This window comes from Hakea prostrata, chromosome 2 (assembly GCF_041222555.1).
Source record: "Hakea prostrata isolate BN-2017 chromosome 2, UWA_Hpros_2, whole genome shotgun sequence".
In the NCBI taxonomy this organism is placed as follows: Eukaryota; Viridiplantae; Streptophyta; class Magnoliopsida; order Proteales; family Proteaceae; genus Hakea; species Hakea prostrata.
Genome location: NC_142601.1, coordinates 50,950,579 through 51,069,172, shown reverse-complemented (window position 1 = coordinate 51,069,172; position 118,594 = coordinate 50,950,579). Strand labels below are relative to the sequence as shown.

General features: G+C 39.7%; 3 protein-coding genes across 3 annotated transcripts; 1 reads left to right on the top strand and 2 right to left on the bottom strand.

Moving 5' to 3' along the window:
* Nucleotides 1-33,012: 33,012 nt before the first annotated feature.
* WRKY2 (WRKY DNA-binding protein 2) lies at nucleotides 33,013-37,483 on the bottom strand. Its single transcript, XM_089144952.1, has 6 exons — nucleotides 37,155-37,483; nucleotides 36,366-36,884; nucleotides 35,716-35,904; nucleotides 34,008-34,885; nucleotides 33,755-33,913; nucleotides 33,013-33,652 (listed from the first exon to the last, which is right to left on the bottom strand). The coding sequence occupies exons 2-6, from the start codon at nucleotides 36,822-36,824 to the stop codon at nucleotides 33,172-33,174; spliced, it is 2,166 nt and encodes a 721-aa protein (XP_089001078.1). The 5' UTR covers nucleotides 36,825-36,884; nucleotides 37,155-37,483; the 3' UTR covers nucleotides 33,013-33,171.
* A 24,320-nt stretch (nucleotides 37,484-61,803) lies between these two features.
* LOC149024744 (Ribonuclease E inhibitor RraA/Dimethylmenaquinone methyltransferase) lies at nucleotides 61,804-101,786 on the top strand. Its single transcript, XM_089144951.1, has 2 exons — nucleotides 61,804-62,094; nucleotides 100,813-101,786. Exon 2 carries the CDS (start codon nucleotides 100,818-100,820, stop codon nucleotides 101,316-101,318), a length of 501 nt encoding a protein of 166 aa, XP_089001077.1. The 5' UTR covers nucleotides 61,804-62,094; nucleotides 100,813-100,817; the 3' UTR covers nucleotides 101,319-101,786.
* Nucleotides 101,787-102,001: 215 nt separating this feature from the next.
* On the bottom strand, nucleotides 102,002-104,526 carry LOC149024743 (uncharacterized). Its single transcript, XM_089144950.1, has one exon. The coding sequence runs from the start codon at nucleotides 104,513-104,515 to the stop codon at nucleotides 102,293-102,295; it is 2,223 nt and encodes a 740-aa protein (XP_089001076.1). The 5' UTR covers nucleotides 104,516-104,526; the 3' UTR covers nucleotides 102,002-102,292.
* Between the last annotated feature and the right edge of the window lie 14,068 nt (nucleotides 104,527-118,594).

The following is a 118,594-nucleotide window of genomic DNA, read 5'->3' as shown; positions in this document are numbered from 1 at the left end:
AACACTATCCTTTTTTGTTTTTTCGATTTGAGTTTCATCCAATCTAGTTTATGCATACTAGGGGGTAAATGGACTGGATTCAAATCGGATAGTGGTAATACCATATCCACATCCTATTATATTCAAACGGATTCAGATAATATTCTGTTGGTTTTCGACTGATTCAGTCAGATTCGGATGATAATCGGATAGTTATTTTTTTAAGTAGATTCTTCTAAATGGGTGTGAATACATATTGAATACAAGTTTTCGATTACCTATTTACATCTTTACCATTTTATTTGTGAGGTCTAGGTTTGAAATTTAAGAATTTAGCAACTTTGATAACTATTTTAGTAGAAAATTTAGAAAAATAGTCACATATCACAAGCAAAAATTTTATAAAAATAAGAAAAATAAATCTAAATAAGTAACTTAATTGGATAAATTTATCAGACGGATAATAATTGGTAAGAAAGGGGTATACCATATCCGCATCCTATAGTAATATGACGGATTCGGATATCCCTAAACGGATGCGGATGCAAATTCGAAAGCAGATTTCGGTTATCCATTTACACCCCTAATGCATACCTTAAGTAGCTTTTTTGTATATAACTTAAATTTACACAAGGTTTCTCCCTTGGCCTTAAGGAAAGTCAAACCCTTGAGACCTCATACTATGAGGCGGTGGTTTTTGCCAATTGAGTAGCGGTCAAACACTATCCTCTTTTTTTTTTTCCTTCTAGATTCGAGTTTCATCTGGACTAGTTTATGCATTCCTCGACTACATCCTTAAGATAACATTTTTTGTATATAATTTTGATATGGAGAAAATATGATCGAACCGGGTTCATACTTGGTTTGACCCTCTACCCCGGTCGAGATAGAGGGAATCGACTCGCTCCCGAGAGAACCGGATCCAGAAGATAGCTTGTTGAGGAAGAAAACTAATTCAGCTACAAGCACGCCCTAATCCAACTTATGGATTAGGTTAATTACCCTAATGATGGCAGACACAAATTGACGGCTGTTGCTTATCATTATCAAGGGGATAATCATCACATAACCTAAAGGTTATCTCAGAGTCCTCTACTAGTCCAAACTAGTAGAAGTCTATCGCTCAACGGATCTAACTGTTAAGATCCAACGACTACCCGAATAAGGCTCAAGTGCATCCAACGAAGGAGATTCAAAGGTACACTCTATATAAACCTTACTTGCCTACGAGGTGAGGGGGACTTAGATTCACATACACACTGGTAGACGTAAACTATCAAAAGCTTACGATCTAGATCACCTTTCCCAGTTCTTCATTCCTTAGCTCTGTGCTTCTAGTAGAGCCGTTTATGATTAAGTTCATCAACTGACTTAGCCTTCGGAGGTGGACTCCCGACCCCCGCGGTCGGGCCACATCTGACGCTTTCGTTTTGCAGGTCATCACGAGGAGATCTAAGGGCTGAGCAGATTTTGGACGCATCAAATTTAAATGTGTTTCACCCCTTGAGACCTTATACTATTAGGGATTGGTCTTTTGCCAATTCAGCCAACCCCTTGAGGTTTTTCATGACTATTGAGAGGCGAGCTATGAAAAGTGGCAAGTTGAAGTCCGGCTCCTCAACCTCTCAATCAAGCTTCCTACCATTATGATAATGGAATTCGCCACCTATACAATACAATACAATCATGAATCATGAATCATGATTGTAATCTATGTAATTAATTTGAACGTCTGCATATATCATCATTTTAATATATGATATTGAAACGACACAATATCGAGTTGGTATCTTTTATTTTTATTTTTATTGGTCTACACTGTTTTTCTTTTCCTCCTCTGGAGTGCCTCCTTCCGCTATTAGTGTGATTACCTTTGCTAACTGATGGCTACTTGTTGTGGTGAAAATGTGTTCTTAGCTCCCAGGTTCATTCCTGATTTGGACATGGTTCTTGAGATCAAAACAATGGTGAGAGTGGGCCACCTCTGAGGACGGAAAACCACCTCCAATGATTAAGTCAGTTCAAGTAGGTAAACCAGAGACTCCCCTTGAGGAATAAATGCTCAGGGAACGAGGAAGAGAATGTTCTTCAAGAGTTAATGCAGGAGAATAATGGTTGGAGTATTCAAGTCTGCTTGGCTTACGCCTGATCAAGCATAATGAAGGTTATATATGTAGTTGGTCCATACCTTTGGTGGATAAGAACACCTAACAACCCTTCGATCCCTAGAGGCTTGAATGGAGGGTGGAGATGACTTCTTAGAAAGGCTTGTGCAACAAGCCAAACCGTGCAATCTTTACATCGGTGGAAGATCTCGTTGATGAGTCAAGCAATCAGTCTCAAATGGACACTGACGTGACACCAGCCCGCAGTTGGGGGAACAAAGGTGCAAGTGCAAGGCTTGAGGCAAGCTTGGGACGAGGGAGAAGTTTGTTTGTCATCCTTGAGCATTTAATGACTCTTGGCACATATAATGCAGAATTAAATGTCGTGATTGATGTCTGGATAAAAGGACACGCCAAATCTATTTCCAGTGTTGCTTCTACCAAGAAGCCACATGATGACAATTGTGTGTCACTGTGATGTATGATTCTTGGGTTCTCAGCTGATATCTCTCCCGAGAAGCCCCATGACTGAGAAGCGTCAAATGAACTATCTTGGACCAAGCTTGAGCCTGGGCTTGGCTCAGGTGGCTTACTCCAGTTTAGGTATTCAGACCGTAATGACCATAACATTAGCCCCCTAGTCTTTATGGAAAGTCTTGCTATGAAGAGTACTCTGCCCAAGCTCCAAAGTTTTCGGAGCGAGGGGTTATCCGAGAAGTCGAAGCAACTTCTTTAAAAGGTTTACAAAATATCTTCTTGAAGAGTTTCAAAATCTGGATAAGTTTGTGTCTTGAATCTTGACGTTATGTGACGGTTATGCCACTTAATCATGTCACCCTTAATGAGGCACACGACGCTCAATATGTTTACTTTATTACCATGTGTCTTGTTCATCATAACTTCTTTTTGAAATTGAAGCGCTGAAGCTTGAGGACCTATGATTGAAAGAATCTGAGACATTGCTTTTGGCTCCAAAACCATTATTAATTGAATCTTAGTAACTTGAACTTTTTCTTCTCATTGTTCATCCTACTTCTACAAACTTCTGCAACTTCTTGCTCAAACCGGCACATCTCAAGAACTTACAATCCTTTTCCTTCTCGTAAGTCTTTCTTTCAACTAGTACGATGGGTAGTAAAATTGCAAGGAAGACTACTCCACTTACAAAGCCTAGCACCAGGAACTCCGAACCCCTGGAAGGAGGTAGAAGTTAGAGGATACCCCTTAGATAGTGGAGGTAGGCTCCCTTCCCCCTCTCCTTCACTTGGCACGGCCACTGGTTTTGCTGGTGAGCCAAAAGTGTCATAGCGTGAGGACGCTGCATTTGGTAGTTCTGCCGAAGAGGAAATGGCCTCTAAGGTATTGTCCCGAAGCCCTTCAACCATCAAACATTACACCTTTGGTCCAAGTCAAGGCCTCTTTATTACCCTAGTCTTCTTCGCCCTCATCATGTCTAGTTGATGAAGAGAGCCTTCAGGATTCCTGAGGAATTTCCTATAAGACTTCCTGGTCCCAATGAGAGGGCCAATCTATTGAGAGAGGGAGAAATCCCTCTCTACTTTGATTCTATGCTAGGGGGCCTGAGACTTCCTCTTTGTGCCTTTGTCATGCATGCCCTTGAGTATTATGATCTGAACCTAGAGATGTTAGCTCCAAATGGTTGGAGGTATTCGTGGGCTTCATGGGATGTTGCAAGCGTTTAGGCATGGAGTATAACTTGAACGTCTTTAGATGGGTTTCTTCCCTTAGAGTTGTGGAGAGAGTGGGGTGGTACAGCTTCAGCAAGCGGGGTACCTCTGAAGCTCACGGTCCTTGAGGATGAAACCCTCCCCAATAGTTACAAGAGGTGGAGGGACAGGTATATCACCTGAAAAGTTCCTCAGAATGCACCCTCTCTGCCTGGCCTTTCATATCTAGAAGCTCCATTAGGAAGTTGAATGTCAAGCCTTCGTTGGATGAAGGAGAAATGCGCTATTATGAACTTTTTGCTAAAGGAAGGGGGATCCTAGTTCATGGCCGAGAGATGGACTTTGAAGCTTCTTTGTTGCTTTGGGAAGTCATGATAGGTGAGCCCCCTGACCCTCTTCCCTTCCCTGAACTTATTAGGGAATCAATGATTTTGTCTTTTCTTGAACTAAAGAGTTTTTTTTTTTTTTTTTTTTTTTTTTGTCTTTTGCAGTTCCCAACATGTCTCTGGATAGAGAAGCCCTTCTTTAGCGCTACAGGGAGGCGCAAACCGCAGCTAGGATGGAGTATGAGAAAACCAAGGGCACTGGGGCCGGATCATCTGCTCTACCTACTAGACTTCCTAATCCTATCACCAAGATTCCACCAGACTCTAAGTTGAAGACTCTTGAGGAGATTGCCTAGGAAGTGAGAGAAGAAACAGACAAGTCAGCAGTTGAAGGGGACAAGACTCTTGTTAATACTTCTTGCGAAATTAGCCCTCAGGAGATTCCTCACATAGTGATGTGGTAACAAAGGAAAGTCGTAACAGTCCTGCGTCCCCTCCCCTTATGAGAGGGAAGGAAAAAATGATTAAGGATTGTAAATCAGGAAGAGTCCGAAGGGTATTTCTTCAATGGTTTCAGGGCAATCTCTACCTAGGATAACCATTAGGGAAAAGACCCCTAAGGATATTACTTTCGGAACTCTTAAGGCAAGCTCAATAACTAGGACCCTTATTTCCAAGGTTTCAAAGATCCCTATGAAAGTTCCAAATGTTGGAAGTCCCTCTCCAACAACAACAACAACAACAACAACAGCAACAACAACAACAACAACAACAACAACAACAACAACAACAACAACAACAACAACAACAACAACAACAACAACAACAACAACAACAACAGCAAAAGCACCAAAGGCACCAAAGGCACCAGAGGTAGTAGTGTCCCCTTCAGCCACCATGCCTGGGGGAGAGGATGCTTTTGTCAATCCAACAGATAGCCCCCTCCATCTTACTGGGTGCCTCAATGTAAACTCTTTGAGGGGCTGGACTTATAGGGGAACCCTCAAAGACCAGAGAATGGATGGAACACTGCGTGACTTCAGGGGACAAGCAAGTCTATGACTAGATCACCTTGTCCATTCTGACTTCTCAAGTCACTCAGTAAGTATTCTTGATCCTCTTGATTACATAGTTTGAGTATTTTTCTTACTTTATCCATCAAAGGCTAATTGTTTATGTCCCTCAGGAACATGTACCATTCTATTAGTTTGACTGAAGGACTAATTAGAAGGAGCAGGTACTTGACCTCTGAGGTTTCTAGACTAACTAGGAGCCTGGAGGAGCACCAGGACCAAGATGGAGTTCTGGTGGCAGAACGTGACAGGGCCATTGCAGAAGTGGATAGGCTTAAGAAAAAAGTGGACTCTCTGGAGGAGAGAAATGAAAAGCTCTGCAAGAATTGCACCCATTATAAAGATCATAAAGATGAGGGTGTGAGAGAAAGAGAGGCAAAAAAAAAAAAAAAAAAAAAAAAAAAGGCCAGAGAAGAGATTCTTCAAGAGAAATTGAAAGTAGGTGCTGAGAAGTTCAAGCTTTACATCCGAGTGAAAGAGCTGGAGAATTCCCTAGACACACTTCAACAAGAAAAGAATGCTCTGGCAGGCTTATGCCTAAAAATGGGCTATGAGAAGCAGGCCTCACAAAATGAGTTGGATCATATGCAGGAGGAAGTGCGGAAGCTAACTAATAAAGCCTGTGGATATTGGGAAGGCCGGGGCAGAATTCAGGAGATCTAATGGGCTTAAAAGAGAGGTGCTAGAGGCAGCTCTTCCGAGCTTGGGAATGAGCCTGAACGAGGCCTTCAAGCTCATGGTTGAGAGGCTACTAGAAGATGCCCTAGAGAAGGCTTGCAAGGGCTCCATTTTCGATGTTAACGTCTGCAAGAGACTGAACATCCTAGCGTTTAGTTGGATGCAATCTTCATAGGAAGCACCTGCCCTTTTTTCAAAGGATGAAGCACAACCTCTCCCACATCAAGTTCCTTTTCCGGTTTAGCCTGCAACCCTAGATCTTAGGACTTTGCATCCAGAAGTCAATTTAGACCCCCCTCCTTGAAGAAGTAGTTGACCAGATCCCTCTCCAACAAGTGAATCCTGATGGCGCTACTATAGTGACCTTCCAAGATGTTGATTCCAAAATTACCAAATGATGGACCAATCTCTCTCTCTCTTTCTTTTTTGGTGTACTTCTTCTTTTGAAAGCACTAGACTTTGTGGTAGCTTTTCTCTTTTCGTTCCTTGAATCAGTTATGAATGAAGAACTTTTTGATTCACCCTCTCCTTGTCTGAATTTGCAAATTCTGCCTCTACACTCATGATGAGTTTGCATAATTTTTTTTTATAGAATTTGCTAAGTATGGGCTCTCGGCAGCATCACACTGATAATACAAATTTTAAAAAACTTCTTAGAAAGAAGACTAAGTGTAGGCTCTTGGGAGAAATGATCGAGTTTTTAAAAGAAGAGAGTGTACACCATAAGAAGTAGGTCAGGTTGTGTTGCTCCAGAATCTAACTGTAGACCAACTAGTTCGTTAAAAGGTCAAACCTGGCTCTCGGTTCCTGAAAAACAAGAAAGTGAGTGCGGGCCACCTCTGGGGACAGGAAGCCACCTCCAATGATTAAGTCAAACTCTGATGAACACAACTCCTCTTATGGAGGAGTAAATGCTCCCAGAAGATGAAGAAAGAATGTCCTCTTGGGTAGTTGTAGAAGAGTAATAACCAGAGTTAATGTTCATGAACTTGCCCCCATTCATGTAGAGTGTTTGTATATATATCACACTTATACCTCTGAGGTGGTGAATATGCATCGTAGCCCTTGGATCTCTTGATCCCATAAGGAGGGTGGCGATGGCTTGAGATGCGTTGCTTAATTAGCAAGCTAAGTGCCCAAACTTTCCAAAGAAGTCTCAAGACAACTGTTAAGGCAACCTAGAGGGGGGTGAATAGGTTGCAACTAGTGGACTTGCCTAATTTTTTGGTTTAATTCAATGATAATAAAGTAATGCAATCAATCCACAAGATAAGTATTTTATAGTGGTTCGATCTTGCAAGTCTACGTCCACTCCTCTCTTGGCCTCAATAGAGTATTCCACTCTTTCAATACAATGGGTAGAGATCAAATCCTTTACAATTTATGTCTAATAGGGTAAGAGCACCCTTTACAATCTTTGTTCTAACTAGGGCAAGAGAACCCTCTACCAATCCTAATCAACCTAGACTAGAATTGAAACAACAATACAATTTGAGGAATTTGAAGATATTACCTAACAAAGAGTGTGAAACTTAACTCCTTGTGTGAGGGTGGTGTAAAGATGAATGAATGCTCAAGAGATGAGATGCACCACTATTCCAATGGTCTTCAATCACTCCAAGCTTCACTCCAATGAGCTTGCTTGACAACTTTAGAATGTCCTTCAAAGTTGAGTGAAGTTGGAAGGCAAGAGATCAATGTTTGTTCAGCAATTTGAGAGCTTTGAGAGTTCTGAGATAGTAAATGCTCAATAGGGAAGCTAGAGCCTCTCAAATGGAGGTGGTTGGGCTTATATAGATGGCATTCAATTGCTTGGCCCAACCTCCTAATGGATAGAAATTTCAGTCAGTCCGATGGACGTCCGTCTGGATTAGACGGAGATCCGTCTCAAATTTTAGCCGTTAAAAAAATAGATGTTGGGCTAAGTTAGGACTAGACGAACATCCGTCTAGCTCAAACGGACGTCTGTTTGCAGCACAGAGTGCACAAGCAAGTTGAGACAGGGACTTGATTGGGTTTTTGGTATTTCTAGCCAACCCTAAGCTTCGTACACTCTCCTAATATGTTCTAGGTCAGTCTAGTGACATGATATGCTTATAATTTAATGCAATTATATGTGAGTGCATATGGAGGTGTCCTAAGTCCCAAATTCATCTAAGTTTTGAACTTGACTTGATCTTCGCATCTTCTTGTGCTTTGACCTTGATGCTTATCTCGACCTTGATTCCTTTTCCAATATTACTTGATCTTGATTTGGGCTTGAGCATCCAATGAGTTTGGTCTAATGAGTTGGATTTGGTACACTAGTTTTAGTAATGAGCTGGAAAATCACAACTTAATGTAGACATTAGTAATTTGTGTTTGTTATCATCAAAACTAATGGAGGCTGATGTGGTAATGCTGACCTGGCATTTCCCAACAACAGTTGTACATAATCCCACCAAATAAGGTGATCAGATTCACGCTGACATAGATGTGACAGCAAGTCCAATCTTCGACAGACAAAATGGTAGGGTGCAATACTTGAGGAAACTTTGGGTGAATGAGAAGCTACCTGGCTGTCAATGAACATTTAATGAATCTCAGTGCATTCACTACTGAAATTAATGCATTGATTGTCGTCTGGAGAGAGATGCGCAGAATCCTTTGGCAATTCTACTTTATACGAGATGTAGCTTGTCGGGTGCTCACTGAGAGGTTATCCAAGAAGCACCTGATGATAGCTGGCCATCAGCAGGAGGTGCTCTTCTCAACAAGCATTTTGCTAAGAAGTGTCTCACCGAGAAGTGCCTTACGAACCCAATGAACTAGGACCAAAGCAGAGGTATTGGTTCATGTTGTTTACTTGGGTCAAAGGATTCAAACCAAATGTTCTTAACATTAGCCCCCTAGTCTTCATAGCAATCTTGGTATGAAGATTCCATTAGTAAAGACAATGTTAAAGAAAAGTAAGCACTTGCCGAGAAATGGAGGAGCCTTGATACACATGTGTCTGAAGCATTTATTGCCTTGACAGTTGCGTCAGTTAATTGCGTACTCCGTAATTATGTGCACATCGCTCAAAGTGCTCCACATGTTGCCACATTCCTTGATCAATGAATCGTCATAGGAATGGAAACATTTTTCATGATGTCCATGGATCTCAAGAAATTTGAACCGTTGATTCCATACTTGCAACGCCTATAAATTGAGAAACTTTTTCTTTTCCATGCTCACTTCTACTGCGAGCTCTGCAAATTCCTTCATACGAACTAAGTGTCTTGCAAAGCTTTTTTCTACCTCCAAACTTGTAAGTCTCTTTCTGTAAGTGATAGTATGGGTAGGAAACTGGTGAAAAAGTATGATTCACATGGAAACCTAAACCTTAAGGTCCTTCTTGGAAAGACGTTGGAATTAGTGGTGACCCATTTGAAGGTAGGTTCCCATCCTCTTCTTCTCCTTCTCCTGACCCTGCCTCTGGTTCAACTAGTGAACAGAGGGCTCCTCTGTGTGAAGACGCAGCCCGGGAAATACTGCTAAAGGAGAGTTATCTCTAGATGCAGGTTCTGAAATCCCTTTAGATAGTAGTCATTCCTCATTTTCTTCCAAGTTTGGTCCTCTGTATTTTCCCAGTCTGTTTCATACTTAGCACCTCCAATTGATGAAGACAACTTTTCATATTCCAGATGACTTTAAGATTAGACTCCTAGGACATTATGAGAGAGCATGTTTGTTGAGAGAGAGGGAATTCCCCTTCTATTTTGACTCCATGCTAGGAGGGATGAGGGTACCCCTCCATCCTTTCATAATGCAGGTCTTGTACCATTATAGCCTTAACCCTAGGGTGTTGGCTCCAAATGGGTGGAGATGTCTTGTATGGTTCATAGGATACTGTCATAGTATGGACTTTGACTGCAACCTGAACATCTTTAGGTGCATTTTCTCATTGAGAACCATAAAGAGATAGGGGTGGTTCAGCTTCAGTAGGCAAGGAACCCCCACTACTAAGTTCCACGTCATAGAAGACGACACCATACCCATCAGCAATAAGGGGTGGAGAGATAGGTGCATTGTTTGTCTTCCACCTCAAGAGTGTGCAATAGTAGAATGGCCAAACATTACCAGGAGCATTCTGAAAAGACTGAACATGAAGCCCCAACTAGATCCAAAAGATAGCTCCCTCTATGAAATGTTTGTGCAAGGACCGGGGGGGGGGGGGGGTTCCTGTCCATGGCAGGGAAATAGGCTTTGATGCTCCACTGTTCCTTTGGAAAATCATGGATGGTGAGCCCCCTATTCTTTTTTTTTTTTTTTTGCTTTCTTTCACTAGTAGTGGCTAATATTTTGGTCACTTGCAGATTGAAGAATGTCGCTCAATCATGAGACTCTAGCCCAAAGATACAAGGCTGCTCAAGTCGCAGCTAGAAATGAATGCAAAAAACCAAAGGTTTTGGATCCTAGCCTCTGATTTACCTAGCCCTATAGCTAGGGTCCCACTAGAGTTCGAAATGAAGACTTTGGCTAAGATCGCCAAGGAGGCCAAGGAGGCAACAACAAATGTAACATCCACCCTAGGGATACCCTATCTGGAATACCCGGTGGAGTGATCCACAACCAAAAAGATCAAGTTTAGGAACGATCATAACCACTTAGCACAATAACTTAATCAAAAGCAAGAACAATTCATGGTTTTCAAGTAATTTAATAATAAAAGTCAAGGAAAGAATATCAGAAGAATCACAAGTAACATCAGAGTGCGGAAAAGATATCAATAAAATAAATAATTGAAATGTGAAAGGAGGCGGAAACCCACTCTACAACAATAACGGAAGGTAAATCGAATAAAAGTAAAGGTTACAACCGGTTTTCAAAAGAAGGGAAAGAAAAGGTAAGCAACTATATTACAGTTTCTTCTAGCTTATACAATGTTTCCTAAATAACAAATTCATAAGAAACTAAGCCAGGCTGAATTTGCTCCTGACAAATATCAGTCTTGGACTGCTAGTCTTCATCAACGTGTTCACCGCAACCAGTTTGGTACGAGTCACCAACTTGGTCTTCAAAGTGTTGACCGTCACATTCAACAGTAGTAGTACCTGCAGAGAAGTCTAACAAAATATGTTGCAAAAAGGAGTGAGTTCAAAAGAACTCACCAAGGTAGTCATTCCATAAAACATAAGCCATATGATACAAGCCATAACATGATGCATTATGATATGAAACACATGATGCAAGTATGGTTCTAACTCTATGAATGATGGTCTCTAAGGTAGACATGCTTTAAGTCATAGCACCATACTTCTTTGGGTAGGTCTCAATCACTTAAGCCGGTGGGAATTGGGTCCTGAAACCTTCCGGACAACCTTGGCTGGGGTTTCGGTCACCACTCTCTCACATCACCATTTGGTCTACGAAAGGATGGATGGGTCATGTCAAGGTAAAGCCTAGCCCAATGCAAGTCATCTACTTAGTCATATCATGTCAGATCCAAATACGTCCATTCCTCGCCCCCGGCGATCCTTTCCGGTATCCTTCACACTAGAGTCAGCGTAATCTCGGATTACGGACTCATCAACCCTATTGGTCATCCACAAATAGTAAACGGGAAGCTCTCACGTCCTCTCACGGGTTGGTTACCGGTCTTGAGTGCCCGTGAGCCCAAGTCTAGCTATTTGCAACCCTACCAATAAATGGCCCCTTTCAGGTATCCATAGTATGGTTTATGTCCTCTCACGGGGTGGTTACCGGTCTTGAGCGCCCATCAACCCATACCCTACCACGGGTCATTCGGTCTCAATGCCCTTCCGATTCGGGTCTGATATGACAAGGATAATCCTAGCCATACAACTAGACAATCCTATGTATGTCATCCAATAAACCAGGAAAGTGTCGATGGGCACCTTCGGAGAACATCCCATACTATTCCCTCCGATGCCCAAGGACAGAAGCGTCAATAGAACACTCCCCAATCCCAAGTTATACCTAAGCAACCACATACTCAAGTCCAACATCTCACATACATTTGATACACCATCATAATAGAAGTTCAGTCATAATATTGAAATGATTCATCATAAGTATAAGTGACAATAATAATTAATCATTATAACAAGAATATATAAAATCACAATACTATTGTTCTAAAGTATGTATAACAGTACTATGATGTTCAAAAGTAATAAAGAGACCATGTTCACTAAGTTATGAAAATCAAGGTATAAGCACATAGCCTATGTATTTATGGTGATAACCATCCTTACCTTAATCGAGTCAAAAATAATACCAATAATCACCAAGAATAGCCCAAAAGTCAGTGTTTGTACCCTAGACAACACATAAGTAACATTAGAGAAGAAAACAGTCGAATCGAAGGTCAAACAAAGCAATTCGGCCAAGTACAGAGCTACTGTCATATGCTGGTCGACTGGCTGGTTGACTGTCAGTCAACCAAGGGATGACAGTAACGGGCATAAATGGAGATTTGGCCCGAAACTGATCTTCCGGTGCTCCGATCGATATGAAACTTGGAGGGAATGATCATGGCAATATGAGGACACTACACACTAAATTTCATCATTGTCCAACAGTCCAATTAGGAATGCCCAAATTGAAACCCTATGTTCTATATGCTAAACATCAAGTATTGAATTGGAATTGATTGCAATTGCAAGAAATGATGGGGAACAATTAAGGGTATGATAAGAACTAATTTAGAATCATGAATCCATTGTAAATCAGACCTAGCATACATCTACACATCAGTTTTGAATCAAAGAATAGATTGAAATGAAAGGAATCATGGAATTGCAATGTAAGCAATCATAAATGAAGTATATCATAGCAAGAATGAAGTGAGATTGATGGAAATGAAAGGGGAAGCTCATGGCCAAGTGTTTGCAAGGTTGCAGCACTTCATCCATGGTCCCAAGAGTAGAAATTAATAGGAGATTGAGTAGATTAGAAGAAGAAGAAGAAGAAGAGAATCCATACCTTGAAGTGATGATTGAGATGGAAAGCCAATGATTGGAGCCAATAATCTTCACAAACACCAAGAGATGGCCTAGGGAATGTCACTCCTCATTCTTTGGAGTGCCAATGATCAGGGTAGACCCTCATTCACGAGTTCCAAAAAGATAGGGTCAAAATGGTAAAGATTTTTGTGATTTTCGAATTTCATAACTACTGGTCGACTGGCTAGTTGACTGGCCAGTTGACCAGACAAGAACAGCAACTTCGGACAGGGATTCGGAGGGCTATACGGGGTCAAATTGAGTGGGGGTTTTCTCCTACAAGTCAATCAAGAAGTCTAGTTTCGGGAAATACCTTTGGATCAAGCACGGGATTTCATTAGGTTCACCAAATAAGCTCATATTCTTCAGGCTATAGATTCAAAACAAACACTGACAATGCATCCAAGTATGGAGCACCATCAACCATATCCATGGGTTTCGGGTCAAACACCATGTCTTCCATAAAGAGGGCTCATAAGGACAACTTCCATCATTTCGGGACATGGATCTACACTAAGGGAAAGATCGGACATGACTTCCTAAGGCTTTCAAGGTAATAACACTGAAATCAAGGTCCAACTTCAAGGTCTAACATCAAACAAGTCTTTCTTCACCCAAAATAAATAGGGTGCCCCGGGCTAGGTTTGGGCTGGATTTCACAACAAAGGCTTCAATGAAAGGGAAGAAGTTTGTTGCTCCTCCCTGAGAAGGTGGTTCTCGGGATCCTGCTCAGATTCTTGATTACAAAGGAGAATCGCAAGTGCCCCGGCTCACCCTCAACCAATAAGGGCAAGGAGAAGGTGATCTAGACTGGTGGTTCCAAGCCCTCATCAACAGTGTTCCTCCAAAAGGTTTTGAAAGTCTTCCACCTCAAGCTCCCGGGAAGTCACTTCCCAAGGTGAGTATAGGCAAGATGACCTCTAGGGATGCCACATCTAGGGCATCAGGGACAAGTTCAAAGACCAACGTCCCTACCTCTCAAGGCCCTAAGACTACCACCGCCACAACAATGATACCACCAACATCATCCACAATATCAGCAACAGCGAAAGAGACAGCAGCATCGGTAACTGTAATGATTGATCCTGCCTCCCTGCCTCCCCGATGGGCTCCCAGATGGAATATTTTTTATGTAGATGGCTTCTTCGGAGAAGTAGTGAGGTCAAGGCAATGTATTGAGCATGGGATTCCTGCAATGGACAAGGAACGCTATGATGAGCTATCCCTTGTGGGCCTTCACGCGCAACTCTCCCAGTATGTCCATGATCTCCTCATGATTTGAAAACTATCTCACTCTTCCTTGCTTTGCTGACCATAGACTGTGTTATGTTATGGGCACTTATATACCTATGTCAATCTGGTGGAGTCATTGTTGAGGAAGAGCAGGAGCATGGCTACATAGATAACTAGGCTCAATCGCGATGTTGGGTACCAACTCAACAGGTATGGAATTCCGCAGACCAAGTATAATGACACCTGTAGGGAGTTGGGGAGAACTCGAAATGTCCTAGAGGTGGCAAGGCAAAAGCTGGGTGAAGTTCGTACCAATTGTGAATATTACAAGAGTGGCAGGGATGAAGCCCATAAGAGAGAGGCAGAGGCAATGAAAGCCCGGGAAGTTGCCATCCAAGATAAGAATAGGGTGGAGGAAGAGGCAGCTCTTCTAGGTTATGAATGTGGCTTGGATGAAGCCTTTTGACTTGTTGGTGAAGAAATTGCAAGAGGAGACCTTGAGGGAAATTTGCAAGGATGCTCCCTTGATGCTAACACTTATGTAAGATTCAAGATCCCTGTGTTCAACTGGATGCAATCCTCCAATTAGACTCCTGCTCCGACTGGTGAACCTTCAACCACCAAACTTGCTCCAGATGCTGCCTCCACCTTGCCTCCTCCAAGAACTCCTTATCCTGAAGCAAACAAAGACCCTCTCCCTGAAGAAGTCATTAGCCAAGCTCCTCTTTAACAAATCAATCCTGATGGCTCCACCATTGTCACGATTGAAAGTGATGATGATGCTGAAGCTAAACCAGTTGTTGCTAACTAATCAAGTTTTTTTTTTTTATTATTATTTTATTATTATTATTATTATTATTATTATTATTATTATTATTATTATTATTATTATTATTATTATTATTATTATTATTATTTATATATAGCCCTTGAGGCCTTTTTTGAATATAACAATAATCAATGAAATCCAAATTGACTTATTACATCTTGCATCATACCATTACAACTTTTGGAAACATAATGAGTTTACACTACCTTGTACATTTATATTTTACAAAATTTTGCTAAGTATGAGCTCTGGGAGAGGTTGAGCGCTAACATCTTTTTTCTCATAAAAAAATGACTAAGTACATGCTCTCAGCAAGAGTTCCAAGAATGCATGTTTACAAAGGAAAATGAACATGTACAAAGCAAAATTAGTAATCAACAAATAAACACATTGTTAACTCTTACTTGTTTAAAGCCATGCCTTTTGCTCACTAATAGAACTTCTTTAAATGCATTGCATTCCATGCATGAGCAAGCTCTTTATCAGCCTCCAAGTCTCTGAGTTTGTAAGTTCTAGGTTGAAGCTCACACACTACCAAGTAAGGACCTTCCCACTTGGGAGACAACTTGTTTCCTCCTCTTGGGGCTGAGATGTCAGCTTGTCTGAGGACTAAGTCTCCTTGCTGAAAAGTCTTACTGCGTACTCGGGAGTTATAATACTTAGCAAATTTTTTCTGATAAATCACATTTCGGTATAATGCTGCTTCTCGGACTTCATCAATGAACTCCATACTAGCTTGAAGACCCTCTTCATTTGCTTTCTCATCATAGTGGGTTGCCTTGAGTGATCCTGCTAACACTTCTACGGGAACCAAGGCCTCAGTTCCATAAGACAATTTGAAAGGTGTTTCCCCCCTTGGTGTTCTTGATGAAGCTCTATAAGCCCAAAGAACATGAAGCAACTCCTCAACCCACTGCTGGTGATTTCCCTCCAAACGTCTCTTAATTCCGTCAAGGTACAATAAATAACCTCTACTTGCCATTGCACTAACACTGCAACCCTCCTAAAGTCAATGTGATAAGTTTGGAAAAACTCTTTAAATGCTGGATTATCAATCCGGGTTCCATTATCTGTCAAAAGAATCTTTGGCAAGCCAAAACAATAAATGATTTTGTTGAGGGTGAACATTTTCATCTGCTTTTCTGCGATGATTGCAACTAGTTCCGCCTCAATCCACTTTGTAAAGTAATCAATGGCTACTTTTAAGAACTTTCTACCACCTGAGGCAGGTGGCAATGGACGTAACAGGTCCATCCCCTAGCGTGCAAAAGGTACTAGACTTAGAATAGAAACTAGTGGCACTATTGGGGCTCTCTGCATTGAAGAGTGGAGTTGACATGGTGCACAATGACAAACATAGTCCTGAGCGTCCTTGACCATCGTTGGCCAATAAATCCCTTGCCTTAGGATTTTAAAGGCTAATGCTTTAGCTCCCATGTTTGCCCCACAAATACCTTCATGCACTTCTACCAGGGCATATTTTGTACCTGCTGGACCGACACATTTCAAGATGGCCCCTCCATAGATCTCTTATACAACATACCTTCTATCAAAGTGAACTTTGTTGCTCTTCTTTTGATGATGCGTGCATGTGCTTGATCCTCTGAAAGTTGATTATGCTGTAGGTTAGAAATCGGCTCATCCATCCATGATGGCTCCACCTCATCAATTTCCATAACTTCCCAAGCGTTTATACTTGGTTCTTGTAAAATTTGCTGATAGACTGAAGCATCAATATCTTCAATATCGGCAGATGCCAGCTTGGCCAATATATCAACCTTTGCAATTTCCTCCCTGGGAATTTGGATGACATCACATTGGGCAAAGTGAGCCTGAAGCTCATGCGCTTTGGTGAGAAACTGCACCATTTTTTCTTCCTTAGCGTCATAGATGCCCCGAACCTGACTCACTATCAGCTGTGAGTCACTGTGTATCTTCAAGCTTTTGTCGCATAGGGAGTTAGCTAAATGCAGCCCCGCCAAGAGAACTTTGTATTCAGCTACATTATTTGTTGTCGAGAAGATGAAGCAAAGGGCATAATTGATGGTAAAGCCATAAGGACTTTGCAGTACCAAACCAACTCCACTGCTTGCTGAATTACTAGCTCCATCAACAAAAAGAATACAAGTTTCCAAAGGTATCTCTTGTTCATTCCCCGTATTCTAACCAGTAGTGGACTCAACCACAAAATCCGCTAGTGCTTGTCCCTTCACCGCAGTCCTTGGCTGAAAATCAACTTGATGCTCAATTCAATGGCCCAAGCGACCAACCTTCCTTCCAGAATCTGGACGATGCAAGATATTCTTTAATGGGGCATTGGTGAGGATTGTTACATGATGGGCTTGAAAGTAAGACCTGAGTTTTCTTATGGATACCATTACAGCTAAAGCCTATTTTTCTATTTTAGGATATCTAATTTCAACATCTAAAAGAACATGAGAAACATAATAAATAGGCTTTTGGATGCTTTTCTCTTCTTGTACTAAAACATAACTCACAACTTTAGGAGATGTAGCTAAGTACATAAAAAGTCTCTTTCTAGGACATGGACAAGTTAAAATAGGAGATATGCTTAACTTGTGCTTCAGTTCTTCAAAAGATTCTTGGCATTCTTCGATTCAAACAAACTCTGAGGAGGCGTTGAGGGTTTTTTAGTGCTGCAAAGAAGGGCAGACAACGCTCTCCAGAGCATGCCAAGAAACAATTGAGTGCAGCAACACTCCCCATCAAGCATTGGATTTCTTTAATTGTGCGTGGAGGTTGCACATCTAGAATAGTCTTGATTTTCTCTGGATTAGCCTCTATGCCTCTTTGTGACACCATAAACCCCATGAACTTTCCGAAAGAGACCCCAAAAGCACACTTCTTAGGGTGCAAGCGCATCTTGTGTTCTCAGAGGACATCAAAGACTTCCAACAAGTCACTAATATGATCCTTTTGCTGGATGCTCTTGACCAACATGTCATCCACATAAACCTCCATGTTGTGCCCTATTTGTTTGCAGAATATTTTATTCACAGCGCGTTGGTAAGTGGCTTTAGTGTTCTTTAGATCAAAGGGCATGACTTTGTAATAGTAGCTCTCCTTATTGGTCATAAAGGCAATATGAACTTCATCTTCTAGTTTCATCATGATTTGATTATAGCTAGAGTAAGCATCTATGAAACTCAGCACTTCATGTTCTACAGTGGCATCGATTAGCAGATCAATGCGAGTCAATGGATAACAATCCTTGGGACAAGCTTTATTGGGATCTGTGTAGTCTGTACACATCATTCACTTCCCATTTGCCTTTTTCACCTTGACTACATTGGCCAACCATTTTGGACATTCAATTGGACTAATGAAGCCAGACTTTTCAAGCTTTTCTACCTCAACTTGGATGGCTTGATGTTTGTCGACAGAAAAATTCCTTCTTCTTTGAACAACTGCATTTGCTCCCTTGTTGATCCAAAGGCTATGCTCTACAACACTTCAATCTATCCCTAGCATGTCTTCGGTTGACCACGCGAAGACATCTACATTCTGGGCTTAGAAGGTTGTCAGCCTCTGCTTAAAGTCCTTTTGTTGTTCTGAATCAATGTCGGTCCCTCTTTTTGGGTGGACAACACTTAGTGGGACTTTCTGCAACCTCTCAACCGGTTCCCCTTGTTGCATAAGACTCTCATCTCGGTCATTACGAACTTCAACCGTGAGAGTCATCCCTACAAGTGGCGTTGTTGGTTGCTTTCTAATGAAATTGAGATAATAGGTCTGGACTGCCTCTAATCAATCTTGTAGACACCGACACCCTTTGCTATGGGGAATTTCATCATCATCTGCCTAGGGGAGATTATAGCTCCCAAGGCAGTTAATGTTGGACGACCCAATATGATGTTGTAGGTAGACAAGTTGCGCACAACCATAAACATGGTGGGCCAAGTCAATTGTTGGGGAAAGGTTCCCATCGTCAGATTTAGCTGTATGTTCCCTTCTACAGTGGCGGAACTTCCAGCAAATCCATAAAGCAAAGTTGCGGTTGGCTTCAATGCCTCTTGATCGATCTTGAGTAGCCAAAAATCATCCAGAAACAAGATGTCTGCTGATGATCCTGTATCAACCAATACTCTATAGATCATGTGATTTTCCAACCTAACATTGATTACTATAGCATCCTTATGGGAGTGTGGATATCCACAAGCTCTTTCTCAACAAAGGTTATTGGTTCACCTTGAACGAAACACATTACTGTTGAGGGCTCGACGGCGCCTACAACACACGTACCTTGCTTAACTTGTCTCAATGGCTCTAGAGTGGGCCTTCCGAATATAGTATTGATTTTAGGAAGGTCCTCGTCCATGGGAGCCATTGGAGCTTTACCACTAGACTCAGTCCTGTCCCTTGGAGGAGTCCTACTACGTCTTCTTGGTGGAGGTGAGGCATTTCCACGACAAACAGCTCTAACATGTTGATTCAAATGCCCTTTGGCAATCAGTTTTTCAGTTTCCACATTCAACATATGGCAATCATTAGTATGATGCCCTTTATCCTTGTGGTATTGACAGTATTTTGACATGTCAGCCCTATTTTTTAGGTGTGCATGTAATCGTCCAGGGGTTTTTAACAAACTATACTCTCCATAGTCTCGGATCTACATCAAGATTGCAGATCGTGACTTATTCAAGGGAGTGAATGCTTCTTCATCTTCCTCAATCACTTGTTTACTACGCCATTCTTGCCTGCCTTTCTAGTCCTTCTTTTGGAACCTTTGCCTAGAGCTTGATTCTGGGGTTTTTCGGGTGAAGGGCCTCTCTTGGTTGTTATAATGACTCCTATTTGCCTTTAGGACCTCCTTCACAGTTGCCATCTCACACCCCAAATCCAACAGCTCTGCCAGCGTCTTGGGCTTCTTCTCAACAATGGAGGTGACCAGCTTTTCATTGGTTACAACTCTCTTGAAGGTAGTGAAGGCTACTTTATCATCAAGATCCTTGATTAAGATGGAGATGTTGTTGAAGCGAGTGATGAACTCTCGAATAGATTCTGATTGTCACACCCCACCCAGCCGGATCCAATCATACCCGAATACCCATGGGGGTGATACACCGCAAGACCTAGGTTTAGTGACAATTCCATACAACATGTGATATAATAAAATCAAACGGACAATAATAAATCAAGTTTCTCATATAAAGTTATCAAATATGAAATAATGATTACAATCATTCATCACTTCCAATCAAAAGGTATAACATCAGAGTTTTTTTTAAAAAAAAGATAGTTTTATTCGCAGCGGAAAAATAAACTAAACTAATTCTCTCATGGAATCCAATCCCATAAGGACAGTCTTAACACAGACATGGAGCTCCACTTCTTCTTTGGTCACTCTTTCAAGAAGACATGTCGGCAACAAATCCTCCATTTGGAAGAACTCCTCATAACCTACAATATAATCTAATAGAAAAAGACATATAAAAAGGAATGAGTTCAACAGAACTCATAGAGGTCAACTCAACATCATATCATGCCTTAATTCACAAGATTCCACACCACACATATAACATGAATATCAATAATGTATTTAATGACAATGATATGATATATGAATGATTATGATATTATGCTCCTAATTCTATCATGAAGTCTCTATAGTAGAGACGCATTAAGTCATACACCAGTCTTCTTTGGGCGGTCTCAATCACTCTTCCCTCACGGCACTCAAGCACGTCTATTGGGTTCTCCGCGGTTGTTGGGTAAAGTCCTGCCAAGCCATGGTTGGGGATTAGGTCACCACTCTCTCACATCACCATTGGTATAAGATTTGGTGTGTGTCAAGGACAATCCTAGGCCCAATGCAAAATCATACAGTCTCATACTACATATGGTCCAAATACTTCCCCTATGGCACCAACCAACTCGGTTCTGTATCTTTTTCACCTGTGAATGGAATACAAAAACGGGAGGCATCTGTTGGATCACATTCCTTAACCCAGCGGTCATCCACATATAATGGATAGGATGCTCTCCATGTCCTCTCACGGGTTGGTTACCGGTCTTGAGTGCCAGGAGCCCTTATCTATTATATGCTACCCTACCTCTCTATGATGATAGTGGGCCTGTGTAGCACACAGGACCCAGCCACTAACATCATGGGTTAATCGGCTTCAATACCCCTGCCGAAAGGGTAGTAGTACTCATGAGGTCACCTAACCAAATATTTATAGACATGGTTTAGGTATGTCAACCAATAATCAGGGAAAGCACCAAGGGCACCATAGGAATGCGTCCCATACCACATCCATTGGTGTCCAATGATAGAAACGCCAAAATGGCATTCTCCATTCCCCAATCACAACCTAAGCAATCATATAAGGTCACTAGGGCAATGGGTGAACCCACAACCCTAGTAAACAACATAAAATATAAGGAGAAATTTAATTCAACATCATCCATATATTTTCATATAAATAATTTAAGATTTAAAAATAATAGAAAAACTCAATCCATTTAATCTCATCCATCTCATACATTCTCATATCACCATTCAAAGGACATTGAAAAGATAGAGACATAATCACAAGATAATACTAAAGTGAGTCAAGATATCAATAATAAAATTTTACTAACATCATTATACATGTAATATAAGGTTAAATATATTCCTCACCTTCCAATTGGATTCCTTTCTCCACAGATCAGTGATTCCTTCCCACAAGAAGGTGACTAAAGATACAAGATACGTAAACCTATTCATGCAAGAGAAATAATTATCACAAATTATAGTCAATTTGGGTTTCAAAGAATATCCCAAAATCTTCCCATGAAAACCCAAATCTGAAAACTAGGTTAAAAAAATGTAGTTCTCAACCTCACTAGTGAATGGTCTCTAATTCGCCATTGATTCGAAGTCTAATCGAAAAGAAACTTTGGGAAAGTCTAAATGGCAATAAAAGAATACTATGGGTACCTTCAATTTGATCCAATTTGACCAAGATCAAAAAGCCCCAAATTGGCTCTCTCATATCACCCGTCGGTGACTTGGAGAATCAAAATCCAAAATCTTTCGGAAGAGGATTCACCATTACTCTCATACAAAAGAATAACCTCAACAAGAGAATTCAAGAATGAGCAATGAACCTAACATGCTTCCCTTTCAAGATCCCTAAAAAAAAGATAAGAGAAAATATTCACAAAACTGTGCCTAAGAGAAGGATTAAAGAAATCTAACATTTCCTAATGTTTTCGTGAAGATTCGAATCACAAAACACCTTCGAAAGGATGAGAACCACTCTTCTTCTTGGTTTCTCCTCTTCTCGTAGCCTCAAACTTTTTCTTGCACAAAGAAATGCGTTACGGGTGAGTTAAAACATAAATAGGGCTTAAAAACTTGGAATTCCGTTTTTGCCCCTAAACAGAAAACGGGGTGGGGGTTGGTTCACCCAACCGCCCAACCGACCGGTCCATGGTTGGACCCCAAAACAGACTCCAAATTTGGTGATTTTTGGTTTGTTGGAAATGTCTTTCAACGATCTTAGATTTAATACCTTATTCACATCAATCAAATTCTCCATCGTTGATCTATGGACGTTCTAAAATCACCCTTTTTACACCATCGTGATTAATCTTCTCTCTTCTCTTAAACTCTAGGAGAGTTGTTGAGTCATCACAAGGGTCATCCACCAACATTGGTTCCATTTCCAATCCTTCGGGCTTGACTTGAATGGCCCACAGTTGTTGCCGAGTCGAGGCCCGGGTTCTCAGTCTTGAAACCACGGGTTAAAGGGGTAGAAATCCGGGGGATTCCACACTTATCGTCCTTGCTTAAGAGCAAGCAGATTGTCCTCTGTCTTATATTTCTTGATTCCACTTTTGAACCTTGTCACAAAGGCATAGCCCAACTCCGTAATGAAAGCGCAAAAACCAAGTCGTTGCTGGTCCAGTTAAAGAAGCTGAAAAGCATCTACATTTGATAGGGTCTCCTCCCCCACACATAGTCATGATGGATGTAAAATGACTTATGTGGGCCATAGGATCTATGGTACCATCATAAACTGTAAAAGGAGTACAAAAACCTATTGGTAGAATTGCCGCCATGATCTCAAGTACAAATGGATCTTGACTTAACATTAGTTGTACTTCATCAGGGACCTTTTTATCCAATTGATAAAGACACTCGTTCATATCCTGCACTTGTTGATACATGCTTTCATCGTAAAACCGACACTGAGGTCTTGGAACCTTTATCTTTTGATAAATAGCCTTTGGACTCTGCCAAGCATTCCCTTAAAACTCATTGAGTTTTGGGACGTGAGGGAGTTTACTTCCCGCTCCAGGAAAGGAATGTCGGTTTGCATGAGTTCCTAGCCTGTCAAAGACAGAAAGGTGGCCACCTTCATCAACCACTTTGGCCTTACCCTTCCCTTTGTGTTTTGCCTGACGAGCGGGGAGCTCAGCTACTCCATCTTCCAGGGCCTTATCTTGCTCAACGACACGGGAGGGAACCGCTATTTCAAGCATCACCACTATAGATCCTGCGGGTGGCAGACGACTCCACTGGTTCACCATCTACTGGAAGGAACCCATCATATCTAACATCTTTTGTTGTAGATCCAGTAATTGTGCTGGATCTAATGCAGAAGTTGGGGTCACCCCCTATAGAGGGAGTTCTGCATGGGTTTCCACCCCTAAAGCCATTGGTTGTAGTTCACGTGGCAAGGGTGGATTCATATCTTTAAAGGTTCCTCCTTTAGGGAGAGCCCCCTTCTTCTTGAGGGTGTCCCTGGGATTTTGACCCATGATCACCTGATTGATCTCCTGCCATCTTTTCCACTATGTAGAGCACAAAAAGGAAGGAAAAGCTACTGAAACTTTTGTGTTAGCGTTTCCCACAGACGACGCCAAATGTTGCTCCAAAATCTGATTGTAGACCAACTGGCTCGTTAAAAGGCCAAACCTAGCTCCGATTCCTGAAAAACAAAGAAAGGGAGTGTGGGCCACCTCTTGGAACAAGAAGCCACCTCCAATGATTAAGTCAGACTTTGATGAACCCAAATCCTTGTATGGAGGAGTAAATGCTCCCAGAAGATGAAGAGAGAATGTCCTCTTGGGTAGTGCAGGAGAGTAATAACTAGAGTTAATGTTCATGAACTTACCCTCATTTGTGTAGAGTGTTTGTATATATATCACACTCATACCTTTGAGGTGGTGAATATGCATCGTAACCCTTGGATCTCTTGATCCCAGAAGGAGGGTGGCAATGGCTTGAGATGCGTAGCTTGATCAACAAGCTAAGTGCCCAAACTTTCCAAAGAAGTCTCAAGATAGCTATACATAATCCTACTGAATAAGGTGATCAAATTCACGTTGACATAGATGTGACAGCAGGTCCAATTTTCGGCAGACAAAATGATAGGGTGCAATACTCGAGGAAACTTTAGGCAAATGAGAAACTTTATGGTTGTTAATGATCATTTAATGAATCTCAATACATTCAATGTTGAAATTAATGCACTGATTGACGTCTAGAGAGAGATGCGCATAATCCTTTGGCAACACTACTTTATCCGAGATGTAGCTTGTTGGGAGCTCATTGAGAGGTCATCCGAGAAGTCCCTTTTACAACTAGCCATCAGCAGTAGGCGCTCTTCTCAACAAGCATTTTGCTGAGAAGTGTCTCATCGAGAAGTGCCTTACAAACCCAATGAACTAGGACCGAACTAGAGGTACTAGTTTGTGCTGTTTACTTGGGTCCAAGGGTTCAAACCAAATGTTCATAACAGGTTGTGTGGTAGGCTGCAACAAAATATTTGGAGGCCCAAAATGGTGATCGTTTAAGTAAACCATGACTAGATCCATAACCCAACAATCTTGGATTGCCCCAACAAGTTCACCCATAAGATTAATTGTGATGCTGCTTACGACAAGTGGAGGCGGACCTACATTGGGGCCAGAGGGGGGCCAAGCCTCCCCCCCCCCTCAATATTGAAAAGAATTTTTAAAAGTAAAATAATGGGTATAAATGCCATTCCTAATTAAAAACTTACTCCTCAATTACTATTTATTCTCCCGTCTCTTTTCTCTCATCTTTTCTTCCTATTTATTCTCTTCTCTTTCTACTAACGTGGGTTAAGGAAATTTTTGAAAAATAGAATCTTATAAGGTATTCAAAATGTCATTCCTAATTAGAAACTAATTCCTCAATCCCTATTTATTCTCTCCTCTCTCTCCTCTTTTCTTCCTATTTATTCTCTTCCCTTTCTATAAATGTGGGTTAAAAAATTTTGGGAAAAAATCTTCTCCACAATTAGGTACTCCTTTTCTTTCTCAATTTCTTTATTTTTTCTCATTTTTTGTTATTTGATTTTATATTCTCTATTTCTTTATTCTTCTGTAATTTTTGTTATTTGATTTTATATTGTGAATAGAATGTCTATAATTAGTAAGGTAACTAGCTACCACTGGTTTGCATCTCTTCCCCCCCCCCCCCCAAAAAAAAAAAAAAAAGGAAAATTGGTTTGCATCTCCTACCAAACAAAATTTTGGTTTGCATCTAATTTTTTAGGGTTAGAGTCACGTGTCATTTTTTTTTTGGTATTGTTGTTTTAATTTACCTATATTTTGCTGGAAAAAAATATCATTATCAATAATTTACCTTTTTTTTTTCAAATATGTGTGGGCCCCACAAAATATACGTGGGCCTATGCCTTAATATAATACAATAATTCAAAGGTGGGACCCCCAATGGGTCTTATAAGGGCTCACACAATATGTGTGGTAAAAAAGCATTAGTGCTTTTCCAACGGGAAGGTGATCTAGAACTTTCATTCTCCCCCCCACCCCTAATGTTGAATCCTGGTTCCGCCCTTAACAACAAGGATACTAATCAGGTGGGCCTTGGCTTTGTAATAAGAGATAGTAGAGGTGCTCCTTTGTTGGTTGTACCAGAGCCCAGTCCAACATCTTAGTCACTCATGGAGAAAGCCCACACGGTGAGACTAGCAATGCTATACAGTATTGGAGAAGGCGTTGACACGACTTTCTTTGAATTGAACTATCTTGAGCAGGTTAATATATTAAATAGGCCTTCAAATGTGGACCCACCATGAGATACTTAGCCCATTATAGTGGATAGCAATAGACTTGGGGCATGTCATGTTCCTAGGCAGATCAACCATTTAGCTGGGAGACTAAATTGACTATAAATAATGCATTATTTTATAGTAAGTCTAAAGAAATTTGCCAAAATGATTATTATATTGATACTACAATAATGGTAAAAGTAAATATTTATCCATTACTACAAAAATGTTTGATATTTTCTCTCAGTTTGTACCACACAAATGTTCGCATGATTAAAACACATGCTTTAGTAAATCAAAAAATATTAATTTCGATAGGTTTATTATTTGGCATGACTTGTTGGACCATTTCGAATCAAGACGATGCGAAAAATTATTAAAAGTTCATTTGTTATCTATTGAAGAACTAAAAGTTTATTCAATTCATTGAATTTTCTTGTGGTGCTTGTTCTCAAGGAAAAATCTATTAATAGACGATCAACAACCAAAGTTGTGATTGAACCTTCTACGTTTTTTAAACGTATAAATGGTAAAATATGGGCTCATTCACTAAGCATGTGGACTATTCATATAATATAGTATTTTAGTAGATACATCTATAAATTGGTCACATTTATGTTCATTATAAACTCACAATTTGGTATTTGCGAGATTGCTTGCTCAAATAATTAGATTAATAACATAATTTATAGTTTATAAGATAAAGACAATTTGTTTTGATAATGCTGGTGAATTTATATTTTAGACTTATGATTCGTGTATAACAACTAAAATATACCCAAAATGGTTTGGCAAAATTATTTATTGAATGTCTCCAATTAAATATTAAACCATTGCTTATGAGAACAAATTTTTTGTGTTGGTATATGGATATGTTATTTTACTTATGAGAACAAAATTCTTGTGTTGGCATGTGGATATGTTATTTTATATTTAACATTATTCGAACGCATCAAGCTAACAAGTTGTCATAAATTCTTCATATTACAATTGGTTTATAGTCAAAAGCCAAATATTTCTTATCTTATGATTTTTAGACATGCGAGTTTATATTCTAATTGTTCCACAATAACGCACAGAAATGAGTCCCCAAAGAAAGTTGGGAATATATATTGGATATGAATCTCTTTATATAATTCAATATTTTGCTAATGACTAAAGATTAAATTAAAGCAAGACTTGCTGATTATTAGTTTGATAAATTAATTTTAACATGGGGAGGAGAATAAATAGTTAGAAAATGAGATTGATTGGAATGCATTATCATCATCTTATTTATATCCTCGCACTGAGCAATGTGAACCTGAAGTTCAAAAGATAATGTATTTACAAAGTATTATGAATAAAACGCCAAATATTTTTGTTAGCATGCCAAAAATTATTAAATCTCATATTTCAACTAAAAATACTCCAATTAGGATTGATATTCCAGCAGGACAATCTATCAGTGTAAATAAAACTAAACCACATTTAAAACGTAGAAGATCAATCTGTTTCAAAAATAAAATCATTGAAAAGAGAAAATGTTTTCAAATAATCTAGATGGTCATAATATGGAGACAATTGATTATAGAAAGCCTAAAGACATAACTTTCCCTAACACCGCAGAAGATGTTTAGGTACCTAAAAATAATGAAGAGATCTCGTTATGTCTCACTACAGGAAAGAGATGGAACGGAAAAAATAAAGTTGTCGACACCATTTTTGCATATAATGTTATTATTTAAATAATGAAACAAGACGGAGATCTTGAACTTATATCTATTAATGAATGTAAATGAATAATTAATTAGCCAAAATGAAAAGACAACATAATATCTTATTATTTGATTGATTCTTAGATTCACTAAAAGCATACTTTTTTACCCATGAGTCCAAACATATGAAGGTGAAAGGTAAAGCTCCAGTGTTCAACGGGTATAAAGTGATCATTCTTTTCACTTTGGAATAGAAATAAGAAAAAAATAAAATTGTGATATATATATAAAGCATGAATTATGGCATTATAATTTTATGCAATAAAGACGACATTGATTATATGCAAAGATGCACAGACAAGATGGTTCAATTACTAATTCATTCATTGAGTGCATCAATATTACATATTTATAGTAGAAGGAGCATCTACTCGATATGGAAATAGCCAATATATGATTGCTTGCACACAAGTGAGATATTCTTGATATAAAAATCATCGAAGGATTTCCAAAATGCTTGAAGCACATAAAATTTCTAAGAAATTTGTTCAATAAGGCTTTAAGAATCATTATATGGATTAAAATAATCAGGGTATATATGATTTAACCGCCTTAGTGAATTTACTAAATGAAAAGTACAAAAATGATCAAATTTATTATTGTGTTTTTATTAAATGATATGTATATAACTTTGTTATAATAAATGTATATGTTGATATCATTGAAACTCTTGAAGAGTTTTCAGAAACAATAGATTATTTGAAAAAAATTGAAATGAAAGATGTTGGAAAGACAGTTTTGTTTAAACTTGCAAATTGATCATTTGACGAATAGAATATTTATTCATCAATAAACTTCTATAGAGAAAATTTTAAAGTGATTTTACATAAATAAAGCACATCCATTAAATACATCGATGGTTATGAGATTGCTCGATATAAATAAATATTCATTTCGACTCCATGAAAATAATGAAGCACTTCTTGGACCTGAAGTATCATATCTCAATGCCATTGGAGCATTAATGTATCTTATTAATGGTACACAACCGGATATATCATTTTCTGTAAATCTATTAGCAAGATTTAGTTCTTCTCCAACATGAATAACTGAAATTATATTAAGCATATAATTCGATACCTTTGAGGTACTATTGACATGGGATTATTTTATTCAAATGAATGTGGAATCAACTTACTTGTTATGCAGATGTAGGATATTTATCAGATCTACAAAAAACTATTTATTCACAAATGAAAATATAAGTACTTTTATGACATTCAACAAAACAAACTATAGTTGCTACTTCTTCAAATTATGAAGAGATAATGACGATTCATGAAGCATGTCAAGAACATATTTGATTAAGATCAATGACCCAACATATTCAAAAAACATGCGGTCTTCCATTAGAAAAAAATGTTTCAACAATATTATATAAAGATAATGTTGCGTACATTGCTTGATTGAAAGGAGGATACATCAAATGAGATAGAACGAAACATATTTCACCGAAATTCTTCTTCACTCATGATTTTCAAAAAAATAGTGAAATCGATGTTTATTGAATTCGTTTAAGTTATAATTTGATAGATTTATTTACTGAGCTATGCTTGCTTCAAATTTTGAGAAGCTAATATATGAAATTGGGATGTGCATACTCAAAGATATTTAATGATGTTATCAATATGAAAAATAAAATACGTGCTGCACTCTTTTTCTTTCATCAAGGTTTTGTCCCACTGTTTTCCTGATAAAGTTTTTAATGAGGCAACTAGTAAGACGTGTTATTTAGATATGTATATTATTTTCCCTTCACTAAGATTTTTTTCCCATAAAGTTTTTTCTTAGTAAGATTTTAAGAGGTACATTACTTATTGATGAATATCTAAAGGGATTGTTATAAATAAAATTGATTATGCATGTCTATTACCCCCAAAGAAATCATACAAAAAAATGTTTCCAAATGAAGATTTCAGTCACCTCAGTGTGCAATCTTGGAGATTCATGTTCTCATATTAACTGAAGATCACAAAAATGCATCATTCTATATTAAAATCATTTTATTGTGTGCAAGAATAATATATTGTATTTTCTTGAAGATTATGATATTTTCTTATCGAAGAATATGCTACTTTTACTATAAATATGTAATGCACATAACTTAATAAAAGAATTCGATCGATCTCGTACTAATTTTATTCATTGTCTTTAATATATCTTCTCAATTTTATAATAAATATATGATTATATTGACATTAAAACGTGAATAATTAAAAATAAATTATAAAGAATAGTAATAAATTTCTAAACTAACAGTATCAAATCATTGTAACATAATAAATAAATTCATTAAAATGCACTTCGTGAAATGCAAAATGATAAGCGTAAACTTCACCAATCTTGAGACAGGCTGGAAATTTCTATCAAATAAGTAAAGTTCAATTATTTTTTAGCTTATTTGTTAGTCCACAATTCAACATAAAAAATAAAAAGAAAAAGAAAGAAAGATAATGTAATTTAAAGAAAACATATCTCACATGCATTGAATGTCTTTGGCCATCTTTCTACAATCCTTGATTATCAGATGCAGTCTACCAAAAATTTTTTTTTATCAGATGCAGTGTTGCTGGCAATCATTATCGAAAGTTTGAAAGACTCACATAATAAGATGCAAGTCTCCCCTATCAACTTGAGGGATTAGGGAAAGGAGGAAATTAATAGATGATGTAAAAATCTCTAATTAATACAATATTGTCTAGTATAAATGCACCTTGGAAAGGAGATTAACACAAAATGTAAGTTGAAGTTGATTCCTCCATGCCTCAAGGCTTGTACGCCTCCTTGATGATCCTCTTGCCTTAGGTTAGTCAGTTTTATTTCTCGATGAGGGCAAGAAAGGAGTAAAACTAGGAGGTAGAGGTGTCACCTTGACATGGTGAAAGTCATCAATTTGAGCTTGATTATCTCAAAACCTAATGTAAGTCTTTTTAATATGATTTCTTCCTTCGCCATGATCTAATGAGAATGCATAAGTGACTCGTGGGATTGAATTTTTTATTTTTTTTGGAAGAGAAAATACCTCAAGTTATTTTTGAGTACCAGGTGCTACGACACTGAAGTAACTCATGCGATTTATACTCTCAGGAATAAGTTGAAAGACTTTCAACATAAAGGTATTTCTACTAATAACCAACCCATAAATCCAACACCAAAAAAAAAAAGGCAATAATAATATAAAAAAAAAAAAAAAAAAAAAAAATGTTATGCTCCCAACTTTTTACATTGATCAAGAACATTATATGAAAAAAAAAAAATAGATACACAATATGAAACAAACATTAACTGAAGAAGAGATTCCCAACAAATTCTGAAGGCTATTTGAGGTGGAGCATCAGAGGATCAAACAAAATAATTTGAGTTTGGATCCTTTATCTACAATGATGAAGGATTATGTTCTTTTTATACTTCTTCATTATATATTTAGGAGAGAACTCCATCTCTAGTCTATCTTATTAATGTTTAGTGGTGGATCCTCTGCTAATTGGATGATAGTGTGATGGAGAGATGAGGAGAACACTATCTAGAATTAAGAAATCCTCCATGAAAGACTGCAAAAAAGAAGAAAAGATTGCCTACAGCCTTAATGATCTTAACAGAACCACTTTCCGTCTTTTCAATGCCTCCTGTTTATAAAAGTGACTAATACAGGAAAATGTTTGATGGTTAGCAAACTGAGAATCTCACACAGAACATTATATCAAGGTTTAGCTTTTCTACATGGGAGACCAAACATGTCTCCGTACAAGCCAAATGCATTCCCTTTTGACGTTCCAACTCTGAATAATCTTGGAATAACAAACAAAAAGACAAACATTTCAGAGATGTCAAAGCAGCAAAACCAACAAGATAAAGTGATGGAATGAGAAAAACTCCACAAACAAAAGCAGCAGCAAAGAGCACATCTGGGGAGTAGTGTTTCCACGAAAAAATTCAAAGGGGCAGCACACTTATAGTGGATATCTTATCCACACAGTTTCTCTTTCAGTTCATTCTCCCACACTCATATGAGTATAGATCCCATACTGTCTTGCCTGATACAGGCAGAACTTGTGACTATAGGTCCCACTACTTCAAGCAGAACAGGAAAACTTCACTTCTCAACAATTGTATGAATCTGCCCTTTGTCTTAGATTCTCGCTACCCAGATGCTCAAAGTTTCTTGAAGAAGTTTAGAACCCAGAAGACTGGAAATGGAATCTCTGACTGAATCAAAACAACTAACTACTGGAAGGAACCTAGATCTTCTCTGATTTTGTTACTTGCGATGGCATATCTTCAAAGAGCTTAAAGATGGATTTAACTATCGAAATATGATCTTTTTAGCTCAACATAAATTGAAACAACCATTGGCAAAGAAGAGATGTGAGATAATAGATATTGATTGAGCAACGCAAGTGCTTTCAAACGAAGAATTCTCCTGGGCAGCATCTCGAGATAACCTTCCCAAACAAAATGAAACAGGAAGACAGAGAGAGGATCACTCAGACACAAAGTGACGAGTAAAGTGGAGAAGACTGATTAAACCTAATCAAATATTGCACGTAGCCATACAAAAAGAAACAGAAGCCACACCGATGAGATAATTCAAATAAACAAGATAATTAAAAGATCCTGGAGATTGGAATCTACCTGTGAGGGAAACCTAGGAAGGAAAAAAAACTTCAAGATGATAAATTCTACAGTTCTACTCCATAAAACTAAGTATAGATAGAAAACTCACACTTGAAGGCAACCAGATCATCCATACCAACCATATCATCTCAAATTCTGAATTTTGAAAACAACTTCTCTGAAGTTTATATTGACCCTTCCCACTTGCAGTCATTAGGGGGTAGTAGCCCTAAAGATGAAAAATCCAAACAAATAACCATTGAATTACCTTGGCAAGCTTACTGTCTGCCTACTAATATCAGAGGAAAAAAATTAGCAAGAATATCAAAAATTTGAACCCATAAAGGCAAAGATTGAAACTCTTTTGGTGCTCATATGAATTCGGTTACTGTAAAATGTTAAAACATATTTATGTGGAACCACCATGTTGATGCTGCATCGAATTCTATCTAGCTTTACTTCTCATAGTTTTCAATTGTTTTATAGATTTACAAAGGCTCTGTTTGTTCCTCCAGAAAGGAGTTTATTGGATGTCATAGTAAATGTCATCTTCGACTAAAGCATGTTTTCTCCAGTAAGAGACAGTGAAGTAGTATGATGAATGTCTTCCCGTAATGTATATAGATGTGATGTATACTCAACTTTTTTCTTTTTCTTTAAATTTTTCTTTTGGGTTTTTTTTTTTTTTTTTTTGGGGTGGGGAGGGTTGGGGAGGGGGTGTGGGATGTCATTGAAAACCCACCCACTGAAACATCCACCATGCAAATGTACAGAACTTCCTCTCACGCCTTTTAAATATGAGGACCAAGCGAGTGCACATTCATGATTGAGTGGCGAACTTGATCAATCTGGAAGGTTCAGACCAGTAACCGTCACAGGCTCTTCCTTTGGTTCCCCTTTTGGCATCATGATACCAATCCTATTCACATGGTGCTGTAATCCTATATATGGATAAACAGGCAGGCTGGGGAACCTCCCTCCATGAGGGCCCAATCCATCAACCATGAGATTGGCAAGGTTTGGGTGATTGAATTCAAAAGAGATGTCTGGTGGCAGAATGAGTGAACCAATCGATGCAGGTCTTCCAAACCTTGCCAAGCTGTCATGAGCTTGGGATGGTTCAGGCCTTTGGACATAGGGTTGATCAACTGGTGCAGGTGCTGCGCTTGAGCTACTGGCATTAAGATGACTGATGCTCCGTGCTATAGGGACATCATGGTTGTGCTTTCCCTCGTATGTGGTAATCACTGACTTAAGATCATGTGATGCCCTTTCGACATGTTTCCGAACTGTGCATCCAGCACTTGTGCACTTGTAATAACTCCTGCATCAAACAGGCCACTTGATTACCTCATTCACTATAGATTTACCATCTACTCAGATCACTAGCAACCCACGATAAGTCATGGAAATCCTAGAAAGATACCTCGGATTTGGATTTCCCTTGACAACTTTTTGCCCATACTTGCGCCAGCGGTACCCATCATCAAGAATGTCTACTTCACTTGTAGTTTGAACTACAACTCTAGGCTCACGTATTGCTCTTGCAGTCCCACTCATTTCAATTGTACAAGCATCAATCTTCCTGGAAGCACACAGGAAAAAATTGCTGCTTCTCAAATATAATAGGATCACATAACATTAGAACTCAACAGTAATTTAAAGATTGTAGTAGGGACCTTCTCTTTGACTCTGATTCATCTCCTTCACAATCGTTATCCAATGACAGACTTCTATGTGTGTCTTCATCATCACCGTTGGAAAGGGTGGATGAGGTTACCAAGGCATCACTATGATTAATGCAATGAACATCTTGCACTTGTGAAGAGGTAGAAGGCTCACACAGTTCAGGACCCACAGATGCAGATACAGGAGATGTTGCCTCTAGGTTGTTGTCATACCTCCAACGAGGTCCTCCAATAATCTCTTGCTGCATGCCTGCCCATGCCGGATCATCATCAGTTGTGGTAGCATGTGCTACAGCTTCTTCAGAGGTGTTGAGTTGCACTTGATTAGGAGGGTCAGAAGACCCAACAACTGATCGTCGATTCAGTGGAGGCTTGGGATGGTTGTGCGCCCCCTTGTAAATGATCTCTGTGATGTGACCTTCATGTGATCGTTCCACTTTCTTCTTTACCTGGCAATTTGGATGTGTGCACTTGTAATAACTATGAGGATAGTCACTTCCTTTTACCTGTTTCTGACCGTACTTCCTCCAGTTATAGCCATCTTCAGATATGGAACCACCAACAACCACGGAAGTTGATTCTCCATTGGCTCCCTGATCCAATTTCACATCCTGCTGTTCATTATAGGTTGGAGAATTTTGGGTCTCCCCCATGTTAGCATCAAACGGCCTTGGATTGGATGATGTGAAGTACCTGCTAGAACTTTTTTCACTGCATGATATGGAGAAATCTGCCAGTTGATGAAAGCCACTTTGAGTCTCAGGGTCACCTTCGGTGGGTTCAAGGCTTACAAACTGATGCAAGTTCTCTGACTGAACCGACACCTTGATTTCTGGTACAAATTGCTGAGGCTTGTGTTCAGGCATAATCTGGATATAAAAAGAATAGGGCCAGTTAACAGAAATAGATCAAAGTTTTTGGTAATCTAGCAAGACTAGCAATTGATCAGAGTTTTTAAGAATCAGTTATTATAATCAGAAGATAAAGTCTAATTCAAAATCATTCTAGCAAAAGTACCAAGTTTTGGAACTCCTGCTTGCAAGGTGCATCAGCCGATTACTTGGGGCAACACAGTTTTTTTTTCCCCTTTTCCAAATGGCTTGGCACCGTGACCACATACTTAGTTCATTCTGATATTCCTATAAACTTCGCAGACATATTTTAAAAAATGAAAATGCATTAACTTCAAGAGCAAACCTAAATTCTCCTCAAGGAATGGGGGAGGGACACAAAATTATATACAGGTAAATAATTAGTTATATGACCCCTATGATCAGTAGGAGACTGGTCTCTGGTAACACCAGTCCACCATCTGGTCTAGTCAGGCTCCAGGATACCTCAGGGGTAGGAATTGGTTCAGAGTTTGGTATCTATTGCCACTCCCCAGGGTACCATCACCTTGGCAAAGTGTAATCTCAATAAAAAGCTTCCTCGGAGAGCAGATTAGAGTTGACCAATAATTAATCAGGATCGGTATTTGGTTAACCTGACAAAACCTACCACTGTTGCAATCCCCAGATCCATCATGGAGCCATAGTTAATGGCACTTCACAACAACAACAACAACAATTACGGCATTCTTTCATTTTGTTATATTTCATTTATCATTCCCCTTCACAACACAGATAATCCTGAATAAAGATATCCTCTTTTCCAATTTAATTTCCAAAAAAGAAAAGAAATAAAGACATGGCATTACCTTTTTGGCACCAGTAGCTAAAACCAAGGAGCTCAACTCTGTTTGAGGCTTGAACACAGTAGGCAAAACACCTAATTCTGCAGAGGGAATATCATTACTTCTTTCATGGGATCCCGGACTCAGCATGGAGCTACTAGCATTAATACCATGAGCAAATGATAATTTACCAGTAGTTGGGGATGGCTGAGCCTGCAAATTGAGATAATGTTGGAAAAATCAAAGAAAAGACAACATGAAAGGGATTCAGTAGAACTGAGCATTCTAAGAGCGACAAATAATAAGAAAAATCGAAAACGATTCTGGCTTTGGGTCAAGATCAAAGTTTAGGGATTCAAAAGGTTCGGCACGATAGGATCTGGTCAGGAGTAAGACCAATTAGCCTCATCAAACATATTAGAACAACCAAGGAATTTCTCTAAAGTTCAACATAATTCTTGGATTAGATCATATTTCAAGTAAAAAAAACAAACACTCTTCATGGATTTTAAGTTTCTCAGCCCATACCCATAAGTGAAACCAATGTTTAAGATCACTTCGTCTTTCCGGTGGGGTCGGAGCCCCAACACAGAGAAGTTAGAAACACGCGGAGTGTGTACACGTAGTGGAAAAACCAAAAAAAGTAGGGAACTGTGAATTGCATTCACACTTACCAGTGAATTCGAAAGGAAAACAGGAGAATCCAGTAGAGTGGTCGGACTGAGACCTGGAGGAATAGTCAGGTAAGGAGAGTGAACTTCAGAGGATGATGATTGTGATAGATTGCCGGACCTGATTGCAGCTGTGTTTATTTTCAGGGCATTAAACCCAGCTCTAGTTGCCATTCTCTCTGCAAGACACCCTTGGGAACTTGATTTCTGGGTAGAATTCAAACCAGGCTCAGGGAGAGAATCACAAAAAAGATCACCTCTTGCATTATTTTCTCTTTCACTATTTACCAGAGCTTTCTGTCTGTAACGTCCTGCTAACACTTCGCCGCAGGCACTCTCTCCTTGCAACTCTGAGAATGGTTTTGAACCAAAATCGTCAACACTGAATGCAGATGACAAAAAGGTCCTCGAGTTGGGATCCCGGTCCCCAATGACAGCAACACGATCACCAATTCCAGCCATGAATATTCAAACGTTCCGGTAATACGAACTCAGTTTAAGCCTCACTAAACCAAGAAGTTCCTGAAGGTATTAGAAGAACGCAAGTTATATCAGGATTCTAGGAGTTAGACCAAACATTATAAAAACAAAGCATACTTTTAGATTACATGGCCTTCTGGAAGATCAAAGAACCCAAAAACCGAAATTTTAGTGGATAAATGTGGGATCCATAGCAAAAATAAGCGAGAAAGAGAAGGGTTGGAAGCAATCCACATTGAGCATTTCTGCATATACCCCATCAAACACAACCCACCCAAAAGAAAAGGAAAACTTTGAAAAAGATAAACTGACCTGATTGAAATTGTGAATTTGGTCAGGACTTGAAAAGCGAACAAGATTCACCTACTCCTGTCAATTCGGTCGCTTCGTCAACAAACAAACAAACAGACGTACATAACTGAGAGAGACGAATTATATATCTGATATAGGGCTACGATGCTGGGTTTGTGAGTTGTGAGTCTTGTGACTTTGCGTGGAGAGTCTGGAGACTCTCAGAGAGAATTAGAGAAAAGAGAAAAACAGAAAAGAGAACAGAGCAAAGAAAAAGGTGAGTTCATGGTGTGAACTGGGTAACTTTGACCGATTGACCAAAAACGGAGCGGGATTCGTTGAAGGAAAGTTAGAACGGATGAAGGGTCGGGAAAAATTTTGGAAGACAAAAAGACAAAAATGACGCAACAAAGAACAAGATTAAGAACAAGAACGTTCAAGATTTTATTTATTTTTATATTTCATATATTCTCTATTTTTAATATATAAATAATAATGGAGAAACGCTTGCAGTAAGGATATGTTGTCTACGCCAAGACACTACGGGTAGTTTCACTTCACACGAGAAAAACGCTAGCGAACGACATCAAATGGTATTAGAATCAAATTTGGGCGTCCTACACATAAAGGTGACAAACCTGGTAACGCGGTTTGAACTTTTGAACCCCATGTACCATCTCCCACAAAAGTGGGTCCACTAATTCTATTCTCTAGGGTAGCTGATCTTATCAAGTCGCAGAGCCTTCCCCGGGTCTAGGGGTGTCAACGGTTCGGGTTGGGCTGGTTTCGGGCTGAAAAGCACTCAGCCCAAACACGGCCTATTAAGAAAATAACGGTTTCGGGCCGGTTTCAGGCCAGTGCGATTTGGATTCGGACCGACTAACGGTTTGACTAACGGTTTAGAATTGTGTTTACTAACGGTTTGAATTTGGCTTTATTAGTGGTATGTTTTGAGTATCTTGTTGATATGTGAAATTTATCAAAAGTATGTGAACACATATAAGCATTAAGTTATCTCCAAGTCTTTTGTGTCGGGTGTTCAAAATAAAAAACTTTTTTTCATAAGAAATAAAACTTAAAGAACTAATATACAAAAGAAAGCTGACATCTTGATGAATTTTAGTGGGTTGTCTTTGCTTATTTTCCTCCCCCTTCTTGACACTAGTAAAAATGGATCAAAATAAAGCATTAAAAGATTTTCAAATGATAATACACTTGCTCAATATTTACTAAGCTCATCTTCCAAATGGCGAAAGCTTTGACAAGCTTGATGTTTGCATATTCCAAAGCAAAACAATTAAGGAAAACAATAGATACTTGGGGTTTTCTTGTCTTTTACATTTAAATTTATTGTATTTTATTTCTTTATAACGGGTTTAACGGGTTGGTTCAGGTTCTGGCTAGTTTCAGGCCAAACGGTTCGGGCTAACGGGCCACACATGGGCTGGCCTGGCCTGGCCCAGCCCGAACCATTGCGAGCTGAGGTTGTTCAGCCCAAACACAACCCATTAAGGTTCGGTTCGGGCCGGTTCGAGCTATAGTGGGCCGGTTCGGTCCGGTTTTAATAGTTCGGGTTAGGTTTTGACACCCCTACCCGGGTCAGGGGCCAAGGAGCCATAGCCCTTCTTTTATTTTTGAAAATTTCTTAAAGAGACCTTTTGGACCATCTTTCTTTCTTTTTTAGTAATTAATAGAGGGGATGCAGGCGACCTAGCGACCCCCGCTACGCAATGTTCAGACTTTTTATCTAGTGCGACCTATGCAAGCATTAGTCCTGTGCACTAAAAGCGGAAACACTCGCCCCGTCAGCACCGGAGGCCTAGTATAATCCACAAAGCCGGTATGACTCATGTCCAGGCCAAAGAGTACACAATTGTCCAATGCAAGAAACAAAGGAGCAGAGGGGATTCAAATCTGGGATATGAAGTTTACCAAGTGAGCTTGGGACCACTAGACCACCACCCCCGGTGGTCTTTTGGACCATCTTTCTATGTTTAAAATACCAGCACTTGGCTCCTTAATTAGAGAAATTTTAAACAATAGATCAATGGGTAGAAAGACCAGTGTCATTTGTCAATAATTAACTTTTAGATTATTGTAAAAATTCCTAGAAACTAAGGTGGGCCACTTTACACACACTTTAACTAATCCTAGATATGCCCATGACCTTATCATAATCTTCGTTCACTATTTATTGTGGGGTGGAGAGGATTTACCTTGTTAATGTTTAGAAGTGAGCCATGTTCCTAAATATGTGATAAGAAAAGGCATCAAGGGTAAAATTATCCTCTATGCTCAATCTTGATCCCATAGTAATATCCAAACCATCCTACGTCCAAATTTCCAATGCTAGTGTTAAGCAAAGTTGCCTCCATCTTGTTTGTCGTCATAACTAGGGCCATTATTTTAACCTCTTTTTTTCCTTCTCTCTCTCTTTTTCCTTCAATGAGAGAAGTTTATTCATTTAGAAGGAAACCACACAATACTTTACAAGAAAGAGAGTCAAAAAGTAAAATAAAAGATAAAAAGGGGGGGGGTTAAAGGTAAAGAACCAGTCCTAGGATTTAGCTGCATGCTTAGCCAATGTATCTGCTGCGAAGTTTGCGTCTTGGTGGACGTGTTGAAACTTCACATGTAGCAAGGTTGTTGCTAGTTCTTCTATGTCTCTAATCAAGAAGGAAAGTTTCCAAGCTGGAGCATCCGAAACATGGTTGAGGAGGTGGACAAGACCAAGGTTATCACTTTCTACTTGGACATGTGAAAGGCCAAAGTCAGAAGCCCACTATAAAGCTTTGCACACAGCTAAAGCTTCGACAACAATAGAAACCTAAGGTCCCCCTCCTTGTCCAGAAGAAAATAAAAGCTAACCTCCATGATTGCGATCCAGTCCATCGATTTCAAAAATGTGTAAATTGGAGAAAGCAAAACCGTCGACATTAATCTTTATACAACCCGGTTGGGGGGCTTCCCAACGAATAAGTAAAGGGGGTACAAGTGGGGAAAACTTCATTGGCAAGCATATATCAAGAATACCCTGGCAACTTCGATTGAAAACTTGTTCGAGTGATGTGGTGCAAGAAGCATCAATTAAAGACGTGTGTGAGCCCCAAATAACCGAGGTGATTAGGATAGAATAGATTGGATTGTGTTGTGTTGGTTGAGAGAAGAGAGTTGATAGACGACGCTGAAGTTGGGTTGAAAAAGGTGTGGAGGTATCCCAAGAGGGTAAGCTAAGCTTGCTCCATACTAAACTAGTAAAGGAGCAACGGATGAAGATATGATCCGAAGATGCATCATATATACCACAAAATAAACAATAATTTGGCACAGAGCAACCTCAGTTCGTGAGAAGGGATGCAGTGGGAAGTTTATCAAGGAGTGCCTTCCAAAAGAAATGGAGGATAGGAGGGGGGAGGGGGAGGTTCTAGAAATTTAAGCAATTTAAAGTGGCTACAAGAGATGTGGGTTGTGTAGACTGGGACATAGGTCAATGACTACTCAATAAGTTGACCTTACAGTAGAAGAAGTGTGCTTCCAAATAAATTTGATAGCTATAGGGGCCAAGGGGAGTGGGATACTAAGAATTTAAAAGCAATATCTGGTGGCCATCAAGAAAGTGCCTTTTCTTGATTCTAGGAAGTAGAATGATGGTGGATGAAATTGCAACACGGGTAGGATGTGTGCTGCTGGAAAGCACCCTAGATCCAAAGGCTGATCAGGCACCCAATTTAACATCCAAGGACTAGCATTGAGTCCATTACCAAGTTGCAAGAGTAGCCCTTCTCTGATAATGAATCTTGCTTAAAGGAAAGTTATATGGGAAGAAGTGGCTTTCAAAAAAGTAGAATGTTTGAAGTATATTCCTTTCATCAAGCGACCCCGTAAAGTGTTATTAGGAGTGAGTAACTCCCATGCCTTCCGAGCTAGAAGTGCAAGGTTAAAAGCATTCAATTCTCAAATGTTGAGGCCACCATCTCTGAGGGGTTGGCAAATAGTATCCCAATTGATTGTTTGGAAATGGTGTTTATTCCATTTGACTAAAAGAAGTCTCTGTAGGATTTCTCCAAATCATTTATAACTAAAGATGGCAATTTGAAGCAGGACATAAAATGTGAAGGCATTATTGTAAGTGTAGATTGTATGAGAATTGTTTTTCTTGTAGTAATAAAAAATTTCGCCTTCCAATTTTGAAGTCGGTTATTGACTCTTTTAATTAAGGTATAATAGTGTAATAAACCCCATAATTCCACCCCGAGATCCTTATTGCAAGTCCGAGTACCTGAAGTTATAGTCGAAAGAAGCTGTGGGCTATTCAGATTGAAGCCCATGATCCATACCCTGAAGATCCAGGTGGAAACTCGATGGACTGGGCAGATGGATTTCTAGCTTGAGTCAAGTCGAGTTTGAAGATGTCCAAGATCAAGGTAAGGAACCCCCCCCCCCCACGTGTTGGTTTAAATTAAATTGATGTTGGGGATCAACCGGTTGCTTAAGGTTGTTGATTGACCCAACGAACCGCCCCAAGCGTCCGGTCAGTCTATTTGCAGGATTTAAACCCTGTTTTGCCCTCGACCCTCTATAAATAGTCATTCACAACCTAATTTCACATCATTTTATTCATGGAGGTTGTTTTGGACAGTTGGGAGGCTATGTACACGTGGTTGGTGGTGTGAAACCCAGCCCTAACCTTGACCCGGAAACCTTGTTGTTTGTAGGTCCGATGACCCGAAGTAAAGTAAGAAGTCAGCTTTGGGCCATCCCAGTAGAGGACTTGGTGTCTGGCTTTGAATCCATGAAAGTTGATGATGAGGTTCTATTTATGGAAACTGAATCCTGATGAAGATCTAATTAGTTGATGGACTTGGAGTGCTCTCTATCTTGGTTTGAAGGCATTTCTACCTATTAGGTAAGTCACTTGACTTGTGTGCAAAACCCCTTTAGGTTTGGATTTGATCTGGACCTTCAATTCCCTGTTTTGGCCTTGTTGTCAAGCATTGGTCGACCGATTGGTCGATGGGCCGATCGACCAATCCACTCGACCAATGAGTGCTGTCTTTGGCAATTAGGTTGATTCTTGCTCTATTTAAGTCCAACCTCGAGTCCACTTCGTATTTGCTGCCTCCAAACCCTCTGGAACGAACCAAAGCCCTCTCGCAAGTCATCTCTCTTGCATCCTTGGTGTTTTCTTGACGGATCTTCGTCGGAACTCTTCTTTTTGCATCAAAAGGTATGTCTACTCTCTCTTCTTCTCCTCCATCTTTGTTTTTCTTTCCTTTTTGAGTTGAGACAGTAGAAGAGATGCTGCATCCTCTGTTGCAAACATCTCTCGAACATGTTCTCATGATCATCCTAAGGATTTAAGGCTAGAACAATGATCTTAACCATGATCATTGCAAGCTTTTGAAGGATTCATGATCAAACCATGATTTAATCTCTGTTAATCTTCTAATCTGAATTCCGATCTCTTTGGATCTTCTTTCATTGATCATGTTAGTGGTTAATGGTTGTGTTTTCTTTCCATGATCCATAATCCATAGAATTCTAGTTGTTCTCTTCTACCTTACTATGTGTTCTTCATGATGCATGATAGTTACATATATGGTAGGTTTTATTTCCTTATTTAGATTTATGCTTCTAAGCCTTATTCCATGAAGACCTATGCATGTTTTCATGTTTTCATTACCGAAAGCAATGATCCATCCTCCTATAGTTCTTGTCCTTGTTTTCTATTTCAAATTCATCAAGATCCATGTTTGAGTTAATTATGGTAACTTTTTGTTTCCTAATTTGGATCTTGATACCTTGATTTGATTAGTGTTTTGAGGTCCCCTATATGCTAGAATACTACCGATGTAGTCTACCCCTTGATTAGTACCCTTTTGAACCACCAAATTCGGATTTCATATCTTAAAACTCCGATTTTATAGGCTATCGTCTGCATTGGTCGACTGATTGGTCGACTGGACCACTCGACCAATCCACTCGACCAATGAGTACAAAGAACTCCAGAATTGGTCTGCTTTGGATGTTTTGATATATTTCCGATAGGGATCTTTCCTAATATGTTGTATATACTTGTTTAGGACCTTCTTCTCAAGTTTGCCAAGATCTTACTTGATTTCTTAGGATCCTTTTGCGAGTTATAAAAGGTAAGGATGGTTATTTCCTTAATTACATAGATAGCATGAATCTAGTTTCTATATTTGAATATCATGAATATGTTTCCTAAATTAGATTCTTACAATGATATACTACTGTTGCATAACTTTGATTACAGTAGCATTACTTATTCATATTGAATTGATTCATGTATGATTTACTTACCAATGTTATACAAGTGATTGTAATACTGATTTCTTTCCATATATGTAGTTACCATATATGTGATGATATGAATTGATGCATGTGTATGCTTACGTATGGTTTGGAAAGGAGAGGTGTCCTTTCGACACTTCCGTCCTTGGACTACTACGGGAATATTATGGGATGTTTCCGGAGATGCCCTCTGGACACCTTCCTAAACTGTTGGATGACATATCTAGGATTGTCTAGTAGTGTTTGGCTAGGATGTCCTGTTATGTCGACCCTAATCGGAGGGGTATTGAGACCGAACGACCCGTGGTAGCAATGGGGATTCATGGGCGCTCAAGACCGGTAACCAACCCGTGAGAGGACAGGAATCACATTGTGGGGGCCATTTATTGGTAGGGTTGCATATGGTTAGACTTGGGCTCACGGGCGCTTAAGACCGGTAACCAACCCGTGAGAGGACGTGAGAGCTTCCCGTTTACCATATGTGGATGATCAATAGGGTTGATGAGTCCGTAGTCCGAGTTGGTCGGTGCCATAGGATACGCCGACTCTAGTGTGAAGGATACCGGAAAGGATCGTCGGGGACGAGGAATGGAAGTATCTCGGATCCGACTTGATGTAACCAAGTAGAAGACTTGCATTTGGCTAGGTTTTACCCCCGACATGCGCCGATACTTATACCAAATGGTTGTGAGAGAGTGTGTTGACTTAACCCCCCGCCAAGGTTTGTCCCGAGGGATGAAGGACCCATTACCAATCGGCTGCTCAAGACCGGTGAAATGATCCGTGAGAGAATCCAAGATATCTTAAATGGTTGAGGATGTGAGTGGAACTTTCCTAAAGAAGTACGGTGCTATGACTTAAAGCATGTCCGCAATAGAGACCAGCATCCATAGAGTTAGATTCATTCATTCATTGTTTGTCTCATATCATATTGCATTTATGTTTGTTCCGGGAATCCCGCCATTTATGTTATTATGGATTTTTAACCGCCTTCTTGGGTTTCTTTGAAACTCATTCCTTTATTGTACAATGTTGTTAGACTATCCCGCAGTCCGAGTATTATGACGGTCCCTATGAAGAAGCGCAAGGCGAAGAGACATATCTCCGGGAAGGTGATTGCGGTTACCACAATTACTCGAAGATCCCGCGAGTGGTTATGCTCCGTACGATGCTTAGTCCGACCATTGAGTGGAAGCGTCCTTGTGCTATTTATGAGATCTATACATACAAGGATGTCGTCTATAAAGTGGAGAATAATTTAGTTACCCAATGTACTTGCTACGGGATTAGATTTTGTCTAGTTTATTCTTTAGAACTACTTTTCCGCTGGATGTAAAGTGGGATTTTGCTTCACTTTACTTATCCGTTTGATACTCGATTATATCTATTATTCGATTCGTTTATGATTCATTCTTTCATTATTGGATCTATGATTTATCTTCCGCACTCTTGTTATGATTGTTCATGATTATGTTATTGTTTATGTGGGAGGTTGATCACTCGATACCGATCTTCGGGCTGTGGATCACACTCTCGGGTATGCCGATAGGGTACCGGCCGGGAGGGCGTGATGATTGGTATCGAGCCCAAGGTTCGAGGAGATCCTAACCACAAAAGACAACAATCGAACATTCTCGAGTCATTGATCTGAAATGACTCTTCTACTCTTAGAAGTGAATAATAGAACACCTGAATTAGAAACTTGACCTTTGAGGTTTAACAGAACATTTCTGAATAACATACCATAATTATACTTGAACAAATGACACTAATGCAAGGAAAAGAAAAGTGCATAACATACAATAATTAAAGAGAAACAAAATGAACTTCATTAATTTCAAAAGTTTTTACAATGATTACATCCGAAATGCATAAATGGAAAATCCTAAAGTACGGTCTATCTAGGTGATCTACTCGATCTCTCGTATGCCCCGAACTCCTCTCGCTAGCCGAGTCACCCGATGCTCTATCCTATCCCGTCGTGACTCCATCCTCTCGTACATCTGCTCTGTCCGACCTCCATCCTCTCTAGCATGGAAGTCATCGATCTCATCTCGTGCACCAAGATCTGAAGTCTCCGGAACCGCATGTGAAGGGCCGCCGCCTCGAAGTGTGATGAAGGAAACTCGTGATGCACAGCTCAGCCTCGCGCATATCTCAGATCATCTCCGGCCCGATCATCACTATCAGGACCGATATCCTCTCCTCCATCCTCCGATCCCCGATCCTCATCCTCCGATTCATCATCATCCTCACCCTCCGGACCAGAGATCTCTCTAACCGATGTAGTCTCATCCGTCGAATGGTCCGAGTCCCAATGGGGTATCCCCGTGATTTAGTGTCCATCGGTGTATCCTCGAAACTCACCCCGAAATGCCCGAAGATCAAAGTCGAAGCCTCCCATAGCAAAGGTTCCGCATGCTAGGCCGCAGAACTAAGTCCAGCATGACCCGCTGAATGATGTAGGAGAGATCGATCTCGAAGCCCATGTAGATGCGGTAGATGACCAAGGCCTCCATCACCGTGACCCGATGGTGATGTCCGGCTTCGGCATGATGTTTCGCCGACTATGCGACCGATAATACGTGCGAGCCCGTCATCCGTCCGCTAGTCCACGGTGTGTAGCATCGACGGCTATCCCATAGCGTAGAGCATATCTCGCGAAGCTCGTACGGCATCGGATGGCTGTCCGGATCTGCTCTCGCAGTATCCACACACACTGCCTGTGGATAGTAAGGGACCTGCAAGATCTCAGCCAGGTGTCCGGGTAGAGAAGCGAATCCGAGTCCGGAGGACCCCGCTCCCGAGGACAAGTCCGAGTGGATGTCCCCGGCCTCGAGCCTCCTTTGTGTAAGTAAGGTTGCTTGAAGAACAACCTCACTAGCTCCGGGTATACCGGCAAATCCTCGGTGAAGAGATGAGTCCACCGTAAAGTGTCGAACCTCCGCCGGATCCTAAAGGCTCGAGCTGGCGTAAATGAAGTAGACGCCCCATCTCGATGTTACAATAGCTGAAGTAGGCCTCGTACGAAACTCGGCCCGAGGTGTGTCAAACATGTCCGGTCTCCTGACCTCCTCTCTAGGCTCGAAAGGAACCCGACCTCTGCCCCTAAGAGCACCTACGATGCGACCTCGACCTCTACCTCCTCCTCGTCCTCCCCTCCGCATGGTGTATCCGTGGAAGAGACAAGAGACATTTCCAATTAGTGCTATTTTAAGATTTGAGCCAAAAGGGTATTTTCGTAAGTTTTCGGAAAATTTCAAATTTGGGGGAAATTTGATTTGAACATACTAGCATGTGCGCAATACTTGGAATTTCATGTCTATGAAGTTGTTTTGATGAAAATCGATCGAAAACTTGGATTAAAGCGAAAAATTCAGCAAGAAGGAAATTTGGGGATTTTGCAATTTAGGTCAAAATTGGATTTTTGAAAAGTTGAAATTGGTTAAATCAAATTGTATGGACCTATCTACAATGTCATCTTGAGCATGTAGCATTTGATCTCGTGCGAAAATTTCAAAGCGGTTTGAGAGAAAACGAAATTTTTCTAAAGATATCGATTTCGGTATAAAACTTTGCGAGATGAGCACCAAATGTGTTAAAACTTGTTGTCTATGCATGGTATTGTGTTTAAAACCTAGGGAATATGTTTCTAAGCATTCCTAAGCATGATTTCTAGCATTGGATACAAGTAAAGCATGGTTTTATTGAAATGCAAGCATGAGAGATGATAATGGAAGGAAGAATGAGAGATTTACCTTGTTTGTGAAGATGGTGTGTTGTGGTGTTGTTGTTGAAGCACTAAATCACCTCAAGAACACTTGTGGGAACTCTTGGAGATTTTCCTAGAGCTCTCTCACCTTTGGAAGAAGTTAGAATGAGGTTGGAATGTGGAAATGAGGCTTATAATGCGAATTTTCGCATTCTGTCTTCATTGGTCGGCGATTGGTCGGTCGGGTCACTCGACCAATGGTCACAGTGACCTCATTTGCTGTTGAATTTTTGGAAAATGTGATTTTTGCCTTATGGAATATTGTTTGATGACTATATGGATATATTTGAGCATGATTTAAGTTTTCAAATCATTTGGACTTGTGGTTTATGTTGAATCTTCAAATTCGGTATTTTGATGTTCTCGGTTTTGCAGAATGGTTACTCGAGAAGTGGGCGTGGTGAATCCAGTGGTCATGGAGGTGGTGAAGTACCTCGGGGAGGTGGTGAAGTACCTCATGGAGGTGGTGAGATACCAAATGCTGATCGGGGTACTCATGAGATCCCTGGTGCCCCGAATGTTGGAAGTTTCGAGATATTGCTAATATTATGGGCAATATGATGCAGCGAAACAGCTCAGTTCAACCAGATGTTGGTGGGTTTCATGACTCGCATAATGAGACCGGCTGGTGCTAATGTGAATCCTCATGCCCGATCTAATGCGGAGGTTTAGTCGAACTCCTCATACTCCCCGATGGAGAGTTTTCCCAAGATGCAAGTACCCACTTTTACTCGGAGTTACCAAGGACCCCTTGTTTCCTAACAAGTGGCTTCGTGAGTTAGAAGGCTTTCCGAGCATCCGCAATGCTCGGAAGCTCGAAGATTTTGTTTCTTGAGCTGAAGTTGCAACAAGAAGCGATGCATGGTGGATTTCCACTCGTCTGTTTTGGAAGGTTTGCATGCGAGTTGTAACTTGGAGTTATTCAAAGAGGCTTTTTGTATGAACTACTTTCGAGGCGGTGAAGGATGCAAGGAAGCTGAGTTTATGATTCGACTCAAGGAACTTTGTCTCGTGTTGGAGTACCAACGAAGTTCGAGGAGCTTCATTTCTTTGCTCCAGATTCTTTGAAGGAAGACCTCGCCAAAGCAAAGAAGTTCTTCAAAGGACTGCCCCGCCATTAAAGCTTACCTCACAGTCCAGCCTATAGTGAGCTATGCTCAAGTGGTGCAGAACTCGAAGAAGTTGGAAGAAACAGAGAAGGAAAGTGCTCGTGTGCAAAAGCCTTGGCGATCAAGGAATTCTGGTTTGGTGGATCGCAATGACCGTCGTTATGTGAGACCTACACCCTACCCCACTCCTACCTTTCGGGCTAAGAGTGTAGGTCAACACGGGTTTTCACGCCCGGCCGTTTAACGATCGAAACCACCACCGCGAATGCAAGTGCAAGTGCAAGTGCAAGTGCAAGGCCTTTTGTTCGAAGCCCTCTTTGCACCACCCCTGTTGGATCCACAATCCTGTTTGCTTCTCTGCAAGCAAGCTGGTCATTTCGCTCGTGCTCGTCCGCGCCTGCCCCCCGCCCCTGGTGAAGAGTGCTCCTGCTCCTCCCTCCAGTAGAGTTTTTAGTATTTCCAATCTCGACAGGATCCAAGCCATGATGTGATTCAGGTACATTGTTAGTCGCTCTATTTCCGCATTTGTCTTATTTGATACGGTGCATCTCATTCGTTCATGTCATCTGCATTCATCAAGAAGACTAACCTAATCCACAGAAGTTGTCTAGTTGTTTATTGATTAGTACACCTCTGGTCCTTTGTGAAACTAGATAAGGGTTATCTAAATGTCCTGTGTTGGTTGGTGAGAAGAACTTGGAAGCCAATTTTGTGATTCTTGACATGAAGGACTTCGATGTTATTTTGGGAATCGATTGGTTGACGCCCACAAAGCTGTGTTCCTTTGTTCCTCAAAGAAGATTCAGTTCCATATTTGTGGAAGTCCGTCTTGAATTTCGGTGAAAAGAAAGGGTTTGTAAGAAGGTCTGTCTGCCTGCAAGTCTATGCCCTAGTGGATGATGCTTCATCCAAGGCAAGGTATAGTGGAGAAAAGAGTTGATGAAGTCGAGTTTCCACTTTGTTGATGTCTTCCCCGATGATCTATCAAGTGCCTCCACGAATGTCAATTCTCTATTGATCTCGTCCCCTCTCCCTATCTAAAGCTCCGTATAGGATCTCCTACGAGTTGAAAGAGTTGCAAAATCAGTTAATGAGCTCATTGATAGAGGTTTCTACCCTAGTGTTCACCTTGGAGCTCCTCTTGTTCTCAAGAAAAACGTGTATCCTTCATCCTACCGTGAGTTGAATAAGTTGACTATCAAGAATAGATATCCCTCCCGATCGATGATCTCTTCGATCAGTAGTGCATTGTGTTCTCAAAGATTGACTAAGGTCCGATATCACCAATTGAAAGTGAAGTCTTGATATCTTCAAACCTTTCCAACACTATTCCTATGAGTTTAGAGTCATCCCTTCGGATTGACCAATGCTCCTTTCATGGACCTCATGAACCGGTATTTCATGATGTCTTGATAAGTTTGTGATTGTTTTCATTGATGACATCTTGATCTATTCAAGAGCAAGAAGAGCATCAGTCATCTAAGTTTCACTTTGCAAAGGTTGCGAAAAAAGTTTTTGCTAAGTTTAGCAAGTGTGATTTCCTTAAGAAGTGGTTTTCCTTGGTCATGTAGTTTCAGCCAAGGTATTCGTTCGATCCGAAAAGTCCAAGCTGGCTGATTGGGAGAGACCAGTCTCAAATAAAATTTTCTTGGATTCGGTTACTACCGAAGGTTTATTGAGAACTTTTCTCGTGCTGCTCCTATGACTAAGTTGACCGAAAAAGAAGTTTGTTTGGTCCCCCTTGAGAGAATTTCCAAGAGTTGAAAGATAGATTACAATCCCCTTTGACTATACCATAGTTCCTGGTATGCTTTTACCTCCATTGTTTGTTGTGTCATGCAACATGGCAAGGTCGTAGCCTATCTTCCGGCAATTAAGGATTATGGCGAATTACCCCACTCACGATCTAGAACTTGCCCCTTTCTCTTTGAAGATTTGGAGACATTATCTTTACGTGAGAAGATTGCCATTTCACGATCATAAGAGTTTGAAATACTTCTTTACCCAAAAGGAGTTGAACATGAGACAAAGGAGATGGTTGGAACTAGTCTCCGATTATGATTGTGATATTCGGTATCATCCCGGGAAAGCAAATGTTGTTGCCGATGCTCTTAGTAGGAAGAACCAAAGAAGACTTTGGATTTGAATGCTTTGAGTTTACCATTGTGGTCTTCTATTGAGAGTTTTGGTTTGGAAATCGTCCCAGAATTCGATTTTATTCTTTCGCCATGACGCAAGATCTTCTTAAAGATAAGATTGTCCTCGAGTTCATCAGGTTTTTGACCAAAGTTGAGAAGATTTCTTCGAATCCAGTCGACCCCGACTTTGGTATATCCATGGATGGTGCTTTGTTGTTTAGAGGAAGACGTGTTGCACCAACGATGAAGTTAAGAAAGAAATATTGAAGGAAGCACACCGTCTCTTTCTTCGCACCGAAGCACCAAGATGTCAGACTTGAAGGAACATTTTTGGTGGATTGGTCTAAAGCGGATGTTGATGATTTTGTTGCCAAGTGTGAGACTTGCCAACGTGTGAAAGCTGTTCGACAACCTCCATCTGGATTACTTCAACCCCTTCCTATTCCTAGTTGGAAGTGGGAAGATATCTCCATGGACTTTGTGACTAGCTTGCCTCGGACAAGTAAAGGCAATGACACTGTGTGGTGATTGTTGATAGGTTGACCAAATCAGCCCATTTCATTCCTATGAAGATCACTCATACTCGGATAAGCTACCGCTTTATGTGGATAATGTGGTTCAATCCGCATGGTGTGCCATTGAGTATTGTTTCGATCGTGATCCTAGGTTCACCTCAAGGTTTTGGAATAGTTTGCGAAGGCCTTGGGAACCCAATTGAACTTGAGTACAGCTCATCATCCACGGTCGATGGACAATACGAGCGGACAATTCGGACATTGGAAGACATGCTCGAGATCTTGTGTGGTGGATATGGGTGGTAATTGGGATGAACACCTAGCTTTGGTTGAGTTTGCCTATAACAACAATTATCAACAACAATAGGCATGGCTCCATTCAAGGCTTTGTATGGTAGTACTTGTAGGACACCTTTGTCTTGGGTGAGGCAGGTGAAAGAAAAGTCTTAGGTCCTGAGATGATTGAAGCTACAAGTGCTATGGTTGATATGATAAGAGAAAGGATTAAGTCTGCCTTGATCGAGGCAGAAATCTTATGCCTGATAAGAGAAGGACCGATTTGGAATTTCAAGTTGGAGAGAAGTCTTTACGAAGGTCTCACCAATGAAGGGTGTGATGAGATTCAATGTTAAGGGAAAGCTTAGCCCTCGTTACATTGGACCTTTCGAGATTTTGGAAAAGGTTGGACCTGTTGCGTATCGATTAGCATTACCTCCGTCTCTTGCTGGTGTGCACAATGTGTTTCATATTTCGATGCTCCGAAAATACATAGAGAATCCGGAACACATTTTGCAGCAAGCACTGAAGGACTTAGTGCTGATTTGACCTATGATGAAGAACCGGCCGAAATCCTGGATAGGAAGGACAAGCAGCTGCGGAATCGCCCATTCCTTTGGTGAAGATTCGGTGGAAGAACCATACCCCTGAAGAAGCTTCTTGGGAGAAGGAAGAAGACATGAAGGAGAAGTTTCCTTACCTCTTTGGAGCACGTCGCTTTCAATTTCGGGGACGAAATTTCTTTAAGGGGGGAGAATGTGAAACCCAGCCCTAACCTTGACCCGGAAACCTTGTTGTTTGTAGGTCCGATGACCCAAGTAAAGTAAGAAGTCAGCTTTGGGCCATCCCGAGTGAGGACTTGGTGTCGGCTTTGAATCCATGAAAGTTGATGATGAGGTTCTATTTATGGAAACGAATCTGATGAAGATCTAATTAGTTGATGGACTTGGAGTGCTCTCTATCTTGGTTTGAAGGCATTTCTACCTATTAGGTAAGTCACTTGACTTGTGTGCAAAACCCCTTTAGGTTTGGATTTGATCCGGACCTTCAATTCCCTGTTTTGGCCTTCTTGTCGGCATTGGTCGGTGATTGGTCGGCGGGGCCAGTCGACCAATCCACTCGACCAATGAGTGCTGTCTTTGGCAATTAGGTTGATTCTTGCTCTATTTAAGTCCAACCTCGAGTCCACTTCGTATTTGCTGCCTCCAAACCCTCTGGAACGAACCAAAGCCCTCTGCAAGTCATCTCTCTTGCATCCTTGGTGTTTTCTTGACGGATCTTCGTCGGAACTCTTCTTTTTGCATCAAAAGGTATGTCTACTCTCTCTTCTTCTCCTCCATCTTTGTTTTTCTTTCCTTTTTGAGTTGAGACAGTAGAAGAGATGCTGCATCCTCTGGTGCAAACATCTCTGAACATGTTCTCATGATCATCCTAAGGATTTAAGGCTAGAACAATGATCTTAACCATGATCATTGCAAGCTTTTGAAGGATTCATGATCAAACCATGATTTAATCTCTGTTAATCTTCTAATCTGAATTCTGATCTCTTTGGATCTTCTTTCATTGATCATGTTAGTGGTTAATGGTTGTGTTTTCTTTCCATGATCCATAATCCATAGAATTCTAGTTGTTCTCTTCTACCTTACTATGTGTTCTTCATGATGCATGATAGTTACATATATGGTAGGTTTTATTTCCTTATTTAGATTTATGCTTCTAAGCCTTATTCCATGAAGACCTATGCATGTTTTCATGTTTTCATTACCAAAAGCAATGATCCATCCTCCTATAGTTCTTGTCCTTGTTTTCTATTTCAAATTCATCAAGATTCATGTTTGAGTTAATTATGGTAACTTTTTGTTTCCTAATTTGGATCTTGATACCTTGATTTGATTAGTGTTTTGAGGTCCCCTATATGCTAGAATACTACCGATGTAGTCTACCCCTTGATTAGTACCCTTTTGAACCACCAAATTCGGATTTCATATCTTAAAACTCCGATTTTATAGGCTCTGTCTGCATTGGTGGTCGACTGATTGGTCGATCGGACCACTCGACCAATCCACTCGACCAATGAGTACAAGCAACTCCAGAATTGGTCGCATTTCGGATGTTTTGATATATTTCGATAGGGATCTTTCCTAATATGTTGTATATACTTGTTTAGGACCTTCTTCTCAAGTTTGCCAAGATCTTACTTGATTTCTTAGGATCCTTTTGCGAGTTATAAAAGGTAAGGATGGTTATTTCCTTAATTACATAGATAGCATGAATCTAGTTTCTATATTTGAATATCATGAATATGTTTCCTAAATTAGATTCTTACAATGATATACTACTTGTTGCATAACTTTGATTACAGTAGCATTACTTATTCATATTGAATTGATTCATGTATGATTTACTTACCAATGTTATACAAGTGATTGTAATACTGATTTCTTTCCATATATGTAGTTACCATATATGTGATGATATGAATTGATGCATGTGTATGCTTACGTATGGTTTGGAAAGGAGAGGTGTCCTTTCGACACTTCTGTCCTTGGACTACTACGGGAATATTATGGGATGTTTCCGGAGATGCCCTCTGGACACCTTCCTAAACTGTTGGATGACATATCTAGGATTGTCTAGTAGTGTTTGGCTAGGATGTCCTGTTATGTCGGACCCTAATCGGAGGGGTATTGAGACCGAACGACCCGTGGTAGCAATGGGGATTCATGGGCGCTCAAGACCGGTAACCAACCCGTGAGAGGACAGGGAATCACATTGTGGGGGCCATTTATTGGTAGGGTTGCATATGGTTAGACTTGGGCTCACGGGCGCTTAAGACCGGTAACCAACCCGTGAGAGGACGTGAGAGCTTCCCGTTTACCATATGTGGATGATCAATAGGGTTGATGAGTCCGTAGTCCGAGTTGGTCGGTGCCATAGGATACGCCGACTCTAGTGTGAAGGATACCGGAAAGGATCGTCGGGGACGAGGAATGGAAGTATCTGGATCCGACTTGATGTAACCAAGTAGAAGACTTGCATTTGGCTAGGTTTTACCCCGACATGCGCCGAAGACTTATACCAAATGGTTGTGAGAGAGTGTGTTGACTTAACCCCCTGCCAAGGTTTGTCTCGAGGGATGAAGGACCCATTACCAATCGGCTGCTCAAGACCGGTGAAATGATCCGTGAGAGAATCCAAGATATCTTAAATGGTTGAGGATGTGAGTGGACTTTCCTAAAGAAGTACGGTGCTATGACTTAAAGCATGTCTGCCAATAGAGACCAGCATCCATAGAGTTAGATTCATTCATTCATTGTTTGTCTCATATCATATTGCATTTATGTTTGTTCCGGAATCCCGCCATTTATGTTATTATGGATTTTTAAGCGCCTTCTTGGGTTTCTTTGAAACTCATTCCTTTATTGTACAATGTTGTTAGACTATCCTGCAGTGCTTGAGTATTATGACGGTCCCTATGAAGAAGCGCAAGGCGAAGAGACATATCTCCGGGGAAGGTGATTGCGGTTACCACAATTACTACGAAGATCCCGCGAGTGGTTATGCTCCGTACGATGCTTAGTCCGACCATTGAGTGGAAGCGTCCTTGTGCTATTTATGAGATCTATACATACAAGGATGTCGTCTATAAAGTGGAGAATAATTTAGTTACCCAATGTACTTGCTACTGGGATTAGATTTTGTCTAGTTTATTCTTTAGAACTACTTTTCCGCTGGATGTAAAGTGGGATTTTTGCTTCACTTTACTTATCTGTTTGATACTCTGATTATATCTATTATTCTGATTCGTTTATGATTCATTCTTTCATTATTGGATCTATGATTTATCTTCCGCACTCTTGTTATGATTGTTCATGATTATGTTATTGTTTATGTGGGAGGTTGATCACTCGATACCTGATCTTCGGGCTGTGGATCACACTCTCGGGTATGCCAGATAGGGTACCGGCTGGGAGGGCGTGACAGGTGGTGAAGAACCCTCGAATCGCGGAGAAGACTTGGATCTCGCTTGGACTTTCAAATTTTCTAGAGGTTAGTTAAGCACATTCTCTTCTTACTTGAATTCTTTATTGTTAGAGTGTTGTTCCTTCCTCTAAAATTCTGTAGTGGTGAGTTGGAGTGTTTAGAAGCCTTCCTTTCAATGATTCTCAACTAGATCACGCCCGAATATGAATTTCTATATCCAGATTAAGGGCTGATTTTGTCGAATAAGATGAAGTGGACTTTAGATCTTCCTCTTCTGTAATCTAGAGTGTGATCAACCTCTCTGGAGTTCTAAGGACGAAATTCGGATTTGAATCATCCCAAATTCAGATTGAGAATAGGTGATCAAAAGTCTAAATTTCGGACTTGGGATTCTGCCCGAGAAGGGGGCGGTCAATCAAGGCAATCGATTGGCCCAACCAACCGCCCTAAGCGACTGGTTGGGTCATTGTGGCCATGTCAATTTTATTTTTGCTTCATTTTGATCTCAGATTTTAATGGAACTTCTTAACCCTAATCTAGGTGATCTTTGATGTCTGTTGGAATCGTTACTTGTGAGGTTTAATACATTTCTCAGTAGTTTTTCTGCTTAGATAGGTAAGGTTACAATTGTATATATGATTTGTCATATGATATAATAAACTGCTTATCACTTTGAACATGTGTGTAGCCTTATAACCTGCTGTTACAGCAGTTTAATTTGATTACTTGATGATGACATGTTGTGGATGATGTTAAATGTATATGATTCATTAATTGATATGGAATGATGTGTTTGGTGTGACTATGATTGAGGGTTATCCTTGTTGGGTATTCCTAGCTTGGGATATCAGGGATTGTGGTATGGACATTGTTCTTTGATGCCTTAGCACTATCATGGTTGTTGGATTACATACCTAGGAGGTCTAGACTACATAATTAGATACTCTTACATGCTCTAACTTACATGCTACTACCCTTTTGGCAGGGGTATTGAAGTCGAATGACCCTTTCGCCAGGGGTATTGAAGTCGAATGACCTGTGATAACGGTGACGTGACTCTGTTTCATCCTACAGCAATAGCCAGTCTGTACAAAGACTCAGTGGTCCACTGTTGATTATGCAATGGTAAGGTTGCATATGTTAGGGTTGGGTTCATGGGTGTCCAATAAGCATCTTGGGAGTCATCAGGGGACATGAGAGCATCCGCCCCATCCATATGTGGATTATCATAGGGTTAGGAAATGGAGTCCAACAGAGGTAATTAGTTTATGAGGATTCTCATTCCTAGGTGAAAAAGGATACTGAATCGAGTTGGTTGGTGTCATAGGGGAGGTATTTGGACCACATGTAGTATGTTACCGTAGGACTTTGCATTGGGTTAAAATCCCTGACATGTGCCAGTACTTATGCCAATGGTTGTGGTGAGAGAATGTGGACCTAAACCCCAGCCATGGTTGATTGACGAGGATCATACCCCTTGCCTAGGATCCCAATAAAGGTAACCAGTCTGTGAGGGATCAGAGTGACGAAACCTACCCAGATGAGGGCTGGTGTTATATCTTAAAGCATGTTTTCCTTATTAGGACTTGCATGGTTAGTTGTTAAATGCATCCATACTATTGTATATCATCTTTTTATCATTATTATTGTCATGTTTATGATGTTGATATGTATATGGGATTGTTACCTTACTGAGTTCGTCAGAACTCATCCTTTGTGGATTAACTCTATTTTTTTCAAATGACTATACAAATGCAGGAGAAGTTTCGTGTCTGGGAGAAACCCAATAAAGAGACTCTGGAGACATCAATGGGAAGTGGTGCTACACACCACGAAGCGTCCTGCGGGTGCATGTAGTGTGTTTATAGCACTTATTGATGGCAAGGGAATCCAGGTGATTCGCCATTTGGATAAATCGATGAGAGAGGGTTTCATGACTCCTTTTATCTAGAGATTAGAAGAGAAAAGTGCTAACCTCGTGAAGGACCAAATTAATAATTAGACTTTGATATTCCATCTGGTTCCACTAAAATACTCTTTTGGACACATTTATTTTATTCATTCTTTGGATTATATTCATTTCCTTTCTATTGGATTTTGGACACTTGTATTCCTTTATAATTAATTATTGAATTACTATTTTCTGTTGATTTGATATTTTGTGCATTTATTATTATTGATGGCTAAACCGTGGATCAAACCCACAGGTTTTTATGCTGGACCAATACCGGTGGGTGGGGTGTGACACATAATGCTTTTTCTTTAGACATCCATGTATAAGAGTAATGCCCAAATTAATAGCTAGCTCTGAAGTTGGAGTTATGTGTAAATGTGTTGAGAGTTCTCTTTTCAAGTAGGCAGAGGTACTTGGGCTATAATGTGAATGAGTTTTTTGGATGTTTAGCTGCTAACCTGAGAAGAAACAACATTGTTCTATGAGTTTGTGAAACAACCTAGCTTCTGACAGCGTGGCTTGCCCAAAGAGAATTAAGTCATTTGCAAAAGCTAAATGCGACAAACACTTTCTACCATGAGACAGTTGTACACCCTTGAGTTTCTTCTTTTGAAGAGCGGCTTCTAAATGTGAAGAGAACACTTCCGCATACAGAAAAAAGATAGATGAAAAGAGTGAATTGCCCTGTCGTAATCCACGAGATAGCTGAAAAGAGGCAGAAGGAACCCCATTTAATAAAATTTGAATATTGAGTGGTTGTAATACAGTGCATGACCCAATCAATCCATCTAGATGGGAAACCATAGTGACGAAGAACTGCAGAAATAGAACACCATTCCAAAAAATCCTAGGCTTTACTCATGTCCAGTTTGACAGCCATAATGCCTTTTTTTTTTTTTTTTTTCCTTTTCTCATGAGTTTGGATCGTTCTTGTGCAATGAGAATATTGTCTTGAATGTGACATCCTTTGATTAAACCATTCTACTAAAAAGAAAAAAGGTGTGGTAGGAATTGCTTCAAACAATTTACCGAAACCTATGAATGTCATTACATAAGCTGATACGACGATAATCATCACTGATTGAGGATTGTCCAGCTTTGGAATAAGTATGGTTTAAAGAATGTGTAAATGTACCTTCAGTGAATAATTCTTTAACCATATCAATGATGTCTGGTTGTATATTGTCCCAAGATGTTTGGTAGAAAATACGAAGGAAGCCATTGGGGCTTGGGGAACTAAGACCATTGGGCCCAAAACTGCTAATGTAATTTTGTTATCTATGACTGGCTAAAGAAGAAAAGACTGGTCCCTGAAGTAACCCTATTTTGAATAACATAAAAATAGGAATCATCCAAATGAGGGTTACCTGTTGAGTAGACAGACTTGAAGTGTGAGGTAAAAGCTTGTGAAATTGCACTTTGGTTTGTAAGACATATTCCATCATGGTGCAAGGATCAGATGTGATTACAAGACCGACGCTTCAAAGTAGATAAATAGAAGAATTTAAGGTTGCAATCACCTGCCTTATGCCATGAGACTCCAAAGTTCTGGACTCATTTAAGATGTTGTAGGTGCATGACCTAGCGTAGTGCATTCAATAGATGTTTCTCCTCAATATACCAAGCATCATCACGTGAAAGTTGTTGTATATTGGAGTGGTGGGTCAATTGATTGCACAGAGGTTGTTCAGTGTGCTCAAGATTCTTTACCACCTTTTGATTCCAATTTCTCAATGTAGGTACTAAAGCTTGTAAAATTGGAGCGGTAATCAATGATGTATAAGATTCCTCTTGGACCCAAAAATGCTCAAACCGAAAGTCTTCTGTGCTAATAGTGATTCGAAGTCATTCCTTAAAATCAAAAGAATATGATCTGAATGTGTGATATTGAAGTGTTGCAAATTGGCTTCAGGGAAGAGATTCATCCATTAAGGGTGGCACACAAAGTGGTCAAGCTTACTCTCGATACACCCACTTCCGTGTTGCTGATTTGTCCATGTGTATTTGAGACCATGAGTTGGAGTAACAGACCAAAATGGTCAATAAATGTCTTAAAGGGTTAGAGATCTCTCCAGTGGATTAAATTAACTCCTTTTCTATCACACCCCATCCAGCCGGATTCAAACTCACCCGAATACCCGTAGGGGTGATATCATTCAGGAACTAGGTTCATAGTCAACCCATAACAATAATACAACATAGTATAATCCAAGAGCAGAAAATGAAATAAAGTTTCAAATGTAATTATAGTTATCCTCAATCATAACTCAAAGTTAGTTAAGATCACAATCATAGTTTAAAATAAATAATTGTCCAACAGTGGAAGTCTAAATGTTATTGAAGAGAAGTCAAGAATCTAAGCAACATCCTTGCCCAATAAACCAATAAAGAACATAAGTGATGGTCACTAAGGCGACTACTTCCTCCCATGACATATTCGCAGCCTCAGAAGGCTTGGACATTGTAGGCACAGTCCGCACAGAAACACGTCTCGCCATATATCTCTATGTCCTCTCCCACATGTCCCTCGAAGGATTTTGTCGGTGGCGGAGCCTTCATGAAAAAATAGTCCTTATAACTTGCAATGGAATCTAAAAGGAGATACACATAAAGGGATGAGTTCCACAGAATTCAATGAGGTTAACATAATCTCACATCGTGCAATAGTCACACGCATTTATATACAATATAGACATAATGGAAAATGAATGATTAAAGATAATGATGATGATGCAAGAATAATCCTAGATTCTAATGAATGCAGTCCTATTGTTGGCATGCATTAAGTTACAACACCAGCCTCATTTGGACAGTTTCATCATTCTCCCTCAAGGACTTGTTACTTCTTTTGGGTTCTCCGCGACTTTGGATTCAAATCACATCATACCTTGGTTGGGAATTAAGTTACTATTCTTTCACTATCACCATTAGGTCAGAGAACTGGCATGTGTCAAGGACAATCTAGCTCAATGCAAAGTCAACTATGCCTCGTGTTACATATGGTCCGGATACCTTCTCTCATACCTAGTGCTATTTTGATCTACGTATCCTTCCCACCTAAGGATATTGTTCCTTATGAAAATCGCACATCATGTTGGACTAACATCTCGTTACCTTATGGTTGTCTACATATGCATAAGCAGATGCTCTTGTGGCTTTTTCATAGAAATCACACATCGTACTGAAAGTATCACGAGTTCAACACTACATATGCAACCTTCCCATTTGTATGACGATAGTGGGCTTGAGCATCCTCATGGAAGTCCCACATCGTGCTAGATGACAAAACACAAAGAAATTTACAAGATTCTAAAAGCCTACTCCTTGGGAGTTATGATGAATTTCCCACAATTGTCTTATTCATCTTGGGGAGAATTGCATTGAATTTATAGTAGAGTATATAACTATGTTGTTATACTTAGATAACAATCAGAAAAAAATACAAAATAAATCAGAATATTCTACAATATTATTTGTGTCTCTTGCTATGAATAGAACACACAATCTTTTATATAATATTTTAAAATAGGGATAATTACTGTTGCCCCCTTGTACTCTGATTTTATTACTATTTTATCCCCTCTACTTTTTAAAATTGCTAATCCAACCTTTAACTTTGTCTAAAATTACTAATGCCCCCTTCCGTTAAGCTCAGTTAGTTTCCTGATGATGTGGCATCTATATGTTTTTTAAAAAACCCAAAAATAACCCTACAATTATCTCTTTACTTATTTACTCTTTTGCAAGTTATAATATTAATCTTAATTAACTATGGATAGAAATTAACTTTAAATTAATTTTTCTTTTCTAAAAAGAAACTACCGAATAAAGAAAATACTTGATTTTTCTTCTCTAAAAAGAATTCGCCGAATAAAGGAAATATGAGATTAAATAAAACTTTAAATAGAAACTAAAATATTAGGAAATATCAAATGTAACTCAAAGTTGAAAATTGAAAATCTCCTAATATATGCTAACCATTGTACAAAGTGTGTGGTCCCACCAAAGCTAACATTTATTGTAGAATATAAGATTTTAAGGATATAATTGACATTCAATATAGTTTCTAAAAATGAGGGTAATGTCATACTTTTTAACTTCTTAATTTTAGTAAAGGGCAAAATAAACATTACACATTTGATGTTAACAATCACTTAACACCGTTAGAAGTGAGGGGGGCAACAGTAATTTCATAAAGAAAGAGGTTTGATTAGTAATAAAATAAGAGTACAAGGGGGCAATAGTAATTATCCCTTTAAAATATTAATTGTATTTCTTGCTATGAATAGGTACACGATATTCATAATATTGATTGTGTCTTTTATTATGAATTACATACTCAATCTTATCACGCCAAGGGAGCTTGATTTCATATTACTGGGCACTCCCGTAATTTGAAATTTCATATTATTCACGACAAGGGCGTACCTTCAAACGCTTGTGAGGTAAACCTCCCTTCGATGTGTGATGTTGTGGAGTAAAAAGCAAATTATCCTCTGACATACTTTCTTCGATGTAGTGTCTACACAACTTTTTATTCCCCCTTTCTTACAAAATAATAAAAATATATTCACCTTAACAAAATTTCCATCGATAGTTCCTATCTTTCTAACGCCCCACGAATGTGTCTAATGGACATTGGACGGTTGGTTGTACAATGGCACGCACCGCGAAAACTGCGCCAGCCATCTCATGCGTATTAACGATGGGGTGTGTGTCGTGTGTGCCCGCTGCCTAGTGTTTACTGTAAGTACCATTACTAAAGAGATAATGGCATGCAGGTCACGCTGCTCTCCACCACCAACCACGATTTCCATGTTCCAAGTCAACTCTCGTTTTTCCATCTTTCTCCTGGGTTCCTACTTCGCTGCCTCACCAACTCCTCCTACCTGCTGCAGGTATGCTTTTTCAGTGTTCCTTAGTTCCTCTTTTTTCCTTCTTTTGTTTTTGCCTATTTTAACTTGATAGTTTCCTGTTATATTCTATATTTGCTTCTAGTTTTATTTTTCTAAGATGTTATCCTTTTTGTGTTGTTCAATTTTCATATGCTACTGTAGTAATCAATTGGTGTCTCTTTCTGTGTCTTTGTCAATTACGGGAATGGATTCGTTTAAGGAAATGAAATTGATTTACAAGAATGGGAGGTGGGTTCAGCCACCAGAATCGAGACAATCTGAGTTTAGAGGCACCTGTAGCTAACAGATGGCCTTCAAGATTACACAAAACAAAAGGAAACTTTAAAAACAGGAGGTACTAGAGCTAAAATATCCTAATCAATTGGCTATCAAATTGAATACATAATTGGGTTTTTCTCTTGTTGGCCAAAAAAAAAAAAAATACATTAATTGGGTCTTGATCAATAGCTCGATGATAATTTGAATCAATCTGTTTACATTCATCCTAACTGCAGTTCTTTTTGGTTCCATTCCTTCCCTCAGAATGCTTATTTACCCCATTTCCTCTTCCTATTTCTTTTTGATCCTGTGGTTGTGGGTTGAAGGATGAAAATGTTAGGGTAGCTTGAATGTATTAGGTAACAGGTTGGACGAATTCAAGAATTGGTTTCTGGTGCCCTAGGACGATTCCTTTCCCCTTTCCTAAACAGAATTATGAGATGCATATGGTTCATGTTGAAATGTTTTTGATGTGGGTGGAACTCACAGCAACTATAAGATTGCTCCTTCTGTAGCCAAGAGGTTGTGGGTTCACGTTAGGAACAATCTCTCAACAAAGTATAGGGAATGAATATGTTCTCTTCACCATACAAGAGTAAGGGTTGTCCCATTGTGATCAGGCAGTCATGTGTTCAAGGTTGAAAAGAAATTCTCTGTGAAAGCAGGGATAAAACTGTGTATATTCCTTCCAAGACCCTACAGTGGCAGGAGCTTCGTGCAGTGTCTATGCCTTTCTTTCATTGTATGTGTATTCCTTCAGTTTGTGTACAATGAGGTTTCTCCTCTGATTTCTTTTTATGCAAGTTTCTTGGGTTTCTGTACAATTCAGTGTCCATTTCCTTCTTTCCTTGAATGCGATCCTTGGGTTTCTGTACAAATAGGTTCTGTGAAATTGAAATAGAGTTGTTATATGAGATTGGCATACCACTGATAAGTAGTTAGATGCCATTTATATAATTGAAGTATGGCTTCAGGTTACCTCATCCAAAACAATGAGTAATCAACCAAAAGTAATAGCAAAGACAGGATCCTCTTGATTATGTGCTTTATCTCATTACAAAATTTAAAACCCATCATTGCAAAGTCAAGTCCAGATAAAACTTGATTATGCCCTCTCAACTGTAGTCTAACGAGCTTTATCTACTTAACGTACCTGATGGGATTTGATTTCAACAAACCTTAAAGCCAAATAAGCTAAGGCAGAGAAGTGCACTCCCAATAGTCTGGATGACACTGCTGCAATGTGGCGTTTAACTTTGATTCACCATAACTCCGAAACTATTCAACCTCTAAGATAGCTATTTAAATATTATACCATGTCAAGCCTGAATAATGATTCCCAACTGTAAAAGGCACATTTTGTGGGCCTCATAAGCCCAGATGATCTGAAACGTGTGGACTGCATACTTTCAACTTCAATATCTTATTTCTGCTTCCTTTTGCTCTTCATTTCGATTATCATTTCCTTGCTTTTAAATATTGACACGATGTGGCATCGAGATACGGTCCAATGGTTTTATCTTTGCTCACATGTAGAACAGGCAATAAAAAAACAGCGGTTTTAAATCTTACTGAATGTTGATTTTGTTTAGGCAGGGGAATCGAATTCTAACCTTTCGGCTGTTTGAAATTTTGTAATATTTTGTCTAGGTTTTGAGGTTTTGGACAAAAGTTCTGTAGTTTCTTCCAATAGAGTTTTTCCAATGAATATATTTCTAACATTTTCTTGTCATCCTGAAATGACAAAACAATGTATCCATTAAATTTTCATATCTAGTATCTAATATCTGTGTTGGTGTCATAAAGAAATTTTACTGCTACCCTAATATAGTTGTATTATCTAGTGCTACTGTTTTATTGATATTTTTTGCAAAATCACTTGAGATATGTTAGAAAACAAGCTTTAGATAATCAAAACAGCAGCTAACCTTGAACAGAGGAAAGAGAGAAGAAGAAGAAGAGAAGAGAGATGAAGAATCAGCAGAAGAGGCCTGCAATTCTAGCTAAAAAGTGTAGAATTGCAGAGCCCTTTTATTCATAGCTTCTAATAAATCTAATACAACTTGAGAGACAAGTAACTGTCCTCCAGAAGAAAAAAATAAATAAATAAATACAGCTTTAGTAACTTTCTAGCTACTAAAATAGAAAGTTTTGAAGATAGAAACTAGCACCAAAATAAAAACTATGCTTTCCAAAAACTCCCAAAACTTATGTAGCAAGACTCCTATATTAGAAATAGAAAGTAGAGTAGCATCACAAGAAAAATACTGTTCACGTGAACAATAAAAACAACCTTTACTGTTTGCATGAACAGTAACTTGAACAGTAAACAACCCAAACTTGCGTATACTTCAACTCTCCCCCTCAAACTAGAGTATACAAATTTCCCATGCCCAGCTTGCAACAGATAGACTGAAAACTTGGTCTGAATAGAGCTTTGGTTAACAAATCAGCTAGTTGGTCAGTAGAGCTCACAAAAGGAGTCATTATAAGCTTCTTCTTGACTGCATCACACACAAAGTGATAGTCTACCTTTATATGCTTCATCCTCTCATGGAATATTGGATTATTAGCAATGTAAGTGGTTCCCTAATTATCACAAAACTTCTTCATAGGGGCAAAAACTGGAAATCGCATTTCCTCAAACAATGAACAAAGCCACATCAATTTAGCAACGGTGTGGGCCATAGCCCTATACTCAACTTCAGCACTAGATCGAGCAATGGTGGACTGGTTCTTACTCTTCCAAGTCACGAGATTTCCACTAAGAAAAGTGCAATAACCTGTAGTTGACTTGCGATCAACGACGGATCTAGCCCAATCTGCATCAGAAAAGGCAATCAAGTCCATACTCTGATTTGGTCGATAGATGAGCCCTTTTTTCGGGTGCACTTTTGAGGTACCAAAGTACTCTCATCACTGCATCCCAATGGGAAATATCTAACACATACTTCCTTTGTGACAAACTTACTCCCTTTTTACTGCAAATCACTTCAATCCCCAAGAAATACTGTAGATCACCTAAGTCTTTGGTTTGGAACGATTTTTGTAAGTGTGCCTTGACTTATGGATTGCATCAACATCACTGCCAGAAATAACAATATCATCAACATAAACTGCCATATTGATAACACAATCACCCTGTCGTCTAACAAAGATAGAGTGATTAGAATAACACTGTACAAATCCAAAAGACTCCATAGTTTTGCTCAATTTCTCAAACCAAGCCTGTGGAGACTATTTGAGTCCATAAATTGCTTTATGAAGCCTGCAAACACGAACATTGTCCTCCCCTTGAGCAACATACCCTGGAGGTTGCTCCATTTAAACTTCTTCATGAAGATCACCATATAAGAATGCATTTTTTATGTCAAGCTGAAAAAGAGGCTAATCATAATTCACAACTAAAGAGATCAAAACACGAACATAATTAACTCTAGCCACAGGAGAAAAAATTTCAAAATAATCCACACCATATGTTTGTGTATAGCCCTTAGCCACCAAGTGGGCCTTGAGCCTTTCAATCGTGCCATCAGAATGGTACTTAACAGGACCACATCTTTCCCAGGAGTTAAGTCTACTAAAGACCATGTATGACGAGACTATAAAGCATCCATTTCCACATCCATGGCAACTTTCCAGCCAGGAATTTTAAGAGCCTCGGTATGATGCGTTGGAATATGAATGGTAGACATAGAAAAAGCAAGGTAACGGAAGTTAGGGAGGGAGATGAGAGTTAGAGACAGAATTAGAAACAGGATAAACAATGTTAGAGCGTAAAGTACAAGTACGAGTACCTTTCCTCAAAGCAATTGGTAAGTCATCTGAAGGCAGAGTGGGATCTCCACTAGAAGAATCCGGTCGTGGAGAGGATGAAGAAGGAACATCCATAGGGCCAACTTTAGGCTCCACTAAAGGAGAGCCGCTAGTATCGTTAGGAGGAACTGTACTACCCACAATATGTTTTGCCAACTTATGTCTCCGTTGATATACCTATAGCGGGACACTACTAGCGGAAGGAACTAAAGAGGGAATAGGAGGATATCATCCAAAACACAGTTTTCAATAGACACAAATTGACTAGGATAATAGGATAATAAGAAGTGTCTTCAAAAAAAGTCACATCCGCACTTATAAATTGTTTGTGAAGAACCAGATCATAACAATGAAAACCTTTTTGAGTACGTGAGTACCCAAGAAAAATACACTTAACAAAATAAGGGAAAGTTTATCCAAAAGATGTGGTACATGAACAAAACATACACAACCAAAAATTTTGGAGGGAACTAAAAACGGTTCTCTATTGGGAAAAACAATCGAAAAAGGAGATTTTTCATAAAGCAAAGTCATAGGCATACGGTTAATTAAATGACTAGCAGTCAAAACCGCATCACACTAGTAACTCTACTAGTAACTCTTGGGAACATTCATCTGAATCAAAATAGCACGTACAACCTCCAAGAGGTGGTGATTTTTGTGTTCAGCCACTCCATTTTGTTGGGAGGAGAGAATGAACAACTGGTTTGATGAATCATTCCAAGAGAATCACAAAGGTTAGATATATCATGTTGAACATATTCTAAAGCATTATCAGACCTAAAAATTTTAATAGGAAGAGAAAAATTAAGTTTGAATTTCATGAATAAAACTTTTAATTGTAGTTAAGAACTCTATCCGATCCTTTAAAAGATACAACCATGTAAGACGGGAGAAATTGTCCACAAAAGTGACAAAATATCGAAAACCATGCCTATTACTAAATCTACAAGGACCCCAAATATCGGAATGAACAAGAGAAAACAAGGACTCACTATGAGGAATAAAGCGTGGAGGATAAGTGGCACGATGTTGCTTCCCTAACTCACACGCTTCACACTTAAATCAAGACACAGACTTAAAAGAAGGAAATAAAATTTTTAATCTAGGTAAAGACAGGTGGCCTAAACGACAGTGCCACTGGAGAGCATCTACACCATCATCAGAGAGAGCAACAATAGGGGCAACATAGTCCAGATAGTAGAGTCCGTTCCTTTCACACCCTCCACCAATCGTCTTCCTTGTGTGAAGGTCCTAGAAAACACAAGAAGTGGGAGTAAAAGTCACAGAGCAGTTTAGTGCTTCAGTTAACTTCTTCTCCGGCAACGGCTCCGACAAAAACTTACCGGAGAAACAAGAAAAAGAAAGAAAGAAAAAAAAATCAAAGATCTCCTGGCTTTGCTACTCTGACGCCTGTGTCCTCTGCAAACCCTGCTCCTCAGGGGAACGACGTTGCCCTATCTGACATTGTTCTGCCCTCAGCTCCCTCAACTCCCATCGAAGGCTCTGTAGACATTGCCTCGGCCTCCAGATTTGAGCGAGATCCGGCTCTCCTCATCCCTACCAATCACGATAGACTTGGAGTTGCACCTTTTCGAGCTTTGCCTCCGCCTACTGCCATAAAGATTGTTCAGACTTTACCGCCTCAGTCCACCGTCTGCTCTATGGCAGTGCAGGCTGTTCGCACCCTAAACTCGGCTATGGTTGCGTGCCCTTCTTCCTTATCCCCTTTATCTCTCATTTGCTTGGATGTGTGGGTGGGCCCCGCTGAACCTGTTGACCTAACCACATCCTTTTCCCCCTCTCAACCTAAAGGCCACTTTGCCTCGACCCTTAATGGGCCTCCTCTCTTAGGCCCATCAAACCCTTTGCACCCCTCAGCCACTTTAAATCCCTTTAACCCTCCTATCAATCGTGGCCCATCCCACAGTCAGCCTCCCAAACCCAGCATAATAACCAACTCTATCAAAGCTTTAAACCCAGCCCACGACCCCCCACCGTGGCCCAACAAAAGCATTTCCACTGTCCCTCGGTGTCCTCTAAACCAAACTCCCCCTGCCTTCGCCATCAACTACTATGAGCCCTCCCCTTCTGCATCTCTTGGTTACCCCCTTTATCCTAAGTCTCCTAATTCGGACTCCACTATTGACCCAAACCATTTTGAAACGCCATCCCCCCTACATTCCCCATTGAGTGAGACTCCCTCTCTCTATCCCCCTGCTTGGTCCACTATCCCCCAAATCTCGCTTTTCTTGACGCCCATTCTCCATCTTGCAAAACCGATGGCTTCTCCCCTCTAGAATAGTTGCCATGTCCGATTTTCTCATTTGGAATGTTCGAGGGTTAAATGCCCTCCATAAGCAAGCTAATGTGAAATCTTCTATTCGTGAGTCTAAAGCCTCTTTTTGTGCCCTCCTTGAAACCCATATCCATATGGATAGTGCCCCTCGGATTGCCAAGTCCATAGCCCCCTCGTGGTCCTTCCTCTCCAATTCTAACCATGCTGCCCTCAAAGGCCGCATCTGGATCCTTTGGGATCCATCTAAATTTTAAATCTCCCTTCTCTCCTCATCTTCCCAATTCATGCACCTCCAGTTTATCACTCCCTTGGCTTCCTCCCTTCTCCTTCTCACCATCGTTTATGGCTTTAACCAGCCATCTGACCGATCCCCTCTCTGGGCAGATCTCCGTTCTTTGGCTCCCTCCTCGGATGGTCTGCCTTGGGGCATTGGGGGTGATTTTAATATTGTCCGTTTCTCACATAAGAGAGTGGGTGGAAACCTTCCGGACCCTGTGGCAGTGGATGACTTCAATTCTTGCCTCGAGGATACGGGACTCTTGGATCTTTGTTGGTCTGGCCATGACCTCACTTGGCTTGCCAATGAGGCCTGGCTCACTTCCTTCCCTGCCTCCCATGCCTTCTTCTCTCCTCCCAGCCTCTCTGACCACTCCCCCTGCATCCTCCATGTTGGGTTTGGGTGTCTTGTATTCTGTGGGTCTATGTAATTATGGTTTTGGTTGTATTTGTAATTGAAACAGGGTTTGGGTCAATTACTAATACTAGGGTAAAATTGTAATTACATTGAGATTAGGGTTTTAGGTTTCCCTATAAATAGTCTCTGTGGGATAACCTATAGGCATCAATCTCTGTAGGAGATTAGGGAATCAGGGATTGGGAAACCCATCATGAGGATAATGATTGGGGGCAAACAAAGGGTAGCACTTTGTGGGTGTGAGAGTGGTGTGAGGTTTTTCTGAAATAGTGGAACTCCTTTTCTCTCTGGTGGACGTAGGCATGGTTTTGCCGAACCATGTTAAATCCCTCTTGTGTGTTTTGCTTGTGTTCTTCTCTGTTCGTAGTTGTGCATTCCATTATCCCTAACAAGTGGTATCAGAGCGAGCTTCGTTGGATCGTCGCCGGAGGTGTACGAAGATCCAGAAAGGAGATGATAGGTGCCAGGAAAACGGAGAAGGTTTCGACAGATTGATCGAAGGTACTATTATGGATCTAGAATCGTGAAGTTTTTTTTATCTTTTTTTTTTCTTGTAGTTTGATCGGATTAAATCTGGTTAACATACATATATATGTAGCGGTCCGACTTTGGGTCTCGGTGTTTGTTTGGTGGTTGTTGTGGCTAAAATATCCACTTCTGGTTTGTACCGGTCTAATTAGGCTTAACCGGATTCGATTGATGAGATCAAAGAACTTATGGGTTCACTCGAGATTATAAAGAAAAGATGATCAACACCATTCAAGAAGGAGCGATGATCCGACGGTCATAATTGAAAGTATTACTAGCGGGAAAATCCATATAAAAGGGGAAGGAGAATTCGAGAAGAGTAAGTCTCTCAGATCATGAACACTGGATTCTTTCCTAGTTTTACTCCATTGAAACACCTCAGAAGCTCCTTCGAGCTCTGAAGAATTATCTTCATAAACCTAACTAGATCGTCGGAGACGCGACGCCGATCAAAACGATCGGCTCCGTTTCTAACCAGTGTGTTTCATTTTTCCAATGAACGAGAGATTGACAGAGGAATCAAACCAGCCAGATCAATCTAGATCTGAGGAGTTCGGTGCGAAGGTGGCGGCGGTTCAAGGCTATCGGCAAAATTAGCACCAACATTTTGGCGCCGTCTGTGGGAACAACTGTAACTTGAACAAGTTTGAAGCAGAGGTTATGGCTCAATCACCTGAGCGAGAGGAGGTATTACCGACTGAAATGGTAAAAACAAGCCAGAGGGAACCAAGGAGAGTAAATCCAAAAAGGAGAACAAGAGAAACGGTTCCAGTACCACAAATTCCGACGATGTAGACTCGGCAGAGACAAAGAATGACTAAAGATCGTTCACCTCATCCTACTGAGATGTTCGAAAGACAGGAGAAACAACTTGTAGGATGCGTTGGCGGCATCTCATCTGGAACTGGATCCGAATCAAATTACTGAGCGATTCGAAAGTATGCAACATCAAATCCTAGAAACTCAAAATTTGATGAGGACGTTCATAAAGCAAATTGGAATTCATCCAGAAGGAAGAGTTCCAGTCTCACCAGCTAGAAGATCTCGAACTCTTTCTCGAGCTGAAACGATCTCTGTTCCGAATCCTCAGATTCAAAGGTCAAGAGAAGGCCAAAGAAGATCAATTCTCAAAGAAGGATTAGGAGAAAGTGCAGATCCGAATTATATTCCTCTGGAATCTGAAGACCAAGGATCATCCAAGGACGATCGATTAAGTCAAATTCAAAGTAAAAAGAGTAGAAGCCTTGGAGATCGGGGAGATAAAAGAGAAATAAGGAAGTCAGAAGGTAGCAGATCTGAGGTTCATGGATCGGAAATCAATAAAAGATTTCGTATCCTGGACGATCAAATTCAGCGATTGACGAACAAGGATAATGGAGAAAAAGTGGAAGAAGTGATAAATCAAAATCCATTTTCTAAAGATATTATGTCAGCGCCATTGCCGCGCAATTTTAAACTTCCGGTATTCACGATGTATGATGGAAGCACAGATCCGATGGAGCATCTGGCTCAGTTCAATTCTGTTATGATGCTGGCAGGTAATTCTGATGTATTAAAGTGTCGATCCTTTCCATTTTCATTGAAAGGTTCTGCAACAACTTGGTTCTTCAGTTTATTACCAGATTCTATTAGAGATTTTAGAGATCTGACAAAAATATTCTTGTCGAGATTCCAAAGTAGTATGAAGAGTAGTAAAACTGTTGATAATTTGGCTGCAACTCGCCAAAAATCAGGTGAGTCAGTTCGAAGTTATATGAAAAGATTCAATCAAGAATCAATTCAGATTAAGAACTTGAATGAAGCAGTAGCATATGATGCTATGTTCAAGAGGTCTGACGGACGATCATTTGTTAGAATTCCTGATCATGAACAAACCGGCAAATATTGCAGAGTTGACAACTCGCTGTAATCAATATGCTAATATGAAGGACATCCTTCAGGCGAGGAAAAAGACTGATGGCGATGGAGGCAAAAGGAAAGAGGATGGAGTCATGAGATCTAATCAGAGGGATAGAAAAAATAACAGAAATTTTCCAAGAAATGGTCCTGATCGTCAATTCAGAAGGGATATTCCGAGGCCATTCCAAGAAAATTATACTCCTCTCAATACTAAAAGGTTGGAAATTCTGATGCGAATTCAACATCAAGGAATTGTAAAGTGGCTATTACCAATGATAGCAAAGGCAGATGAGAGGAATCCGAACAGATTTTGCAGATATCACAGGGATCATGGTCATGATACTGATGATTGCAGAATTTTGAAAAATGAGATTGAACGATTAATCAGTCAGGGGAGACTGGATCATTATGTTCAAAGGAGAAATGGAGGTAATCGGAGAAATGTTGCTGATCAGCCGAGAAGATGGAATAACCAGCCACTAGCAAGGGAAGATCAGCCGAAGGGAGATTTTCAATTTAACTCTCCAGATGAAAATGCTAAGCATCAGGAAAACCAGCAAGTTCAATAGAAGCAGTCTCCTGTCATGACCATCTTGGGAAGTTTAGATTTGAATTCAATTTCAAAGTCTAAGGCACATGCCAGGTATGTAAATGTTGTCGAATCTCATGTTATTCCTAAAAGAATCAAAAAGATGAAAGAGATAGTCTTCACAGAGGAGGAGATGGATGGAATTCAGGAACCACATGATGATGCCATTGTGGTAGTCATTGAGGTGGCAAACAGGGATATTCACAGGGTTCTAGTTGATACGGGGTCTTCCGTAGACATCATGTCTTATGAAGCCTTTCAACGGTTAAAGTTGGATACGGTCAAGGTAAAACCTTGTGGGACAAGGTTATTTGGATTTTCTGGAGAATCTACTTCAGGTAGAAAGAACTGTGGAGTTAACAATCACATTGGGAACACATCCACAAACAGTAACTACGGTTACTAAATTCTTGTTGATAAAGAGTTTGTCAGCCTACAATATAATTTTGGGAAGACCAACATTGAATGCTATTGGAGCTGTAGTTTCGACGAGACATTTGAAAGTTAAATTCCCAACTGAAGGAGGTATTGGAGAATGCAAGTCTGATCAAAGAATTTTAAGGCAAAGCTATACAACTTTTTTGAAAGATTCAAAGGCACAAGGTAAAGCTCTTGCTCTTACTGTGGAGGTTATGGATAACAGGGATGAAGAAAAAATTTAAAGAGGTGAACCAGTAGAAAGGCTGGAAAAAATTTGTTTTGGCCTTGAAAATCCAGACAAAGGAACCATGATTGGGGCTGATCAAAGCAATCAAGACAAAGACCAGTTAAAAGAATTTCTTCAGCAAAATGCAGATGTCTTCGCTTGGTCACCACAGGATATGCCAGGTTTAAGCAAGGAGGTGGCAGAACATTGTCTCTGGATAGATAAATCTATCAAACCAGTGAAACAAAGGCGAAGGAATTTCTCATCAGAAAAGCATGATGCGATTAAGATTGAAGTGGAAAAGCTTAGAGAATCTAAGTTTATTGAGCAAATTGAATGTCCTAAATGGCTTGCGAACGTGGTAATGGTGAAGAAGCATAATGGCAAATGGCGAATGTGCGTAGATTATACTGATTTGAACAAGGCATGTCCTAAGGATTGTTATCCTTTGCCACGAATTGATCAGTTGATCGATGCTATGTCAGGTCAGCAAATGTTAAGCTTTATGGATGCTTATTCTAGTTATAATCAAATTCTTATGAAAAAGGAGGACCAACCCCACACAGCATTCATGACAAATCGGGAAAGCTATTGTTATAAGGTTATGCCTTTCGGATTAAAAAATGCTGGTGCAACGTATCAAAGGGCAATGAATAAGTTGTTTGTTGATTAGATTGGAAGAAATATGGAAGTTTATGTAGATGATATTCTCGTAAAAGTCAATTTAGATCTGATCATCTCACTGATCTAAGGGAGTGCTTTGATGTACTGAGAAGGAATGGAATGAGACTCAATCCTGAAAAGTGTGCGTTTGGAGTTTCGTCTGGTAAATTCCTTGGTTATATAGTTACACAGAGGGGTATTGAGGCAAATCCAGAGAAAATCAGGGCCATTTTGAATATGACAGCACCCAACAGTATGAAGGAAATCCAAAGTTTAACAAGAAGAGTTGCGGCATTAAGCAGATTTATATCAAAATCAGGAGATAAATGCGCACCATTCTTCAAGGCGTTGAAAAATCTAAATGCACTTAACGAATTCAAATGGTCAGAGGACTGTTAGAATTCATTTGAAGAATTAAAAAGGAGGCTGACCAGTTCACCAGTTCTATCTCGACGACCAAAGCCAGGAGAGATCTTGCAGATATATTTACTTTCTTCGAAGGCAGCAGTAAGCGCATTATTAATTCGAGAAGAAGGTATTGTCCAAAATCCTATCTACTTTGTAAGTCATACATTGTTAGATGCAGAATCTAGATATCCAAAATTTGAAAAACAGGCTTTAGCTTTGATAATAGCGGCTAGGAAGCTTAAACCTTATTTTCAGGCTCATCCAATTATTGTTCTTACTAACTGGCCTTTAAAGAAAATATTGCATAAGCTTGATCTGGCGGGGAGAATGGTATCATAGGCAGTAGAGTTAACAGAACATGATATAGATTATAAACCTAGAACTGCGATAAAGGCACAGGTGTTGGCTGATTTTATTGCTGAAAGTATTTCACTACCAGAGGAAGAAAAAGATTTCAATGAGATGTCTTCTGGGTGGACTCTGCATGTGGATGGATCAAGTCATTCTCAAGGATCAAGAGCAGGGGTGATTTTACAAAGTCCGTTTGGATTTGTAATTCAGAATGCACTTCGATTTAATTTTCACGCTTCAAACAATGAGGCAGAATATGAAGCTCTTATTGCAGGCTTGCGGCTGGCCAGATCCCTCTGTGTACAAAACATTGAAGTAAGAAGTGATTCCGAGCTGGTGGTCAGCCAAGTTACAGGAGTATATGATGCGAAGGATGATCGGATAATCAATTATCTTAAGAAGGTGTGGGAGTGTAAAGAGTGGTTTTCACAATTCTCGATCATGAGAATATCCCGAAATCAAAACAATGAAGCAGATTCTCTGGCGAAATTAGCATCTGCAAAATCTACTTCTTTACCGCAGGCTGTATATTTTGAGGAGCTGGATATCCCAGCATATTCAAAGCCAGAGATAATGGAAATTGATGCAGAAATATCTTGGATGGATCTTATTATACAGTATCTTAAAGATGGTATTCTTCCTGAGGATAGAGAAAAGGCCAAAACTGTGAAAAAGAAGAGCTGTTAAGTTTATTCTAAAGAATGAACTGTTATATAAAAGAACAGTTTCTGGGCCACTTTTGAAATGTTTGGGACCATCTGATGCACAATATGCTTTGGCAGAGGTCCATGAAGGAATCTGTGGAAGTCATCTAGGTGGGAAAGCTTTGGCTTATAAAGTTCTAAGACAAGGATTTTATTGGTCACGCATGCAATCTGAGGCAATTGAGTATGTAAGGAGATGTCATCAATGTCAAATTCATGCACCAATTCAGAACCAGCCAGCAGAACAACTGACATCAATACTCAATCCCCTTCCATTTGCTATGTGGGGAATGGATTTACTAGGTCCATTTCCTGTTACAACCAGAGGAAAAAAATTCGTGGTAGTTGCAATTGATTATTTCACGAAATGGGTGGAAGCAGAAGTCTTAGCCACGACCACCACAAATCAAATTGAGAAGTTCTTTAGAAACCATGTTATATTCAGATATGGTCTGCCGAAGATTTTACTGATAGATCATGGAACTCAATTTGACAATGAAAGATTCAAAGAATTCTGTGCAGATTATCATATTGAATGCAAGAACTCATCTGTGGCATATCCTCAATGCAATGGTCAAATCAAGGTAACCAACAGAACACTTCTGCAAGGAATAAAGAGGAGGCTGGATGAGGCAAATAGCCTATGGATCGATGAATTACCTCATGTACTGTGGGCGTATAGGACTACAGTCAGGACACCAACGGGAGAAACGCCTTTTAGACTAGCATATGGGTCTGAGGCATTGGCTCCAATGGAGGTTATGGTGGGATCAGAAAGATTTGATCCGATGACTAATGAAGAAGGGTTGAGGGCAAATCTTGAATTTTTAGATGAAGTCAGAAAGAGAGCTTTATACCGCAATATAGAATACCAAAGGAGAACAACAGCGTACTACAACGCTTGTGTCAAACCTAAATCTTTTAGAGTGGGAGATTTGGTCTTGAGAAAGAAATCAGCATCAGATCCAAGGAACTGTGGAAAGCTTTCTGCAAACTGGGAAGGACCATATGTGGTGACAAAAACTGTAAACAGAAATACATATTGGCTAAAGGATGCTTATGGGAGCTGTTTGAAACGACCGTGGAATGTAATTCATCTCAAGAAATATTATCAATAGAAAGGAAACAGGATTTTCTGGTATTCTTGAAGAAATCATCTTATTAATCGTTGTCATCAAAGGATTCTTCTTCATTTAGTTCAAAAGATATTTTTGGCGAACCAGTCTTCTGATCATGCCTTTCAACGCTGATCCAAGGTCATTCCTTCCGAGGGTGATCCCGACTTTCCAAAGTCAGGCTCAAGTAGCCAGCCTTTCGAGGTCTGATCATGCCTTTCAACGCTGATCCAGGGTCATTCCTTCCGAGGGTGATCCCGACTTTCCGAAGTCAGGCTCAAGTAGCCAGCCTTCCGAGGCTTGATTATGCTAAGCTGATCACGGATCATGCCTTCCGAGGATGATCCTGACTTTTCGTAAGTCAGGCTCAAGTAGCCAGACCTTCCGAGGCCCGGTCATGCTTTCCGAAGCCGATCACGGATCATTCCTTCCGAGGGTGGTCCCGACTTTTCGTAAGTCAGGCTCAAGTAGCCAGCCTTCCGAGGCCTGGTCATGCTTTCCGAAGCTGATCACGGCTCATTCCTTCTGAGGGTGGTCCCAACTTTACGTAAGTCAGGCTCAAGTAGCCAGGTCATGCTAGCTTAATCATGGATCATTCCTTCCGAGGATGGTTCCGACTTTCCGAAAGTCGGCTCAAGTAGCCAACTTTCCAAGGCAGCCTTTTGATTGAAAGCAAAGGAGCAAATCAACAAAATTACTCACAAAGCAGATTATGTGGAGGACATTAATCAAAAGCGCAAAGATTTTCTACACGCCATTATCTAAGAATATCTGACCAGTTATAAAAGCTTCATTAGTTATATTCTCCTCAGGAATATTTCGTTAGAAGCTAATTAAGGGTGCAGATTTGGTCAGAAGGGTATATCTAATTAGATATACAATGGCCTGAGGATGATGGTCAATATTATAAAGAATCTCTTCAAAGTATTATTCTGTCAAAGCCAAAAGGGGCAAAAGAGAAAAGAAGAAAATTCTATTGATATAAAAGATGGACAAAGTCGAAAATCTCATACACTAAAGAGATTAGCAAAAAAAAAAAGAAAAAAAAGGGTAAATTGGAAAGCAAAGGAAATATTTTCCTAAATTTTTAAATTTGCAAATGGGTCAACATATGCAGCATCATCAGCAACATCATCAGCGACAACTTCTTCATCTTGAAAAGGTGAGTCATCATCATCACCTAGATCACTGGCAGAATGATTATGGCCAAAACTGGAAGACTCATTGTTATCATTATCAATATCATCTTCTGACGAACTATCAGAGTTCAGGTGTTTCAAATTCCTAAGATCAAAAAATGTTCTAGATGGGAGAAATTCTGAAGGTAGTAATTTGAAATCTATGTTGGCGGTGAATCTTAAGGATTTCCGAGAAGATTTGGTCAGAACAGTCCTTCACCATGCTTTTGCAAAATCCGAGGAAAGCTGGGTTATCTCCAACTTCCTTCATAGAAGAGGTAATTGAACTGAGGACAATCTGATTCTCATTCTATATTCTTTTCTTTTCTGCCTCGAATTGTCTTCTTTCTATCTCCATATCTTCATGCATTAAGGCTTTATATCTCAGAGTCTCATCTAAAAGAGCATGTAGACTCTCTTTTTCCTTTGAAATCAAACCTAGGGAAACCTTAAGATTATCTCTTTCTGCTGCGACCTCGCAGAGTCTCAATCCCAAACTATCATTTTGATTTTCTAAAGTAGACTTTTCCTATAAAATCGAGTTAAAAGCTTTAACATGGTACTCCTGAGCCAACTCCAAATTTGTGTTCAATTTTTCAATCTTTCGAACTTTTCCAAAAGTTCATTCTTCTCTTTTTCAACATCTCTTGACCAGGCAAAGGCTCTGGTTAACTTTTCCTTGAGATTCTCTCTCTCAGCAGTGGTAATCTTGGCCCTTTCAAGGGCATTATTCTTTAACATCTCGAGCTGAAGAAGCTCATCCTTATGTTTCAAAACAACATCTCTTAACATGGAAACCTCTTCCTGCAAATCAGCACAATGATCAAAGCAGAGTTCATAGTCAGTTTGCAAATCCATCTAGATCATTGATCAAATCTATTTCTCTGAATTCAGCAGCTGTCAATTTTCTCTCTGAAGAGTTCAAATTTCTTCGAAGTTCTTGTACCTCATTAACCAACTCAAAATTCCTCTTAATCAAGTTGTCATTTTCCTGAGATAGAGTTTTTTCCCCCTCCAATACTTCAGAAAATGCATTAAAAGCAGCTCCAAAACATCTGTAGATTAATCAATATAAACCAAACAAAATAAATATATAAAATTAATAATAAATCAGTTTTAATGAAGAAAAAAAATATGTTTCTTACCCCCATCCGTGAGAGTAAAGGTCAGGGTCAGACATTCGAGCTGTTTCTCTCTTGTCACGGGGAATTTTGCCTTTGGTTCCCCATTCTCTGGCAACCTCCCAGTTATGGCTGGTTGTATGATTCTCTTTCAAAAGCCATCCAGGGTTAAAAGGGTTTCCTGAGTCGGCAACACTTAGGGTGTCATCTGGTGGACCAGGAATTGGTTGGAGATCAGCAGCTTCAATCACATTCTGAAGATCTACATTTATGGCAGCATCATTTGAATCAGCCTGCATAACAATATTTTCAGCCACAATATTCTCTTGATCTCCAAGACCAACTGGGGGATCAACTGCCATATGGGCTTCATAAAGAGCAACATTATTTTCTGGAGGGATAACTTCAGGGATTTCTTCAAGAGGAGAAGCATTCTGGTTATTTTCTTCAAGAACAGGGGGTAGTATATTGATGTCTGGAATGACATCATCCAACACAGGGTCTGATAAAGGCAAAACAAAAGTAGAAGGAACATTCACAGAAACATTTTCTTCGGCAACAATTTCCAAGGGAGGATTGGACATATCAACATTCACATCACATAATTGATCAGCAATTTCCTCAATAATATCACCTGTAGCATGAATTAGTATATCTTCAGCTTTTCTTCAGATGATCAAGAGGATAGTCAAAAATTTCCTTACCTTGACCTTCATCCTCGACCATCTTTTCTGGGAAGATTGAAGTATCATGGGATAACTCAGCTGATATGTTTGGCAGTGTGTGTTCTCTGTTTTCTTCAGCATTAGTTTCAATGACAGCAGGGATTTCTTCGAGAGGATTGTTTTCCTTATTGGGGGCTTCAATAGGAACAGAATTGGATTCTTTTCTAACCCCTGACTAGAAGCTGGACCTGTAGACCGAAGTTTACATCTCAGGGTGTTGGAAGTTCTGGAGGTCCTCATCTTGGGACCAGGAGTTTTACTGGCAACAGTCTTCACAATTTGAACATCAAGGTTTTCTCTGACGGAACCTTCTGGCGTCTGGTCAACTTTCTTCTGACCAGGGGAAGTTTCCTTCTCAGTAGACTTTCTTTTTGAGGAACGGAGGGTAGTGTGCTTTCTTTTTTTGGTGGGCTTGACAACCTTGGGATCAGATTTTTCTTCTTCTAAGGCAACTCTTCGAAGATCAACGACACTAGGAATTGGACGAGCAATAGTTTTTGTATATGCATAAAATGAAGACGAGGTTTAAAGGAAAAGTAATGGTAAAGGGAGGAAAGGTATATCATTGTTGTTATCCTTACCTGGGAAGAGACCGTGATTGATTAGGCCTGCATCCGTTTTTAGGTCAGCCGCGTCAATTGGAGTTCCAGTAGGAATCAAACCCCAAGTTTCTCGGTCATATTCATTGAGTTCTGGACGCACTTTCAAAGGGGACAGGGAGTTCAAAGAATGTAAACACCATCGGGAGTGGAAATTTGGATTTGGAATGGCGCAGAAAAAATACTTTTCTCGCCACTATTTGTTATCATGGGGAATAGAAGAGTCAATGAAAATCTGGGACTCTTTACCCAGTTCATTTGAAATACAGGTTCTTCTAGCAAAGTGAAGGTATCCGCGTTCGTGGGATACTTTCAGAGTGTAGTAGTTCCTGAAAAGATCGACAGAGGGGGTGCGTTTCATTCTGAGAATGAAGACAAAAAAGCAATAAATCAATCTCCAACTGTTTGGAGTGAGTTGAGAGGGACAAACATAATAATAATCCAACAAAGATTGGACTATTGGGATCAAAGGAATTCTGAAACCTGAATCGGGATGGTCAAGATAAATGGTGATGACTCTTGGATCAACTGTATAAGGACGGTCAGAAGGTTCGGGAACCCATATTCTGGCGTCAAAAGGGAAATGGTAACTTTCCAAATAAGAAGCCAGGTGAGATTTCTTTACCTTGGTTGGATACCACTCAGGACCTGCATACTTCGGGTCCATTTTCTCTTTGGACATGTCTACAGGCGTATAAGTGACGATAGCTTCGTCATGAGCGTATGGAGAGGGTTTCCAGTCTAAAGGGTTCTGATGGGAAGAAGAAGCACCAGACATATCTTTCATTCGTTCGATACTTGGAGGAATAATGGATTGTGTGGAGGTACTAGGTGCTGAAGGGTTGGAAGCAGGATCCATGGTGGAAGCAGGAAAGGAAGAAGAAGAAAAAAACTCGAAGGATAAAATTTGAAGAGAAGTGACAGGGAAAAATGGCGGATAAGTGTATTTGATATTCTCGAAAGAGGAGGACAGAGTACGGAGGAGAGCAGGTGACAGTTGACAGATAAATATATAAAGAATGAAGAGAGGTGAAAGGAGATTTCTTGAAAAATGGGGGGAAATACACGATGTTCCAAGATCAATGGTCATTACTTTTCATAACCAATGCGTGGAATCAATCGGTGAATTTAGGGAAATTGCGGTTGAGAATACGAGGATGATATATGAAAAGTAAGGGAGAACATGATGACTGTACGTGGGGAAGAGACAAAATTTATGATCAAGCGGCGATAACGTTAAGGAAGATGAAAAGTTATATTTAAGAAATTGTGAAAAGTCTGACAAGAAAGAGATTTCAGCTGGTTTACAAGATGATTTGGGGGCTGAGTACAAAGATGTAATAATCACGCAAGATGGTTCTACAATTACAAAAGTTATGATTTTATATGGGGGAGAGCCACAAATCAACTTTCAAGTTAATGAAGATATGATGACTTGGCATCATAGTTCTTTGAAAATCAAAAAGTACCTTGGAAAAAGACGTAAGAGCTGAACAGGGTATGCTGGATGATTTTTTCAACCTACTGATCAAAGTCTCATATAAGTTCAACCTGATCAGCAGGCTTGGGGGTTTGTGTTGTGGCTAAAATATCCACTTCCGATTTGTACCGGTCTAATCAGGCTTAACCGGATTCGATTGATGAGATCAAAGAACTTATGGGTTCACTCGAGATTATAAAGAAAAGATGATCAACACCATTCAAGAAGGAGCGATGATCCGACGGTCATGATTGAAAGTATTACTAGCGGGAAAATCCATATAAAAGGGGAAGGAGAATTCGAGAAGAGTAAGTCTCTCAGATCATGAACACTGGATTCTTTCCTAGTTTTACTCCATTGAAACACCTCAGAAGCTCCTTCGAGCTCTGAAGAATTATCTTCATAAACCTAACTAGTCGTCGGAGACGCGACGCCAATCAAGACGATCGGCTCCGTTTCTAACCAGTGTGTTTCATTTTTCCAGTGAACGAGAGATTGACAGAGGAATCAAACCAGCCAGATCAATCTAGATCTGAGGAGTTCAGTGCGAAGGTGGCGGTTCAAGGCTATCGGCAAAATTAGCACCAACAGTGGTGTTTTAAGATTTTTTTGTCACCACATCATTGCATTGTTTTGAAGTAAAAAAAAATTGAAAAAAAGTGAGAAGTGGAATGTGGAAGAACCTTAGAGAAAAGAAGAAAAAAAATTAAGAGAAAGATTCGGTGGGAAAAAGACGAAGAAAAGAACAGGGATTTTTTCTTTTTTCTTTTTTTTGTTTTATCGGATCGTATCGTATAGATTGTTTCCACAGGTTTTTGTGTGAAGGTTTTTTGTACGGAGTTAAGTGTTCCTAGGGTTTTTGGGCGTTCTGGACTTAGTGGAAGTGACGGATTGAGGAGATTTCACTCCGTTGATATTGATTTTGTGAGTTCATATGGAGATCAATGGTGAGGTTCTTTCAGTTGATTGATGGGTACGAAAGCCACAGATCTAGTAAATTGTACAGGCTTGCAGGGAGTGTTGAAACAGGTGTAGCTTCAGTTGACGCTTTGGCAAGGGGTATAGGTAAACAGAATTTGCAGGTTGTTCAGGCGCAAAACAAGGGCAAATATGGAAAGAAGCGAATGAAATTTGCTTTGGATTTGGTGAGTGGTAGTGATCTCTCAGAGCCGGCTGTGACAAAAGAGATGGGGCCACGTCACGTTGTATAGCTGTGATGAGTTGTATGGGACACCCAAGGTGGGGGTGTGCGCCATGCTGGTTTAGTGATGGCGGTAACAAAAGCATTCCTGGAGGGGATGTGGATCATGCATGTATAGCAGCGATGAGCTGTAGGAGACACCCCAGGTGGGGGGGGTGCGCCATGCTGGTTTAGTGATGGCGGTAACAAAAGCACCTCTGGAGGGGATGTGGGTCATGCGGTAAGGTGTGGTGGATACACAGAGATGGGTGATTGCAGAGAGACATCATCAACGGTTTTCTTCAAGGTGGTTTGCAGAATTCAAGCCAAGGTGGAGATTGTTGGGTTTGGGTGTCTTGTATTTTGTGGGTCTATGTAATTATGGTTTTGGTTGTATTTATAATTGAAACAGGGTTTGGGTCAATTACTAATGCTGGGGTAAAATTGTAATTACATTGAGATTAGAGTTTTAGGTTTCCCTATAAATAGTCTATGTGGGATAACCTATAGGCATCAATCTCTGTAGGAGATTGGGGAATCAATCCCTGTAGGGGATTGGGAAACCCATCCTGAGGATAAGGATTGGGGGCAAGCAAAGGGCAGCACTTTGTGGGTGATAAAGTGGTGTGAGGTTTTTCTGAAATAGTGGAACTCCTTTTCTCTCTGGTGGACGTAGGCATGGTTTTGCCGGACCACGTTAAATCCCTCTTGTGTGTTTTGCTTATGTTCTTCTCTGTTCGTAGTTGTGCATTCCATTATCCCCAACACTCCATGTCTTTGACCTCCCTTCCACCGGCCCCAAGCCCTTCAAATTCTTTGACATGTGGGCCTCTAGCCCTTCCTTCCTCCCCACAGTCATTGAAGCTTGGAATCTGCCGACCCACTGTAATTCTCTCCCCTCGATTGCTCTAGCCCGCAAGCTCGAAAACACCAAGTCCGCCCTTTGATCCTGGAACTCTTCTTCGTTTGGAAATATCTCCTCTCAAGTCTCTTCCTGCCACTCTAGTCTCTCTAGAATCCAGCTCCTTCACGGGGATCCTTTGAATCCCTCCCTTGCCGAGGAAGAGCGTACTCTCTCCTAAGCTCTCTCCTCCCTCTCCTCCCTTTCCTCCCAGGAGGAAAGCTTTCTTAGGCAAAAAGCGAGAATCAAATGGCTCGATCTTGGGGACGCAAACACTGCCTATTTCCGCCGCTCCCTCAAAGGTCATTTGAACTTCAACTCCATTCCTGGCCTCCTGTCTAGGAATGGCTCTTGGATCACTGATCTCCCTAGTATCATGAATGAAGTGGTCTCTTTCTTTTTACTCTTCTCTCGCCTTCTACCCTTCCCTCCCGGCCCTCTCTCCCTCCCTCTCTTCTTAACAAGTTTGTTTCGCCCTCTGACCTAGAATCCCTCCGATCTATCCCCTCCCCTGATGAGATCCTTTTTGCCATCCGCTCCCACAAAGCTAATCGGGCCCCATGCCCTAATGGTTTTAGTATGTGTTTTTTTCTGTCTTCCTGGGACTTCATTGTGGATGATCTCATCCATGCCATTTGAGTTTCTTTCTTAATCCTTCCCAGCTCGCCTCCATCAACCAAACTTTCCTGTGTCTCATCCCTAAGAAGCTCAATGCCTCTTCTCTTTCAGATTTCCGCCCCATCTCCCTCTGTAATGTCATCTACAAATTCATTACCAAAATCCTTGCTAATCGAATCAAGAAGGTTATTCCCTCTCTTGTGAGCCCTAACTAGTCTACTTTCATCTCGGGTCAGAGCATCTCGGACAACATTCTCCTTTGCGCGGAAATAGTTCGAGGCTTTGATAGATCTTCCCACTCCCCGGTCGCTCTCCTGAAGGTGGACCTTCACAAGGCCTTCGTATCTATTCGCCGGGATTTCATTAGCGAGGTCCTCTTTTCTATAGGATTCCCTCCGGCCTTTGTCCTTGGATTAAGATTTGTATTTCCACCCCTTGCTTCTCCATCATCACTAACGGTTCCCCTGCTGGCTTCTTCCCCTCTAGGGTGGGAATCCGCCAGGGCTGCCCTCTCTCTCCCTACCTGTTTACCCTAGCCCTTGGGGTTCTCTCCCGGATCCTCCAGTCTAATACGGATCAACTCCTCATATCTCCCATTCCCAAGTGCAGATCCTCAAACCTCACCCATCTTGCCTTTGCAGATGATTTCATGATCTTCTCCAAAGTTGACCATCAATCCATTTCCACCATCCTTTCCTCCCTTTCTTTGTTTGAATCCCTTTCCGGTCTCAGCATCAACCTCAACAAATCCACTCTCTTTCTCTCTGGTGTCTCCGATGCTGCCCGGGCTTCTCTCCTGTAGCTCTCGGGGTTTAGTCCTGGCTCCTTCCCTGTGACCTACCTTGGCCTTCCTCTTATCCCCAGTAGGCTCACCCGTCATCATTGCTCTCCTATGCTTGACCATATTAGGAAAAAGCTTCAGCTTTAGAAAGGCAAGCTTCTTTCTTTTGTTGGGAGAGTGGTGCTCATTCAATCTGTCCTCCAATCTTCTTACCTTTATTGGAGTGGCATCTTCTCTATCCCTAAATCCATTTTCCAATCCATGGAGTCCCTCTTCGCTGCCTTCCTCTGGAAAGGCCAAGAGGTTTCCAGATTCCTTCATCCCATCTCTTGGGAAGCTGTCTGTCACCCCAAAGCTGGGGTGGCCTTGGTATCCGGCGTATCCTTGATGTTAACATGGCCTGCCTCCTTAAACTCATTTAGAAGATTGCTTCCAAGCATGACTCCATCTGGGTCTATTCTTACTTACTTAGACAGGATTCCTTTTGGACTACTTCCTGCCCCTCTAACCCTTCCTGGATCTGGAGGAAAATCCTTCTCCTTAGGCCCCGTGCTCTCTCTGCCATCTCAACCCAAGTCTCAAATGGTTCATCCACCCTCTTCTGGCTTAACCCTTGGCATCCGTTGGGCATTCTCTTCAACCTTCTTGGTCCCCATGCAGTCTGTGAGACCCGCATCCCTAAGACTACCACCCTGGACACCTTAATTTCCCTTGGGGATTGGGCCCCTCTCCCCCACCCTAGTCTCACTCATATATGGAATGCTGTCCCCCCTATCCTTAGTCTATCCCGCGATACCACCATTTGGTCCCCATCTCCTTCCAACTCATTTACTACCTCATCCACTTGGAATCTTCTCTGCTCCCCCAATCCCCCTGTCCCCTGGTCCCATTTGGTTTTGTTCAAAGGACACATTCCCCGTCATTCCCTCACCCTTTGGAGAGCTTTCATTTATGCTCTCCCTACCCAATCCTTCCTCATCAACCGCCACATCCCCACCAACCCTAGCTGCACCCTTTGTTGGAGCGGTTCTGAGGACATTGACCACCTCTTCTTCTCCCGTCCCTTCTCCCGTTCCCTTTGGGACAGAGCCCTTGCTTCCATTTGGCCCCGCTCGAGGCGCTCGCACGGGTTCGCTCGTGATTGGTTTTAGATCTCGAGGAATTTTGCCGGTCACTCCATCTGCTACCGCCTTGGCAAGCTTGTCTTTTGTGCCGCCATCCATCACATTTGGTGGGAGCGCAACCTTAGAAGATGGACTCCCAAATCGTGACCCCTAGACATGATTTCATGATTTGGAAAGCCATCTTATTTGATGTTTCATCTAGGCTGCTTTCCCTCCCCCATCCCCCTGTTGTTGACAGCCCCAGAAATAGGTTGATTATTAGTTTCTGGGGCCTCAGTTGCTCCTTCCTCTCCCCCCCCCCCAAGCTCCTTGCTACCCCCCCCCCTTCCTTCTTTCTTGTATGCCCTTTGTATTTCTGTTGTGCTGTTGTTTGTTTCTTTAATATATTATTCATTCATCCAAAAAAGAAACAAGTTAAAAGGAAAGTTAGCAACATGAAGTAGGGATGACAAAGTAAAAGAAGGTGTAAGAGAAACACTTCCACAACCTAGAATAGGTGTGGAAGTCCCATTAGCTATGACAATAGAATTTTTAGTGGTAGATTTAAAAAAAGAGCTAAAAAATGATGACTTACCAGTCATGTGGGAAGAGGCCCCTGAGTCGATGATCTAAAGGGTGGGAGTGGAAGTGAGAAGTGTTGTGTTACCTATATGAGAAAGTGTGGCAGCAGAAGTACTAGTGGATGTGGAAGCGCCCGTCTCAATATTTTACAATTGGCAAGGGATTTGGCTTTCATCATCTCTTATAGTCTTGGACAAGTCCCTTAAAGAAAATCCAAACCCACTATTATTGTTTGCTATAGTATCAGTACCACCATCAGAAACGGCATGAGTAGTAAGTTGTTTGGCCCACTTTGGCTTTCCATGTTTGTCCCAACAAGCTTCCACTAAGTGCTCTGTTTTACCGCAATGAGTTCGAAGTCAAGATGCCTTATCAGACAGCTAAACACCACGACCTCCTAAAGATCTACTAACTCCCCCTGAACCACAACCACATCCCCTTCCACGAGAGGTAGTGAAGGCTAAATTTTCTCCTATAGAACTTTTTTGCTGGAGAATTCCCTTCAAGCAAGGCAATACATAGAATATGCTTCACTAAGGTTGGGGACATGCTCACCAACAATAACTATCCTTTGATAGATTTCAGTTCAGCGTTCAATCCTGTAAGAAACTTGGATACAAAAAATTCATTCCATTAGGCCTTAAGCTTCTCTACATCTATGATGAGAGGTTAAAAGACATTTAACTCCTCCATCGTGCCTTTAAAGGAGTTGTAATAATCTTGTAGAGACTTGTCAGCTTGCTGAAATTGAAATAATTTTTTATAATACTAAAAATCTGAGTCATATTTTTAGCTCGGGAATAGGTCTCTTGCAAGTCATCCCATATTCCCTTTGCGCTTATGGAACATAACATTCGCTGCAATATCAGATTCCATACTATTCCACATCCAAATTTTGATGATTGCATAATCTTGGATCCAACTAAAATAGGATTTGTCAGTCTCAGCAGGAGGCTTATCCTCAATGAACTTAACCTTTACCTTTTGCAAGTATGTACACTTGAATTGCTTGTGACCACACCAAGTAATTAAACTACCTTTGAGTTTGATAGATGTAATTTGAACATTTACATGATCTCTTTAAGATCCTTTAGATTCAGCCGTACTCATGGTTGAGTCACTTGTAATTGAAGACATTAAAATAAGGTAGATATCACTCAAATCAGTTTTCCAAAACTTGAATTTGAAAAAAAAAAAAAAATTTCAACCTTAGGATTAAACAGGAGAAAAAAAAAAGGGTTTGCAAAGTACAACAAAAAGAGGTAATGAAGGTAGGTAGAAAACAATATTTAATCCAAATTCTCGAACTTGTAAGAGTAAGGTAATAGGTAGAGAAGATCAGTTTACATGAATACCTAATCTAACAATCCATAATATACAGCATGAGGTGGCTGCACACCAAAGAAAACACAAAAACAAAAGAAAACTTTAGAAGAGAATGTTGAGAACAAAACTGTTTGATTAAAAAAAAGCTCGATGCCATGTCAGAAAACAAACTTTAAATAATCAAAACAACAGTTGAACTTGAACAGAGGAAAGAGAGAAGAAGAAGAAGAGAAGAGAGATGAAGAACCAACAGAAGAGGCCTGTAATTCTAGCTAAAAAGTCTCGAATCACAGAGCCCTTTTATTTATAGTTTCTAATAAATCTAATACAACTTGAGAGACAAGTAACTGTCCTCTAGAAAAGAGAAAAAAAAAAAGAAACAAAAAATTACGGCTTTAGTAACTTTTTAGCTCCTAAAATAGAAAGTTCTGAAAATAAAAACTACCGCCAAAATAGAAACTATGCTTTAGAAACTCCCAAAACTTATGTTGCAAGACTTCTACATTAGAAATAGAAAGTAGAGTAGCATCACTAGAAAAATATTTTTTATGCGAATAGTAAAAACAGCCTTTATTGTTCACATGAACAGTAACGTGAATAGTAAACAGCCCAAACTTGCGTATACTTCAGCATATATATGTCGTCGCAGAATCTCCTCATTCCGGCTAGGCCGCAATGGTCTTTGGACTAGACACTTGCAATCAAGAGATCAAATGAGAGTGGGCTGCCTCAATGGGCAGGAAGCCACCTCCGAAGTGGAAGTCAAATTCTGGACCACACGAGTCCTCTTAAAGAGGGAAAATTGATGAGAATAAGAACGTTCTCCTAGGTAGATGCAGAAGTTAATGCTTGCCCCTCCCGTCACCAATTTACCATTATATAAGTAAAGTTAGATGTAGAGGATGAATCCCCATTGTGCGATAATCCGTCGTCCTTAGAAAAAGAATCTTACGAAGACAAAGCTTGCAGAAGAAGCTTTGCATTTGAGGCACAACTCACGAGGATGATAGAGGGCTCTGCAAAGTGTCCCTTTCAAATGTGATGTGTCCCCTTCGCGAATTGACCGAAAGCTAAACTCAGAGATCCGGGTGTATGTGCATATCATTTGATAAATGCTACTCACTTAATGTATAGGTACGGTGCATTAAATGGTGAATTTAATGCCCTGACACGCACGCTTTCTCTGAGGAAGGGCCCTGTCCCACCATGCCCTTGCCGTGAAGTGGGTGTGGACAAGTCTATTGAAGAACTGGATTTGGTATGACCCCGTCAAATGGTGAGCACATTCCGAAAAGTCCTTTTTGGGATGCCTTTAACTCGATCAGTGAGTTGAACCGTTTTCAGTTGCCTTTGGTCCAATCAATTCGATGCTCCTACCCAAGTGTATATGGATTTTATGTCATAACATTAGCCCTCTAGTCTTTGAAGTTGTTTATCCATTAACCAAATTCGGAGAATAACTTATCTGCTTCTCGCTAGTGGTTTTTCTCGAGAACTAGAATTGTCAGGGGGGCTTTTCAAACGGGTGATTAACCTTCATAGCAGCTATGTTAGTAATTGAGACGTGTGCGACGCCCGAGGTGCTCCCTATGATGCCACGTTTGGCAGTTGTGCGTGAGTGCGTGATCGAACTTATGAGTTTTCTTCAGTCAGTGCGTGATCGAAGCTCCCTCATCTGTTCCTTCGTCTTCTAACCGTCTTTTTACCGTATCAGTTATCTTTTTTGAACTTATGAGTTTTCTTCAATGAGTGCGTGATCGAAGCTCCCTCATCTCTTCTCTCAAGCCTTCCGAAGTTTTTACTTCCATAGTAGGTTTTTCCAGTTACTTTGCTCTTCATGGATAGAAAGTTAATCAAAAAGTATAACTCCCAAGGGGATTTAAATGTCCCCGAAGAACCCTGGAGAGGTTACGGGATTATAGGAGACCCTTTTGCAGGGGTTCTTCTTGAACCTCCTTCTGATCCCGCATCGGCTTTCGAAAGTAGGCAATCCAAGGTTGTCCGGGAAGACTACTCTTTAGAGGATACTACTAATGATAGCCCTCCACCTCCTTCTTCCTTTAAAACCCCTTTAGACAAAAGTCATTCGAGTTTCAATGTTAGGTTAGGCCTTGAGTTCTTTCCCAATCTTTTCCATCCTCAGCACTTTGAACTAATGAAGGCAGTTTTTCAAATTCCCCTTTACTTTAAAGTTTGGATTCTCGAACCAAATGAGAGGGCTTGTCTTCTAGGGAAGGTGAATTTCCTCTCTACGTTGATACGATGTTAGGCGGAATGAGAGCCCCCCTTCATCCCTTTGTAATGCAAGTTCTTTAAAGCTATAATCTCAACCCTGGAATGCTGGCTCCCAATGAGTGGAGGAGCCTCATTGGGTTTATAAGGCATTGCCATAACTTGAGAGTTAACCTCAATATAAATATATTCCGTTGTGTCTTCACCCTCAAAACCATTAAGCACGAAGGGTGGTATAGTTTCAGCAGGAGGGGGACTGCAATGGTGAAATTTGCAGTATTTGTGGACGGCTCGTTACCGTCTAACAACAAAGGCTGGAGAGCCCACTACATTTCTTGTCATCCGCCATATGACTATGTTATGTGAGATCGACCTACCTATTCCAAGAGTGGCCTGAGAAAGGTTAATGTTAAACCGTAGTTGTCGGCGAAGGAGGATTTAGTGTATCGGAGGTTCGTCCGGTGTAAGGGGGTTCCAATCCATGGCAGAGAGATGGACTTCGCTCTTCCTTTGATGAAATGGGGAATCTTGGATGGTGAGCCCCCTTGCAACCTGTTACTCTATTACTCTGTCGTATTTTTTAGGAATGCAGCTCTCTCACAAGTGTGCTCTCTTTTCTTCTCAGGTCCTACGATGAGCCGAAAAGATCTCTTTACTTCGTACTTGGAGGCTCAAGCTGCCGCATATGAGGAGAGCGAGAAGTCCAAGGGCCAATGGAAGGGCCCTCATGTTGAGGCGAAGGATCTCCCTCGCCCGGGGCGGTTCCTTCGGGAGATGAGACTTTGGAATTGGAGAAGAGCCAGAGCACTTCCGAAAATTGGTGAGGGGCGCGTTCCTGCCAAACCTTGGCCGGCCTCTGCCTCCTCGCTGGTGATGGGATCCCAAAATGTCCCTCATCTCCGCGCGGAAGGGGTGACCAAGGTCGTCAACTCCCCTTCACCCAGGACATTGCCCTTGGCTCTCGAGTTTTGGCCATGTTTGCTTCAATCGGCGCGTGGAGGCTCGCGGGCCTTCTCGGAGCATGGGACCCAATTCGGGAGAGTTGCGGCGCTGGGTGCGTCTTCGGGAGCTCCATCTCCTTGGCTGGTTTCGGGGCATCATCTATGGCACCAGCTGCCCCCCCTGCCACGTATCAACTCCCACGAGGTGTGTGCACTGCTCTTTAACTTTGCCCCCCGGTGCCACCAACCACTGGCGGCCTGGTGCTGGGTCCCTCGAAGGAATCCTTTGATAGGTGGTCCCCGAATGGACCATAGTTGAAGGCAGCACTGTGGAGGGGGACTACTTCAAGGTTGTTGAATGATTAGAGCATGCCATAACTCCCACAGATCAGGAGAAGATCCAAGAAATGTCAATTGGAGGATTGAATAATGTTCTTGGCATGTGAGTTCATTAAGCATTCTCCTCCGTAGATGAGATCCTCCTTTTCTTTGTCTTTGTTTCTAACTTGTCAAGTCTGCAGGGATCTGTACCGGGTAGTTGGCGAGGTGTCTGGCCTTCACAAAGGAGTTGGTTTCTCAATATCAAGGTTAATGACACTAAGAGGAAGTTGACGGAGGCCAATTTGAAACTCAAGGATTATGAGATGTCGAGGATGTTGGAGGTGACACTGCAAAATCTGGAGGCTTCAAAGAAGAAGTGTGGGGAACTTTGCACTAACGCCTAGTATCACAAATTTGGAAAGGAAGAAGCCATGAAAAGAGAGACCCTTGCTCTTGAGGCGAAGGAGAAAGCGTTGAAGGAGAAGGAGGATGTTGTACTTGATGCAAAACGGAGTAAGACAAAAGCAAGTAAACTCAAGCGAGAAGTTGAGAAGCTCAAAGTTGATAATGCCAAGCTTTCTGCCTAGTGCTCCCAATTGGAAGCAAGAAAGAAAGTGGTTGACATCAAGCTTCAAGAGATGGATGAGCAGGTTTCTAAGCTCAAGGAAAAGGCTCTTACCATCGAAGTGGGTGCCTTCAGGGCATCGCAAGAGTATAAGGACGAGTTGATTAAGGAGTCAATGCCTACCTTTCAAAAAGGTTTGGATACTGCCTGTCTACTTATTTCTAAGAAGCTCCTTAAAGAAACTCTCCATCTATTTCATCCTATTTCCTTCAACGCTGATACCTGTTTGAGGTTGAAGATTCTTGTTTATGATTGGATGGCAGCTCCACGAACCATCATGCAAACTTCCTCCTTTGTTACTGAGAACGTTGAGGATGCTTTGAATTCCTTTCCTGATGGCTTGCCTCCAAATACGCCTTTGCCAAATGTTCCAAAGGAAGCCCTCCCAAAAGAGATGTTAAAAGATACTTCTAAAGCTGACTCCGTTATGAATCTGCAAGACATTGAACCTCAATAAAGTGCCCCTTCTAAGAACTAATGATGTAGTTGATACTTCCAATCAATGATGTTACTCTTCCTTCTTTTTTTTTGTAAGTCGATGAGAGTTTCAATGTAAATCTTGTTCTAACCCTTCAAAAGAAATTCCTTCATTGATGGAAAAGTGAATTCCTTCCATAGAAATTCCTTTATTGATGGAAAAGTGCTATGGGTGATAGAACTCCAATGTGAACATAACTGTTTTACAGCCAGCCCCCAAGGTATGGTACTTAGACACGAAAGGAACAACTGTCTTAAGAAGAAGTTGTAACAAGAATTTCTTAAGTGTTTGTACCCGAAAATTCCCGTGTAGTCACTTTTCGAAAAGAAAGGGTCATGCTTAATATAACTTTATGGGTAGAACTTCTGTAAATGCATAGAGTTCCAGGCATGGACCATCTCTTTTCTTGACTTCAAATCTTAGATTCTGTAATTTCCTGGTCGTAGCTCACGAACAATTATGTATGGACCCTCCCATTTCAGGGACAACTTATTTCAGCCTCGTGGATTCGAGACATATGCTTGGTGGAGCACCAAATCACCCATCCAAAAATTCTTACTGTGCACCCTTGGGATGTAGTACTTGGCAACTTTTTTTCTGATAAGCAACATTCCTATAAAGTGCTTCACGTCGGACTTCATCTAAAAAATCTAAGTTGACCTTGAGTCCTTCATTTGCCTTCGCATCCCTCACCATCGTCAGCCAATATTCCTTGCCTTAGGATCTTAAATGCTAAAGCTCTAGCCCCCACATGACATCCAAAGATCCCTTCGTGCACCTCAGCTAAGGCATATTGAGCTCCTGCAGACCCTACGCACTTCAATAAGGGTCTGTTAATCGACCTCTTGTATAATTCTCCTTCAATTAAGGTGAGCTTTATCACTCATCGCTTGATGGTACGAGGCTGCTCCTTTTCTTCAGGAAGTTGGTTCGTTCTTCAAATAGGAGACTATAGGGCCATCCAAGATGGCTCCACTTCGTCTATGTCCATTTAGTTCCTACTCATTGATACTTGGCTCATGTAGAGTTTCCTGAGCAGCAGATGCCAGCTTAGCCAACATGCCGGCCTTTTCATTGTCTCCCCAAAGAGCTTGGTTAATGTAAAAGCTCTGAAAATGAAGCTTTAATTCATTGACTTTGCTTAACTATTGAGCCATTTTTTCTTCCCTAACCTCGTAGGTCCCCTCCGCCTGGTTTACCACCAATTGGGAATCGATGGAAACATCCAGGTGTTTGACACATAAAGACTTGGCGAAATGTAACCCCATGACTAGAGCTTCGTATTCGAGAACATTGTTAGTTGTCGGGAACATGAAACTAAGGGCGTAATTGATGACAAAACCCGCGGGGCTCTATACTACCATTCCTGCTCCACTTCCCGATGCGTTACTTGCCCTATTGACAAAAAGCTTCCACTTTTCGGATGATTCTCCAGTTTCCATTTCGGAGCTCCAAGCAATAGCAGATTCCACCATGAAATCAGCTAGAGCTTGCCCTTTGATTGTAGTTCTTGGCCTAAAGTCCACTTGGTGTTCACTTAGCTCAACTGCCCAAGATACCATTCTCCCTGCTAAGTTTGGACGGTGTAGGACCTTCTTCAGAGGCTCATGGTTAGAACTATTACGAAATGGGCTTGGAAGTAAGGCCTGAGCTTTTTTATGGACATCGTCAATGCCAAGGCTTGCTTCTCTATCTCAGGATTTCTAGTTTCAACTTTGAGTAAAACATGGCTCATGTAGTAAATGGGCTTCCGGGTGCCCTCATCTTCTTGAATCAAAACATAAGTTACAATATTTGAGGAAGTTGCAAGATACAAAATAAGTTATTTTCCTGGGGTTGGACAAGTGAGCAAAGGGGAGGAACTTAGCTTCTTTTTAAGGTCTTCGAAGGCTTTCTGACATTCCTAGCTCCAGAATACTCCTTTGGTTGATTTTAGGGATTTCAAGGCTTTAAAGAAGGGGGTAAATGCCCCTGAGCGTGAGATGAAACAGTTAAGGGCTGCCACCCTTCCCGTTAGACATTGCACCTCTTTGACACTTTTTGGAGGTTGCATTTCGAGGATAACCTTGATCTTCTCGGGATTCACCTTTATGCCTCTTGCTGAAACCATAAAACCCAAAAGCTTTCCAGAAGAGACGCCAAATGCGCATTTGTCAAGGTTAAGTCTCATTTTCTGTGAACGGAGAACTTCAAATACCTCCGCCAAGTGGTTAATGTGATCTCTTTGTTCCACGCTCTTAACCAACATGTCATTGACATATACCTCCATGTTGTGCCCAATTTGCGTACAAAAAATCTTGTTCACGACTCTTTAATATGTGGCTCCAGCATTTTTAAGACCAAAAGGCATCACCGTGTAGTAATAGTTTTCCCTGCTGGTCATAAAAGCAGTATTGACCTCATCTTCTTGTTTCATCAAAATATAGTTATGCCCAAAGTAAGTGTCCATAAAACTCAGGATCTTGTGGCCAGCAGTGGCGTTGATCAACAAGTCAATTATGGGAAGGAGATAACAATCCTTAGGGCATGTTTGGTTGAGATCTGTGTAATCGGTGCACATCCTCCACTTCCCACTTGCTTTTTTCACCATGACAACATTAGATAACCAGATGGGGCATTCAATAGGTTGGATGAAACCAGATTGCTCTAGTTTCTTTACCTTAACCTGGATTGCTTGATGTTTTTCAATCGAGAAGTTCCTTCTCTTCTGAATAACCAGCCTAGCTCCCTTCTTAATCCATAGACTAAGTTCAACCACTTTTCGGTCAATACCTAGCATGTCCTCAGCTGACCAAGCGAAAACGTTGGAGTTTGTTCAAGGAATGCCGCAAGCCTTTGCTTGAATGTTTCACTTTGTTTTAAGTTGATCATAGTCCCTCGTGAAGGGTTGTCTCGACTCAAGGGGACTCGCTGGAACTTATCCACAGACTCTCCCCTCTACACTCGATCCTCGTCTCTGTCGTCTCGCACTTCCCCAATCAGGGTTAACCCCCTAGTTGGAGTAGAGGGTTGGTTCTTGATGAAGTTTAGGTTACAATTTCTCAACTACCTTTGATCTGTCTTACATATACCTGTCCCTCCCTTAGTTGGGAACTTCATCATCATATGTTGGGGGGACACTACTGCTCCCAATGCGTTGAGAATGGGTCTCCCCAGAATGACATTATAGGCCGAAATGTTCCAGACCACCATGAATATGGTGGGCAAAGTTACTTGTCGAGGATAAGCTCCTATAGTAAGATCAAGTTGTATGTTGCCCTTTACGGTGGTCGAGCTTCCCGCAAATCCATATAGGAGGGTTCCATTAGGAGTCAATGCCTTTGGGTCTACTTTGAGGTGACGATATGCTTCCATCAATAGGATGTCGTCTGAAGAGCCAGTGTCTGCCAGCACTCTGTAAACCATATGATTTGTCAGCCTTACTTTGATGCTATGGCATCATCATAGGGAGTGTGCACATCCACCAGCTCTTTCTCGGAGAATGTTATAGGCTCACTGTGAGTAAGCCTAGAGTTGCTTGAGGGCTCGACAACACCCATTACTCGGGTATTCCTTTTGGTCTGCCAAAGAGACTCAGGAGTGGGTCTCCCAAATATAGTATTGATTTTTGGGAGATCCTCGTCCCGGAAAGTTACTGCCTTTCCTCTAGATTCATATTTTTCTCTTGGCGATGATCTGCTCGCCTTCGCACCTGGTGATCTTCCTCTAGCACTTCCGAACTTGATGAATTGGTTTAAGTGTCTGCCTACGATCAGTTTTTTTATCTCTATCTTTAGCATTAGAAAATTGTTGGTGTGATGACCTTTGTCTTTATGATAAAGACAAAATTTGGACATGTCAAATTGATTCTCCGGTTTGGTATGCAACTTCCTTGGTTTTTTGAGTAACCCAAAGTCTCAAATCTGCATTAAGATGGTAGGTTGCGACCTATTCAAAGGGGTGAAGGCCTCTCATCCTCATCATCCATTCTGTGGCTTTTCCATTCTTGCCTCCCTTTTGCCTCTCTTTTCGGGGGCTTTGGCCAAAAACTTTCTTCTCAATTGTTTTGCTTGAAAGGCTTCTCTCTATCTTTATAGTAGCTTTAGTTTGCCTCTAGGACCTCCTCCACAGTGGCCATCTCATACCCTAGATCCAATAGCTCATTCAAAGTCTTGGGTTTTCTTTCCACAATAGATGTTACCAGCTTCTCATTGGTGACTGCTCTTTTAAAGGTAGTGAAGGCCACCTTATCGTCCAGATCCTTAATTAAGATCGAGATGTTGTTGAAGCGAGTTATGAAATCCCGTATTGACTCGAATCGTCCATGCTTCAACGCCAAGAGGTTGTCCTCAGTTTTGTCCCTTTTTATTCCACTCTTAAAGTGGGCAGCAAATGCATAACCCAACTCCGTGAAGTTGTGAATGGAGTGTCTCGGCAATCGAGAAAATCAAGTAGTTGTTGGGCCTATTAAGGATGCTAGGAAACACCTACATTTAATGGCATCCCCTCCTCCGCACATTGTCATGATGGAGTTAAAATGACTGATATGTGCCATTGGATCAGTTGTTCTGTTATAAACGGTAAAAGAAGGGGTTCGGAAACCCATGGGCAAAGGAATAACCATGATCTTAAGAACGAAGGGGTCTTGATTAAGGACGATCTCGTCAGGGACCTTCTTATCCAATTGATATAAACGATCACTCATGTCTTTGATTTGCTGATAAAGAGTTTCGTCCCTTATAAATGGTGGAGTTTTGTGTCCTCCTTCTGTCGACATGGAGGCGCTTAACTCAGCGGTGTGTTCTTTGGGAGCCTTCCTGACCTTTAGCCATGATTGTTGGACACGTGTTTATAATTTTGTGCTCTGAGTCTATCAAAAACAGAGCAATGGACTCCCCATGTTGGCGACTCTTTTTCTCGTCTCCCTGGTTCTTTGTTAAGTCAGTGGGGAGCAAGGCTGCTCCATTTCCCTGGGCCCCGTCTTGTTGATCGACGGGGGAGGGTACCACCGTTTCAGGTAGAACTACATTCAAGCCTTTTGGAGGCATAAGTTGACTCCATTGGTTGACCATGGTCTGGAATGAGCTAATAATGTCTAGCATTCTTCTTTCCGAGCTCGTACTTGAGTTGGTTCATACATGGGAGTAGGGGTCGTCCCATGTAAAGGAAGGCTAACATTCAAGGCCACCCTATGGTCCGGGATTTGAACTCTCGCGTAGGTAAGTTAGAGGTCTCTTTTGACATACCATCTTTACATGAGTTTATCTTCCTCTTCCCACAAGGACGTCCCTGAGACTTAGAACCATTGTTGTCCGAGTTGTCTCCTGCCATCTATTCTCAACAGTAAAGCACAGGAAAAAACAAAACTGTTCTTCCCACAGACAGCGCCAAATGTCATCGTAGAATCTCCTCACTCCGGTTTGGCCGCATTGGTCTTTGGACTAGACACCTGCAACCAAGAGAACAAATGAGAGTGGGCCGCCTCAATGGATGGGAAGCCACCTCCAAAGGAGAAGTCAGATTCTGGACCACACGAATCCTTTTAGAGAGGGAAAATTGATGAGAATATGAATGTTCTCCTGGGTAGATGCAGAAGTTAATGCTTGTCCCTCCCTTCACCAGTTTACCGTTATATAGGAAAAGTTAGATGTAGAGGATGAATCCCCACCGTGTGATCATCCGTCGTCCTTAGAAAAGAATCTTACAAAGATAAAGCTTGCAAAAGAAGCTTTGCATTTGGGGCATAACTCACGAGGGTGACAGAGAGCTCTGCCAAGTGTCCCTTCCAGATGTGATGTGTCCCCTTCGCAAAATGACTGAAAGTCAAACCCAAAGATCTGGGTGTATGCATGTATCCTATGATAAGTGTTGCTTATTTAATGTATAGGTACGGCGCATTATATGCTGAATTTAATGCCCTAACACACGCGCCTTCTCTGAGGAAGGGCCCTGTCCCACAATGCCCTTGCCATGAAGTGGGTGTTGACAAGTCTATTGAAGACCTGGATTTGGTATGGCCCCATCAACTGGTGAGCACATTCCGGAAAGTCCTCTTTGGTATGCCTTTAGCTCGATTAATGAGTTGAACTGTTTTCAGTTGCCTTCGGTCCAATCGGTTTGATGCTCCGACCCAAGTGTATATGGAATTTTATGTCATAATATATATATATATATATATTAGAAATAAACAAAAGAATTTTTAAATTTTGGTTTTTAATATTCCCTCTTTGCACAAAGATAGTCCAGTTTGAGATTTTTCACTGGCCCAAATTGTTTGCGTATTTTATGAACCAAGATATGTACGTACTTTATCTAGACTCCCTATGATCCCTTAATCCCCACCCCCTCCAAAAGTACTAATAATAATAATAAGTAATAATCCACATTTATTGTATTCATTTGGTAACTGTTTCTCTCTATTACATAAGACTAACAAATAGGAATACTGTTGAAACAAAGTTTGAATCAGTGGGTGATTAATGCAGTAGCTACATTACCTTCTTAAAATATTAGTTTTTCTCAAATAGGAAAATCTTTTTAGGAAAGATGGAGGAGTACTGAAAGATCATTTTTAAAGGACCTGGGCAAATTTTTAAGAATGAAGAGACATCTTTTCCTCTAAGATAGTTATTTGTAATTTTGAATGGACTTACAAGTGAAGAACTGTGATGAAATAGAAAAAGGTTGTGTAAAAACTAGTGAAATTACAAGTGGTGATTAAAATGGGGTTACAAATGAGGATTTAATCAGTGATCTACACATTTCCTTATCTTGATAAAGAAGGCACCCCTAGTGAAGAGATGGACAAAAGAGATCCATAGTTGCAGTAGTTCTCGTTGAGTTTGTGTCATTGGTGTGTATACCTTTCTATGTTAATGTCTGTTTCTTTGGGATTCATGTAACTGACGCCATATAGTTTGGAAAAGTCTTTGTTGTTGTGGCTCTTGTTGTTAAGAAGCAAAAAGGTATTTTATTTGTCAATCAAAGCCGCATCTGTAACAGTACAACAAAAAGATATCATACAACATACAACATACACCATCCATGGCCTATTACGAGTTGATTAGACCATTGAAACCAATGTCAAGCTGTCCCAGAGACACCTCTATGAGCTCCTGTGTCATTTGCCTGGTAATAGATGCACTCTCTTTTATCAATAAGAGGTATCAAAGCCAATAGGTGAAAGAGAAAAGAATTTTACCTAAAATTGGATTTGGACGTTCTTTTTTTCTGCAGTTTTGCTAGTTTAGCTACTTCCAGCTAAATGGTTGCCATATAGATAGTTGATAGAGGGAAGTAGCCAATTCCACCATAAGCTGATATCCATCGAAGACTTCATTTTGTATCATGAAGGGGAAAAGGTACATCATGCTGTGTTTGGTCTGCATTCTCAGAATATGTTCTGGGTTTACAATGCATCTGGAATAACTGAATTGTTGTTTGGTAGGCATTCCCATTCTAAATTCCAAGAATGGGGTCAAGAACAGGCCCTGTTGTGAACTTGCCAAAAGCACATTCTTTGTTCCCTTTCGTGTAAAACTGTGCCTCTTTTTATCTTATCTTTGTTTTGCTAATGAAGGATAAGCCATTTCTCCTTCATTGGTGTTGATTCTCTCATGGTGTCTTTCTTCAACATTTCCATGTTAACCTTCTGCTTGTGATGGAATCTTTAAATGGAAAGAGCCTAGTGTTTCATTTAATGGTTTTCCCTTTGCTTCTTTCGTACCTTATGCTGTGAGCTGCTTTGATTCATCCTATCAACTTAGTTTCTTTGCTCCCAAACCTCTTTCTTCTCTTCTCAATGCCTCACAGATTATTAGCAACTACTCTGTTGATCTGGTCCAATTGCTGGATCTTCCAGAGCATAAGCTTCCTTAGCCATTGTGCAGCTGTGCCTGTACTGTCATTCAATCATTGCTTTATCTCTCTGGTTACCTACTCTTCCATTTGGATTACTTCATAAACCCTAGTACTGGTCATAGTTTGACGAAGAATCACAGATTGGCTGTACCTACTGTTTCTTTTTTGGGGTCAATATTTCCACAATGCAGTTCATCCAACAATAAACCTAATCCAAATTATAGAGCTACGGCACAATCAAACCTGAAAGAAACAAAATGTTGAATTAAATCGTACTAGTCTCTACTGGGGGTTATTACTCATTTTTTGTGTGAAATGTTTCTCCTCTCTTGCCCACTACTCCATCTTGAATTGGAACATCCAAGAAAGCTCTCTTTCTCCTTTTTGCCCTTTATTAAGTTTCTCCCCAAAAGCCAAGGGGTTTCCCTCAGATGGGAGGGAGGGAATAAAATTCTATGCATGTCAATAATCTGATGAGAACTTATTCATAGCATCTAGGTGTGATGACCTACCCCCATCCTCTTTCTTTTTCTGAATTAAGCTTCTTTTTTTTCCCCCAGTTTTGTGCTGAGCTCTTGTTTTAAAAGACAATACATATAGTATGGGCTTCAAAATCTGTGAAACATACTGCTCATATTTGTTTGTATCTTCTTTATAGTTTTCCATTTTGCATGGGACTTACAGGATGCTGTACCTGCAGGATAAATGGCTTCCTTGGTTACTGCCGAAGCTTGCGACTCAAATGGAGCACTTTTGGCAGGCGGTGAACTTCGTGTTCTCCAGCCAATCTTTAAGATTTATGGGCAATCTCGAGCATTTGGAGGACCCATTGTCACACTTAAGGTATTTGAGGACAATGTGCTGGTGCGGGAGATGCTTGAGACCAGAGGTGAAGGAAGGGTACTAGTTATAGATGGTGGAGGAAGCATGAGATGTGCACTACTTGGGGGAAACTTGGCACTGTTGGCCCAGAATATGGGTTGGGCTGGTATTGTAGTTAATGGCTGCATTAGAGATGTGGATGAGATCAATGGATGTGATATAGGGGTTAGAGCCTTGTCATCAAATCCTCTAAAATCTAATAAGAAAGGTTTGGGGGAAAGGCATGTCCCTGTTCACATTGCAGGAACTATAATTTGTGATGGAGAATGGCTCTATGCAGATAGTGATGGAATTCTAGTTTCAAAATCTGAGTTGTCTGTATGACGCTCTAATAGGGGAGTGTTTCTTTTATGCATTTGTGTTGTTGTTCACTGTCATCGCATCATAGCATCCAATAAAAATGTTTCCTTCCAGTTCCATGGTCATATGCTACTTTCCGGGGACAAATTAATAAATTTTTACACTCAGCAGAAGAGTATACATGTTTTACATTGGTTAGGAGTCCCAACAGTTGTGTCTTCATATACATTTCAACTTCTTCCATTCATGTGAAAGATCTCAGTTATCCTCTAATGGGAAAACAACTAATGCAGGAGTAAGACTATGAAATGTACCTTGTCTGGAGTGTGAGAAAAAGAAATTTTTGGAGAAATCAAGAGAAATAGATCACAATGATAGGGAGTGTTGATCCTGAAAAAGGTAACAACTTATTTAAGACCCTTTTCCAGGACAAGCAAATCTACATTTTATTGTAATTTCCAACGGAAAACAACATCAGAGATACACGGTTCACTTAAGCTAGAGATGAAACCCACTGAATCACACAGCTGTGTCCAAGGATATCTGAACTGAACCAGATAAAGGTTATGCCAAGCTACTCTTGGAGATCTTTCATTTAATTAAATTCCGAGGAAAGAAAGACATAAATTTCTAAGAAGGATTTAGAAGCCCTAGAACTAACCTCCATTAAGTCTACGATGCACCAGGGTAGTAGTAAAATTTGACCACTCCATTAGATTATTGGAGATATTGGGACCTCGACAGCCATTGCCATAATAAATGTCGGGAGCAAACCTTGCCATGTTGAACTGTCCACATTTACTTGGAATAAGGCTAAGAAAGATAAGCATTAAATTAGATTTAAAAGAAAAATGTTTTGCTTAGACATGCCTAATAGTTATGTACAGACAGAAATGACAAATGGAAGGAAATATAAATATTATTCTATGGTTATGCAAATGGAGAATATAAGGAGAAAGTGAATAATTTATCCACAATATATTTACAAGAATACTCCTCTAACCATGAACTTCATTCTCGCTCGTTGTCTCACAAACATGCATGGCTTCTTTCAACCTACCCTCCTCTCTGAGACCAGTAATAAGTTCATTGCAAGTATAAGCATTGAGAAGAAAACCATTCTCAAACATTTCTTGATACCATAGATAAGCTCCAATGAAATCCTTAAGTTGGCAGTGCCCCTTGACTAACGTATTGTATGTGACAGCAGTAAGCATTAAACCTTTGGCCTTCATATCAGCAGCAAGATCATTTGGTTTTTCCAAGTTCCCATCCCTAAAGAATCCCATCATCAAGCTGGTGTGAGTCGTACTGTCAGGAGACATTCCCTTCTCTTCCATCTCTTGATAAAAAGCAAATGCCTTTCCACTAACTCCATATTTTGCATGACAATGAATTAATGCATTATAGACAACCTGATCAGGAGCTAGATTGTTCTTCAACATTTCTTGATATGTTCTATCAGCTTGTAGCACCATTCCTTCCCTACCAATCCCACTAATCAGAGCATGATAAGTCGTTAAAGTAGGTTTTATTCCCAACTCCTTCATAAATCCATAGAGTTCTAGAGCTTTCTGGGAATTTCCAATCCGGGTGTAGCCAGCAATCAGCAAGCTGTATGTTATCACGTCAGGACTAAGACCTTCACGTTTCAGCATTTGAATCAAGTCTTCTGCTTCTAAAACCATCCCTTCTCTGCAAAAGTAGTTTATTAATGAATTATATGTTACAAGAGTTGGAGATATCCCAACATCTTCTAATTCATGAAACAATCTGAGAGCATCTTGCACTTTACCCACTCTAGAGTAGCCATGAACAAGCATGTTATAAACCAGTACGTTTGGTGAAACTCCTCTACTTTGCATATCCCTATGTAGTCTTTCTGCTTCAAGAAAATTACCTTCCTTGCACAAACAATTTATAAAGCCAAAGCTCACTTCATTGGGTTTGATCCCTTTCTCTTCCATCTCTTTTAGGATCTGACAACATTTCGCAAAATGCTGAATTCGACCATAGCCATCGATTAGTGTATTATAAGTTTCTAAGTTTGGAGGAATACCCGTAGCCAACATATGGCTCACCAGCTCCTCTGCTTTGACCATATCGTAACTATGACAAAAGCTGCCAACAAGATGATTGAGAGTGATGCAGTTTAGCCTCACTCCAATAGTTTCCATTTGTTGAACCGTTGAAAGAGCACTGTACATGTCACCAAGAAGACAGTATCCCCACACAACTGTATTATACATCGCTGTGCTTGGAGTGAAGCTCAGATTCTTCAGGACCTCCTCAGCCTCAGACATCTTCCCTTCCTTGCAAAGTCCGCTCAACAAAATACTACAGTGGTAATCATTGGGCTGAACCCTCTTTGTGCTCATTTCTCTATAGAGGGCAAACGAAGCATCAGCGGATTCAGCACCACCACACCTTGAGTACCCATTGAAGAGACTGCCATAGGTGAACCCATCCGGGACAAAGCCATGGGTTTCCATTTCTTTCAGAAGATCCTTTGCTTCCTCCATCATTTGAGCCTGACACAGTCCACCAACCAACGAATTGAATGTAACGATATTTGGAGACACACCCTGGACGTTCATCTGGTCTCGAAACTTGAGAGCCTGCAGTAAATGACCCTCCTTGCAGTAGCCATTGATAAGCGTATTGAAGGTAACTCGATTAGGTATGATTCTTTTCTTGAGCATTTCATCAAACGTGTCGTTGGCATCTTCCATTCGCTTCTCCCTACATAGCCCACGAATGACGACGTTATATGTAAACGTATTCAACCTCACCCGATTCTTTTCAGCAGAACCCACGAGTTGAAGAGTTCTGTTACAGTCTCTCAATCCGACAGCTGACTGAATGGCTTTGTTATAAGTGAAGGTATTGGGACGAAGATTTCCAGAATCAATAATCTCAGAGAACAACTGCAGGGTTTCATCAAAACGTCCCGCAGAAACGAGGGCCGCTAATACACGGTTGAATGATGCGAGCGACGAAGAGTTCCCTTTCTTCCTCATAGAGATGAGATCCTCTGCCGCTTCCCTTGGCATCTTCAGGTCCGCGCATATTGACACCAAAAGAGCAGGGTAAGCGGGTCTAACGGCGAACAGTCGGAAGTGATCCAGACGAGACCCCAACGAGGGTAGTGGGGAACTGATTTTGTTTTGGAAATGCTTAAGTGAAGATCGAAAAGAGAGAAGCTTCTGCTCTACGAGCATTCGGAGCTTCCTTACCGTTGTGATGTTTAAAAGTTACAAACCTCAATTTTATTTTATAGAAAAATATATTAGTCATTTATTTTAAACCTATCGTATTCCCTCTTCTCATTAAGGTACCAACTTCGAATACCAGAAATCAGAATTGTACCGTACCGAATTTAAACAGTATGGTACGGTTTCGGTATTTATATAAACAGTTCGGTACGGTTTCGATAATAAATCGGTACGGAAAAACGGTTTAAACACGGTATCTAATGTGGTATAGAATTTGAAATTAGTTGAGATAAAGCAAGTAAATTTAATTAATCGAGACAAAACAAATAAATCTAAGAAAAATGAGTGAATGATGAAACGAAAAATTGAAATAGGGAATTAGGGATATGGTAAAGGTAAAGTGTTTTAATTGCAAAATTACAATTTATATCACTTAATTTGGTACGGTACTAATTCGATACAGTTTCGGTACGTACCGAAAGAAATTCAGTTTTGGTACGTAACGTACTGAATTTTGAACGGTGCGATTTTAGACGGCCCGGTTCGAGATGATTAAACGGTTTCAATACACAATTGACACCCTTACCTTCATATGCCCAAAATTACATTAGAATTAAAATCCTCAACCTGAATAAAAGACTCTTAGGGGTTTTTTTTTTTTATCAACTATCATTCTTAATTATGAGAATTTTTTATTATTTTAAATTGATTGACATCTATTATCAGTTTTATTTTTATTTAAAATAATAGAAAACTTTTAAAATTCATAATAGACTTTTTTGTCTATTATGGTGAGAATTTTATTATCTTTATAAAACTCATACTTTTTTTCCCTCTTTTCTCACTTGCTCACTATCATTTCTTAATAATTTTTTATTTTGACACCAAACTTATTCTTCATTCATAATTCATTTTTGACAAAATTCACCAAATCATTTTTCATTCTTGACTAACGATGAATTCTTTTACTTATTTTTTTTTCAATAGGCATAATAGATAATAAGAATTGATACCAAAAAGAATCCTAGTGGCATTCAAATTTTATTATTAAATTTAATAAGACAAAATTACCCCTTAACTATGAAAATATGTAATGAAAAGAATAACCCTACCAGAAATACCCCCAAGTTGATAAATGTAATTTGATTACAATCACCCATCACCGTCCTCTTCTGCCCTAAACTCTCAAAATCCATCTTCGTTTTTACAAATCAAATTTTTTTCATATTTCGACCAAACCCTAGTTGCTACTTCCAATGATTCGTTGTTTGAAACCGAGATGAGAGAATAGAGTTTCCACTCTTAGCGACTCTTCTTCTGCTTGCGAATTCATTCTCTATCTCTCAGTCTCAGTTTTTTCCAGCATTAATCTCAAGCATGAAAGACTCACCAAGCCCACTCAAATCAATATATAGAAACCAAAACTTTTGAAAACTGGTTATTTACCAAACCTAGGTTTCACACTCACCTCTATTGATCAAGTTGAGAAGCCCTCAACAATCCTTTACCTTTCCCCAACTAGAAATCACCCACTACCACCCCAATTTCATCCTCCCATGTTATAAAATTTTCCCTCTTTTAAATAGAAGAAGAAAGCTCTACCTAGTGTCAGAGGGGGTTTCCTGATGTGCCAAGAAAAGGCTTCCCAAGGGTTCCCTCATAAAGTTTCTTATGTCAAAAACTTTGGTCTTTGGCCCAAACGTCACTTTACCCGTGCCTAGAACACCTCCTCCATTGCCTTCCCTCTCTATATTGCATGTTTACGGTGTTGTCAAAAAAAAAACAGGATAATTAAATGGGATATTATCAGTGCCACCGCTGAGTTACCCCCAATATTAATGCTACCTCCAGAGTAATTCAATTCCCTTTATTACTGTAGAACCTAAATTTCATTTACGTAAGTAAAGATTACAGTATGTATTTATAGAAAATACAAAGTAGGTTATACAAGGAATGATATGATACGGTGTATCAGGAGTATATATCTAAGTAAAAACAGATGGTATATTAGCTCTATCATCAACATGCTCCCTCAAGTGCAATGAATCCATGATCGTAAGCTTGTCACGTAAAGAGAAGAAACGAGGACGAAGTTGCCCTTTGGTAAGGATGTTAGCAAGTTGATCAACAGTAGAGACATATCAAACTAAAAATTGGCGGTAAGCAATAAAATCTTTGACAACATGAAAATCAATATCAACATGCTTAGTGCGTGCATAAAAGATAGGATTAACAATTATATAGGTGGCTCCAATACTATCACACCAGATAGTCGGAGCAGTTGGAAGATAAGCACCAATCTCCCGTAATAAAGAGTGAACCCACACCATCTCAGTTGCCACTGATGCAATAGCACGGTACTCTACCTCAATAGAAGAGTGAGAAACAATCTTTTGCTTACGAGAACTCAAAGCAATAAGATGATGACCCAGAAAAACACAATAGCCGGTTATAGAGCAACAATCATCGGGGCATCTAGCCCAATTAGCATCGGAGTAACCTGCAAGAAACATAGGTAATCAGAACGAAAGAACAACCCAAAAGTAGATGTATCAAGAAGATAACGAAGAATTCGTTTGACGGTGCAAATCAGTGGGCGAATGCATGAACTGAGCAACATGACTAACAGCAAAAGTAATATATGGTCTAATATTGGCTAAGTATTGTAAGGCACCCATAGTATGTCGATATTCAGTTCCATCCACCAAAAGAATCCCATCAATGAGAGATAATAAAGCACCGGAAGCAAGGCGTGTAACAACAATCTTAGCTTCATGCATCTTTGTATGAATAAGAAGATCAATGATATACTTTTGTTGAGACAAGAATAAGCCATGAGAGGTACGTAAGGCCTCTAAACCAAGAAAGTAATGTAAATCACCAAGTTCTTTAATCGCAAAAGTTGTTGCCAAGGCTTTGATGAGAGGAGAAATAGCCGAGAGATTGTTATCAGTGACCAAATTATCATCCACATAGATAAGAAAATATAAGGTCACATCAGCAAATTTGTAGAAATAGAGAGATGTATCAATGTGTGAGCCAACAAATCCTTGGGAAATAATGTGGAATGGATTTTAATTTTAGATCTAATGAAATAACATTGTTGTTTGTTAGTCTGTGATTGTAAATGAGGTATCAATTTATCACTGTTCCATCACTTCTATGATGGTGTTAGAAGGGTTTGACTTACATTGTTAAATTGTAGCCAACTCTGATTTATTGATTGGTGACAAAGTTAGCTAGGGTGCACCTCATAAACCTTGACTGGGGGGATGTTAAGAAAACCTAACCTAAACGCAGCGGATTACCAACAAGAATGAAAGAGAAAGAAGCAATCAAGCAAGTGACACAGGTATTTACTTGGTTCGGTCACAGACCTACATCCAAGGATGAGTTGAGCACTCACCAAGCTCATGCAATCTTCAAATAGCCAAATCAAAGCTACAGCCCTAATCAAGATGAGAATACTCTATACATGGACCAAGAGAGAATATACAAGACTTGGAATGACCACACCTGTAACCAGCATAGTCCAATCGAAGCTTTTCTCCTTCCTTCGCAAGCCAAGAACACCTATGTACAGTGCCTTCAACTCATATAATAGCTGAAGCTATTATCCAACAGTAGAGCAACAATCTTGAAGAGAATCTAGGGCATAACCAAAGCAGCACTCAAGAACCGAGAGCAAGATGCTAGCAGAGCTTGAGAGAACCGAGAGCTAGAGAAGAAGAGAGAAGAGAATGAGAGCTGAGAGAACCGTATGATCGAATGAGGTTACAAAGCCCTAACCCCCAACTCATGTATACAAATAGAATAGGGAAAAGACTACCTTGCCCCTGAAACTAATCAATAAGACAGCCTAGTCCTAAAGACAAGTAAAAGGTCAAAAATACCCCCCATATACATTTACAATATTCTCCACCTTGACTTAGCTATTTTGCCGATGCATAAACCTGAGAGTAAACACAACCCATCAAATAAACACAAAAAGAAATGTAAAGCAAACTATAGAGATAATAATTTCAACAAGTTTAAAGCATACTTAAACTTATCAACAGGTACTACTTTAGTCATAATATATGCAAGGTTAATAGAAGTATCTATCTTACAAATATCAATTAAACCCTTAGCAATTATATCTCTAATGAAATGCAACTTTACAACAACATGCATTGTTCTTTCATGAAACACACTGTTCCTAGCAAGACACAAAGCACTCTAGGAATCATAATAAACAATAGAATGCAAGTCATGAAAACCAAGCTCCCCTAGAAGCCCCTTAAGCCACATGCATTCCTTAACAGCCTCAAACAAGGCAATGTACTCAGCCTTAGTGGTTAAAAGTGCCACCACATGTTGAAGTGTGGACTTCCAACTCACCAGATTCCCACCAATAGTAAACAAGTATCCAGTTATGGATCTTCTCTTATCCAAATCAGAGGCAAAATCAGAGTCACAATATATATCCAACAATGCCTATCTTATTAACACAAGAATTATCATGAACAATCTTATAAGATGCAGAATTTTTCAAATATCTCAACAACCACATAACTGCATCCCAATGTGAATCCCATGGCCTACTCATGTATCTACAAACAAGACCAACAGAGTATGCTATATCAGGCCTACAACAAACCATAGAATACATGAGACTACCAACACATTTTTGATATGGTCTATCAATTACAGCAGCATTAGAATCCATTCTAAGCTTGAAATGAGCACCAAGATGAGTATTAACAATTCTAATATTATCATGTCCAAACTTGTTAACAAGTTTATGAATATAACCAACCTGAGACAAGGTCAAAACACCACTAAGCCTATCCCTATGAATATCAATGCCAATAATCTTTTTAGCAGCCCCTAAATCTTTCATTTCAAATTCAAATTTCAACATAGACTTAAGTTTACAAATCTGAGATTTATCTTTTGATGCAATAAGCATGTAATCAACATAAAGCAAGAGATACATGAAAGAATTAGTGCTAAACTCACAATAATAAACACAATTATCATAAGAGCTTCTCTTGTAACTATTCTTGAGCATGAATTCCCCAAATCTTTTATACCATTGCCTAGGAGATTGTTTTAAGCCATACAATGACCTTAACAACAAACAGACCTTTGTCTCACTCCCCTTCACAACAAAACCCTCAGGTTGTACCATATATATATAGTTCATCTAACTTACCATTCAAGAATGCAGTTTTAACATCCAATAGTTCAAGTTCAAGATCAAAGAGAGCAGCAAGGGCAAGAAGAACTCTAATAGAAGTATGTTTTACAACAAGTGAAAACACTTCATTATAATCTATTCCTTCAACTTGAGAATAACCCTTAGCTACTAATCTTGCCTTATACCTTATTGTTCTACACCAGGAATACCAGCCTTAAATTTATAAACCCACTTACAACCAATTAGTTTCTTTCCTTTGGGTCTATCAACAAGAGTCCAAGTCTAAATTTTCATTAAAGATTCCATCTCATCTTCCATGGCAACAAGCCAAAGCTTGCTGTCCCCACATTCAAGAAACTCTTTATAGGTTCTAGGCTCACATCCCTTAAGCTGGTCAGCCACATTAAGAGCATAAGAAATTAAATTTGGACCAGAATTAGATTCACACATATTAGCATATCTAAAAGGCCTCTTAATCTCTCTTTTAGACGTATCTCTAGCCAATAAATAACCATCTAAAGGATCCTCCTCTTTAAGCTCTTCTTTAACCTCTAAAGAACCACTACCAGCTTCTAGGTCATCATCCTCAACCTTAGGATCAGATTCATCAATCTCAATTTATGATTTATCCTCTAACTCCACCTCAAATATGGTCATATCTAGATCATGGGAGTTAGATCTAACACTAGATGAATCAACTTTCAGAAATTCAAGTTCATTGAATTTAACATCTCTACTAATTACAATCTTCTTTTCTTGTAAACACCAAAGCCTATATCCTTTAACACCTAAAAGATACCCTAGGAAGACACACTTCCTACCCCTAGGCTCAAGTTTACCCTTGTTTTGATGAACAAAACAAACACAACCAAAGGGTTTTAACAGATTGTAATCAGTATGCACTTTACTCCACCTAAAATCAGGTGTTTCAAAGTCAATAGAGGAACAAGGAGATTTTTTAATGACATAACAAGTTGTACTAGCAACTTTAGCCCAAAATTTCTTACTTAGGTCAGATTCAATCAACATGCATCTAACTTTATCCATGATTGTCCTATTCATCCTCTCAGCCACTCCATTCTGCTGAGGAGTATAAGTGCATGTTCTATGTCTAGTAATACCATGTTCCTTACAAAAAACCATAAACTTTTCATTCACAAATTCAAGACCATTATCAGTTCTAAGTTTCTTGATTTTCTTTTCAGTTTGATTTTCAACCAAAACTTTCCACTCTAGAAATTTATCAAAGACAACTAATTTATCCCTAAGAAAATACAGTCAGATCTTTCTAGAGTAATCATCAATAATAGATAAGAAATATTGGGCATCAGAAAGAGACAAGGGTACATTTGGACTTCCCCACAAATCAGAATGTATATATTCAAGCACATGAGAGGTTTTATATGAAGAATGAGGGAATTTAGTCTTATGGAGCTTACCCATGGCACACACATCACAAAAAGTCAAAGGGCTAAATTTCTTAAGGCTTATCTGACCACTTTTATACAAGTGTCCAAGCCCCTTACTACTTATATGACCCAATCTTCTATGCCAAAGCTCCACCTCACTAAGAACCCCACTAGAGATTGATGCAGCCCTTAAAACTACACTTCCATTTAAGAAGTATAAATCATTCTTCAAATCAGCAGTTAAGATTACACTACTACCGCTCATAACCCTAAGAGAACCATCTCTAGAGGTGTAATGAAAACCCCTAGTATCAAGCTAACTCAAGGACAACAGGTTTCTCCTAAGTCCAGGCACATGTCTCACATTTTCTAGATCTCTAACAGTCTCATCATTCAATTTTAGTCTAATTGATCCAATCCCCACAACATCACAAGCATGATCATTACCCATTAACACTTTACCACATCTAATGGATTCAAAAGTGATAAACCACTCCCTTCTAGGAGTCATATGAAAGGTACAGCCTTGAATCTAAGATCCAGGCATCATGATCATTACAAGGGGAAACCACTAGTCCATCACTAGTCACATCAACTACATGTGTAGTCTCCATTCTCTCATTTCCATTATCATTTTGTAACTTTTGAAGTCTCTCTCTACAATACTTTCTAATATGTCCTTCTTTCTTACAATAATAACAAACCCTCTTATTATTATTAAACTTTCCATTAAAATTCTGATTTGCACTTGCATTAGTATTCTTTTGCAACAAACTTCTTCTTTTTCTTATTATTATTATTGAACTTCTTATTAGTTTCATACACACTTCTATTATCAGAATTAACATATAAACCCTCACTAACATGCTTTACTTTCCTCTCAGTTTTCAATTCTATATCCCTAATTTTCAATGCTTCCATCACATTATCAAGTGTCATAGACTTTCTACCATATTTAATAGCATTCTTAACACCAACATGAGAATCAGGCAAAGATTTCAATAATATGACAGTAAGGGTATTATCAGATAACTCTTCATCTAAATTAGTCAAATCACATGACAATTTATAAAAATCCTCTACATTATCAGTTAGAGACTTAGAAGCATCCATTTTGAAACTAAATAATTGTTCTTTCAATAAGGTAACATTAGGTATAGATGCAGCCATATAAAGTTGTTCAAGTTTAAGCTAAACCTGAGCTGCAGTCTTACAATCTCTTACCCTTCTCATCACGGTGTTACTCAAGTGCAAAATGATAGTGCTATAGCACATATCTTTCATATCTTTATTTTCTTCATCAGTCATGGACAAGGAGATCTATTTATCAATCTTTAAAGCCTTATGCCATTTGTTTTGAACAAGAATAGCATGCATTTTATTCTTCCATAGCATATAATCTCCCTTACCATCAAATTTCTCCAACTCATACCGGGTCGGGGCCATGACAAAAGAATGTAGTCAAATTATATCTAACTTATTAAACAATAACACACTAGATATTATCAACTTGATAAATTTTAGAATTTAATCAAACACTTTCTGAAATATATAGTATGATAAAATCATATTTAATTCAAGAGATTATATAACAAATCACTAATGTTAAAACAGAATAATATTCTCCAATAATACTAACCAAGGTTGTTAACAGTAAGCAACAAATCAGAAAATCAGATTTCAAACCATATATTATTTATAATCAGAAATTAAAACTATGATTAATTTGAGATTATAAACATAAATCAATCATTAATTTCATATAAACAATATGCCTTGCATAAAGTCCCAAATAATATTCAAGAGAACCCTAAGGCCAAACCAGTATACAGGTTATATAGCCAAATTGAAAATCAATTTTAGTGAATAAATAAAGGAATTAATATGCAAACAACTTCAATTGATCAATTACAACAAAGCCCTAAACTAATTTAGGTAAAACCCTAGGTTAGGGTTTCGGCAAAAAATTAGGGTTTACCATAAATTATAACCGAAGCAAGAGAGGTTTAGAAAGTATCAATTTAACAGCACATAGAATGATTGATGCTAACAGAAACACATACTAACTTAGTATTTCAGGTTAATTAAGAATTAACAGATTCAGCCAAGAAACGAAACAGGCTCTGATACCAAAACTGTTAAGAAAACCTAACATAAACGCAGTGGATTACCAATAAAAATGAAAGAGAAAGAAGCAATCAAGCAAGTGACACAGGTATTTACTTGGTTCGGTCACAGACCTACATCCAAGGATGAGTTGAGCACTCACCAAGCTCATGCAATCATCAAATAGCCAAATCAAAGTTACAGCCCTAATCAAGATGAGAATACTCTATACATGGACCAAAAGAGAATATACAAGACTTGGAATGACCACACCTGTAACCAGCATAGTCCAACCGAAGTTTTTCTCCTTCCTACGCAAGCCAAGAACACCTATGTGCAGTGCCTTCAACGCATACAATAGCTAAAGCTATTATCCAACAGTAGAGCAACAATCTTGAAGAGAATTTAGGGCATAACTAGAGCAACACTCAAGAACCGAGAGCAAGATGCTAGCATAGCTTGAGAGAACCGAGAGCCAGAGAAGAAGAGAGAAGAGAATGAGAGCTAAGAGAACCGTATGATCGAATGAGGTTACAAAGCCCTAACCCCAAACTCATGTATACAAATAGAATAGGGAAAATACTACCTTGCCCTTGAAACTAATCAATAAGACAACCTAGTCCTAAAGACAAGTAAAAGGTCAAAAATACCCCCCCCCCCGATATACATTTACAACAGGGGAGATAAATACTTTTGATTATTCTGAGGAACTTGTATATATTAACCTATCTTGTAGCTAACACTTGCTAATACTTGTTTCCATCACGTGGAAATTTCTTTTTCATTTTTTTTTTTTATTAAAAGAACACCTGTATAATTCTCCAGTCTAATCCTTTTTTTGTGTCATCCCTCGTCAAATTGTTGAACCAACCTTTCTTTCTCCTCTTCAAGAAGTATTTGGTTTTCATTTATAGCTGAAAATGTGAATCTCCTTTTTATTCTAGGCGTATGGGATTTTATATACTGCTACTACTACTACTTTTATTCATCAAACACAAAATTACAATTACTTTTCCAAGCGGATGATTCGTCTAATGCATTCTCCATTCATCATACAATCAAAACCCTTGTTGATGTCTAAGCATGAGACTTCATGGGTAAGGAACTTCTCCAGCTCAAGTTCCTGCAAAAGATCCACATTTTTAGTTTCTCTGCATTTCTAGTTCTTGCTTGTAAGATGGTTTACCTTGTTCATGTACTTCTCCACAACAAATGGAATATAAGTGAGAGGTTGTAGCTTCCATAGAAGGTTCCCTTGAGAGTTATTTCATTCAGAAAGTTCATGGGATGGGTTTTAAACTCAGCATCTTTTTGTGGAACACCAACTAGTACAACAACACCCCAACCCTGCATTAATATTTTAACATTTTGATTTGGTTGATATATATGAAATCCATCTTATTTTTAGTAATCCATTTTGATCTATAATCTCTTCTGGATTATTGGTACAAGTGAATGAGATACATCCTTGCTGTAAATTTTGTTTGAATGAGATAGATCCTTCTTGAGTTTATGATCCTTGTTGTATTTCATCTGCCATAAGACTGACAATAGTGTGCAGCTCTGTTTTGTGGAGTTTTGTTGCTTCTTCTACTGATTGTGCAGGAGTTAAGTATTTGCGTTGGTGGGAGTTTTGTAATCAACTTGCATTTCATCTGAGATTTAAATATTTGTTGTGGAGACTATTTCATGATTGGTTGTGCAGGAGTTAAGTATTTGCGTTGGTGGGAGTTTTGTAATCAACTTGCCTTTCATCTGAGATTTAAATATTTTTTGTGGAGACTATTTCATGATTGGTTGTGGGAGTTAAGTATTTGCATTGGTGGGAGTTTTGTAATCAACTTGCCTTTCATCCGAGATTTAAATACTTTTTGTGGAGACTACTTCATGATTGGTTGGAGCAAAGAGTATTATAAGAAAATGGGATTCTACTTCTTGAATGATTATTTTTGTTGTTAAGCCACCTTCAAATAATTGACAAATTCCTCTTTTCTCAAAAAACTCTATTTTTAAAGCTTAGAAGCTCCTCATTTCTCTTTATAGAATTCAAAACCCACTTGTTTTGGGAGTATTTTTTCTCTTCCAATCCAGGTTTCAGTAAAAATATGGAGAGCTTCAAGTTGGCCATTGTCTTCACCATCTGTATTTTGGTTTGATGGGGTTTTCTTGGAGCCACAACTGCAGTAAAAGATTTTGAAGGGATTGCACCATCACCGGCCATGGAGAGTGCTGGAGTTGCTCAGTCAACACCAACCATTGTTGCAACTATTGTTTCACTGGTGGCTTAGTTCTTTTGGATTTTATGCCTTTGAATGTATGTATTTTTTGAGATTGTCTTTGCATATTCTTTTGTAAATGAATTGGTTTTTTTTTTCTTCAGTAAACCAGGAAGAGGAATGGAGTAGTCGACTAAACAATGTTCGGACTTTAGAGCTTGACCTATGCAAGCATTAAAATTCATGGGGTAAAATGATTGTTTCGTTGGATTTCTACACTTTGCAAAATATTAAATTCATGGATATTTAAGTACCACTTTAGTATTGTTTTCATCATTATTTAATATATCTCTAACATATCCAATCTCTTAATTAAATGAAATATTTGATAGGTAGCTTTGTAAAATGCAACTACAATCCTAATAATAGGAGAAGGGGTTGGCACAATTTTTGGGGACTTCACTCACTTAAAAATGAGAGACAAAATGGAAGATATTTAATCAAGAAAAATAAAATAAATTCAAGATTTAAAAAGAGATTTGAAATGATATATATGTATAATTCACTCATGGATAATAATCAAATGGTTTTTCAAGTAATTCAGGGTTGAATTCACTTACGAATCAGGGTAATTGAATGATTTTTTAGATGGATTCACTTATCAGAATTAGAATAACCAAATAAATTTTCAGACAGAGTTACTTTTTTAGAATCAAGAAAACTAAATAATTTTTTTAATTTATAAATATGATCTTATTGAACTCAATTCTACGGAATCATGATTCTTTAGTAATATGATTCTAATGTTGCCTCCGCAAAATTGCGGAACCAAACACAGCCCTATATAGATATACTAGTAAAGTATGACACGTGCAAATGCACGTGGCCATATGAGAGAGAAAAGATATCGTAAAAAAAGAGAAAAAAATTTATATTAAAAAAGAAGAACAATTGACAAGTTTTGGGGTGAGGGAATAATCAGTGAAACTTTTGAGAGGGAGAGTAAGTACATGGAAAATAAGTACAAGAAAGAGTATTTAAAAACTTTAAAAACAAAAAGAGATAAAGAGGATTATTATTAAAACAAATATATTTGAATTTTGCACATAAATAGGAATCCAGTTATTGTTTTTATTAGTTTTATGTTTTTTCTTTCTCCTAAACTATGTTATGCAATGAATGCCAATTTCTTTTGATTTAGAATGCCTTTAGCATTAAGGTTTTATATGCAAATATTTATGTCATTATCAACTTTTATTCTTTTATTTGGGTCATTATCAACCAATTATAGTGACGGGCCCATAGGTTCTCTCGGGGGAAGGAAAGATGTGGTAGGGGCAGAAGTTTGAACTCATAACATTTAGGATTTTCTATCTCTACAAAGGAAGTTGCAACCATTGTCAAGTTTTATATCTGTTAAAATTTCATTTAATTTCTTTTGATAGTTTATTGTTATTGCTATTTTAGACATTTAATTGACTCTTTGTAGAGCTTAAATCATTAGTTGAAGTGATAATTTTTTATAAAGATAATATTAAACTCTTTTCAAATTTGATCTCATAAATAAAATTTTAAAATATAAAAAAATGGTCTTTGATTGGTGGATTAAATTAATCGAAAAAAAATGACATTTGGGTGATAGTAGACAATATAATGGTGTCTTTGTTCAATAGGAACGATGAAGGCACAAAAAACAAGAGTGAAAACACTGAAACCCAAGTGTTCTATGTGTAGATCTCCATTGAATTTGTTAAAGAGAAACAATGACAGCTTTCTGCACAGTAATGAACTTGATTTCTCTCTGTTGCATATAATGTAGAATCATCGTATAATTAAGGTTACACTTTGCCCAAGGAATCATACGAACTGCAAGCAACTGAAACAATAATATGAAAGGGAAAGAGAAGCAAAAAACTAAGAGCAAAACAAAGAATGAAGTCTATTAGGCAAGGGAAACAAAGTTCAATATCAAAATTGAAAAAGAATGAAACCAAAGGATACCTAATTGTAGAGTATATTGTTTTTCAAATTTTCTTAACCCAGCATATAGAAAGGGAAGAGAATAAATAGGAAGAAAAGAAGGAGAGAGGAGAAAGGAGATTGGAGAGAAAAATAGGGATTGAGGAGTTAGTTTTTAATTAGGAATGATATTTTGAATACATAATAAGATTCTTTTTTCAAAAATTTTCTTAACCCACTTTTATAGAAAGAGAAGATAATAATTACGAAGAAAAGATGAGAGAGAAAATAGGAGAGAATAAATAGGAATTGAGGAGTTCGTTTCTAATGAAGAATAAAATTTTGAATATCTAATAAGGTTTTTTTTTTCAAAAATTTCCTTAACCTACGTTATAGAAAGAGAAGAGAAAAAATAGGAAGAAAAGATGAGAGAGAAGAGAAAAGAATAAATAGGGATTGAGGAGTTAGTTTTTAATTTGGAATGACATTTATGCCCATTATTTTAGTTTTAAAAACTGTTCTCAATATTTGGGGGGCCAAATAGTGACATTTCATATGTGGGAAGAGAAAAAATTGAGAAAATTATGGAAAATAAGAGAATTAACATTATTTTAAAAAAATCCCTCGGCCCCTCTATATGTCCACCCCTGCCTAAAGACGAATCAAATTAATGACGACGTGAATTCGGAAGTCAATAAATCGGTGAAAACATTCAAAAGAATCCAAATTTCGAGTTCCGAACCTCTGCAGAGGTAAATTCTGCAATAATCGAAAGCTGGGAATTTGGAAAAATTAGATGAAAGAGAAAAATCAAACGAACAGGAAAAGAAAGATTCAGAGAGTTTGAGAGGGAGAGGGATATAGAGAGCGACAGACTTTGAGAGAGATTGAGAGAGGTCGTCAAAGAGAATCAGAGAGAGTGGTGATTTAGAGAGAGATTCAGAAAGAGTTCTAGAGGGAGGGGATATAGAGAGTCAGAGAGAGTGGTGATTTAGAGAGAGATCCAGAAAGAGTTAGAGGGAGAGGGATATAGAGAGTGACAGACTTTGAGAGAGATTGAAAGAGGTCGAGAGAGAAATTAGGAGAGGAATTAAAATTAATGATAAATTAATAATAATTTGTGACTAAAATGTTTAAATTATCCTTGTAAAAATAAGTAAATAAATAATAAATAGTACAACATTATTGGTATTTAGAACAATGATAAGGACAA

What these genes read in the sequence shown, in the direction of transcription:
- WRKY2 (XM_089144952.1), bottom strand. Translation starts at nt 36,824, where the DNA reads ATGGCTGGAATTGGTGATCGTGTTGCTGTCATTGGGGACCGGGATCCC. An exon ending in TTTTCCTTTCGAATTCACTG is followed by an intron (nt 35,905 to 36,365) that starts GTAAGTGTGAAT and finishes CTCAATTTGCAG; the next exon opens with GCTCAGCCATCCCCAACTAC. An exon ending in AAGGGAAATCCAAATCCGAG is followed by an intron (nt 33,653 to 33,754) that starts GTATCTTTCTAG and finishes TGTTTGATGCAG; the next exon opens with GAGTTATTACAAGTGCACAA.
- LOC149024744 (XM_089144951.1), top strand. Translation starts at nt 100,818, where the DNA reads ATGGCTTCCTTGGTTACTGCCGAAGCTTGCGACTCAAATGGAGCACTT.
- LOC149024743 (XM_089144950.1), bottom strand. Translation starts at nt 104,515, where the DNA reads ATGCTCGTAGAGCAGAAGCTTCTCTCTTTTCGATCTTCACTTAAGCAT.